Source organism: Seriola dumerili, unplaced genomic scaffold (assembly GCF_002260705.1).
Source record: "Seriola dumerili isolate Sdu_G_001 unplaced genomic scaffold, Sdu_1.0 BDQW01000068.1, whole genome shotgun sequence".
In the NCBI taxonomy this organism is placed as follows: Eukaryota; Metazoa; Chordata; class Actinopteri; order Carangiformes; family Carangidae; genus Seriola; species Seriola dumerili.
Genome location: NW_019174323.1, coordinates 5,507,570 through 5,629,465, shown reverse-complemented (window position 1 = coordinate 5,629,465; position 121,896 = coordinate 5,507,570). Strand labels below are relative to the sequence as shown.

Below are 121,896 nucleotides of genomic sequence, written 5' to 3'. Positions count from 1 at the left end.
TGTACTGAACTTCAAGACAATCACACATCGAACTGATTGACGACCACACCGTTTTAAGTCCTGGTTCATGCAGAAACAGTTACATAAAAATATATGCCACGTGATGTGTAAATAAAGAAACACACAAAGAAACTAGTAATGTGGCGTTCTAATGTAAAAACCTTACGTTTATTTAGCATGGGTTAACCTTTCAGGCTATGGCGCAAAGCATGATGGGATTGGGTTTTTACATTTTTTTGTAAATTGTCTCCATGATAACGTGAATTCTAATAATCCCTATATTGAGGCGCACTACTGCACTGTCAAATGTATTATTTCCCACAGAGTTAATGTCCCCGCTATAAAATAAATCATGTATTAAACTTAGGAAATATCCGCCCCCTTCTCTCTCCCTTGCACACACACACACACACACGCACACACGCACGCACGCACGCACACAAACGCACACAAACGCACACACACAGAGACACACACACCTAAAACTAAGGCTGCTGAAGACGAGTGAAGCACTGACATTTAGATGAACGTCTACTAAACCGGAACTAAGTGAGAAAAACTATAGTTCACATTGTGTTACAAAGAATAAACGTACTATTTATCTATCTCGAATAACCCCTAAGAGGCATCATGTCATTTTCACGGGACATACAAACACAAAACACCAGTAGCCTGTAGGAAATGATCGAATTAATTTCATTGAAGAATTTAAATGCTGTGTGGCAATCCTATACACCCTTTATTCTGTGTTTGACACTGGAATAGTTTGATGCAAGATAATGGAAATTACACTTCTCCTCTACACCGACTGCGTTTAATTAATAAGAGCAAGTTCTGTCTATCTTACGCTATTCACCTAAAGGCTTCTCTTCCGCTTGTTTGTCATTTGTACATGTTTAGAAAGCCCCGCATGAAGCAGGGCATCAAAAAATTAGATTAAACTCTTAGTGTTCCTCTCCACGGAAATCTTTAGTAAAAGGCGAAAGATTTATACGATCTGAAGAAAAACAAGAGTGTACTATCAGGTTCACGAACCACAGAATGACCTGATTGACGACCACACCGTTTTAAGTCCTGGTTCATGCAGAAACAGTTACATAAAAATATATGCCACGTGATGTGTAAATAAAGAAACACACAAAGAAACTAGTAATGTGGCGTTCTAATGTAAAAACCTTACGTTTATTTAGCATGGGTTAACCTTTCAGGCTATGGCGCAAAGCATGATGGGATTGGGTTTTCGCCAGAAATACATTTTTTGTAAATTGTCTCCGTTATATCGTGAATTCTAATAATCCCTATATTGAGGTGCACTACTGCACTGTCAAATGTATTATTTCCCACAGAGTTAATGTCCCCGCTATTAAATAAATCTAATGTATTAAACTTAGGAAATATCCGCCCCGTTCTCTCTCCCTTGCACACACACACACACACACACACACACACACACACACACACCTACAACTCAGGCTGGCGAAGACGAGTAAAGTACTGACATTTAGATGAACGTCTACTAAACCGGAACTAAGTGAGAAAACCATAGTTCACATTGTGTTACAAAGAATAAACGGACTATTTATTTATCTCGAATAACCCCTAAGAGGCATCATGTCATTTTCACGGGACATACAAACGCAAAACACCAGTAGCCTGTAGGAAATGATCGAATTAATTTCAATGAAGAATTTAAATGCTTCGCGGCAATCCTATACACCCTTTATTCTGTGTTTTTAAGTGAACACCAGTAGCCTGTAGGAAATGATCGAATTAATTTCAATGAAGAATTTAAATGCTTCGCGGCAATCCTATACACCCTTTATTCTGTGTTTATAAGTGTTAAGTGGCATAGTTTAATGCTAAATGAACGGCAATGAAGCCCCTCTTCTATACCGACTACAAGAACGACTGAATAAAACATACAAGTATGTGTACTTGTTTCAACCTGGAAATCTTTCTTCAGTTAATTTATTTATTTTGAACAATGTTGGAAAGCCCCACTTTTCGGCAGGGCATCAAAAAATTGAGTTGAACTCTTAGTGTTCCTCTCCACGGAAATCTTTAGTAAAAGGCGAAAGATTTATACGATCTGAAGAGAAACAAGAGTGATCTAAATGATAGTGGCATGGATGGGCTGAGTCCATTAGAGAGGACACTCACTTCACTGCCGGTGTGTTGTTAATGTCGCTGCGTGATAAATAATGAAACAAACAAAAAGTTGTCATGAATGTAGTGGTGCTAGTGAATGTTGATTTTGCACCGGTTAAATGTGAAACTTAAAACTGATATTTATACATGTGTACATATAGATCGTAACGTTTGCTCTGTTTCACGTTGTGACGCAAGGCATGATGGGAGAGGAGGGCTTCAGTTTTAAGGATCTGAGCTTTTTCTGAACCCTTTTATGTGTAAAATGAATCTGAATCTTCTCTAAAATGTAATCTGAATTCGCATAGCAGCTGCAAAACCCAAGTCAGCGAGGAAAACTTGAAATAAATGATGTCTCTTAGTGTAACGGCTGACACACACGCAGCACACACTTCATGAAACAGTGCTGCAAATTAACATGCAGAACAACGACCCCCTGTGGTAAGAGCCGCTATAAACAGACAACTCACCACTACTGCTGGAGTGCTTTAAGTAAAATAAGAAATAACAGTAAAACTGTGTGTAAAATGTGGTGTTGGGGCTCCATCATTAATTAAGCTACAACTGCTTAGAACAAAAATGATATACCACGAGGGTCATATAAAAACATTGGTGGACGGAGTATTCTGATCCTTCTCTTAAGCAAAATCAATATCACACTGCAAAAATACTACAAGTGAAAGTCCTGCATTGTGGCACTCAAGTACAAGTTTAATCAGGAAATGTACTTACAATACATGATTTTATGCCATTAGATAATAACATTGCTACTAGATTTCGCACTAGACCACAAGCATCAGCAGCTAATTCAAAGGTCACATCTCCGGCTTGTTTGCACACGGCCGCCCCCTTCATGTTCTCAGTCAGCAAAACAGTTTCCCAGTGAAAGCGACCACTCAACACACAACAAGAAGCACGACTGAATGAAGTTATCCTGCCTCAGCTGAACCAACCAAAAACAATCCAGCCACAACCGTTAGCCCGCGTGATGGTAATGTAGGCGTGATTGGTAATGTAGGAAACACTATGTTAGCGGACATTATCATGCTTACTATAGCTGGTCACTAATAATAACAGACATAAAACATTATGTAGCCAAGAAGTTACTTACCCCTAGTGAAGAACAAAGGCCAGTTCTAAGTCAAACTGCAACCCTTTAGCAGCTTGTCGTACTGTCCATCGTGGTAAGGTCAGATCCATGGTTGCACTGCAAAAGAAATTCAGCCTTGAGGGGCAGCCCACAAATGACACTAATGGAGCCGGTGCTTTGGTTTTATCTCTTTCTTTGTAGGAGGCATCTTTAGATGAAAAAACATGGTTTCTTCAGTTGAGGAAATTCTAGGAGGTTGCTTTCACCTGGCTGCTGTGTTTACTGTGCTTTGCCATCTCACCTGTGGGGTCCCTGTGTTTATATAAAAGTGGGGAGCAGAGCTAATGGTTTGAGGGACTCACATGCACAAACATGCAGGTGTTGCCAGACTGGATACCAAAACAAAGAGCAGAGAGATTACAATACACATAGTGGAGCTGTGAGTTCATTAAGTAAATGTGATTTGTTATATTTTAGCACCGGAGAATTTCAGACAAGCTTCAATATCCACCTCAGCACAAAAACGCAAGTGACAACAGGAGAAAACAAACTTTTACTTGTTTTTAAAATCTAAGATAAATCAAAAAAATATACCACACAATTATAAAAAAAAAAAAAAAAAAGGTAGCGATAGATGTAAAACAATTAGAAAGTGACACAAAAAGACGCAGAATAAGCTCAATACGTTGTTCTTAATCGTGTATCTTGTTATGAAGGAGGGGTGGCACCTTTTATATATCTGTGCCCAGGGGCCCATTGTTTTGTAATCTGTACATTGTACATTATAATACAATGTTTTGTTAATACAGAGCAAAAATAAAATGTTTATAGTAAAAGAACTTCACTTCATTTCACTTCATTCATTCTTTTTATTTTCAGAGGTGTGCAACCAGGCCACATAAGAAACGGCTTTGCACAATAGAATATGTTGCTGAGGGATTTAAATAAAGGCACAGATTGAACAGAGTAAGGAGCTCCACATTTACATAGTTTCCATGTGTTGACAATTTATGGATTTGTACATTGTACATTGCATTTGGTTTTATCCCCTCATATATATAAATTCATCCACTAATTAAAAAGGAGGCAAATGTTTTTGTAGTCGTACCTCTAATAGGTCAGCAGGTGGTGCTGTTTGTTATAATAAATTTAAGGGAAATCTCTGAAAAACCTACATAATTTAAATTACACACTGCTTCTCAAAGTATATATCTTCAACGGAGTGTGGAAACGACACATCTTTATGAAAGAGGCTTGAGAGACAAGGTGGGTAAAGACAAACAGATCAGAATTTGAGACCAATGATGGATTTAAATGTAGATGACTGAATTCTTCCACACATTGCCTGTGAGTTCAACCCAACTTTGTGACCCATAATATGAAGACTTAACTTAAAACTTAAAATGGTACAATATTTTGCAAGAAGAAAGCACAATGTCAATGTTCTTATATCTCTTACAGTAATCATCTTCAGCTTTAATGCTAAAACACAAACCCTGTCCACATCTTTCACATTCTTTCCTCAGTAATCGCAATTAGCTGATTGATTGATAATAAAAAATGTTTTTAGCTGCATTCAGCAATAGACAGTATAAACAATACACACAATACAATATACACAATGATATACAAAAAATCCATAAACCATCCCCAATACATTAAATAAATCAGATATTACTTCAGCTGACTGAGGTTTTGAGCACCCTGCTCTTCCTCAGACTTCCCATCTTCACATAAAATATATTTTCCATGACCTCTTCAACAAAGAAGGAAACCACCCTAACCTGGTCCCATATCACACGTTCCATCAAACCAGTCAAAAATACAATAACAAACACTGAAAACAGGACTCTGAGCAGTACTAGTACTAGTACTTGCAAAATTGTATTCACTAATTGGCTCCTAGCCCATCTGTGTGTAACATACAGGCAGTGACCTTAAATGAAAAAAATAAAAAAAATGAAAAAGTTAAAAAATAAGAGACTATTTTATGTTGCATGGACAATCCAAAGGAAATAAAAAATCAATGTTAACAAATAAAAAACATTGTGAATAATAGATTTAAAAGATAGCCCTCAGCAGGACTTGTTTATCAGGTTTTCTTCCCTGCATTTTGATCATAAAAGATTAGCTATTACTTGATGCTTTTATCTTGTTTTTCGATACCACTGAATGACTCATGCATGTAAACTAGCAGTCTAATACAACTTCCCTTCTCCTATCCTAACAAATATCTTAATGTTAATTTTTTTTTTCATGGAAGTGATTTCCCTGAGGTGCTGTCTGTGGTTCTGTTAGGTTGCACAGAGTATAGATCCTATTAGTATTTTGTCCCCCCCATTTATATCATTGAGTGTAGAATACATATAAATTGATATCTGTTTTCCTGTACTTTGGCCTGTTGCAAAACATTGGCTTGTTTTTTTACCACTCTCTGTCAGACCACGATTTAAAAAATTGGTACAAACCAGATCAAGTCCCCTTTTTATCACACACTCATAGTAAAACAACCTTTTCCCAAGGAGGGTAAACAGTACAACTAAAAAAAAAAATCAATAATTAAAATGAACTCTATTCTTGATGCCATTGCTGCCATCGTCAGTGTATCACTGTTACTTCTGCTTTTCTGTCCCTGTGTCTGAGTCCGCTCTTTGATATAGTCTTATTATCTTACTGTCATGTAGTTTTTTCCATGTCTTCATCTCCAGGATGTAGTCATGGTTTGCGTAGAAGACAACATGGGTTTTAACATGTTTTTCCACATAGTAGTTGGAATATTTCTTGTAGTCCTCAGTCATGAATCCATACAAACTTACCTGAGAACAGGAAGAGTTAGAGAATAATCACACCAAAGAAGAGTCTGAATTATCCAAGAAGAGTTATATCAAGGGAAACTGGATTTGGTTGTAAATACAGTTCTTGACGATGTTTCACATCTCAACCAAGAGGCTTCTTCTGACTGACTGGTCGGGATACAAAGGTATTTAGATGAAGCTATAATCTCCTGTTGGTCCATACATTTGAATCTACAGCCAACAACCTGGTAGCTAAGCTCACTAATAAACACATTACAGCTCAAAAACCAAAGTGTAAACACAACTATTTCAGAAATATAGTCCCCACATACCTGTAAAGCCACAAATTGTTTTCCATACTTAAATTTTTGCATGGATTAAACAAACAATATGTAACATGTTGATGCATATTTAACGGATGGATATGAGAATGGTATCCATTTTCACATCTAACCCTGAGCAAGAAAGCTAATAAGTGAAGTTCCCAAAATGTCAAACTATTCATGTCAAGTTTCAAGAAGTTTAAATAATATTAACTTACTGTGTCACAGGTGTGTAGAGCCAGGAAGGAAGTGAATGCCCCATTGGTTGGTCTGACTATCGCCCAGAACGAAGCATTCAGATGAGGAGACTTTAAAAACCTGTAGGCAATAATTAAGTACCAAATGAACATAATGCATTAAAAATATGTTTTGCATCTATAAGAAAAGACAAAATGCAACCTCCAAAATGACCATAAAGTTGAGGCTTCTTTGTAGAAGGTAGTAAATGACCTGATAATTTCTCTTCTTCCTAATAATGTGGCTGTCCTCATTCTGTTTAAGCACTGATTTTGATAGTCTATCATAGCATTTCAATCAAAACACTTGAGAAATAGGTGCGTTCATCTACTATACTTGTCAGGTTTTTCTATTGGTGATTTAGTCTGTTGCTCACTGAAGCACGTTTCATCCTATTCAATAATCTTCATTGCTCTGGATAATATTGTTAGTCATCATAATGTAAGATTGCTTTATGCTGATGATACACAACTGTATATGTCTGTTTCACTAGTTGTTTGAATGCTTGCTTTACCTGTTCTCAAAGTTTATCTGCTAATCAATTAAACAATCGGGCTAATACAATTTTGCATCTTAGAAACATTGCCAAAGTTAGACCATTTTTGACCCAGATTATTTCCGACATGATTATGCATGCTTTTATTATAAGCCACTTACATTACTGTTTTTTTTTAAACTTATTTTTCCAAAAGGTATTTAAGAAAATGCAGCTAATTCAGAATGCTGCAGCCAATCTTAATATGAAAACAGATCAACTGTTTGCAATATTGCACTGACTACTGGTAGCTTTGAATATATATTTATAGATAGTCCCCTTTCCTATTCATAAAGCCCTACATAATTTAACACCTTACTATATCAGCTACTTCCTTTCATTTTGTCTCCCAACTAAAGCCTTTCTTTCAGATGTCGCTAATTTTCTTCACAAGAAATCTAGTGAATATGCTTTCCGTTTTTTATGGCTTGGTATTTCTCCCTCAGTATTTTAAAAAGAAATTAAAGACCTATCTTTTTAAATTTGGCTTTTAATTTGGGATTCCGTGTCAGCTCTACCTTCTTTATTTAGCTATTTAAATGATTTTTTGCGATTGGTTTAATTGTTATTGGTTTATTATCATTATTGTTTTCTGTTTGACATCATTTTTATCCTGTTTTTTTGAGGCAATTTTGGCTGCATCTTTGCATGAAAAGTGTTCATCATTATTAGAGTCAACCATAACAAGTAAAAAGTTTGGGTAGGATTGTGAAATGAGTTTGACCTGTTTCGCACATATCTGAGAAAGTCCTGGTGCAGAACATAGAAACGGCTCTCATTGTACTGCCCAGCATAGTACGTCCTCGGCCTGGAGGGTAAAAATACAAAAGTCTACAGTGATTATTAAAGAATGACATGATGAAAATGGGCTTTGTTACTATACCATATGCTGGAGATTTAGGCAACACATCTCAAATAAAGTTGTTCTGGGTGATTGAGAAATAAATGAGCTGCTGTTAATGTTGAACAGATGTCTAACTGTAAATGTCACTCATTCGAGATTCAGTACCTCGTTAAGGACTGTACTTTTTGAGCAAATACAGTGATGGTGTGATGGAGTGGCCTGTGTAAATGTACACCAGTGTTTTGTTCCCTACATCACACTATTGAGTCTGAAATGTGCCACTGGTGTAACTATGGACATGAGGGTGTGGAGTGATAAATAACTATAGTATGATTACAAACATTAAATCATGCAGCCTGTGTGTAATGTTTCATTGTGTTTGCCTACCATATTTTATCTCACGAATCATTTGATTTCCAACAACGTATAACAGCTCTTCTTAACTACCATCTTGAATTGAAACAAACACAAAATGCAAATACAAGGTCCAAATATGAGGTTTATCTTTGTATATTGTGTGGTTCTTGCTTCTAAAATGCCTGATTTTGGAAGGGAGTTTTGTGACATTCTGCATGTAACACAAAGGCGCACATAGTATATCTTGTGAATGTTTAATATGACTTGTATATTCCATAAATTGTACTAACTGTGTCAGTCAATATAGTAAATCATAAGTAAAAATAAAATTTCACTTCTATTGGATATTTGACTGTGAACAAACATGGAGACATGTTTTTCAGGCCTGCTATATTGTAGCACTGGGTGTACAGTATGCATGCTTTTGTGTTTGTGTGTGTTTGTATAGTATCCAGGCCTACAGAAAATATATATAGAGTTGATACTCACCGCTTGTTCTGGTAGGGGCCTGCAGCAATCCTCTCTCCTTTCAGAAGACCCTGGAGCCAATTGAAATCCCTCATCCCCTCAGGGATCAGCACATACTTTATACCCTGCCAAAAGGAAGAGGAGGACTGATCAGTGCGTATGTGTGGAGAAATTAAACCATCACAACATTACAACATTGTCGTTTGAGTTTCAGTACCTCATCGTTAGGGACAGAGCTGTATCCATACTTCTTGAGCAAATACATCGATGAAGTGATGGAGTGAGCTGTGTGGACGTACACTGATGTTTTGTTCCCTACATCCTCCTCGTAACCCTTGATGATTGCGCCATTCATCCTGCCGCACAAACACATCCAAATGTCTTTCATAAATTGACACTGGGCTGAATTTTCATTGGTTTAAAAATGAACTGATACACCCAAAGATCAAGTTTACTGAAAGTTGAGCTACGTTTAGCTAAAAAATTTTAAAAAAGGACACCGAAACATACATACAGGTCTAAATATTGAAGTTGGGTTAGCATTTAGCTCAAGTACAGCCTCACAGAGTCGCTAGCATGACTGTAGATTCACTGGGAATTTGGCAGTGTTCAGGGAGTTACATTGAACAATTAAAAACTGAGACGAGGTAGGTAGTTCATAGTCTGATTCCAGTATTTAAGACTTGTGAGTACATGTGATTTTATCACTTTAAAACCTGGTGTACATGCTTATCATGAGAAGCACCAACGACTACTTTGGAGTTTTATTTTTTTCTTAAGTTTACTCCAAATTTGACCATAATTAAGCCAACAAAAGTAAATAATTAAACAAGTGAATATTCCTCCATCACAGTTTTTTCTTCTTTCCTGGACTAGAGCTTTGAAATGAAATTTAAAGCTTTATGTTGTAAAATATAATTACAGAAAATATAGTTAGTATCACAACATCTCTACCATTGCCACTTCTTTTTACTACTACTTTCCACTTCTACGTTCAGCCTGATTAACTAATCAAAATAAAAACTAAGCAAATAAATAAACCAAATACAGAAAATTCTAGTGCAGCCTATAAGAAGAATCTGTTGTGCTGTATTTTCTAGCAAGATAACCTCATAAAGCAAAAATATCCACAGGCATGGTTTAAAAACAGAAGTAGTAATATCCTGGAGTCAAAGATCAAAAATTGCAAACGGACAGAGCTTGAAGTAACACGTGGAAATATTACAATGCCCTGATATCAACACCTGATAAGGACCAATCCACACAGACACAAGGTTAAATGGGGGTACTTTTTTTTTTCTGGGTTTATTATATAGCGTGTTACAAAACAGTAAAAAATTTTATAGATTTATTACTCCAATGCAAAGTTTTGGATGACGAAGAACATCAACTGACATCAAGGAACCGTGTGAAAAAATTCTACATAGGTTTTGTTTAACCATCATCTGGGTTGTTTGTGCAATGATAATAATGTGTACACTCAGAGGACAGCTAGGCTCGACAGACGGTTAAGACTGCCTTTTCTTGCATTTAATATTTCCGGGGTTCACTTGATATTGAAGGCATCTGACAGTAGCAGTACAGCGACAAAATATTTTTTCTCAACAAAACAAATCATTCAAGCATCCTGGAGCCGCTCCCATGTTGACTGAACAAAATCTATGTAGCTGTGACAACCATGACTGATGCTCTTAGCGGGTTGATCTGGTTTTAATCACCCGTTATGTGTCACAGAAATCACACAAATTTACAAATGCATGGGTCTACACAATGGCTGATTAACCTCCACTCGGGCCCAAGCAGAAGAACATAAACATCTAAAGGGAGCTCTGAAAACTTGTGGCTATCCGAGTTGGACTTTTGGCAAAACAACAACACGCTCCAGAAAGAATACCAACATGGAGGATGCTGAGAAAATGAAAGATAAACGCAGAAATATCGTCATTCCATACGTGTCTGGGGTCTCAGAGAAACTCAGGAGGATTTTTAACAAACATCAAATCCCTGTATGTTTCAAACCCAGTAACACGCTCAGGCAGAAACTGGTACACCCCAAAGACAAAACACCATACAATCAGAAAAGCAACCTCATATATGCGGTCAAATGCAGTGAGGAATGCAATGACCTATATATTGGGGAAACTAAACAACCTTTAAACAAACGTATGGCCCAACACAGAAGGGCAAACTCTTCAGGCCCTGTCTCAGCTGTCTACTCCCACCTAAAGGAAAAGGCACACTCCTTTGAAGACAGCAATGTCAAAATCTTGGACAGGGAGGACAGATGGTTTGAAAGGGGAGTCAAGGAAGCCATCTATGTAAAAGTGGAGAGGCCATCGCTAAACAGGGGAGGGGGTCTGCGACACCATCTATCCCCCATCTACAATGTCGCCCTTTCATCGGTACCCAGGAGAGTCAACAACATAACCTCAGACGACTCTCAACGATCGTCATCCACTAGGGGCTCACTTGACCCTAACGACTGTCGTTCACACGGGATAACAACAGGGTCACCTGACCCTAACGACAGTCGTCCACATGAGACCACAACAATGGTCAGGTGAAACCAGTACTTTCACAGATACTTTGGTGGACCCACCCACAAGAGGTTAAATACCTGGGTCCTACTCCACTTTCTTGGTCAGACTAGTGCGGACTAGAGAGATTAATACATGATGAACTGATGAAGCCGCTTGGATAAGAGGCGAAACGTCTTCCACAGACAAATACAAGTCCAGTTGCCTTCGATTCAATTTGAGAGAGAGATAACTATGACCTGGACGAATGAGAACATTCACAGACAGATGGCTGATTAAAGTCTGCTAAACTGACAAAAAATTTGAACCACTCCTTTGTGGTCCTGTGTTTAAAAAAAACCCAAAAAACAATTTAAGCCAGGTTTGTTCACTCCCTCTTTCTTACCGAAAAACGTAATCGTGTGAATCTATCTCTTTCCCCATTTTAGAGCCATTAAGGATCCCCGCAGTGCCCACCACAGCACAGCGTATACAGCCACCACTGCCAGCCTTTGGAGAGAGGAGAGGCTCTTTTGGCTTTGGGATCAACTGCACTGAAGCCATCACGTCTGCAAACCAAGAAATACATACTGTGTGTTAAACTGACAAACTGCCAAGCTTGTTAGGTGTTTGCATGCAAGTGTTAGCTCATGTGTTATACTTTAAGTGGGTATAATGATTTCTTTTCATAATAACAAAGCATCAAATGACAGTGGATTCAAGGGTTACAGAAGTTTATTTCAAATAGGACGCATGAAATTGTAAACTCTTGTGTTTGTGGCTTCCTTGTTACCAGCAGACAGCACGTATTTCTTTTTGGCTTACCAGCCACAGCAGTAGTAACTCAATGTTATCTACTGTATATAGTCCTCAGCTGGGAGTTATTCAGGAGCTCGTCACAAATGATTAATTCTTTGCTCACCTATTACTCAGCAGCTACTCCCATTTTTGTGTACTTTATTGTGAATTGTCAGACACATGCAAACACTTACCGTCGTACTTGAACTCCATAAAACCAAAGGGATTGTTAAAATGTGAAAGTCGGTTCCACTCGCTCATGTTGATATTGTCTTTGTGCAGAAACAAACGCATGTTGGGGAGGAAAGCCTTCTTGAAGCTCTCATCCTCAGAGTTTCGCACAGACTGGGCACAGGTCTGAAAATATAGAATAAAATGTTAAAGGCAGTGATACTGCGCAAGCATTAAAAGGAAAAACAAGTAGAAATTCATGTTGGTCACACCAAAAACACACATTTGAACAAACATCAGCCATGTTTACTCAGTCCTGAAAAGTCATTATATTCATGCTGTCATCTTATCATAGCATGCTTACTGTCTGTCGGGGTGGGGCATCCTGGTTATAGACATCCTCAAAGTCCCACTGAGGAAGCTTTTTGAAGGATTTTTTGGAGAGGACCGGCATGGGGGTCTCAGCCACAGCTCCATGTGCAGAGGTTTTCATTTGATCCATTTTTAGCTTCGTCACTGGTTTAGTTGTTGTGGAAACTGCAACTTTTGCTTGTTTTGCGTTAGACACAGTGGGCGGTAGAGTCGAGATTCCCCTTTCAACCCATAATGTAACGTCACTATCAAACAATCTCTCTTGACCGGTGTGTTTTCCTAAGAAATTAGTCCAGCTGAAGTGGAAATTTGACAAAGAGCAATAGATGCAACATATAAGAGTTAGCAAGACACTTTATTAAAAGTAATTAATAATTAATAAAAAAGTACTAGACCTGGAGATGTGCTGCTACACATTTCTTTAACTAATTTACAACAAATGATAACAGATTAAAACACTCCCTTCTTTATCTTTCATGTTTCTCTAGATATAAAATACAAATACAACTTACCTGATGCATTTCAGAGACAAATAGTCCCATGATAAGATCAATAGTAAAATGCTGACCGACATCACAAGCAGCCAAAAATAAATCCTGTGGGTTTGGACTGCCATCCCTCTAATTTGGTGTCTTTGCTGTTCAATTAGACACAGATGAGTGTTTGCTTTCCCTCTTATATTTGTACCCAGGTGGGAAAGCCACCCAAGAGTGTTTCACACCTTGTCACCGAGGTTGAATGGGTAGGGCTACCGCTCAGTTTCCTGTTACAGAAATGTATCATAGACCAGGAACCAGTCATGCACATTCACAATAGTACATAAAGTGGTTTATTGCACAACAGAGTGGAAGTTATGCAGCGATAACTTGCAGGGGTTTATACCTGTTACAGAAGTTAAGTGAAGATAAAGTTGAGTTTTTAAAAAAAAGTTTTGTAATAAATTAACATTTTTATTATAATATAAAACTAATAGACATAATGATAGTCTTTTATCTCTTTTGGTCCTTATTTGCAATTTGGTAGTTATAAAGTCCTGCTCTGGGCTGGTGTTTCCTTTGGTCTTCATGTGGACTGCAGTTTGAATGACAGGGGATGGAAGCAAAAACAACAAAAAACAAAAAACCCACAAGAAACAAAAAAAAAAAGGAACACAATTGAGAGTAGCTGTTGAGTGTATTGTACAGCTCTGTTGAAGAGGTCCGTCAGTCGCGCTCACAGGTAAAAGAGCGCAGTCAGAGGGTGGATGGCAAGGCAAAGAGCTGAGTCAGAGAGGAGTCTCAGATGGAGTAGAGTCTGAGCTGCTCCTCCATGTCTCCCTCCGACACCTCCCCAAACGTCTCCTTGTTATCGTGTAGCAGCTGGAAGATGGCAGCCAGCTGCTCCCGTTGCACCCTGGAAAAACAAGAACCAAAGTAATATTGATAGGTAAAACAGATAAACAGATAAAACAGGTAAACTCTCTTTATCACTTGTACAAATTTCACAACATTTATGAAGTATAATTTGTACTGACAGCACCGGTGCTATATGTGTATGTAAATAATAATGATGTTAAAACACAAGGACAGACATAACGAAGGGAGATCTTTGATCACCTCAGAGACAACATGTAAAAGTCAATAATTCACATCTGTGCAGAGAAACAAAGACAAGCAATGCCGAATAAAAATGCTCATAAAGATGAGCTGCATGACCAGAATTAAATGTTTAACTATATATGTTTCTTCTCGAAGCATAAACCTTTTATTGTCCCTTCACTTCCTCTGTTCATATGTTACTGAATAGCTAAAGCTACTGCTTTGTCAGCAGCAGGTCCAAGTGTTGCGTTACAATGACTCCTCCTTGTGGCTGAGCAGCGGTGAGTCCTCAGAGGATTAACTAACACTTATCTGTCAGAGGTGATGACTGGAGACACAATCAACACCTGCTGTGACACCTGAGAATCACACATCTAATGTGGAATAATGCAACAGCGGGAGGTGGGTAAGTGGGATCAGGTAAGCAGCACTGCACAGTTACATTGGTCGCTTCATGGCCACTTGAGGATAAAGAGCAGATGAGGCCAAAACTGTAAAAGCAAATTGGCCTGAAAAAAACAGCACTGAAGTGGTTTTCATACAATGGCCAGAAAGTGACTCCCCTGGGACAAACGGGTGAGAATAACTCATACTTTACCACGTATTTGCTCCTTTTTCAGGCTTACAGACAGTTAAAGTCTGTGTTCGAGTGTATCCTGCAATGATAAGAGCAGGGTATGCAAATACATTACAGAGAGGATATAGCTGAATCACTCCGCCGTTCCTTATTTGTTTTAAAGCAACAGCCACCAAACTCTTTTGAGTCTCGTGTCATTCATCCTTCAGCTAATGCCTGGCAGAGACTCAATCTCGCCTTACTCAGTCTCGCCTAAAGCCGAGGGGTGATACAGCAGCTAATCGTGGAAGGCTTGGACTGAAATGCCAACAACACACAGATACACGTGAAGACAGCGTAGGAGAGGCTAGAGGGAGGAAGACGAGGAGTTGACATTGGACAGAACGCAGAACATACATGTGGAAACAAAGGAACTTCATAGGAATTCATGAAAAGATTTGATTTTCAGTAAATCTTTGGTAAATCTTTGCCCAAGCATCTTCTGTTCTGTTTTGGAGGATTGGGGGGGGGGGACTTTTAAGGCACTTTTTATAATGAGTTTAGTAGCTGCAATTAATCTTTATGAATCAGATATAATCCATTAATAACAACAACTGTTTTTTCCAGGTTGTGGTAAATCCTCCTCCAGCACGACACTTTGCATGACTTTCTTAGTAGTTCTTCAATTCACTAGGGAGAACTCTCAACTGGGTCTTGCTGAAGAAATAAAGAGATAATTAGTTGTTCTTATTGATGGCTTATAAACCCTTTATAAAGAGTGTCTTATCAGGAAGTTGTACTCATATTTTACTGACCTCTGCTCCTCCTCCAGCTCATCTTTGGACATCATCATTTGCAAGTGGTGGGATCGCGCCTTTCCAGGGACGTACTTCAAGGAATTGTTTGCATTTGATTCCACCTTATCTGATAAAATGTAATAAACATTGATTAAAACCTGACACAAAACCTTTATTTATAAAATATATATGGTATATATTTAAATATTTAACTCACAACTCTTTCAAAGTGGGTAAAAGTGCTCACCGTTGATCCCCGGGCTCTCTGTGGCTCCTTCAGTCTGGGGGTAAGAGAAAGCACACTTTATGAGCTCCTTATCAGAGAGCCCAATGAATGACCTACGGCCCCTCCCTGATGAGGCCTCGGATGATGAATCTACCTCTAAGCTCATATGCCTAGATCCAGGCCTGGGGACGGACAGGCTGGATGTGGAGGAGGAGTGTTCAACTGGTGTTGCCAGTTCTTCAGTGAGAGGTTGGGGGTGTGCCTCCTCCTGTCAGAGAATTAAGGGGTCAGATGAGGGGCATCACACCATCAATTTGCACAGGTCATCCCCCTAATAGATGCACTTTTACCTCTCAAATATCTGTGTGTTGCCGCCATTGGCAAGCAGGCTGGATTAGAAACTGCTGGGCACATATTTAGTTCCAAACAAATCAATTTAACTCCTTGTGTTACCTGTACTCATCATCCCTCTTGGATGCTGATGTGGCCTACACTTCACACACGGGTCACTGATGGAAGAGCCACTGTTCGTTTATTGTATCATTTCATACTTTGTTCCCACTAAAGTTAAGTCAAATTTTAATGCAGGATCTTTACTTGTTAAGAACTTTTTTTTAATCCATTATACCATTACTTATGTTTAAGTGAAAGATTTGAGTGCTCCTTCCGTCACTGACTGGACCATGTAAACAGTATCTAAGTGGGAGGGATAGTCAGATCAAGAGAGACTTACGTAATGAAAGAGCGTTTTGCAGCTCTAACAAAACAAACCAGGACTGTGGGTGTGTAAACTGTATGACAGACAGATCGAAGACTACTTACTGAAAGCACAGATTTCACTACATCCCAGTGATCGTGTGAGCTCCCGCTGATCTCACACCAGTCATCCGCTGCCTTCTTCTTCTTCTTCTTCTCGGGTAAATAGCCATTCTGCTTCGGCCCCGATTGATCTAATCCTCCGGCTGCACCGAAATAACTCCGTGCGTTTGCAAAGTCGGCTGTAGAAGAGCCGTTAAATAACGACGTTGCGACCACAATAGCGAGAAGCGTGAAAATAATAGCAGATAATACAAAAGTTAGACTCATGGTTGTGGAGAGTTCCGACTTGCAATGTGACTCGATTGTCTTTCCTGTTTCTCCTTCTGTTCACTTGAGTCAACTGCATTCACTCACTCAGCCATCCTTGTAATAATCCCCACCACAAATCAACGTTAACAGGCAGCGTTTACGGGATATGGTACAATCTCCTCTCCGAGCTGGACGTCATATCCTCCGGGTCCGCCCCCCGCCCAGCATGCGCCGACTACCCCCGCCGTTATATCTCCAGACTGCCGGACAGCACAGCTCAGGTACGCTGGCATGGCACGTTGCAACGTGCTCGGCTCTCGGCTCTCTACTTTTGCCCGTTAATCCCATCAGCGGCGGGTGTACGGCACAAAGCGGGAGATGTAAATGGTTTGTGACAGGACCCGTGTACCGTGGGTGCAGGCTGATAAAGTCAAGCAGGGTTTACAGTCCGAGCAGGAGAAAGCGTCGGGTGTTCTCACCTGAGGACTCACCTTGCAAACAGTCTGCACCTGGGATTAAATCAGGACAATAAACAACAAGAGCACTAAATTTGGAGTCCAATGGTTTAGATTAATGACCCAATATTAGTCATTTTTCCTGATAGTTCTGATATTTACCTGCTTATTGACCAACAAGGCAACCGCCCCTGGAGCTGCAGCAGCTGCCATCAATTCCACCATCTTTTTTTTTTTTTTTAAAGTTTAAACCTAACTTCTTAAACTTAACCTTTTCAAACATTTAGTGTTATACACATCATAAAATAAAACTATACCCACACAAATTAGTTTTTACATAGAAAATCTTTCTAAATATCCAACTACACCCACTAAGTGATGCGCCAGGTGTAACTGTTGTGTAGCTAACTGAACCAACTGACAAAGCTAACATTAGCTTGCTAATAGGAGTGCAGTTAACATAATCAAAGATCCTCTATTCAGGTTTCTCTCTCTGACATAATGTAGACTATGGCCAACATGAAATTCGATAAATATTGTTTAATAAGGAGGTCAGTCTTAATTATTTTCAATTATATTTCAAAAAATAACAAACCTAAACTTATATTATATCAATAGAAGTAGTAGCTACATAATGTCAGTTAAATTAGCATAATCATTTATTTCCCATTCTGTATGAACTGGAAAAAAAATAACAAACTACAGTAGTTTAAATATATTCATGATTTGCAGATCCACTGCAGACATGCTTTATGACATAAAAATACTTTCCTTTAATTTGTCTGATTAGTTTTTCCACAAAGCCATTTCCTTATTACAAATGTTTCAAATTACATCTAGTTCTTCAATGAAAAATCTGGCATCGGTGAATATACAATATGTATTTTTTTCTTGTTTAAAGTAAGCCCATGTAACTTAATAAATGTTTTTATTTGTTTACATGAAGGTGATTAGAAATATACAATATAACCAGTTAGTGGTGTTGGTGTTACTAAAAGTGATGATACAATTTATACTGCGAGATGCTGAAAAAATACTAACCATCAAAGATTTTTCTACCCTTTTAATATCTCTAATTAGATTAAATAAATGTATACTATGCTACATTGAGTGATGTATGGTAATATATCACAATTTTAGCATCAAATTGATTAACTGGATTAACCAAATACTATAATTCCTAACTGGTTATAGCAAATATAAAGTATCGAAATTTATACATTAAGGCCCACCACTAAACATTACTGTTTCATCGCCTGGCTTGACCAAAACAAGTTGTATGCAAAGGTTAGGGTTACTTAATTTTGACTTGGTAGGGTGCCCAAACTTTACTGTTTAATTTTTTTAAGACCGTAAAATAAAGCATTACATTGCATTAAAAACCAAATATTTTTACTTGACTTTGTTAAATGTCTGTTGTTGCAGGTGTATTTACTTTTTACTTGAAAAATAAACCGATTGTCATTTGTCTCTATACAAACTTTTGCATACACCTTTAAATCCTGACAGTGTTTTAATTCAGGCTACACAACAGGTGACCATATGATTTATACTGGTGACAAATTTGTTCTCACTAAACTGCCTAAGAGTTGAGGTAAACTTGATTATATAGCAAAAACATTATTATTTGTATGAAGATGGACATAACAGAACTCACATCGGCAACTTATTTAAGACAAAAATGTTTATTAGCATTCACCTGAAGCAATAACAAGACATTTGAGAGGTTCACAGAGGAATGCAATACACAAAAATGATTCATTAAGCAGTCAGAACTGCCGTTTAAACCCTTCACTAGGAGTCCCAATGGACCCAATTTCAAAAAGCGAGCAAGGCCAGTTTTCAACAGTGGATGAACCACAGAGAGGGGAAAAGGAAAGTAGGGAGAATAAAGAGAAAAGGGAGAAGAGAATCTGTACAGCACATGGAGGGAAGAAGAGATCACAAGACAGGAGAGGATGGATGATCTGCCACACCTGTGAGCTTACAAACCGGCAAACAGCAGCGGAGGGTCGAGCCCCGGAACAGCACCGGGCACTCAGCACCGCAACACGCCACACCATGTCACCACCGCACTGCACCGCATCTTAACAGCTAACCAGCATTACTCAACTGCTACACAACTGCGCCTAGTGCACAAAAGATACACAAGAAAGAGGGTTAGAGTCATAGGAAAGCAACTTTAACCAGACAGAAAAAAAGAGATGTGACAGAAAAGAAAATACTATGTTGCCGGATTAACAAGTCACAAATTAAGTGGCAATGCGAATTTTTCATGTTTTGCTTTTATGTCACTGTACAGTAAGCCATTTTTCCCAATAAGAGTGGTATAACATAGCTGAAATATCCAACGTGACCCTTTTCTACATCAACTCTGCAATAAAACTCTCCCATATCCATCTGGAAAGAGTGTTAAACAAGGGGTTTCATTAAAAGAAATATACTTAAGGTCAAAAAAGAATTTATTAACAAGTACAAATTCAATCAAAATTAAAAATACCCAATTTTGATTGGGGAAAAACAAACAAACAAACAAACAAAAAAAAACACCTTAGAAATCCCTTTCAATGTGCTCAACTTTACAAACAATGATGACATCAAAGTTACAGAATTTGTTTAGGCAAATTAAGTCAAATGAAACATTTAAAACAATTTAGACCAAGCTCCAATAACCTTTCAGTCTGCATTCAGTGGTAATAGTGGAGTCCACTTGCTCCATGTGAGACTCTTCCTGATGTCCTCAGCAAAGGCTCAATCATCTGAGATCTGGAAGGAAAGACAAAATACAGTTGACAAGAGCAAAACAAAAAGGCCATCTTCCCTTCTGCAGCTGACCTGATATTTAAACAGTACTGGTCTGATCTTCTCCCTCCTGACACTAACATTTATAAAACTGGCTTTTTTGTGCAGCTCTTCTTTTAATATACCTAATATTTCTAGTTATTATCACATTTGTTTACACACACCTTTCTTGGCCCCACACTCCCAAAAACTAGTTCTAACAAGACTCTTACACTCGGGCATATTTGAAAAACAAACCTCGGGGTCCGTTCCCTTTGAGAGAGGCAGAGGACGCCACAGGCACGGGTGGGAACAGTGCTCAGTGCATCTGCCTGTGATCCCCGTGAACGTACCTCACCACACCACCTCATACACCAACTGACAGCCCGAACCACCGCCATGACGACCTGCTCCATAGCAACCACCGTTGCCTTGGTGACCTGCTCCTTAGCAACTGCCATCGCTCTCAGCAACAGGCAGGTCACATGGGCGGGTCACACACTAACTGCTCTCACACTGCCACACCCCCATCTCCTCCTCCTCTCTTTGCAAACAGGACTCCGCAGCTTGGAGGAAAGAATTCCACATTTAGGTGAACGTTTTGAGTGAAGCACCCCACGTCCCATCCACCCCTCCCTCCCATACACACTCATATCACCCCAATTTGAATTATGTGCTATGGCAGATCACATTAAGTCAAATCTCCCTGTGAGTGCCTGTGTGTGTTTTAGCTTTACTGAAGGTACAAGCAAAGTAAAGCACACACAGCACTAGGCCTGTCTACATCAGTCCCAATCTAATTTTAATTTCTAAAAACATTCAAGATTCTGCAGACCTGGTTGCTTGTCTGCAAATGATTGCAATGTAGCATCAAGACTGCAGAATACCACAATGATGACTACTGTCTGAGTATAACAAGTAATATAATCATTAATCCACCCTTTCCCCTGAATACCGTCATATTGCGTCCAAGTTTGGGTTAAGACTCGGCTCCGTTGTCCTCTGGTGATTTAGGTCTACTCTTGGATTTGGACCTGGACCTGGATTTTGACCCTCTGTTGGAAGGCGGGGTTCGACTTCTTGACTTGGATCTGGAGCGGGAGCGAGACCTGGAGGGAGACTTTGACTTGCTCCGTCTGGGGGTTCTGGACTTGGATTTGGACTTAGACTTGGACTTGGATCTGGACCTTGACCTGGATCTGGAGTAGGAGCGGGACCTAGAGCGGCTGTAGTGGTGGCGGCTCCTGGATCGGGACCGGCTTCTGCTTCTAGAGCGGCTGCGGCTTCGTCTGCGGCGGCGGGGGCTGGCTGACCGGCTGTGGTTAGAGAGAGAAACATTTCAATAATATGGCCAGAGCAAGGAAAAAATAAAATAGAAACTGAAAACTAAATGGCATGAAACAAATATAAAAATAAATAAATAATTAATATACATGTATATATCTCTTTGGGTTTTAAACTGTTATTTGGGCCAAACAACTTCACCTAGGGCTATGGAAACTTGTCATTTTTCAGTATTGCTGATCCTCCATAAACTAAACACTTAATCAACTGATCAAGTATATGATCTGTAGATTAACTCAAAACGAAAACAGTTTAAATCCTTGTACACTGTATAAACGTATGCAAATTAAAGCACTGAATAGAATAATAACCAGATTATGGTAAGCATTGTGTACTGTTGGCCTGCAAGTATCGTTAGAAATGTTAAGGCTTACTTATTGCTACATAGTAAACAAGCAGGAAATGCTTCTAAGCTACTTTCGTTTAGTGGGCCATGTGCTCCTATCCTTCATAAAACTATTCCCTAGCCAAAGCTAAACAGCCCACTATTACCTCCTGCTTCTGCGACCGTACCCTCCGTATCTGCGTGGCGGAGCACCTCTCCGGCTGTACATTGAGTCCGGTGGTCGTCCGTAGCGGGCCATCTGCACCCGAAGCTCCCGCCCGTCGAGCAGCGCGCCGTCCATAGCGTCCATGGCGTCCTCGGCGTCGCGCTTGTCGAGGAACCGTACGAAGGCGAAGCCGCGGCTCTCCTTGGTGTACCTATCCCGGGGGATATACACATCCCCCACACGGCCATACTTCTCAAAAACTCGACGCAAGGTCTCCGGCGAAGTTCGGTAAGTCAGGTTGTCCACTTTGAGGGAGGTCATTCCCTCCACGTCTGGTGGCGGCCTTCCGTAGCTCATTTTCTTCTTCTCCAAGCAACAGCAAAGGCCACTTAAAAGACAAACTGCTAGGCCCTACCGTTCGTTATAACGGCTGCTTTGGTTTCTAAGTCTCCAGTTGGCGAATGTAATTCAAATTCTGCCTGATTTCTTCTAATCGTTTGGCCCTTGACGTTGCTCGTTCCGCGCTGCTTTCACGTGAAATGGCGGCAATAAAGCTTCCTTCTCCCCTTTCTTTGCGCTCCTGTTGGCCTCGTCTGATTGGCGGTTTGGCTGCTCACCTTCCGTCACACAAACTGCGACTCTGCCCTCTGTCGACGGGGAGGCATTTTAACAGCACCGTTACTCTGCCTTTATTGCATTTAGTTTCATTACATCAACATTACAGCATCCTACTAGTTATTTGTCATTACTTAACGATTGTTTTTCTCGTTAAACAATCACTGACATAGTTCTGATTCCTGGGTCGTCGTATAATTCCCACAGTTTGATTTCTGTGCCACTACTTGTTGTGAAAAAAGCTTTAGATAGCTTCTTTTTTAATCTTTATTTTTTTGTCTTCCCTGTTGTTAGGTTAAACTGTTAGGTTTTTACAGACATTTTCACTCATGTTTGGAGGATTCAAACATTTTCGGCACGGTGTGAATTCCACGGAGGCGTCCTCTGCACTGCAGTCAGCGGGTTGGTCGGCACTAGCTGCGGCTGCTGGAGAGAGAGAGGGGGACTGCGCAAAAACCACGGTCCGGATTTGTGCCTGACTGACGTCATGGGGAGCCACAGACCTCTTTGACAGGATCCAGCAAAGACAAGCACCGGGGATACATGACCAACATCCAGTGGGCCGGGAGATGTCGACGACCACATCGCTGTTTTGTGCCACACAGTCGCCCGTAAAGTAAAAAAAAAAAAAGTAAAGACAGGCAGGCACGGAGATTTCGCTTCGGCCGATTGTGCGACTGCGGCGCACCATGAGAGCGCCTCGCCGCTGTTAACGGCTGTTTTCTGCCTCAAAACGAGCTGCACTGTTGACCAGGGGAGAGATAAGCAGCCAGAGAACAACAACTAATCCCCGGGACGGTCACATTCACGGCGGGGCTTGGACCCAACAGAAATGGACAGGGCAGCACGAACTGGATTAAATGATAGGGAATAAAGAGACGCCGCGAACAAAGCGAGCCTGAAGTGTTATGCCCGTTAACCCGTGTGGTCTTCATTTGACTGGAAATGGGAGCTTTAACAAGCAGACAAAACATAGGCGTGGAAGAAGTGGACATTCCGTCCAATTCGGTGTACCGCTATCCACCGAAATCTGGTAAGTCACCGAACAACAGGTCAGACCGGGGGGTGGGTATCTGTTACATGGTCCACAGCGTACTGCAGATGATTTATTTTGTGCTATAAACGCATAGGGGCAAACGAAAAGTAAGCCTAGGCATCATCACCATACCTTGGTTGCTGACAGGCCTACAGGGCATTCCGGCCTTTAACCTGGAGTAGCTACCTGTGGAGAGAGGGAGGATCCATACCTGATTTTTTCTAAGTCTTCAATCAACTGATTTTTCCTTTAACGTATTCACATTGAACTTTGCTTTCACTTCATTTTAATTTATTACATTTTATCCTGTATTCTAATTTATTTCTGACACTGCAGCTTTGATGTAATCTCCATGGAAGGCTCCCCATAGGGACTATGTGTATTCTGAATCCCACTAAATATCAACAGATTTATACAAGTAATCATTTATGTTATAAATATAATGTGCTAATCTGTTTGCTGAACTGGGATCAGCTCTTATCTTGGTGCATTTATGAGCATCTGTTAGTAGGGAGCTGGACTTGGCTTTATAGCTTCATGATGATGCCACAGTCTGCCTGTAAAATAAATAAGTGATGATGGATCCCAAGAGCATACAAATAAAAAGACCAATCTCCATCAGCAGTAGAGATGCTATATTCATGAAAGCAATATGTGTGTTCAGTGTAAATGAGCTTTTTAAATTACGATATTAGCAACCAATGATTGATATCATTATCCTTTAATTTCAAGATTAGTTTTTCAATATAAAATGTAACAACAGTGAAATGTGTCCCCCATAATTTCCCTGATGTGACAGCTTCAGATTGTTTATTTTGTCCAACCAGCAGCCCTAAACCCAAAGACATTCACATTTGTAACCAGAGCAGATGCTTGAACCTGTGACTTTATGGCATTTTTAAAGCAAAAATGCCAATAAGTCGCAACTTTGATGATTATTAATATAGTTGCTGCTTAATTTTCTGTTGATTGACTAATCGATTAATCAACAACTTGATCAGATTATAAGTCCCGTTCACTTAGTCTTTGATCAGTTATTTACTAACTAAAATAATAGCTTTGCTAAATATATATTGTGTAGTATTAAGGCAAAGCTTGTAGCTTGTACTGCTGTTTGCTTTAAGATAACATACACACTGGTGGATTTGAGAGGCTTAAGATTAAATAAAGGTTTTTGTTTTCATATTATTACTTAAAATCAGGCGGTGCAATGGAACCTGTATCAGAACAATTCAGACAATTGCCAACCCAACTATCTATAAAGAGTAGGGCTGGCTATATGGTCAGGTCACAGACTGTTCTTTAGACTTTTAATTGACCTATGTGTGTTTTGAATTTGTCTTTGTATTGTTCCTCTATGTGACATTTTGTGATTGCAGTGCTGCATTCAGCTCCCTATTGGGGTTTAGAACTAATCCAATATTACCGTCAAAATCGTATTGTGAAGATATAATGTTATTGCCTTTCTATCATAAGCAAAGACATAAAGTAAATTAAAATCTCTCAAAAAATGAGATGTGAAATAGAATCAGGGAATATAAGTAGTGTTTTATTGTACGTAGACGTGATGTGTTGGGCTATATACCCATATCACAATGATATCTTAGATTTATAGTGATATTATATACTGGAGAGAGAATGGAAGGGAAGAAAAAAAATGTTGACTTGTAGCTGCCATTAGCCCTCCTCTCACCACAGTTCAGGGGAATTAGTCACAGGATTTATGAATTTGTGCTATAATGGTCCTGGTTGCAGCCTGAAGGAGTGGTGGTGGTGGTGTTGGGAGGGGAGGAAGGTGGTGGCGATGGCTGCCGGTGAAACTGATCTATCAGACCCAGTTCCTGTCTGTGGGATCTGGTGACAAAGCCTCGACCCAGCTTGCCTCTCCCACCTGCTGTAAATAACAATAAGGTAATGAGAGAGAGAGAGAGGGAGAGAGAGAGAGGGAGAGAGAGAGAGAGAGAGAGAGGGGGAGAGATAGCATCGTCATTGGAGCTTTTTTTAGTTCATGATTTGTCATGTTATGGAGCTTTAAGGTCAGAGCATCCAAACCCCTTCATTCTCTCCAGTATTAATAAGTGTGAAGGAAAACGGAGTCTGATTCAGCTCAGCGATGCCCTCCCAGCAGGAACATGACTTTGACCGTCCAGCATGTATTTAAAGCCTCGAAACCACCATTACAGTCTTATGATATTAGCCCACCCTGTGATTAAAGGGCAGAACATCTATTTAGTCTTGTTGTCATGAAACCATACTCTTGGTAAACAGGTGGACAAGCTGCATGCCGATGACCCAAATTCAGTCAGTAAACCTTCACCAGTCTTTTTCAGGGCTTCGTTTGTCTTCTTGAAATAAAGCAGCTCTAGCTTTTCCCATCATTTTTAGTCTCACCTGCCAACTGTACCTGTTTATTCCAGGATAAATGCCTGTACAGCTCACTCTTTGTTGGTTTTGGTGTTGGAGATCAAGCAGTGTGAGATTATTTGGCCGTATCAGTGGTGACAGGAGGTATCTGTGGCTAACGGTGCCAGCTGAATGGTTCAAATATTAAACGGAAATGTTAATGTTTCATGCCAGTGAAGTGCCAGATGCTCCGGCTTTGCAACTGGAAATAGAATGACTATAAAAAAAATGTCAGTTCTAACCCGTTTGTCAATTTATATTTCTTAAACTCTATTGTTCAAGTAGCTGAAATACACTGGAGATGAGGGCAGAGATTCAAAGATCTGGAACCAGGCAAATAAAGAAAAAATTGTTTCCAATATTTTCTTTACTACATAAAACATAATAATGTAGCACAGCAATCTGCCCGTGCTGTCTTGTTTCGAGAGACCGTCAGGACAGTTTCTAACGGCAGAATTTTTGTGTTTAAGGAAAAGCTAAGTCTTGAAAGGTAACGAGACCAATGTTTCTGACAATGTACAAAATATGCTGTTTCCAGTTTTTAAGTATAGTTTGTCTTGATTCAACACTCTATAAATGAGATTTTAAGACGGAATAAAAGAATAACAACCCTATAAAGGAATTCAAAGCAGGTTTAAATGCACCAAATTATTCACAGCTGCCACACTGTGTTCTTTATTTAGCTCTCTTTCCTTCAAATGATTGTTCTAATCTCAGGTGATGTGTATTGAGTTTCTCGTGTTTAAAAGTGAATCTGTCTGTGTGCAGGGAGTTACTTCGCCAGCCATTTCATCATGGGAGGAGAGAAGTTTGACTCCACCCATCCGGAGGGTTACCTGTTCGGGGAGAACACAGACCTTAACTTCCTGGGGACCAGACCTGTAGCGGTAGGTATTCTTACACACTAACAGCTAGATCAAATGTGAAAAACGCAAACGATCTCACCACGTTAGCCTAGTAATTGTTCTGGAGCTTTCAATCACATCACATGATTTTCCTCAGCGGATGGAGTTTACACAGTTGGCAAGAAAATTGTAGATGTTTGAATTAAAATTCTCATTTTCTTTTAGCATTTTAAGGAAAACTTGCCCATGTTGGCCTAAAATGAAGTTGCAAAATTATAAATTAAAAGTACATATAAAAAGAAGGGAAAAATTAAGAAAGAATCTCAGCATGGGACTGGTAATTATTTTCATTATTGATTAATTTGTTGATTTTTTTTTTTTTAGTTAGATTTTTTTAGATTATAAAACATCAGAAAAAAGTGAAAAATGCCAAGTCTTTAAATATCTTGTTTTGTTCAACCAACAGTTGACAAAGACATTTAATTTAAAACGATCTAAAACAGACAAAAGCAGCAAATCATCACATTTGAGAAGCAAAAACAGCATTTTTTTTGGCCCTTGGTCGATCACCTAATTGATTAATCAACTACTCATTTCAGCCTCAGTAAGTGTGGCTGTCTTTGCAGCCGAGACTCCTGCAGTGGCAATTATCAGGCTTTCACACTGTCACTGATTGAAATTTATTTCAACGTCTCATCCTGTCAAGCTAATTAAAATGGAAATAACAGTCTGCCTGCTCCCCGTGCAGTAACGTTGATAAGGGACAGTTCCTCCGGAGGCTTCGTTCAACCTCATCATGAACCTGAAGGTCAAACTAATGAGAGCTGCAGATCAAAAAGAGCTCATGTCCGGGGAGGAAAGAGGGAATTTGACACAGACCGAACGGCTTGGAGGGAGTTAAAGTGTTTGACTAAGTGAAGCTGATATGGAGAGACTCGGCTCCATCTCTCTGTGTACTAATCTCAGTCGCACTGCTGTTTCTGTCTAGACTGGGGCTAAAATTAGGAGTGCAGTTTTTCTCCCGATTATGTGGGTGTTTATAATCCTCCTGTGGGCACAGAATTCAGCTGGTGATGGTGTTTTTTTTTTACTTGTATGTTTGACTGAAGCTTTACCAGCATTATATAATGTGTGGTGGTTTCTAAGCAGATGGTGCTGTGGAATCATAAACCCAACCGCAGTTGTTGTGTTCTCGGTCTCCTGCACCACTATACAAATATGATAATGGATGGGGCTATGTTTAGGGATTTTCAGAAACTCCTGTCCGAAGCCCAGGAATATCCAGAATGGATTTAGCCTCTAAAGATGGCTATGTTGGTTTGTCAGTTGGTCCAGATTGAAATATCTCAACTTTTGGATCAACTAACAATTATTAGAGTGAAATTTTGTATATTCATGGTCCCAAGAGGATGAATCCTGCTGTTAAGCGGTTAAGTATGTTAATTTTTCATAACACTTACCACTGACTATAGTGTGTAGCATACAGTATATTGCATAGTATGTGGCATGGATTTGGGATGAAGCATTTTTTTTTTAATCATTAATTAGCAAATGTTAGCGTGCTAACACACTAAAGTAAGTTAGAGAGCGTGGTAAATATTATACGTGCCTTATATCAACACGTTAGCATTGTCATTGTGGGCAGGTTAGCATGTCTTGAGCATTTAGCTCAGAGTGCCACTGTATCTAGTACAGCCTCACAGAGCCTCTAGCATGGTGGTTGAAATGATCTTTTCAGAAAATGTCTACTTTCGTTAGCTTGTCTGTCCAATTTATGATTATTAAGTCACAAGAGACTTGAATTCTTAGAAAAATACTCACCTGTATATGAAAAGGAAAACTGTCTAATCTCTTTAATTTACTTTGAGCATGTGTGAGAAAATACAGACCGATTTCTAATATAAGACCTACAGTGTTGCCTGTGAGTTTCCAGTGAATGGCTCTTTTCAGCATCTGTTACCCCGTGTGTGTGTGTGTGTGTTTGTTTGTGTGGTTTACAGGCGTGACTCCTGCTGAGCCCAGATGTGTAATAGTACTGAATATGGTGCCATTCAGAGCCGCACAAACACCCTTATCCCCACGCACAGATGAGGGGTTGTAGTGTGGAGGTATCTGACCACATCCTGAATGTTTCCTCAAACCACCTCCTCTCTCCCTTTACGCTCAGTCAGCGACTTCTGGCTTCAAACACACAACAAAAGAGTGCCAAGACGTGAACCACAGATTGGGTCAAGTTCAAAGATTGTGTGATGTGTTTTTTTTAACGTAGGTTTTTATTGCTAAAGGTGTGGTTGATCAGTGAAAAAGCAGAAAGTTTATCCATTCATGGAAGGTATTTTACATCCTTATCTGTGACTTGATGTTATCAAAAATCTCCAGATGCGGCAAACTTCGCCCATCTGGTCCTTCTTACTGGCTTGAAAATGAAGACACACTCCGTCTGACCCTGGACTCCTGTGGTCCTGTGTGTGCAGAAAAGTGCCAAACAGTGTCTGAAGTGTCAGCCTTGTCCCTGGAAAGACACAGTCTGAGCAGAATTTTTTGCTCCGGCTCAGCACTTGTCAGCACGGATCCCGCTGGTGCTGACAAGACTCTTGTGTTAAGGTTAAACCTGGAGCAGCCGTGGTCATCGTGTAACCCTGAATTCCCTGCGGTAAAGAGAGGAATGTCGGGGCAGTTGAGGAAAGCTGAACACTGCTACCCTTCAGTCTCTTAACTTGTATTTTACATCTACAAATTGTTGTTTCCTTTTTTATTTATTTTTTTTGTTTTCAGTTCCCGTACGCAGCCCCTCCACCTCAGGAACCAGTAAAGACGTTACGAAGCCTTATAAACATTCGTAAGGACACACTGCGACTCGTACGGTACGCACCTCCACCCACCTACACCCATGAGTAACCCCTCATTACACCACTGTTGTCTAAATTTATGCCAACTGAGCTATATTTAGGGAGCAAACCACAACAACAAATTGAAGGGATAGTGCAGAATCATACATGTTTTTTCTTGTAATTTGAGCTTTTATTTTCTTAAGGCATAATTGAGTGTTACATATGATAACCAGTTTCAAAATTCAAGCCTAAAACAAAAGCACAACATATCTTATTCCTGGAAACAGGACAAAGACTCACATAAGAAATATCAAAAGATGTCAAGAAAATAATGATTGACTGAATATATATATATATATATATATATATATATATGACTTGAATATGGTCACTACATAACTTCTAACATCCACCTAAATCCACCTTTTTCAGATCATTGAAGCATGAAGCTCAGAGATCTAATTCCTCTTTTATAAATGCACTTTCTTCATCGGTGAATGGAGTTTGGATCATTCTCCTATTTCTGTCCTCTGCTTAAAAAACCTTCCCCCCTCCCCCCTTTTCTCTCCCGTCTCCTTTCCCTCCCCCCTAGGTGCAGTGAGGACCTGAAGCTGCCGGGTGATGAGGCGGCGGGAAAGAACAGAGCCTGCTACAACGTAGAGTTCACTTTCGACGCTGACACACAGGTGGCCATCACCATCTACTACCAGGCCATAGAGGAGTTTCACAATGGAGTGCCGGTGTAAGTGTGTTTTCTGATGGACTAATAACATTGGATGCACAATATTAAAATATTTGCTAAAATAAAAAAAAAAAACAATCATCCATATCTCTAGTTTTAATCAGTAGATTTTGCCTGTTTTGACTCTGTCTATGTTGTGTAGACTGAGACGTCTTAAAATCACAGCTTTATTGATGCGTGTGCTGATTTACCGCTGCACACTGCAATCAAGAGTTTGCAGTCACTCGAGATGAGCACAAATTACTTTGACTCAAATGTCGAAAATGTGTCAAATTTATTTTGGCACATTTTTAAACATTTTTCCCACTGCGATTTGTCTACAGCAGGTGCATCCTCCAAAGCCTCTGTGTAGGATTCTGATCCACCAGATAGATATAGATACATAGATAGATATATACTTTATTGATCCCCTGGGGGAAATTCATGGCGCTGATGCAGACTATCTCCACCAATTTTACAAATTAAAGTCTGTTTAGGTCTTGTGGTGTACTACTGCATATTTATAAAGTCTTTTGTGGTTCCAGAGGGAGCTGTGCAACATCTGCCGGTCGCGTCTGAAGACTAAGAGTTTGGAAATTAAAAAGAAATCTGGTAAAGAAGTGAAGTCTAGCAACTTCATCTCTGTTTGAGGCTCCAGGCAGCATTTGTCTCTACTAGCATAAAACGCTCGAATATATAATGGAACTGTTGTTAGTCAAGTTGCATCGTGGGAAATGTAAGCACCAGGTTTTGCCAAAGAAGGATGGGTGCAATTAAAAAAAAAAAAAAGAAAAAAGATATCAATGCTGTTTTTAAAAGTGTCTATTATGCGGTACTTAATGGGCGGAGTACCCTTTAAATCCACTTTAATATCAGCCAGACATTATCGATTCCCATTAAATATAGTTTCTCCACCGTCAACACAGAATATTAATGCAGACACTCATAAGTAATACCAGCATGGTCTCCCATATCTTCTCTATTAGTGCATCATGTATCTATAAAGAGCTGAGCTGTCTATGATACAGATACGCTGACTGATCTATCGTTCACCCAAATCTTGTATGTGTGTGTGTGTGTGCGTGTGTGTGTGTGTGTGTGTGTGTGTCTGTGTGTGTGTGTGTGTGTGTGTGTTTCCTGCAGTTACCTTCCCCAGGACAGCTCTCTGCAGTCTGAGACGGTGCACTTCAAGAGGGGAGTTTGCCAGCAGTTCTGTCTGCCCTCACACACCGTCAACCTCAGCGAATGGGCCGACGAGGAGGTAGGCCATCTGTCTGTCTGTAGGCTGAATGCTGAAGCACACGCCTGTATGAGGCTGCGCTGCGATGTGAAAGCAGTTTCTACACATTGACGGATACATATCTGCTGTGCTAATCTCCTCCCTCCCTGTTTTCCCCGCAGCTGCTGTTTGATATGGACAAGGAGATTTTCCCCATGGTGGTGCAGGCGGTTGTAGACGAGGGAGAAGGTGAGTTTCTGTGTGTTTGTGTGTCGGGAGTGAAAGTACAGTCGCACAATTTTAAGCATTAATTTATTGTCCGCTGGCTTCAATCTCTGCAGAACATTTGGGACACTCTCACATACTGCTGGCTACATTTGAAAAGGTAAGAAAGAAGCTCTTTATCAGAGCCGGTGGAATTGTGGCAGGAATTTGCTGTGGTGCAAACACTGCCAAGGCTCTCACATAGAGAAATAATTGATTTATGGTTTGAGTTTAAACATTTTCTTGTTCCAGCTTCTAAAATCTGGGTGTTTTCAGCTTCTCTCAGTTTTATATCACTGTAAATGTAATATCTTTGGGTTATGAATAACTGATAACAGTGTAAAGGCTTGTACAGCCTGGCGATGATGAAACAATTCACAGCATCAGTGATGATATGTATTGATTAAATACATCATTATTGATGATATGGTGGTGGTTGTGAAGTTGACTACTGCTGCTCTCAAGAGATATTTAACTTATATTTATATATTAATTAAAGAAAAAAACTGAGAAACAGGTGAGAGTGCCGAGGCTGCGGCGGCAGTTTTCATTAGAAGTACCTCTGAAATTAATTTCACATTTTAGCCCCTTGAAGCACGAAAAGAAAACATTTAAGATAAATACAGATTTTATGATAACTGGTACCATGATATTACATTGACCAAAGTGCCAAGCTTATTTTTGTAGGCTAACCTAACTCTAGACAGGATGATTAATAATCAATAGATGTTAAACTAACAACGCTACTGCAGTTAAAACTGCGGGTTGTGTGTGGCGTAACGTCTTTATTTTTCTTGCTCATTAGCAAAGACTCCAAACCCTCATTTCTTAAAGGAAACTGCAGCAGAGGAAAACCTCATATCTGACCTGAGACATGAACATGTAGGGGTTTGTGTACAGTATATGAATTAAAGAAACGTAAAATAATAATAAATTAAATAATATAATGTACAGCGGTTTCTTTCTTTTGCAGCACATGGACGGGAGCTACTGTGTGAAGCCTCTGAAGCAGAAACAAGTGGTAAATACACAATACGCTTTTCCTTCTCTCTTTCCTTCCTTCCTCCTTTTGTGTAACTTTTTTTTTTTTTATGATTTTGAAAGACAAAGATACACCAAGGCTTTATTTTGAACATCACACCTCACCCACAAGACCTGCTGCCTTTATTCTTTAACATGTTCCTATTCCCAGGTGGATGGAGTGAGTTATCTGCTGCAGGAGATCTATGGGATAGAGAACAAATACAACAGCCAAGAATCAAAGGTAAGTATCAGATGACAGGAGAGATCTTTCCATCTGCTCCTCTTTGAGTGCATCAGAAGTGACGGTTCTCTTTCTTCCTAAAGTTTAATTTTTTTTTTTGTCTCCAGGTTGCTGACGATGAGATCAGTGACAACAGCGCCGAGTGTGTGGTGTGTTTGTCGGATGTGCGAGACACACTCATCCTGCCGTGCAGACACCTGTGTCTCTGTAACGCCTGTGCAGACACGCTGCGCTACCAGGCCAACTGCTGCCCCATCTGCAGACTGCGTGAGCTCGCTTTAACCTCTTCCCAAAATGAGACGCCAGCTGTTTGAGAAATGCTTTTGAAAACCTGAAAAAACACCAGTAAAATAAAAGTTGCGTGTTTGATGTCATGCAATATGTATTTTAAGGCGTTCCTGCACCGAGGCAGACAACAATAGCTAACTGATTTTTCACCGCTGACTGACCACTGCAGCAGAGGAAACGTGGTCTGTAGTGTAACGTCTAGGAAAAGCAAGTGTAAAATCTGCAATGTTTTAACGGATGCAGACAGTGGGAGAGAGACTGTAGCAGACAGGAACAGTGAGCGAGAGAGATAGACAAATAAAAAATGCATCATTACTTTACTGTTCTTTTTTTCTTTTTTGGCTTATTTTTCCTGACATTGAATGTTTCACAGCAGGTTCTGTCCAATGCAATAGCCACTGCAGCAGCCACTAATACTGTACTAAGACGGTTATTATACTATTTTTTTTATCTGTTTGCAGGAATTGAGCTGAAAACAGCAGATAATTATTAACTAATATTTCCTCACATGCAGCTTTCATTTACTTCTGTAGTTTTAGTAAATGCCTTGCTGCATTGACAAATAGCAGCGATGCAAAATTTGTCACCCCAGTGGTAATTTGTGACAAGCTTAGTAAATGTTTCCCCTGGTGTCTAAAACTGATGAAAGTCCAAAATAACTGATGACGGTCTAACACATATCCACTGTATTTAAAGATGTCAAATCATCATCTCTGGCTATCGTTTGTTTCCCTAAAATTGATAATGTTTTGGAAATGATCTCTTCCTGTTTCCTCTTGGCCTATTTTTATACTAATTGTGCATGTCTATATCAGTGTGAATGTTACTGACAGTTCAATTATTATTACATATATGTGTTGATTAAATCTCTTTTATTATCATCTTGTTTTACCAGCGTTCAGAGCTCTGCTGCAGATCCGAGCCATGAGGAAGAAACTCAGTCCTCTGTCACCGACCAGCTTTAACCCCGTCATCACTTCACAGACCTCAGACTCAGAGGAACACTCGGTGAGACACCAAATATATAAAAAAATAAAATAATATATGAAATATATATATAAAAAATAATGGGCATCCACAGTCCCGGGAAACTCACATCCTCTGTCCTCATGTCGTGTGCAGGCGTCGGAGCACATCCCCCCAGGCTACGAAGTGGTGTCTCTCTTGGAGGCGTTGAACGGACCCCTCAACACCTCCTCGGTGGCCCCCGCTCCTCTCCACTCCGGTCCCAGCCACGTCTCCGGAGCGCTTCCTCCATACAGCAGCGAGCCCCACCCGGCACCGGCGCGCTCCCTCTCCCCTCTAGACCACTCCAACTCCAGTCAGGGACTCAAACTCAAGAAGAGTGGTTCAAAGTGAGTCAGGCCTCGGCCAGATAATGAGTTTCAGTGACAGCTGATGTTTGTGTTTTTCTGCTTAGCGTAGCAGATGTCTCGGGGACATTACCGTAAAATCATAGGAGTGTTTTCTTGTCATCTCTCCTTTTCTGGGAATTATTTCTACTGCAATCACAGTCAGATGTGTCAGTGAAGATGCACTTAGTGCAATTTTGGGCTTCAAGGTTATTAAAAAAAGCAACAAATGGTTCACAGAGTGCACTCAGGTTGATATTTTTATAAGCCAAATGACATGTGAATCACTTGGTATTGTTGTGACAATACAGAGTTGTGCAGAGTCATCTTACGGTACTGTTGATTACAGCCTCTTTCTCCTGAGATCATATGGTTTTTTTTTTCTTTGAGTTTTTATCCTCCTCTGTTATTTCAGTGTTTACTACAGACCAGTACATCAAACCCACTCCAGTTATTTTCATCTGAAGCTAGTCCATTGTCTTGTTTATTTCAGGTCACTTTCCCAGAATTCGTCTGTGCTTCCCGAGGAGGAGGATGAGAAGTCTTGCAGTGAATCGGAGGCCTGTCGCCACAAACTTGTAGTGGACCAACAGGAGGTGTGTGTGTGTGTGTGTGTGTGTGTGTGTGTGTGTGTGTGTGTGTGTGTGTGTTTGTGTGTGTTTGTGTGTGTGTTTGTGAGGATGCTGTGGTGTTGTGAGCTCCTCTCTCATTGCTGCTGTTGTTGTTTTACAGTGTGGAGTGACTCCAGACAGTGAGAACCTGACTCTCTCTTCGTCTGGAGCCATCGACCAGTCATCCTGCACAGGAACCCCACTCTCCTCCACCATCACCTCCCCTGAAGGTACACACACACGCACACGCGCACACGCACGCACACGCACACACACACACACACACTCTAGTTCGTCTTTCTATACTTGGAAGGACCCTCACTGACATAATGCATTCCCTCGCCACTAACCTCAACCATCACAACTATTCAGACGCCTTCGCTTTTTATACTCTTTATTGTGTTGTAGATTTAAGATATAATTTTATGTTTCCATTTTTGCCTATCAATCTACACTCAATAACCCATAATGACAAAGTGATTATTATTGGATTATACCGCAACTTTTTATTGGTTGAAATTAGCTAAATGGTACAAATAAAATCCTAAATTATTACAGCACACCTAAAGCAAATTTTCCCCGCCCAATCTGGCAACAATGACTAAGCAACCTAAGGTTAAACATGCAGAGAGGTTAATCTCATCTTGTTCTGCCTCATAACATCGCTGTAATAAACTTTTCACTGAATTATCATTTCTTATACACAAAAAAAGTGAAAAATCTGTTTTATAAACCACAGAACACAATTTCAAGATGGGATTCCTCTCAGATCAGTCTTTAAAAACAATTTTTCAATTTCATGATATGACCAGGGTTTTAATTCTTGCCAGCTGTATGGTTCTGTGAATTAATATCCAGTATAAAGGTTTACATATAGCATGTGAGCAACTAGGAATCAAACGAGAGTCCCAACTTAATGCTGTGTCTTTAAACGCTTGTGCACTGTTTCCTCCTATTAAGAGATTTACTGGAAAAGCAGAGGCAAGTGTCCCCTGTGCTCATGATGCTCATTAATTATGGCTTCAATTGCAGAATGTGTTTCACACATCAGTAATGGAGTCTGTGAGAGAATAAACAACACTCTTCTTCCTTTGTATCATTAAACTTGTCAACTCGCTGCTGTTTTCCATTCCCTTGTACAAATATGATGCGCAGCTCCCATCTCCATTTTCTGAATGTCAGAAAGGCAGAACTGTAACAGACAGATGAAGCCACCAAAGGTACTTACTCCATGTCTGAATTTTTTGGCTGCTTATCTTACTTACTCATCTTAGTATGCAGCTATTCTTGTCATTCCTTTTGCTGTGTGCAATACACTTTCCCTGCATGGGGTTAATACTCTTTGTCTTATCTTACTTTAAATCGAGACTGCAGCTCACATGCCGTTTGTTTCTCCTTGTTTAACTTTCTTCATTAAATTAATGTCAGATTAAACAGTAATGTTCAGTACCTCTTAAATTTAGCAAGACAGCAAAATGGAAAGAGCTGCAGACGCTGCTTGGAGCATTTTAACATAAATAAATCATACGCTTGTCCCACCTCAGCATTTTATGTTGGTGCCACTGGATCAGACTTTATGGGAAAACTGTCGGATGGCTCCTTGGCACAAAACAGGAAGAGAGGACTGTTATTTCAGCTTGAATGAAAGGCTCAATGAAAATAATAACTTCAAACATGTTTATCGACTTCTACAAAGGCAGTCCTTGTGTAGCCAGGCTTCCACCTTGTGTTGCTGACAGAGGTCTGGGATAAATCTAGTCTAACAGTTTGGCACAATGGGAGCTTTAGAAATCACCCGTGAGTTTTGAAAATAAAAACCTAATTGAAGGTAATTTACAGTATTTTTCTTATTCGTTTTATTTTCAATGGTTAGATCAGAAGACCGATGGAGCTGAAGTCAGCAGCCGGTTAGCTTAGCTTAGCTTAGCATAAAGACTGAAAGCAGGGGGAAATGACTAGCTTGACCCGGTTTAAAGCTCAAAAACACACCTAACAGCACCTCTAAACTCGCACATTAATCTTGTGTTCTTTAAAAAAGTACATATTCATGTGAGCTATTTTTTGACAAACAACAGTTTATACATCCACCACCATTTGTTTAGCGTCTCTGATTGTTGTTTGGTTTGCTAGATACAGCTGGTGAGCATTAGATTTGGTTTGGCAATCTGACTGTGGTGACAAGGCTCCAGGAAGTCGACGTGACTACCCTGGTTGGCAGCTTTTTGAATTTGGACAGAGCCAGGCTAGCTGTTTCCCTCTGCTGCCAGTCTTTATGCTAAGCTAGGCTACTCAACCTCCATACACAGACATGAAAGTGGTGTCAATCTTTTTCATCTTATCTCAGAAAGAAAGGGAATGAGCGTATTTCCACCAGTGTTGAACTATTTCTTTAACATGACAATAATACGTGTCTGCAGTTGGTAGTTCTATGAGGGTAGGCATCGACTTTTCTCACCTGTCAACCAAAGAAATTAAATCCTCCGACCCCCTGAGCCCGACCGTGATGTGTGTCTCCGTCTGTCTGCCAGACCCAGTGAGCAGCAGCCTGGCCCAGTCAGTGATGTCCATGGCCTCGTCCCACTCGCAGCACTCCCACATCAGCACTGACACCATGTCCTCCATGTCAGGGTCCTACCTGGCCGGGGCCGAAGGCGAGCCCGGGGGGGAGGAAGGGGGAGACGACGTGGAGGGCGAGGAGAACCAGGACGCCCCCATGGAGAGCCGAGGACCGTCGCAGCAGGACGGGGTGAGGATGGAGGGAGGAGGAATTTGCAGCGTCATCTAGCAATTTAACAGAAATGTGTCGTCTCATCATCTGAGTGTTTCCGCTCTTTTTTTTTTTCAGGAATTTTCCAGGGAGCCAAAGGAACAAAACTACTCAGTGGCTGTAGAGGAGCAGGACTCGGAGGTGACTGTAGTACACAGATGTTTGCTGAACAGTGTGATTAATGCTCATTTTATGTGTTTAATTTAATTTTATGAAACACATCTTTCTTCCAGGGAAATGATGTGACAGAAGAGGACTGCTCCTCCCCGTCTAATGGGAAAGGTAACTATGGTGACCATCCCTCACCTTTCACCCCCGACCTCTCACCTCCCTTTGTATTTGTTGCACTCTCTGGGCCATGTGAAAAAGACATACACCTTTTCATACAAACTATATATGATGGACTGAGTGGTCGATCTAATATATCGCTGCCGTCACTAAATCTTTTTGAATCATGGCCGAGTAATGGCAACCCTTTCAAAGTAAAGGGCTCCCATGTCAGATATCGTCCTCTAGATGGGGCAGTCCCTTTCAAAATGCACGTAAACCACCACAACATGCAGTGTCTGAACTGAGGTGAATGGCTTCTCATACAGTATGTGTGCACTAGAACCTTTTTCTACTTTGCAGTGAACACTGAGCTCTTCAAAAAATATTGAAATGACCAAAAGTAATTTCAGACCAAAATGTATTCACTAGGGATGCTCTGATCAGGCTGTTTGAAGTCATACAGTTCCCATTATAATGATCATATCATCAATATGTGTTCAGTCCACTGCTGATCACTGGTTGGTCCACTATAGTCTGGGTTTTGTGGTCATTAAGCTGGACTGGATGTGGCAAGACCTGGCAACTTCACATCTGACTCTAACACTATGATCATTTATAATCCGTTGCACCCAAAAATAATCTCTCACTAGCTCACAGAGCCTGTAAGACACCAGCAGCCCAAAGATACTGCCCCAACAGTCAATAGTCCTAGCTCACGTTAATTACCTCAGGCTGTGCACCAGTTCAGGGACCGTATCCTCCAAAGGTCTGTATTTTCAGACCAAGACCTTTACTGACCGTAACAGCTAGCTCAGTGTAAGCTCCAGTGTCTCCTGATTCTAGGCTTATCAGTAGCTAACATTAGCAAGCCAGCTAATAACTCACAGCACATAAATAAGGCAGCTTTGCAGTGAGTGACGCAGCATGCCCCCTCTGATCCCCAACTCTAAACTGATATCAGTCCTGCATCCTGAGGAGGATCCGGCTCCTGAAGTGTTACACAGCTAATGGATCAGGCAGTGAAAACTCTTGTTTGAGTGACATTTATTTATTTGCTCATGCGGTAAACAAGTCCTTCATTAGAAATTCCGATCGATCAGAGCATCCTTCCAGGAAACAAGCACGTACCGGCTTCCTGTGTTGTTCAGATGAGGTTCTGCAGCACACCAGGCTACTGACCTTTTTGCATTTGCATGATCTGCGCCTGTGTACATGAATGGTTGTGTGGACTGTATGTGTGTTTGTGTATTTAATGTATTTTTTATGAAGTGTGTCATTTATGTGTTTTTTGTTTTTTTTTTTGCACACAAAGCACTGCAGTCCGCCTCTGTTGCTTTACCTGCTGCATCATGATGCTTCGTCGTGCTCCATCTGCACTGCTGCTGAATGTTTATGTGCCTGTGTGTGTGTGTGTGTGTGTTTGTTTGTGTGTATGTGAGTGAGAGAGAGAGAGAGATGGAGATGGAGGATAAAAGAAAGTGATGTAGTATATGGAGAGTGTGAGTCCATGATCAGTAGGCTTGAAGCAAACACAACAGTATGAAGTGTGTGTGTGTGTGTGCGTGCGTGCGTGCGTGCGTGTGTGTGTGAGTTCTGACACCTCGGGCCAGACTGAAACAATCTATGAGAACCTGTGAGTTACTGAAGGACCTTTCAGTTCTTTAGGAGACGAGCGGACCTGTGCTGCCTGACAGACTGTGAATATGCACACGCACTACAGGATGTATGTTTGCACGCACATGTGTGTGCATCTGCACCGGCGTTGCCAGACAGCTTCTGTATGTGCCCTGTCTGTGTCTCTGTGCTGAGCTGCCAATCATTCAGTCATCTCTGCCAGTTCCTCCTCATTAGTTCCACACTCACGCACACACACACACACACACACACACACACACACACACACACACACACACACAGGCTTGCTGCAGGCATGAGGCACGTGCACATATTAAACATGTCAGTATTTATTAAGTGGCCATGCTGGAGAAGGCAGACAAATCTATTGAGTTATTGAGTTATGTTATTATATTTCTTTCTTATTCAACTAGACTCCAAAATCTGATCATCATTCACCCCAGTGTGTCTTATTAATGTATCAGCAAACACTGTGTTGAGTGATGGCTGAGAAATTGAGAATAGGACAACAGAGTGGCAGCTTTAAAACAAAAATGGCAGCTAATTTAAAACAATTCAAGTCAGGCGGTTTTGCATAAATGACTTAAATTCATTAAAAAGAAATCTGTGTTGTATCCATTTAGGCACTAAATGTGAGTAGTTTAAATCTTCAGAAAGTGAACATGGTGGGCAAATGGAACAATAACTGCAGTTAATTAATATGTGGTGTAGTGTGGGTTTGAAAAGATTTAGAGTGAACAATATGGTTAAAATCCTCTATCACAGTTAATGTAATTTTATATCAAGATATCAAGATACTGTACGTCATGACACAGCACGCTTTTCTGGAAAATGAATTGAGAAACAGTTCTTTGTGGATGAAATAACGTCTGTCTTTTGCTAATCCTAGGAATGAAATACCTGACAAACCGAGGTAATTGTAAATCACACTGATATATAATTTTATCTTTATATTATTTCTATATATTGATCAGATAAAATCAAATATTGCCATAAAGCAGTTCTGCTCATTGATTTGCAACATTGCCCACAATAACCTAGCACAGGTTACTGAAGTGACAGCTACCACCATATAAATGGTATGGCAACATGTTTGATGGTTAACACATTTATATTGAATTATATTATTATATTAAATTCCGATGGTCTCATGTCATTGTATTGCCCAACCATTTATATTAATAATAAAGCTTTATATTTTCAAATTACAAAATGTATTATATAAGCTTTTGTTTAATAGATGAAGTAGATTATTGTGATATACAGCTGCAAAATACTGACAAAAATGTGACATGAATGAATTAATGCACTTGGTGAATAATTGCAGGCTTCACTCTCTTCTGGTTTTCTACCGTACCTTCGTACTGTGACTAGAGTGATGATGAAACACGTATGAAATTGCATTTAAAATGTCTTAAAAAGTCTGTGTGAACCCTGCAGAAACCCTGGCGTAGTCATTTTTCATAACAAATTTATTTACAGGAACAACTATGGTTACTTTTTTTATACTGCAGATAACATGCAATTTCCTTTTGGAAACAAACAGTAAAAATTAAATACATTTTTATCAACCAATAAAAAGTTAGCATTATAATTTAATTAGTTAAACTGCCAAAACTGCCAGTTTTTGGACAGAAAAATCTCGCCTGCTGTGCCCCGTGTATATTTTCCTCCCTGTGAACAAGCTGTCCATTTCGTACATCTCATTCTGTCTAATTATATCCTGCAAAATGAGCCTCGCAAGCATCAGAACACCCTTGTTCGCTTATTGTTCCTTCGTGAGTCAGTTTCTTGCAGCTTTACCTGCTCTCCACATTAACCCCCTGGTCTTGTGCGCTCTCCAGTTTGAGAATCACTGGATCATAAAATTATATATTTTTTGTTAGAATTTATGAAGGCCAAAAATAAAACTTAATTTAGACTCACAGTGATCAACTGCAGAAATATTTTAACATTTATTACTTTACTCTTGCCGTTCCAGCATGGCCAACCTCACCCCTCCACCTCTGACACCTTCCCTAATCCTTCCCTCCCTCACTCCGCCTGTCCCCTCTCCTCCCCCTCCTCCCGCTGTGCCTGGCTGCTCTTGTTTGACCTTTGCCCTCGCTTGCAGGTGGGCGGAGCAGGTGTCCAGAGTTGGCCAATAACAATCAGGGCGTCGCCCTCTGTGACACGCCCTCTTTGGGGTTGGATAATGAGCAGGCTCCCGACAGCCGATTCGCCGGTGAGTGGCAACCTCTCGAACATGGACCGATGCGAGCTGAGAACTGGGGGTGAGGGGGAGGGGGTGAGGAGAGATACAGGAGTAAAGGAAAACGGAGGAGTGCATGATTCACGAGTCAGAAGAATTAAGGATTTCTGACACATTAGCTTTCTATGCTAACATGCAAATTTAGATTAAAGCTAGAGAGAAACAAGAGAAACAGATGAGTTCTTATATTGGGACAGATTTAGTAGCAGCTGGTGACCAGAGAGGACATTTAGACGTATCTTTGCCCAGCATGAAGATCTGGAGCCTTCCTTCTTCTCTTCATTCCTACCCTTTGGTGTTGTGGTGCTTCATTGCTTTGTCAGTACCGGTTAGCTATGCACTGTCTCCCTCCTCTCCCCGTTAGCTGAAGCCCTGGTGTGCGTTTGTGTGTGCGTGAGTGAGTGAGTGCATCTTATTGTGTGTCTGACGAGTGCTCTCCGCATGCTGTGTTTTCTGTTTTCGTGTGCGAGTGTGTTAGTGTGAGAGACAGAAAGAGAAAGAGTCTGGCCCATTCCAGAGTCGAAGTTCATGTTCAGCGTCTGCCAGCTCCGAGCTGCTTTGCCAAACATCTGCTACTCATTCTTACACCCCGCCATCTTCCCTCCTGTCCTCCTCTAATCCTCCTCCTGCTTCTCAACACTTGGTGCGATACTGTGATGAGAGCTAAAGGTCTCAATTTTCTTCTGGATTTACAGTATTTCTAAATTCAGGTTATTTAACCCTCTGGAGTCCATCTTTGACATTTTTTATGCATTCATTTCTTTCATAGTAAAACACCTTTTAAACCGCTCCTGGCCCACATGCATTGTATCCCTTTTTCAGCACAAACTTTGCTATGAGTCTGAAAAATTACAAGCTGCTAAGAACACAAGATATATGAAATATAACACAAAATGTGAAAATATACAATATCTTTAGTTAGAGTCACTTGAATTATTATTATAGAACAGCTCAAGGTTGTAAAAACTATTGTTTTACTATGTATACGCACCGATTAAGTAGAAAAATTTAAGAAATAAAACTTAAATACAGTCACACATGTAGAGGGATTTTATCCCCTTTTCACTAAAATTATAAATCATATAAATCATGGAAAATATGACTAATTCTTTTGTTCAAAAATGTTGTGTGGCCTGCAGACTCTGTGCGATCGTGTCTGAAAGTCCCACATCCGCACTTTGTACTGATTTCCTCAGCCTGTCTCTACATGACGTATAAAGTGGTGTCACTGTAAATAAAACAGTTTCCACAGACGGACACCAGAGGGTTAATTTAGCAAACAGTATAAGCAACAAAGTTGAGTTGAAACTTCCTTCACATCCTTTAGCTCTTCGCATCCACGAAGCTTCCAGTCTCCTCCACTCTTAAACCCTGATTTCCCATCATTCCCTTGAACCTGTTAATCACCCCCTCGGTGTTTGATGGTGAATGTTGTGACATGTTTTCTCTTTGTGTGTCGTAAAAGCGTTCTGTTATCTCTCTGTTTCTCTCCTCTTTTTTCCCCCTGTCATTCTTCACATCTTCTGCTGTCTTTTCCTGGACATTATCCTTCTTCTTCTTCCTTGTTTCTTTCTCTCCTCTGCCTCTTTTCCTTCTTTCGCCTTCTTTCGGATGGACAGATGAGGAGTCGTGCCCAGTGCACATTGAGGACTAGGTATGGAGTTATGGTCAGATGGTAGATGAGACCGCAGGGTGACAAATTGTAGTTTACTTTGTCCTTTATGTTCATCCATCGTTACAATCACCCATCTTTTGTTAATTACTTATTTAGCTGCCAATCATGACTCAGTTTAACTTTTATTTTCTAAAAGTACAGTTCTGTATAATTCACTAATCAAATTTCTTTAAAAAATGTGATGCAGCATTTTTAAAGTTGTAGAAAAATAGAAAAGTGAAGTCTGCAGTGTTTATCTCTTTCCAATCTACCCTACATTACAATCTGTCATACTTTGAAGTTACACAACAGTTAAGGAGACAAGGGAGCTTTCACTGTGGATGCTATCCATTATTCACATTCTCCCTGTTTGAGACCTAAAACTATGAATAATTCATTTTAATCCCTGAAAGTTGCATTTTTTTTCTGGCTGATATTTACCATCATTCATTGTGAGTCAGAACCACGCTGTTTGGCCACTGCTGAGGTTTACATTTGAGACTTTGAAGGTTTTTCTAATTAAAGAAGACTTCTATTTACTGACCAGGAGCTTCAGTGTCTGTGCACAAAATCAATCAAACTGCCCTAATGTGTGTGTAGTTTTGTACAGTGTAAATTATCTTGGTCAAAATTGCAACAATATGAAATATGATGTAATTATTAAATAAACAAGATTATAAATACACATTTCATGGAAGTATCACGCAGTTTAAGAAAAGTAAAGTATTCACGTTCTCTGCAACTTCATGCAAGATGTAAGATAAGATAATAAGATGTATATATTGATCATTGTTCTCTCCGTAGTGTTGCTGATCTTCAGTCTGCCAGCGCAAACCAGACTGTTATATGGGGTGTCGAAACTATTTTAATATTTTACAGGATGGGAATAGAAAGGGTTTTTGATATAAAAATGCCTTTTGTGACACATACTTGACAAATACCAAGAGACAGCTGAACACTTAATGCAAGAGATACGCTTTATTTCAGTGCGTCTTTCATGTGTATCCAGGCTGGAACCAGTGGATGAAAATCAAAACGCAAAAATGAAATGTCCCATTGGGGCACAGCCAGGTCTAGGTTAGAGCAGACCGCATGTTTGGAGAGGCTCACAGTAGGTTTCTATCCAGTGGAAACACAGAAAACTCAACAAAAACTCAACGCAAAAAAACATTTTAAGCTTGGCTGTGGTGGAAAAGTTGGTGTATCAACAAAAGTGAAATGTGACAATGTCGAATGGAAACAGGCTGAGAGAAAAAATAATTACGTACATGAGTCATGCAACTTAAACGTCGACTGAAGAGATGAAAAACATCAGATCTGTGTGGAGCGATGGGAAGACTGAAACGTTTCTCAAATTGATACACAACATAATTTCATATTTCCATCATTTTTTCAACATTGTTTTTCACTATTTGAGGTTTGTGCGTCGCTGTGTTGATATTTTCATCTTGCTGTGTCTTCTTCTTCTGCAATGGTTTGATGGCACTCAAGTGGTAAATTAGCACGACCAGCTGTTTATCTCGACAAAGCAACTCCTAATTTTTTCATAGTGGATGGAAACGTGCATTTGTTTGCATTTTCTTTTGCTGATTTCCTCAAGACCGTTTAAAAACCTGTGACACGTTTGCATGGAAACCTGCATTACGTCAGATTAAGTGATCACGGTGCGTTAGATTTGTGCTGTGGCTCGGCCCCGACACGGAACACATAAAAACCCCCTCACCGGTCAGAGCCTGTGGTCTTTCAGGAAGAGGAAAAGGCGGGCCAGAGACGAACCTCTGGGATCAGGATTTTTAGCAACTGTGGCAGCGAAGTGTCATGGAAAATACCAGAGACATTAGTCAAGTTTCCATCCAGATGTAGCGCAAATTTTTTTACCAAACTTCCAGAAATTTGTCAAAAGAAATTGTGAATTAACGCACATTTCGTTTTCATGCAAATATTGGAAGTTTGGCCCGCCCATCAAGAAAAACTCAATTCTCCAGTCTGGTGCCATTAAACAATTTGAAGAAGCTGATGTGATTGAAAGAGCACCAGTCAAACTGATTTATTCGCTATGATACACCAACTTTTCATCCTCAACCAAACATAAAACTTCGCAATATTTCAACTTTTTAACATAAAATGAAAATGAGCATGAAAACAGGTGGATGGAAACCCGTCTACTGTCAAACTAGGCAAGAGACCTCGAAGAAATTCAAACATGTTTGTGTTTTTATTGTGAGAATCCGTTGTCCTACACCTGTGACAGAAAACAATAGAAAATGATTGAGGCAGAACTCTGTTATCTTGTAGCTTTTCTTCAGTGTTTGGACAAGAAGCAGTTTCCTTTCTGCTATAACTTTTACAACATAACCGTCAACTCTCTCTCTCTCTCTCTCCCTCCCTCTGTCGTCTTCTCTCATTCAGGTCTGATGTACCTCGGGGGCTACAGGCCTGTTTTGGAGCCCCTCCCCCACCACACCTCCACCAGCAATATCAACCTGGAGGAGCTGGGGGCAGACAACAGGGACAGCCAGAGTCCCAAACATCCCCGCTGCGGACCACTCATTGTGTAACACGCTCACACAAACACATACACACAGACTTAACCTTACCCGTCCAGAGTCAGCTCTTCTTACCCTGCCATAGTGCTGCATCACTGGATACTGTCCTCGCTGAACAGGGAAAACCCATCCACACCTTTCTGAACGTCTCCTGGATCGATTGTTCTCGCTGGCGCTGAAACCCTTCTTGAGTGGAAAGAGGAGGGAAGAGGAACAATCACCTCTCCGTCGCCTGTATACTTTTATCTCACAGAAGTTTCCATAATTTTTTTTTTTTTTTTGTCTGTGACCTAACGTGTTGTGGGAGTGATTAGCCTACTGCTACATTATTATTTATTACCTGTAGGTCTAACCAATGAGAGCTGTGTATTGTGACACTATCTTTAGAAATATACATGCTGCTCCCTTCCTTTCCTATCCTCTCTTTTCCTTTCCTTCCCCCTCCTCTCCTGCCCTCTCCTCTATTACCAGCCAAACAGTCAGGGGTTACTGTGATCGGCAATCGGATTTATTACTAATGTACTTCTTCTTCTCTGTTATAAACTGTACGTAGAATGAGTGGTCGGACACTATAAGAGTCAGCTCACACCGGACTACCTTACCTTACCTTAGCGAACTAAGTTGTGCTGACTCCTCTCCTCGGATCAGGGAGCTCCCGTCTCGACTTCGCATGCAGCTTTCAAACTCCTGCTGATTTTTTTCTTCTCATTCCCGCCATGATTTTCAAACGCGGCAACCTCTGCTGAATGTGAATCTAGAAACGCTCGGACTTGTGAGGTGGCGTATGAGCCAAGAAATGTCAGCCTAAATGAACAGAAATGGAAAAAAGAAAAAAAAAAAAAATACATGTCACACAGAATGTAAGATGTGAAAGAAGGAGAATGTACGTGACATCTAAATCGTCACCTAAACTGGAATTAAACACAAACTTTGAACCCTAAACTGGTTCTTTAAACACACTCCCACCCATGCCATCCTCTCCTTCTGCAGCTCCATGTTAGCATGTCAGTATTTTCATTGTTGCAACTGGAAATCAACAAATACCACCAAGCAATAAAGATGCCGCAGGTGCATCTCCTCCTTCTCTCCTGCAGGACGGCGCTCATTCACGGTCCAAACAATGACGAAACTGTGTTTGCACTGACCTGTTGTATTCAAATTCAGACATTTCAGTGTGTGTTTCAATGTTTTTTATTTGAATTTTGCCACTGTAAAGGGATATATTGTGAGAAAAACAGAATACGGTGAATTTGAAAACCTAAACGTGAGATTAAGGCCACACTGTCGTTTGCTGGCATTTTATTCATCCTCATACTCCCCGTAATTATCACCCCGACGAGCCCTTTTTCTCCACATTTGTGAAGCTTTTAGTTGTTTCGGTTTTGTATAACTTTAATGTATCGCTCACCTGTTGTTGATGTTCTCTGTTTCTGTGTTTTTAATTTGTTGCAAAACACTGTGTCGTTTATTCGAATGTGGATGAAAATATGTGAAAAATTTGTAAACGTTTACACACACGTGTGCTCACGTAACGAATAACTGAAAAGGGACGATATCAACATTTAATGCACTATTAGCTGTTTCCTAGACGACAAACGTTGCGGTGCATGAGGCGATAGTAGAGTAAGCATGTTAGTCTAGGTCGGCCTGCACCCTCCTGTAGAATACTTGATGATGGATCACTGCACACATTAATCCGTACCATATCCTTCTGTAGTGTTGTATAATCAGTTGCTGGCTCCTTATTCCCTTGGCCGAACTGTTGAGGTCAAGACTACTGCACTACTATATCCAAGCTGCAAACAGTCATGTGATTACAGTCCGAATGTGTAGATGAAGCCGCTCTCTGGCACCAGTTGCAGTATGTTATCAAAGGAATGGGTCCCGAATCCGCAAGACCCCACTTTTATAGAACTATGAGTGAAAATGTCAAAGAAAATATCAAACGGACAATAAAGTTTTTGCAACTAAATGGTCACTGAGTGATTTGCTATTGATGTAAATGGGAAAGATTCATCAATCAGCGCGGGGTTATGTGTAGTTAGAAAAATCACGTTGAAAAAGAAAAACTAAAATTAATAACATTAAAATGAAGAAAAAACAACTAATGAATCCAAAAAAACAACACAAAAAACAAAAGAGCTTTCTCTTCTTAAAAGGTATACTTTAATGTTTTTATTTACAGCTACACTAATCCATATATTTATGTTAACAATACATCATTTGACTGTGAATTCTGTTGCTCCCTTCAGCTACATGGAGCATTTTAGCCTAGTTAAGCTCATTGTTTTGGTTTCACTGTCTTCTTTGACCCTCTCTGCTCTAAGAGAGCCACGTGTTGTTTCTAGCTGAAAAAGCTTTGAAAAATCCACCGTACACTTTCTGCTCAAAACCAAACAGCAGACAGAGAAAGTTAGCATTTAGCTGGTGAACGCAGTGGAGCATTTAGCTGCTTCTTAAGGGCCAGATATTTCCAGGAGTTGTTAAAAACCAAGCTAAAAGAGGAAAATATTGCCATACATTTGTCAGGTGACAGAAACATGACTCCTAATGAATGTTAATTTTGTCTGCCAGTTGTGTAAATACACAATGCTAACATATTTGCCATATTAACTTTATAATGACAATATTTTAGTGTTGTGTTTACGTTGTGTTGTGCTGCCTCCATGTGGCAAAAAATGAATTAATGCAGCTTTAAACGTGACTGGCCATCACAAGAAAATTCCCAGTAACCATATTTAAGATAATGTAACAGTTATTTTTTATATCTTACAGTGTGCCGTTTTTAATCCAAGTGATGAACTGATGTTAGTCAGGCAATCAGTGGGTTTGTTTATAGTTTATGTTCCTTTAAGAAGTGAGAAGTAGTTATTGAGTGTAGTAGTCATAGTACAGACAATCCACTATTTATGGGTTGATTGTTGTGCTCAAATAATGACTTCATAGGTCAACTGATAGATTAAGCAACAACGTTTTGATAACCAATCAATTGTTTCAGTCACTAATCAAGGACAAATGTTAAAGCTATACCCTAAACAGGGGCTTGGATTTGTCTATATTTGGGTTTTGGACTGTTGTTCACACATAACATGGACATTTTTCACTATTTCCAACATTTTAAAGATCAAACAAGCAATTGATTGATCAGAAAAATAATCAAAACTCAGTAATGAAGTAATCAGTAATTAAAATAATCAGTAGCTGCAGCCCTACTCAGCCTATATTTGTTTGTAAACTCCAGTGTTATTACAGCAAGTCCATTAAAATACACCAACACTTGAATTAGAACTCCATCAGTGAAGTCACTTAACGCAAAAAAACTTTTTACATGAATAGTAAATCAGCTGTAATGCCCGGCTGGCTGCTGTGAGGCTGGCAGGGGCTGATACTGAGAGCTGCTGTGATGAGAATGAGTGGGCTTAAATGATGACTGTTCATAATATCATTACCACGTCAGTTCGGTGATCAAGTTCCTCTTTAATTGAATTTGTTGTGCTCTGCTCTGCATGTGTTACAGTGATAGTCTGTTTTGAAACCGAACTTCCTGTGCACCCACCACGGTCTCATCACCACTGTCAAATAAGTTTCGTGCTCTCAGATGGATAAATCTTCTCTGCCTGCCTTTTCCTTTAGTTTTATTATTGTTCCTCGTCCCTTAAAGCAATCACCTTCAGTCTCACCTGCCTTTAAACTCAAACCAAAGCCGGCTATTCACTGTCTGCCCCTCTCCTCCTGTGGGAGCCAATTACAGCGCCCGCCCAGGCTGTCCACTGAGGGAGGGGTTTCTCATTGCAGGCAGTGAGAAATTTCATTCATTGTGCCCAGCCCTCCTCGGATCAAATGAAAGGACAGCGGCACAGAGTGGGTCTCAGAGCAGGGACACACACTCGGCTTGGAGCTACAACACTAACACACACACACACACACACACGCACATTCACAAAAACACACAGCTGCAGATATGATGCCTGTTGCTTTCTTCGTCCTGATCTTCCTCACAGGTAAGACTGAAAGTTTTTTTCAAATGGCTTGTAACACACTATATTAAGTGTTGATTAATGTATTTGATTACAACTATTTGAAGTAGAGTGTTAGCAATGAAAGAAAGAAAAATAAAATGGCATGAACTAAATAAAATATAATGCAACAAACCAAATGCTGCAAACTAAGACTGTGTTTAATGTTAGAAATCTGAATTCGTACATACTAAAGCCTGAGCTACGGGCCATCAATATATTCGAGTTTTTTGAGACAATGCTTGTGTCCGATGACTTTTACTGTATAGGTGAGGCGTCCTCTGAGAAAGTGTGCAGTTACCAGGACGTACTGGACTACCTGAACCTGACCACAGAGAACAGTGTGTTTAAACTGACCCGGCCCGTTCTGGACTACACACACCCCACCGTAGTAGAGCTGGACATCATCCTCTACGCCATTCTGGCTGTGGTAGGTGCTGCGTTACTGTGCTGGTGTGTAATTCGTCATCTGCTGAATGCTGCTAATTGATCAGTGCCGGTGTGTGTGTGTGTGTGTGTGTGTGTGTGGTTGTGTATATTCACAGATTGAAAAAACACAGACTTTCATTCCTTTTGTCTGGGCAACGATGGTGAGTTGACTGAGTGAATCTTTAGTGCTTTTCATTTCGATCATTTCAATGAAAAATGTCCTCTTCCATCCTCTTTTCATGTGAGACTCTTTAACACTCTGGTTGGTCACCAGTTATTCTGTATTTTATTCACCTTCAATTTGTTGCAGATGTGGAACAATGAACACATCTCATGGGACCCCGCTCAGTTTTGTGGAATCACTCAGGTTTCAGTTCCTAGAGACATGCTCTGGAGGCCGGACCTCTTCATCTATGAGATGTGAGTCTGCGGCACACGCACACACATCAAGTGTAGTTATTTAAAACATATAAGCAGAATAGTTAGGGATTTTGGGAATTGGTTACATTTTAGGATCTTCATATCACAGTTGGTGACACAAAACTGCTTCAGACTTGTGTTTTCCACACAAAAGGTCCCACTACAAAAAAAAAAAAAAAAAAAAGGCTGCAAAAAGAACTTGCATTTCTACCATGTTTGTGAAGTAACTTCGGTTCAATAAATCTAATCGTAATTTTAAAGTTTTGGTTGTAAAATCTAGAGAATTACCTTTCACTTCCTGTTCACCACATAATGCTTTGTAAAAAAACACAAATGATGGTTTTTAGTAACAGGAAAATCTCCACCACTCCTTGTTAAATAAATGAAATTACCTTCCTCTGCTTTGTTTTAAACGTTCATTAATTAATGAAACCAGATACAAACAAAGTATAGCTCCTTTTAAATTATTTGAATCAATGGGATTAGTGGGAGATACTGGGAGCTGAATGGATGAGAAAGGAGTTCAAAACAGCTTTTTATTCACCATGCAGCTGTTGAACATGAATTAATTTAACAGCTTGGTATTTGCTGATCCTGTGTTCGATAAGGAGGTAAATGAATTCACTGTGTGTTCACTTTTATTAATGTACACACAGACATTTTATACTATTGTCAAGAGTAGTAGTAAGCAAACACATTATCCGGCAGTGGTGGCAGAAGGAAATCTGTCGTCTATTGATTCAGTTCAGGATTGAAGTGAAACACCGTGTGGTTTTCATGCTCTACAAACACATGTTGAAAAACGCACCTTTGTGTGTCGTCTCAGGATACAGAAAGATGAGTCTCCTCAGAATCCCTACATGTACGTGTCCTACAATGGGATGGTCACTTCTGAAGAGGACGTGAAGGTGGTCAGCACCTGTAAAATGGACGTCCACAAGTTCCCCTTCGACACACAGAGATGCAACATCTCCATTGGTTCTGCGATACACTGTGGTGAGGCAGGGAGTGTGTGTGTGTGTGTGTGTGTGTGTGTGTGTGTGTGTGTGTCTCTGACTGATGAGAAAATAGGCCCCTGACATGTTTGACGGACATGACCCATAACCCCTTCTGCATAGGACCCCCAGGGGAATGAGGACTGTGTCATTTGTAGTCTTGTAATTTGTAGTTTTGTGTTTTTGTGTTTCTTTGTAGTCATTGTGTCTTCGTAGTTGTTGCATTGTTTTTCTTTGTTTTGTCTCTTTGTAGTAGTTTTTCATCTCTTTTTGGCCTTTTGTGTGTCTTTGCAGTGTCTCTGTGTCTTTGTAGTTGTTTAGAGTCTATAGTTTCTTTGAGTCTCTCTGTAGTTGTTGTCTCACTGTAGTCACTTTGTGTGTCTCTGCAGTTGTTTTACATCTCTTTGTCGTTCTTTTGAGGAGCTTTCCAGTTGTTTTGAGTCCCTTTGTGGTCGTTTTCTGTTTCTTTGCAGTCACTTGATTTACATTGCAACAAGAAATGTTAGGACTCACTCCAGACAGAGGCTCTGGCCACTCTCACCCCTTGACATGTGCCCGATAGACTTGTTCAGTAATCCATCCACGGTTGTGACCGAGATGTTTTCATATCCACTTTCACTCAAAATCTCCCGCTCTTCTCTCAACACAGCTGATGAAATTCGGCTCCTTCCTTCCTCCAACTCGTCTCGGGCCACTCAGTTTTCCAGAGAGGTGATGAAGACTCAGGGAGAGTGGGAGTTCCTCCAACTGTCTGTCAACAACCACAATTTCACCTACGACAACAGAGAGTGGGAACAGCTTATATACACTGTACGCAACACAGGGAGAGACACAGACGGGTGACAAATTACAGGAAAAGTGAATAGATGAGCGGAGAATACAAGTGTTAGGCCTTGGCGATCTGACTTCAAATCAATGTCAATTATTTTAAACTTTTACCTCAATTGCGATTAATAAATGATTACTTATTTCATATTCTTTTTTTTTTTTACACTGCCCTTGTAGCTTGTGTGCGTATTATATTCTAAATTGACCAAGTATATACACTTTCCACACTTTCCTAGTTCACCATAAGGCGGAGGCCCCTCCTCCATGTCATCAACTTCCTGTTGCCCATCCTGTTCTTCTTGAGTCTGGATCTCGCCTCCTTCTTCATCTCAGACCACCGAGGAGAGAAGTTGGGCTTCAAGGTCACGGTGCTACTGGCCATCTCCGTCCTGCTGCTCATCCTGAACGACATCCTGCCCTCCATGTCCAACAAGACTCCACTCATAGGTACAACACCATGGACTAGACTGAAAGGACCAACGCACCCGAATTAGGGACCATTTATTTGTTAGAAAATAGTTCCCAGATACCGACACAGATTACTGGGCAAATCAAACCAAAACAATCTGCATGGCCAGAAATTACTACTGTTAAGGAAGAAATGTGTTCCTTGTGATTCGGGTGAACCAACCCTTTAACTGGATACCAAAACAAAAAGTAGTTATTGCCTGTTTCCTCTTCTCAGCGACCTACTGCATTGTGATTTTTGCTCTGATGCTACTCAGTCTGCTGGAGACCATCTTGGTTACGTATCTGATGGAAGTAGATTCAGCTTCCCAGGAGAAGCTCAGGCTGAAGGACGACACGGAGGCCAAACAGGAAAACATCAAAAGCGATAAGTGTAACGCAGGTGAGACCCGCATCACAGACGAGAGCAGACAAGAGCAGTCGTCACAGAAGCTTTATCAGGTGCTAACATATTTTGGAGAATTTATTCTGGTTTTAGTCTATTATCTAATATTTTTTTCATATTTAGTCACAAACATTTAATAAAATAGAAAAATACTTTGATTTGAAAGAAAGCTTTCCGGTACCGTTTTACATGCAGTAGACAGTCATTGTGAATCATTCTGTGTGTGCAGTTTTTCCTCTCTTGTGTCAAACCTGCTGTGTGTTTTCAGGGGAGAAAAGACAGACCTGCTGTTCATGCATCAGCAAAGTGTCTGACGGTGAGAAACGGAATGAAATGCTGCCACTGGCTGAAGAGGTACAAGATTATTGATACAGTCCTGCGGTTTATCATCATAACTAGTTCAAATCTGGGGTCTTGAGTTATTAAACGAGTGTTCAAAACAGACCACTTCTTTTTCCTTCTGTATTTTTAAGCAGCATCATGGCATTTTTACTATCCTCCACTCTGTAATGCTTCTTTCTCCATCCAAAACTATTTGGATAAACTAAGATCATGCAAAACCATAAAAGATGAAGAAATAATAGATTGTATAATAGGGTTAAATGGATTCTTAATTGCATAATGTTAAAATTTAGCATATACAAACGTTTCAGCTAATGTAGAGGGTTCCAGTAAAAGAACCAAAAACAAACATGAAAAAAGAGTCACAACGCAACGTTATTCTTCCAGGCTCTGCATTGGCCAGTGCACATTCCAGGTAGATTGCTTTGTATTTACAATCCTATTGATTGATATTACCTTGCAAGCAGCATGATGAAGGAGAAAATAGTTGCCAGGGTGATAACTTCTCAGAGTTGCCAAAGCCAAAGGTACTGGAGGCATCAGTCCACACTGTTGTGATAATGCAGCAAAATTCAATATATTTACGCACCTTTTACATCTAAAAACTCCAGATTTCAGCTTGTTTAGATGCAATGACTTGTCATGTGAAAAAGTAAAGATTCTCCCCGACAACACATGTAAGAAACAACACAACTTCATCCATCTGAATCACAGTGGGAGAACAAAGCCACTCTGAGTTGACTGCATGTGTGTGTGTGTGTGTGTGTGTGTGTGTGTGTGTGTGTGCAGGTTAACAAATGCGTTCATTCAGGAGAGTTTCATGTGTTGCTGTTGATTCTGGAGGAGATGAAGGAGCTGCAGCAAACCCTGAATCTGCATCTGAGCTCCAGAGAGGAGGGAGGGAAGTCCAACCACTGGGCCACAAGAATCAACAGAGGCTTCTTCGTTTTCTACGTCACCACTGTGTCACTGTTTCTATCCCTCATCTTCAATGAATGGAACAGTTAGAGATTTAACACCTACCTACCTAGTACTTTAATACCTTGTAGTACCTCCGTTTCTATATTGTTAGCCCTCTGTGTGAAAATATGATTTGTTGATGTATTTGATGGAGTAAACCAGTTCTCTGTGTCCGTTTCTTTTCCACTTTGACGCATGCTGTAAAGATTTCTCTGTAAAATCTGTCACGTTGTTCTTGTAAAGTCTGCATTAGTCTTGAAATATTTGACAGCAAATGTGAATTTATGATCAACTTGTAGGCTAAAATAAATGAGTAATAAGACTTCAAAATGTTTTTGGTTAAATACTTACCTTCCACTGAGGATTTGTAAAAACCAGGATTTAAAAAGTCTTCATCATAGACGAAGCCGCAGATCCATCTATTGACGATAGATTTGGTTGTATGCCTCCGCCTACCTGCCAAGTTGTAGGAAATATGGTCACAATCAAAGTGTTTTTGCAGAACATTATGATGTCACAGTGAAGTTAACATTTGACCATTTGGATATAAAATGTCATCACCTCATCATTTTATCCTATTAGAAATTTGAATTAAATCATAGTTAGCATATGAATTTGTGTGTTATGACCAAAAACATGTTTTGTGAGGTCACAGTGACTTTGACCTTTGACCACCAAAATCTAATCCGTTTATCCTTGAGTGAATGTTTGTGGCAAATTTGAAGAAAGCGTTAGTGAGATATCGTGTTCACGAGAATGGGACGTACATGCGGACAACCCAAAAACACAATGCCTCTGGTCCAGACTGTCGCCGGCACAGAGGCATAAAAACGGTTGATGGAGTTGTATAAACGAAGGTGCAGCTGTGTCCAGTGGTTTATGTTGCAGGAGATTAATAGTTACCCCAAGATTCATCATAATGTGATCTTGACCGCCTCCTAAAATCTGTGCAACGTGACAAGAATGGGCATAAACCGAATCTAATGTAATCCAATCAGAACAATCAGCTGCAACAGAGAGAAAGAGAAAAATGTATTGCTTCCAGTTCAAATCCTTCACTTAGACAACATTGTTAAACAGACACGCACACACACACACACACACACACACACACACACACACACACACACACACACACACACACACACACACACACAAGCGCACAGACTCGCTGACCTCACTGTTGTCATATGTTTTACACTGTAAATGTTCACACTATCTCTTCATTTGGACAAATAAATGTTTCTTTCCTGTCCTGTTTCAGTCCTCTTTCACCGCACAGCTCATCGGTCACCCAGGCTTTAAACCAATCATGTCCATCCTCACCAGCCTGATATCCTGATAACAGGATGAAAGGAAGCCGGCCAGTCATTTTGTCCATAACAGTGCGGATCTAGTGTTATTGTAGTGTTCACACTCAGTAGAGGAGAGGAGGCAAAGATGTGTGCACACAGCTACAGCGTCTATAAGAAGTACCGACCAGCTCCTTTCTTGCTGTCTCATCTCTTTGAATCACAGTGGATGATATTTTTAGTCATGCTTGTGGGCATAGCTGTATGGAAGGTCATGTTGGTAGGTCCACCGCTTTGGTCCAGACTGAAAGAGCTTAACAACTATTGGGTAATAGACATTCATGGTCCCCAGAGGATGAATCCTAATGACTTTTGTGATGCTCTGACTTTTCCTCTGGCGTCCCCTGAGGTTTCCTCCAGCTTCTGTGAGGTTCACCTTTGTGGTTTTGGGTGAAATGTCTCAACAATTATTGGATTAGTAGCCATGAAATTTAGTACACACATACATACTTCCATCAGGATGAATTGTGAAATTCCTTAACCTTTCCTCTTGCACTATTCAAATTTGATCCGAACAGTTTCCTCTGACATTTTCCTTACACCACCACAAGGTGGTGTACTCTACTTTTTGCAGATAGCCATAGTCAGCTTCAAATTTTCATGTCCTGTTTGATAGTGCTGGTCTTTGCCGATATGAGGTAATTCAAAGTTGATGATTAAAAACCGATATAAAGTGACAGGTTTTGTCAAATATAAAACAAACATGACTTTAGTCTCCAAATGCAACTAAACTAAACTAAATATAATGCTTGTGTCAATAAAGAGAGTGATAAAAAAATTGTTATAATAGTTGTTTTTGGATTGCTTGAATAGTAATTCATGTATCAAACTTCAGTATTGTGTCATTGTTGTATAATGCAACATTAGTTTTCTTACCGCAAAAAATGAATCGACAGTCAAACTAAAAATCAACATCAAAAGTACAAGTATTGTATAGATAGTATAGTAAGAGAGGTACTCAGATCTTTTAAGTAAAAGCAGCAATAACAAAAAACATCCTGCATTCACAAATTTAAAGTAAAAGCACAAAAGTATTAGCATTAAAATATACATTAAGTATGAAACGTAAATTACAGAACTCATTGTGCAGAATGGCCCATGTCAGAGTAATATGTATTTCACTATTGCTAATGCATGAATGTGTGCATCATATTGCAGCTGGTAAAGGCTAGTGAGGCTCATTTAAGTACTTTATATAGCTACTACTAGTTTGTGAATTTCCCCCTGGGGATCAAGCAAGTCTTATAATAATACATCATAATTTATTAGTTGATTATCTGCAAATTAACTACTAACTAAAGTTATCAAATAAATGTGATGAAGTAGAAAAGTACAATATTTCGTAGGAGTATAAAGTAGCAGAACATGGAAAATACCAAGTACAAGTACCGACTTCAAAATACTTAATTTCTTGAATAAATGTACTTAGTTACTTTCCACCACTGATTATCAATTGTCCATCTCAGTAGGTGAAAAACTCACATCAACATTAAATCAATTATACAGTATTTATATTATAAGTGTAATTTCAGTGTTAATGACAGCATACTGAGTGGAGAGTCTGGGCTGTTACTGATCCTGTTCCTGGGGATTTCGATGTAAAATGTTTATTTAGCTGCAGTTACTGAACGTTTACGATTAAACATTCATTACAGGCTGTTTTTATCTTTACCATGAGTTTTACAGCCTCTTGCTCTTCCGTAAAAGTCCCCTGAGAGATGTTGTGATGAATGCTGTCTCCGGATGGCTATTAGAGGAATGGTATTAGAAAAAAACAGAACAGAAAGCTTTGGTCATTCAGTTTGTCCGGCCCTCTTCCAGCATGAGGCAGCTGTATTATTATTGCAACAGACTTGACGTTTCCAGACATTACGAAAAGGAGAGGGATAGACATTTACTGTACAGATGTCTTGCACAACTGTTGCAGTCATGATGCTTGCTGGTTTCCTCTTCCTGCTCTTCCGCACAGGTAAGCTTGGATTGTGTTCAGCTTGGTACATGCAGGTGAATCCTGAGAAGGCAGAACTTATTTCTTGAACATTGCTTGATTTAAACCAAACTACACTGACTTTTTTAAAAGAGCAGGCAGATATGCTGAGTTGCCCTCCTATGTGTTTGTCATTTGCATGTGTCCACTTCGTGTTTATAATGACAAAAATAACCTGTGTGATGCTCTCAGGGTTGAATTTGACTCATACCAAAATCATATTTTAATGACACTTTAAAAAGATGCACTTTACCATAGAAATAATAGTAGAGGGACATTGGACTTAATAACACATAATAGCACTCTGAAGGAGCTCTGTGAACTAAATTGAGAGCAGATGCATTTGGACATTTCATAGCTAATGGATCTCAGATAGAGAGCCCCAGTTGGACTCACGCCCATCTTATAATGGCCACTGGATATTACGGCAGATATTTGTACGCTCATGTTTTGCAAGGTTCAATCATAAATTCAGTAGCAGTGGATTCCCACCGACAGAGTTTAATGTTTTTGTCATTACCTCTGGTAATAAAAAGACATTGATTGAAAACATTTGTAATTGTACAGACTCATAGATATTAACACCATAAATATGACTGATTTTTCACATCAAGATCCATGTGTTATTTCATTAGAAATTGATGAAAATTTTGAAAAATGCCATATCTCTCATAATATTAAGTGATTAAAAAAAAAAATCAATGATCTGCCTTTTTAATGAGATCCTCATTAAAATTTACCCGGTTCTTCCCTGGACCATGCCCCATCCCTTCACCAGTTTTGCTGTAAATTGGTTCAGTATTTAGTATAGTCACATGTGAAAACATGAAGTAATTACAAAATCACTCTGATGTCCAGACAAACACCATGGTGTGATTGAAGATATTCCCAGGACAAACACCAGGGCTTTGACGTCGATATTTGAACAAAAAGTTAAGAGCATGGGAATGATCATGTTTGTGATTTCTTTCCTTTTAAGAGTAATTTGTCTCATAGTGAATGGGTCTTCGTGTCTTTGCTTCAGACGGGGTGTATTCTGAAGATAACTGCAGCTATCAGGATGTTTTAAACTACCTGAACTTGACCAAAAACAATGATCAGTACTTCATGACCCGGCCTGTAAGAAACTACAAACACCCTACTCGGGTTAACCTAGAAGTTCTGCTCTATGCCATTCTTGACGTGGTGAGTGGTTAAAGTTTTTTACAAATGATAATTACTATTTACATTGAGATGAGTTTATTACAGTATTATAGTATTGGTCCTATGTATCAAAAGAAACCGTAAGTGTAGGCTTTCTGATATATATAGGTTAGTGGATGTAACATTAATGTCTAAATGTCTAAATAATCGCCCATTAGGAATCAGAGACTACTTTATTCTGTGCGTTGGTGGTGTGGACAGGCATGATCATTGGGCACCAATAGGGAAAGCCGGCCACCGACCTGGAGACTCCGCCCCTCTGCTCCGACCAATCCCATTGTGGGGTCCACGCAGCCTGATTAGCATATTCACAAATTGATTAGCACAGAGAAGGCGTTAGCTACAGGAGATGAGCTGTTAGCTTGCTAACTAAGCTAATTAGCTTATTGCCACCTGATTGTTAGCAAGGTTTTTTTCTGAAAACAAACTTTATTATGATTATTTAGAGTTTATAATTTATAGGATTAAACATTTCTCAATATGTTCAAAATTATCAACAGTTGAATACATTTATCATGTGAATTCAACTACAGTCAGAGGCTAAGATAGCAGTTACTGTTACTAAGTTTGGCTAGCTATCTGGACTATTTTAGCGAGCCTTATTCTTATAATTTGGATTATTTGTGATTATAACAAACTTAATAACTAACATTGGTTTATCAAAAACATATTTTGTTAAACATAGACAGAGAAAGAAAGTTTTAAATCTAGTTTAAGCTATGGTTTTCTGTAGCTATCTCATCAGCTAGCTTTTGATATTGTGTAGTTGGTTGTCTGGATTTTAGCCAAGCCAAAACCACAAGTTTTATGTGGTGATTTATGTGCTTTTTTTTTTTTCTTGAGGTGTTCAAAAATCTAAATTTTAGTAGTCTCTGTCTATTACTGTGTGTTGTAATGCACAACATTAAATCTTTCTGTAATGAGGTCTGTGCTCTGTAAGTGCTCTCTTGTAGGTTTGAAATAATATACACTGCCTCATGTGGTTCATGTCTGTTCAGAACAAGTGCATATGAACCTCTGATGTTTATGTACACAGAGTTGGAAATGCTGCTGTTTTCTTATATCACAGTTTTGCTGTGTGATAGATAATTGTGTTATGCTGGGTTTGTTGTGCTGTCATGTTTTCTGTCTCAAAAGATTTTCACACATATTTCTTTGTTTGCAGATTGAGAAAGACCAAAAATTCATTCCTTACATTTGGACAGACATGGTGAGTTATAAAGTTAGTTTCCTCAGAGCACTTTTAATTTTTGTCCCTCTTTCTCACTGTCCCTTTTTTTCCTGATTTTTGTCACATTTTCCCCTGTAGTGGTGGCACAATGAATATATTTCCTGGGATCCAAATCAATTTTGTGGAATTGATAATGTTTCTCTTCCCACTGAGATACTGTGGAAGCCAGATATCACAATTGAAGAAATGTAAGTAAGTAAGTGTAGGTTTGGTTAAGTGTTTGGATGCTAAAACACCACTTGACATTTAAAGTGCTCCCCATTTCAAGGTGCAACAGCATTTAACACATTTCTTTATGATTGAATTGTCAAAAAGTGAATTTCCATCCAGTTGTTTGTATGCACACCATCAAGTTACCTTTAATAAAATACACAATACACATACATACAATAATTTCCATGCCATGAGCATACAGATTGTAAATTTTGGAAAAACAGAGCACTAGTATTATATCGATATCAGTGAATCTCTAGTTTTTAAGCTTTTGCCATCATGCATTGTGTGTTCGCTTGTCTCCATGTGTTTTCATACAGGATAGAGCGGGACAAAGCACCTCTGAGTCCTTATCTCACTATCAACAACAAAGGTTACGTTGAAGTCCAGAATGACCAGGTGCTGGACAGCACCTGCAGGATGCACATTTATAATTTCCCCTTCGACATACAGCGCTGCAGCCTCTCCTTCAAGTCTGTCATACACACTGGTGAGAGCATGACAAGTTGTGTTTAGAAGAGTTTATTGTCACATCACTATATTTGGTCTACAAAATTCATCTCCCCCCTCAGCCAAGGACATTCGGCTGCAGCCAATCGACAACTCTTCAGAGGCCACAGAGTGGACTCGGGAGATGATGCTGACCCAGTACGAATGGCTGTTCATCAACATGACAGTCACTTCCAACAACGCCAGCGATTTACTCGACCAAGACATCATCGTTTACACTGTGGGTATGAATAGATACAGATGTACTCTGATAGAAACTACTTATTTCTGTACAGATTGCGGTAGTTGCACTTGAGTATTTCCGTTTTGAGGGAGAAAAGTCTGGTAACATTTTGGATATATCAGCCACCTGAACCTTAAACGTCATTTAACAGATCAGCATGAGGAGGAGGTCAACACTCTACATCGTCAACTTCATAGTACCCGTCCTGTTCTTCTTGTGTCTGGACTTGGCCTCCTTCCTGATCTCAGACAACGGGGGTGAGAAGCTGAGCTTCAAGGTCACCGTGCTGCTGGCTGTCACTGTGATGCAACTTATTCTGAATGAAATCCTGCCTTCCTCGTCAAACAGGATTCCACTTATAGGTAAAGAAGCTCAGAGTTTTGCCTTTATTGGACTGTATTTCATATGAGTAGTAAAAGCACATATACTGACTCAATGTTTAGTTATTGGTCCACATCAGTGAAGCTGCCTTCTGCCTTCAGCTGTCTACTGCATTGGTATATTTGGTCTGATGATGCTCAGCCTCCTGGAGACGATTTTCATCATGTATCTGTTAGAGAAAGACTCTGCATCCCGAGAGAGTGAGACAGATAAAGACCAAAGCCCGTGTGAGGACTGTAACAAACAGGGCAATGCCAACTTCCTCAAATGTCACGGAGGTGAGACCAGGATCCAGGTGCACAAAGTGTCCTTAGGTAGAGATTAGTTGTTACAAAATATACCTAATAACTGGCGCTAACTGTTGCAGAGCTGACTAAACCAACTGACAAAACCAGCCTGTTTCTATAAGGAAAAGAGGTAGATAATATGGACTGTGGTCAACAACCTGACCTGACTTAACCTCATTGAAAAGCTGTTTAATAATGATGTAAACCGCTCGTACACAGTAAAGCTGCGCCCCCTGCTGTATGAAATCAACATCCACGACACGACCGCTGTCACAGGGAATTTTCATAATAGTGGTTTTAATTTTCCATTAGCATCGTATATATTTTTGCTTTAGATAAACTTAGTAATGGATTGGCAACCTAAAAGCTATTCTTAAACTTTAACTGTTATGGTGTATTGTAGTTATTTTTCTAATAATACATACTTGTTAATTGTATTACTTTGAATCTGGTTAATAAAAGGAAAAAACTGTCCTTTCAGAGCTGCACAAACGGACTCAGTGTGCGTGTATCTATGATGGTGATGGTGGACCTTCGTCTGAACTGCTGTCCGTGGCCAAAGAGGTTAGAACTGGATTGCACTTCATCCTCATCACAAAGGACACACACAAAATACATCAAAATACATTTCAAATGTAACAGCTGTTACAAGCCACAATTGTATTAACAAGTCTAATAAACCTCTCTTGTATCAGAACAGCAACAAGCTGGTGGAGGAGTCCCACGCCTTGGAGAAGGTTTCAGACGAGCTGAAGGAGATGGAGAAAACACTGACTCTGCTCCTCAACGGCAGGAAGGACGAGTTCAAGCCCGGCTACTGGACCAGAGTGGCTAAAAGAGTCAACAGAGTTTTCTTTATTTTCTATGTCACAGTGGTCAGTGGGTTTTTAGTTTACCTCTTTTTAAAATGGAGCAATGCATAGAAGAAATTCATAATACATAAATGACTAACTAGACTCAGAGATAATCATTTATGATAATAATTTAATTACCTTTATTTCTCCTGTCGTGTTTTCAAGTTAATATGTACCTGGTTTGCACGTGTTTGCAGGAAACAGCTAGCACAGCCTTGCGCTCTCTCCTCTGACACGTACTTCACTACCTACTCAGCTTTTGTGTATTAGTACGCTGACTACCCGCAATCCCTATAAAACTATTACAAACTTAAACTGCACTATAAAATCACTCAAGTACGGTAACAAAGTGTATGTGTCAGTCAGAAAACTCTTACCTAGTTAACTTGTTGGCTTAGCTGAGGGACAGGACAATAAATGTCCACAGTTGATTCAAAAGACGGACTTGTACGTAAGTTTCTGCAAACCGTTTCTCTTTTAGGGATCAGTTTATACTCCGACAGAGGGTTGAATAGAAGTGGGTGGAGTAACAGCTAATGAGCTGCACATTAGATTGTCGAATGAGCCGCCATACAGACTTCCACATGGGGAAAAGATGTGAGTTTGCAAACCAGATAACAATTGAACAGCAAATCACGGACAGTAACTTGCTCACAATGGACATCAGCTGTTTGCGCTGTGAGCACTTAACGGCGGTTTTCTTTTTCATATCTTGCTCTGTGGGAAGATGCATACATAAAATGATGTTCTCATAAAAGCCTTGATTTCCCACATCTTGGTTCTAGCAAAGCTGGTGAGGTAATGTGTTTGATGTGGTCCATCCATGTTTAGTTCTTCTGTATATTACAGCTCCTGAAGGGCTGTTGATTGCATGTAATGCACTCTATAACTTGTGACTAGTCTTGTATTGTAAAATTCTACTACATGTCTTTGCCATGTAATATGGACAATGTATCATACATCCTATCATACATATCTCCATTCTTGCATGAAAATGTTGAAGATTTTTTAATATTTATGTCAGGTTGTGTATTTTTTTGAGTAGGTGCAATTAAGTGTAAACATGAAAACATGTAATAGACTTTTTGTAATGTACAAATAAACAGCAACACAAATACACAAATATGTAAATTACTTATTTGAATATGCACCTTACATAAACAGTATCTACCGGCCTCAGATATTTACAGAAGTGTCATATATTCTTGGACACTCAGGGAGGAAGAGACACACTGGCTGCAGCACACAGATTTCTCCGAGCACACAGGAGAGAGACGAGGAGAGGCTGCGTCTCCAAGGGATGAAGATTCAGATCCAAAAAGAATTGCAAAGAAAAACAAACAAATAAACAAACAAAAACCCAATAATATTAATAGTCAGTTTACATAACCAGAAAAAAGACAAATAAACCTTGCCCGCATTTAGCCACAAAGATAGTTTGTGCAAAAGATGTGTTGCTCTGTTGCCAATACAATGAAGACAAACAGAGTTTTGTTTGTGATTCTCGCAGCATGAAAACTGACCTTTGAAAAATTCAGTAGAATATCTTTGAAAAAAAGAATATGGAGAACATGTGGCTGAGCAGTGTGGAGCAAATGTCATGGTCTGCTGTGATGGACACTTTATGTTTGATCACTTTCCGACTTCGACTATTTATGTTAAGACAGTTGTTTATTTTGTTATCACTTCCCTTGTGCGTCTCATGTTAATTTTACTTTGTCTTTGTCTTTGTCCTGTTTCCCTCCACTCTGATTGGCGGCCGTGCCTTAATATTTTTCAACTGTGTTCAATCACCTTTGCTTCCCTTGTGTGTTTAGCCTCTGTGCTTCCTCTTGTCCGTGTCAGTTTGTCTGCTTTTCTCTGTCGTACTGCTGGTTGCCTTTTTGTAGTTCCCTTGTGCCTCATGCTCCTGTTCTGTTTCCTACTGGTTATATTTTCTGTTTTTACTTTCATTGAGCGTCCTTGGTGTCTCCCTGTGTTTTTTTGTACTTTTGTTTTTTTTTCTTGTTTAATAAAATACCTAACTTCCAGCCCAGTTTTTTGTGTTTGGTCTGCATTCGGGGCCTAACTATACAAAAGCTGACAGAAAAAATGGACAGCGCGGGTTAGAGACAGTTTGAAAAAAAAAGAGAAATGATGGAGCTTAGAGGGAATGCACTATTAGGAGAAAAAAAAAACAAGGAGGAAATGACACTCACAAGCAAGGAACAGCTTTATTGTTTAAAACAAACAGGAAACAGGAACCCACTCCTAATATCTCAGTCACCCTCCCTGAAGTAATCTGATGTTTAAAAGACTGATAAATGGCATCAGATACAACATGTAGGAAAGCAGGTGATGCGTTTACATTGATTGACAGACGTCCAGTCACAGCTCTGGAGAAATGTCAGGTACAAAGCAAACACTTCACAAATGCACAGAAAGTGCACAGACATCCTGTTGCCTTAATAATGGAAGTGCAGTTGCCTGAGTCTTGACACCAAGTGAACTGACCTGTCACAGTGTACGTACGTGTTCTGCTGTGAATGTATGGAGATTGGCCTGGGCCGATGTTAGATTCCTGTCCTGAGTTATTATCCCAGTATGTCCCTGTGCTCCTGGCCATGATTTGACAAAAAAACATTTGGGTACCATAGGAAATGGATTTCAAATGGAAAGCCCCATTTAAACTTAAATGTCTGCAAAAATACTGACGTTTAAAACTCATTACTGGCCTGACGAGATAAAATCCCGCAGCCCTGTCAACGCCCATCTTATAATGGCCTCTCTGTGACCACAGTCACTGTATATTACTGCAGGTATTTGTGAGCTGGTGCTTTTCATGGTTTGATAATAAATCCAGAAGCAGTGGATTCCAACCCACAGAGATTAATGTTTGTAATTTAATCTAAATTGAAAGGAAAATTTAGATGAAATTAAAGAACATGCACAGTAGGTCAGACATCTGACGTCCAGACGGACAGAGCCCAGTTCCTGGCTTCACCTGACTTCCGGGTAATCCAATAAAAATCCACCCCCCCGCACAGTTTCCACGACGGGGTAAATTAGTTATAGAAACCAAAACCGTAATTTGTACCAGGCTGTAAACATTGACAACTGTGGTAGTCAGTCTTAAATCTCCCATATGGTGTTCAGTTTGGTTGAGATCGAGTGACTGCAAAGGTCAGAAAGGTCATAATTCTCATACTCATCACATCATTCAGTGACCCGACCCACCAGATCCCCTCACTGTGGGGAACAATCACTCAGGTGTGTACTGTTCTTGGTGTTCGCCCACTTGTCCAGAATATGGTGAAGGGTGACTCATCTGACCATGTCACTACATCTGAACAGTGCGTATGGTTTTTTGCGCCACTGAACTCTCAAATATGCATTCATCTTTGTAAGGAGGGGATTGTGCACAGCTCATGCACGCTTAATTTGTCACACTATATCATCACTGTAATTTCACTCACAGCATACTGACAGGAGAGTCCTAAGTGTTACTGACACTGTTCCTGATTGTGCTTTTTCGCCTGGATGTGTGGGATTTCTGTCCAAAATGTTTATTAGCTGCAATTCCTGAACTTACTTTTACCATTAAACAGTCATTACAGCCCATTTTTGTCTCCACCAAGAGCATTACCGCCTCTTGTTCTTCCCCTGAAAGACCACTGAGAGATGCTGTGATTACTGCTGTGGGAGTGACTACTGTCTCCGGATGGCTATTAGAGTAATGAGATTTGAAAAAAAAAAACAAAAAAACCCCAAAACATAAACGTTTGGTCATTCAATTTGTCTGGCCCTCTTCCAGAATGAGGCAGCGGTTTTATAACAGACTTGATGACATTTACAGACAATACTGAGAGGACAGGGATACATATTTACTGTTCAGATGTCTCGCACAGATGTTGCAGTCAGGATGCTTTCTGGTTTCCTCTTCCTGCTCTTCCTCACAGGTAAGCTTGGGCAGTGCTCAGCTGCTCACAAAATTGCTGTGTCTTCTTAATTCACTGCATTGCCTTTTGTAAGTGTGTTGTTCTCCTATGTGTTTGTCATTTGCATGCGTCTACTCTGTGTTTACAGTGAAGGAAATAATCTGTGTGACTCATACCAAAAAAAACACATTTAAATTACATTTTCAAAAACACAGCTTTCATAGCAGTAATAGAAGATGGACAAAAGACTGACACAATTGTAGTCTGAGTGAACTTTGCTAACAAAATTAAGCGGATATGCGTTTGGACATTGTATATCAGATGGATCTCAGACAGAGAGCCTCGATGGACTTAAATGTTTGAACCATAAATCTTTAAAAATCCTCACACCCATCTCATAATGGCCTTTACAGTGATATCACAGTGACTGTGGATACCACAGAGATGAATGTTTGTCAATTTTTATTTTATGATATAAACATCAGTCATCCAACAGATGACATATGGTGCATTGTATTTCAAACTGACTCCCTACTCCCATCAGCACTCAGCACAGAAACGGACAGAAACAGAAAGAGGGCTCGACCTGCACATATAGTGGCTTGTGTGTAAAGCTGTGGCCAAGGACACAATGCAATTCTGAATAAAAATAAATTAAAAGTACATAAATAGATAGTTTAGAAATAATGATGATAAATAAAATGCAATAAAGAAGTAATTAAATCACAAGACAAGTTCTCACATAGTAATAAAGAAAACACTGTGCTTCCACCTCGTCTTTACACTGACGATTCTATGGAAGAAATGTACATGTCCCACTAGGGATGTTTTTCTCTTCTGTCTTCTTCTGTGGAGTTACTTTTTCCTAAGTCGGTCACCCACCCAACTGAGTTCCTGAGAATGATTTGCCACCCAATCATAATAGCAGTCTGGGTCCACTTCTTCAGTGATTGTAGAAAAGCAGATTACACCTTACAGTCTCCTTACAGTAGCCATACCACATGTACTAGTGTACTCTCCTCCCCACTACATTTCCGTCTCTTAAATCTTCTAGGTCTACACAGTACAATCTACTTGGGGTCCAGTAGAAGTGGTGTAAAGTCGCTGCAAATCTCATCCCTTCCATGTTCATCAAATGATACACCCAAATCCCTGTAACATATTCCCCATATTCCAAAAGCATTTTATAGCATGTAGATGCTTCATGTCCTTCACTGAAGACCTGGAGAATTTTATTTTTTTATCTGCTGATCTTGGAGATTGTAAATTTCACCCAAATATGTTTCACAATACATGGTGTAATTGAAGATATTCCCAGGACAAACACCAGGGCTTTGAAGTCGATATTTGAACAAAAAGTTAAGAGCATGGGAATGAGCATTTGATTTCTTTCATTTTAAGAGTAATTTGTCTCGTTGTGAATGGGTCTTCGTGTTTTTGCGTCAGATGGGGTGTATTCTGAGGATAACTGCAGCTATCAGGATGTTTTAAATTACCTGCACCTTACCAAAAACAATGAGCAGTACGTCATGACCCGGCCTGTGAGAAACTACAAACGCCCCACACGGGTTTACCTGGAAGTTCTGCTCTATGCCATTCTTGACGTGGTGAGTGGTTAAACCTTTTTTGAAATGGTCTTTACTATTTCCATTGAGCAGGAGCTCATACAGTATTGTACAGTATCCTTTGTGTCAAAAGAGACAGTTAGTGTAGGCTATTGTACCTACCAATTTTTTTTATTATTATTATTATTATTGTATAATAATAATAATAATAATAATAATAATAATAATAATAATAATAATAATAATAATAATATTTTGAGTTTCTAGCAATACCATACCAGCAACATTACACATAACTGACATCTTCCACCATAGTTGTCTATGTCTAGGCTGAATCTGAATATGACACAGACATGAAAAAATATCACCATGTTAGCAGCTGCATGTGGACAGAGTGGTATTTTAGTGATGTTTTATGTCAAAAATAAATCGGATATTAATCTATAATGAAGAGAAATCCGTCAAACTCTATGTAGAGAGATACAGGTGCAGTAGCGGCGACGCAGCACACATGCAGCAGGTGTGAACACACGTGTGCGCTTCTCCACGGCAGCTCAGCGACAGCAGCCAGTGTTCCCAGCATGATGCTTATGACCATATGTGTTGGAAATGCTACCGCTGATTTTGCTGTGTGATTGATCTTTTCAAACAGCGTGCTGTGTTGGTTGTGCTTTTCACACATAGTTATTTCTTTACAGGTTGAGAAAGATCAAAAATTCATCCCTTACGTTTGGACAGTCATGGTGAGTTCTGCCACATTTTAAATTTTTTTTCTTATCAAAGCCCTTTTAATTTGTGTCCCTCTTTCTCACTGTTCCTTTCACTGTTCTGTTTTTGTTTGTGTTTCTTGCCTGTTTTCCCCTGTAGAGGTGGCACAATGAATACATTTCCTGGGATCCAAATCAATTTTGTGGAATTGATAATGTTTCTCTTCCATCCGAGTTCCTGTGGAAGCCAGATCTTACTATTGAAGAAATGTAAGTGTAAATGTATCTGTATACTACTCATAATGACTCTTATGTAAAAGAAAAGTAAAAGATAAATTAATGACATGAACATTACTATGATATTTTCACAGACACTCATTACAGTAATGTTGGACAGGACATTGTGTTTTTGATTAGAGTATGACACAATAGCTGAAGCATTTGGATGCTAAAACACTACTTGACATTTATAACAAGTGCTCCCCATTTGAAAGTGTAACATCATTTTTAACACATTCCTGGATGCATGATTAAATTGTCATTAAGTACGTTTCCATTCATCTTTTTTATGTGCATTTGTTTATACATAGCATGAGTGGAAATGCTGTGTCTCCATGTGTTTTCATACAGGACAGAGCGGGACAAAGCACCTCCAAGTCCTTATCTCACTATCAACGATAAAGGTGATGTTGAAGTCCAGAATGACCAGGTGCTGGTCAGCACCTGCAGGATGCACATTTATAATTTCCCCTTCGACATACAGCGCTGCAGCCTCTCCTTCAAGTCTGTCATACACACTGGTGAGAGCATGACAAGTTGTGTTTAGAAGAGTTTATTGTCACATCACTATATTTGGTCTACAAAACACAAACCCAGAACACAGAGAAGTGTGAACAGTGAGTCTGTCCCTCTCATAGATTTGACCTCACAATAGAAAGTGCATATAGTGTAACAGTTTATGCGACTGCCATGGCTCCAGGCAGCTAATATTACAGGTCATCACTGACATTACTTTTGACAGAAAACAATCTTTTTGTGCATGTTTAAAAACAACAAAATTGATATTTTACACATCGTGCCCCCCAGGCCATCTGACGTCCATTCCTTGTCGCCTAAATCTAACAGCTATTTCATCTCCCCCCTCAGCCAAAGACATTCGGCTGCAGCCAAGTGACAACTCTTCAGAGGCCACAGAGTGGTCTCGGGAAGTGATGCGGACCCAGTACGAATGGCTGTTCATCAACATGACAGTCACTTCCAACAACGCCAGCGATTTACTCGGCCAAGACATCATCGTTTACACTGTGGGTATGAATAGATACAGATGTACTCTGATAGAAACTACCATCAATCACGCTGTTTGAGCTCAGATTGAGGTAGGCCTAGTTGCACTTGAGTATTTCCATTTTGCAACTTTAATTTACCAAATGTCATAGATATATTGTACTTATTACTACATTATATTTATCTGACAGCTGTATTTCTCAGATTGAACATGAGATAAACTTAAAAATATTCCTAATATCCGCATATATTCTTTTCTATCTTGCTTTTTTCTATCCTGTCTGTTCTTTGTTCTTCCTTTTTCCCTTTCCTTCTCTCTATCCCTCTGTCCTTCCTTCTCTACCGTTTTTCCCTCGCCCCCCCCCCGTGTCCATCACGCTCTACCCATTTCTTTCCTGTTTTCGTCCTTCTGTTCTTCCTTCATTTTTTTCTTATTTTGTTCCTTATTTTACTCTCATCTGAAATATAACAATCAAATCCTCAGTTTTTCTTGAGTGCTTTTGACTGCACTTTTTTTTTTTTTTACTTGAGTAAACATTTGACTTGGGCATGCTTCGTGTTATTTGACGTTGGGTTGTGTGCAGTACTTAAACATAGTCAGCGTACTACCTGCAGTAGCTTCGGATCGTTACGCTTCCAGTTTGGAAAATGGAAAATGGGCAAATTACTGCTGTGGACAGGGTCAGCAGAAAACTCGCTGCCTACCTATTTTGAATATTTTTATAATTTCATCTTGAAGATGAAGCAGTGAAAATAATCACAACAAAGTGTTTTCAAGTAGCTAAAAGATGTTTTTTTTCTGCTGACCCTGTCGACAGCAGCTTCTGTGCCGGTACTTGTGTCCGCTTTTCCAAAGTGTGAGGGCGCTGATCTGAACCTACTGCAGGTAATACACTGATCATATACAAGTACCTGACACAACCCCGGGTCAAATAACCCAAAGTATCACTTTAAAGACTCAATCGCTCCCGCCGTGATGAGCAGATTACCTTGTTGTTGCTGCAAAGTTTTTTCAGTTGTGTTTCTGGTGTGCAGGAGTAGGTATATCAGCCACCTGAACCTTAAACGTCATTTAACAGATCAGCATGAGGAGGAGGTCAACACTCTACATCGTCAACTTCATAGTACCCGTCCTGTTCTTCTTGTGTCTGGACTTGGCCTCCTTCCTGATCTCAGACAACGGGGGTGAGAAGCTGAGCTTCAAGGTCACCGTGCTGCTTGCTGTCACTGTGTTACAACTTATTCTGAATGAAATCCTGCCTTCCTCGTCAAACAGGATTCCACTTATAGGTAAAGAAGCTCAGAGTTTTGAGTAGTAAAAGCACATATACTGACTCAATGTTTAGTTATTGGTCCACATTAATAAATCTGACTTCTGCCTTCAGCTGTCTACTGCATTGGGATGTTTGCCCTGATGATGCTCAGCCTTGTGGAGACGATTTTCATCATGTATCTGTTAGAGAAAGACTCTGCATCCCGAGAGAGTGAGACAGATAAAGACCAAAGCCCGAGTGAGGACTGTAACAAACAGGGCAATGCCAACTTCCTCAAATGTCACGGAGGTGAGACCAGGATCCAGGTGCACAAAGTGTCCTTAGGTAGAGATTAGTTGTTACAAAATATACCTAATAACTGGCGCTAACTGTTGCAGAGCTGACTAAACCAACTGACAAAACAAGCCTGTTTCTATAAGGAAAAGAGGTAGATAATATGGACTGTGGTCAACAACCTGACCTGACTTAACCTCATTGAAAAGCTGTTTAATAATGATGTAAACTGGGAAGAATTTAAATACCTAAAATTACAAAACGTCCTGCCAATAACTTTAGACATAAGTCATAGACAATTATTTCCTTTTTTTAATTTCATGAGCAGAAAAGACAGTTGATAATATGACAAAAGAAAAACATGATACAAAATACAGCAGTGGCAACTAATGGAAAAAAACAAACAGAGAAACAGTCGCCACGCTGCCCTGTGTGGAGTATGAAGTCAGATTTTCGCTTTTACAATATGTCCATTTTAAAAGATATTAGGCAAATATAAAACAATCTGCACATTAATCACACAAAATACAGATTGAAGTATATCACACAACATTGAACCAACATGTCACTGTACTGAGCTGAGTGATTCTTACACAGCATAGGATTATTATTCCCTCTGAACTCTCAGTGAGACCACCGCTCGTACACAGTAAAGCTGCGCCCCCTGCTGTATGAAATCAACATCCACGACACGACCGCTGTCACAGGGAATTTTCATAATAGTGGTTTTAATTTTCCATTAGCATCGTATATATTTTTGCTTTAGATAAACTTAGTAATGGATTGGCAACCTAAAAGCTATTCTTAAACTTCTTTAACTGTTATGGTGTATTGTAGTTATTTTTCTAATAATACATACTTGTTAATTGTATTACTTTGAATCTGGTTAATAAAAGGAAAAAACTGTCCTTTCAGAGCTGCACAAACGGACTCAGTGTGCGTGTATCTATGATGGTGATGGTGGACCTTCGTCTGAACTGCTGTCCGTGGCCAAAGAGGTTAGAACTGGATTGCACTTCATCCTCATCACAAAGGACACACACAAAATACATCAAAATACATTTCAAATGTAACAGCTGTTACAAGCCACAATTGTATTAACAAGTCTAATAAACCTCTCTTGTATCAGAACAGCAACAAGCTGGTGGAGGAGTCCCACGCCTTGGAGAAGGTTTCAGACGAGCTGAAGGAGATGGAGAAAACACTGACTCTGCTCCTCAACGGCAGGAAGGACGAGTTCAAGCCCGGCTACTGGACCAGAGTGGCTAAAAGAGTCAACAGAGTTTTCTTTATTTTCTATGTCACAGTGGTCAGTGTGTTTTTAGCTTACATCTTTTTAAAATGGAACAATGCATAGAAATGGTCATTGCTACATAATGAAAACACAATTGAGTAAGTGTTTCAATCCAGGTTTATTTGGCACACCTGTGTACCTGTTTTATTGCCACTATTCCATTTGAAATAATGTGCATTGACTGTTGAGGACAGAAAACACATGGTATGGCCTAGTCACAGTTATACATATGTATTTGTACGATTGATTCATGTCTCATAAGTGCCTGCAAACCATTCCTCTTTTATGGAGCAGTTTCTACTCTGACAGACGAGAGTTAAATACAAAATACAAGTGAATGGAGTAACCACTAATGAGCTGTGATTACTTCCTCTATTCCTGATGCTCCGTCCACTTAAAGGTCAGCACCAACAAGCTGTCTGTTGGTTAATGGTGCCAATTTGTGGGTTGAGTGAACAGAATGCTGTTAGTTCTCTGTTAGAACTTGTTTCCACACAGCCATTCAAATCCTGTCATTTTCAATCATTTCCGCTGAAGCAGTAACCTCACAGTTCCATCAGAGACAGATGGTCACACCAATGACTGTCAGACAGCAGCCTGCAACACAACACAAGAGCCACAGACTTTGAAAAACAACAACATTTCTTCTCAAGTCTCTTCCTTATCTAACTTACAAACAAGCCTTGTCACGCACCTTAGATTGTCGATCCACCACCACTGGGGAAAAGCACCGTTAGTGTCAGTTTGCAGACCAGATAACAGTTAGCGGCTCGGCTCCAGCACACTGAACAGTGTAAAAATGTTCCCGCAAATGCTGATTACCCAGCCTCCGCCCCACAAATCACAGTAACATCAACTTTCACATCAGCTGTTTGCGCTGTGAGCACTTAACGGCGGTTTTCTTTTTCATATCTTGCTCTGTGGGAAGATGCATACATAAAATGATGTTCTCATAAAAGCCTTGATTTCCCACATCTTGGTTCTAGCAAAGCTGGTGAGGTAATGTGTTTGATGTGGTCCATCCATGTTTAGTTCTTCTGTATATTACAGCTCCTGAAGGGCTGTTGATTGCATGTAATGCACTCTATAACTTGTGTCTTTGCCATGTAATATGGACAATGTATCATACATCCTATCATACATATCTCCATTCTTGCATGAAAATGTTGAAGATTTTTTAATTAATGCCTGCTCTCGCTTGAGCCTACATCACGTCCTATGTACTTAGTTCTTCTGAATAGCAGATCTGTGATCAGTTCTGTGGACTGGTTTGAAAACATGTATCAGAATCTGTACAAATAAACAACAGTACAAATATACAGTTGTGTTTATGTCATGGATTTTCAAAGGGTGATTGGGTCTCTAAGTAGTTAGTGATGCATGGTTTAGGGTTATTAAAATAATGATATCATGATAATAGAAAGACATGAACCCTGATTGATTACCTATCTTGTTTACTTTCTTTAGGTCTTGCAATGATGTTGCCTCCAGCACTGAAAAGTGTAAGGATCCAGGATCCATAAATAACAATGGCCAAGTCATTATTTTCTGTTTTTGATTTTTGATTTTTGATTTTTGTCAGTAAGCCATGACATCAGGCCAGTTTTCCTCTCACCACTTGTCTTACATAGACATATTCTCTACTGAGTAACGGATGCCCCACTTCTGAAACACGTTGAAATTGGGACAGAGCCATAGTGGCCACCAGAATGCAAAGCAGCAGCATCAAGCTGATATGAGGAGTTTGAGCCAGAGCACCTCCAAGACTTGGAATGACATGGCTCTCATGGTGGGATCACCAGAGCAGCAGAGTTGTTAGCGCATTAGAAAACATGGGCACAAATCCCCTGAGCAGCAAATCCCCAGCTGGACTGCTGGCCTTTACTTATCAACCCTTTATAAATGGGGCCTTATCAGAAAGTGGCACCAAATAAATCCAGTCACCAATCTGGGTTCTGCATGACAAATGAAGGAAGTTGTTCAGTGCATTTGGTTTGACGGTGCAATTAATCTTCCCACAGAGTGAGAGATTTCAGTGGTTCCCTCTGTTTTCTGTTACTGTTTCAACTGTTAGATTACTGAGATTAAAAAAAAGAAAAAGGGTTCGTCATTTATTTGTCCAGCCCTCTTCCAGTGTGAGGAAGTGATATTTTTTACTGCAATGTCATATTCAACAGCACAGAGAGGACTCGGATACACATTTGCTCGACACACCTCTCACTGCTTTTGGATTCACTGGTCCTGAACTCATGGTGCCTCTTGGCTTCTTTCTGCTCCTCCTCACAGGTAAGGTTTCTGAGAGAAGTTTGAGACTAATCAAGAGTAATGTGGACAGAAAACAGATGCTGCTGTTGAATTTTTTTTTAATGCTTCATGTTGTGAGCTCCACAAAATATCGTCCACCCACCTCCAATGTTGGATAGAGGATGAAATCTCAGAGACAAACATATCAGAATCAGGACAAATAAACTCCGAGCTATCTGCATAGCAAGTGCTAAGTCAACCATAAAGCTTATAAGCTTATTACAGTTTATTATTTAATTAAAGAATGACATGCGATGGCAAAAGTATGGGAGTGATTTTCTGAATCAGGTGTTGCTTGGTTGATTTTTATCAATATGCATTTGATGTTTTATCACAGATGGATCTTAATGGGGAGCCTAATTAGACAAAGAGAATTGTGAAAATCACTTAGTGGTCAAGTATCTGATAATCCACATGTCTGCCAACATCTGTCCTTGACCACAAGCACTGGGTATTGTTATTGCAGTCATTTGTGAGCTGGTTTGATTTATTGACTGATTAAAAATTCATAATCCTCATTTGGACAGATGGCTTTTTCTGTTTGGGGATCAACATGTGGAACTTCTTAGCAACAGAATTAAAAACGGATCATTTGAACTCAAATTGAAACAGTTTTTAAAGATGGTTTCATGGTATTTTTATTGTATCTTTGTAAACTGTGTTTGATGCTGTTTCGTGTATATTTTATTCTTGATGTATGTATTTTAAAGGCCCATCATTGCAAATGATGTTAGACTATTAATGCTCTGGTATGTAGTATTTGTTCATGCTATATACTTGTCACCGTACATACTGTATAAACATGAAAATGAAAAAACAATGATATAGTCTGAAGCCGTGGATAACCAGACAAACATACAGAAAGTGCTACTGAAGTTCAAAATTCAAATAAGGAGTATATCAGTATATTTCAATATTTCTCTTATAATCGAATTGTTAATCATCTCCCTCACACTGAATGTGTCTCGATGTTTTTAGCTGTGGACGGGGAGTCCTCTGACAGAGTGTGTGGTTATCAGGATGTTTTAAACTACCTGAACTTAACCAAAGACAATGGGCTGTACTTCATGACCCGGCCTGTTAAAGACCACAAACAACCCACTGTGGTATACCTGGACATTTTGCTTAATGCCATCCTCGATGTGGTAAGTGGTTAAAGCTTTAATGTTTCTGATCATTTTTGTTTAAGTCAGGTTTCTGTTATTTACCAGGATATCAACAACTTCCCAAAAGATTTTCGATTAATCTGGGAGTAAGTTATTCCATGGGTTAACAAGTGAACTGCTTACAATGGATCGTACTGCAACGTAGCCATTTCTAAAGCATTGGTTTTGGCTGTTTGTTGACGGCAGCCAGATATTGTATTACATTAACATTTACTCACTTGGCAGACGCTTTTATCCAAAGCGACTTTCAAGTGAGGTTGCTTTAAAATACTGTCTATATGATTACGACTGAGCAGGTTTTATGTTGATAACGTTGTGTGTTCTCCAAGTGCTTTCTGTTTTACAGGCAATGTTATTTGCTTGTTTATAGAAAGAGACTGACCAGATATTCATTCCGCATATTTGGATTACCATGGTGAGTTTTCTTATACTCTACAGCATTTGAATTAATCCTTACTTCTCTCTGTGCCCGGAGACTCACATTTCCCTCATCCTCACTTTCATTACTATTCTGTTTTATCTTCTGATGTTGTTTCTGCTCTGTAGCACTGGAACAATCAACACATTTCATGGAATGAAAGTGAGTTTTGTGGCATTGACAGTGTTTCCCTTCCTGCCGAAGTCCTGTGGAAGCCGGATCTCAGTATTAAAGAGATGTAAGTGTATGTTTTATCACCAAGACAGATTGGCAACAAGCCCGAGTGGTGGCAGCGTATCCAGCTCCTTTAATACATCCATGGTGTTTCCTCAAAGTTAAAGGCCTTTCACCCAAGGCCATACCCCTCTGCTGTCTGCATGCTGTCCAGTTAGAAGAAGCTTTTGTACTTTTTTTCACAGATGTGAAATTGGTAAGAAAATGATCGTCTGTCTATCGATAGTCCAGTCGAGGAATTAGTTTCTGCAACTTTACATTTGTTTACAAGACGTTAGCTGTCACTATTTTTGCTGCTCTTTTCAACTAAGGCTGCTTATTAATTCATATCCACATTGTGCCAGTGTTGATGTTTTCTCAGTTGATGTTCTCTAGTAGAACTATAATATGGGCATGCGTGTGTGTTTATAGACAGCATCTCTGTGTGTCATCATACAGGACAGAAAGCGCCCCTCCAAGTCCCCGTCTCACTATCATGAATGACGGTGAGGTCTTTCTTCTGAACGACCAGGTGCTTGTCAGCAGCTGCAAGATGCAAGTTTACAAATTCCCCTTCGACGTTCAGTCCTGCACCCTCTCGTTCAGCTCTCTCATTTACACTAGTGAGTCAGAGCCACCAGATACAGACACACCACCAGATAACACCACATACAATACGTTCCTTCTTTGTTTAACCTGCTGAGAAACCTCACAGCTTTATTTTTATCTCCCACCTTAGACGCAGAACTGCAGCTTTGTCATACCATCAGCTCTTCAGACGCCACAGAGTGGTCTCACAACATGATGCAGACCCAGTACGAGTGGCTGTTCATCGACATGACAGTTACCAACAAAACTGTTGAGAGATTTTCGTGGACACAGGATGTAATCATTTACACTGTACGTATTCCTGGCTGCAGACATGTGGAGGCAAAGAGTTGCCGTTTACTCATGAGATTAAAGGATATTTGGGGGAATTTTCAAGTCTCTCTAAAAACTGATGTGCTATAGAGGTCAGAGGTACAGTGACAGTGATGTCATGGCGCCCTGGAGTACACCTGTACATCACTGCAGAAAAGGGAGAAGTTAAAACCACTGGAGGTCAACAAAAAAACTTTGAGGGGTTGTTTGGTTTCTATTCACAGTGAACACAAATTTTAGGTACTTGGAATTAAACTGTGTATCTCCATTTTGCATGACCTTCAAATACACTTAACACATTCCTCCTCTACATTTCTTTTTTTGGGGGGGGGGCATGTTGTGTTTGTGCTGTCCTACAAAAATGAACAGACAGCTTTTCAGATTCAAACATGAGGTCTTGTAACTCATGAAATATCTTTTCTTTTTTTCTTTTCTGGCTCTCTTCCTTCTTCCTTCCTTTTAATTCTTCTTTATTCTCTTCATTTATTTGTCCTCCCTTCCTTTTATTATCCATATCTTCTTCTTTTCCTCCATATTTCACCCTTTCTTGATTCCGTTTCCTTGCCTAAACTGATGTAAAAATATAAAACCCCCCCACAACTGAAACTACTTGGTAGTCACCCAACAATTGTTTTGTTTAAATGAAAATTTAACTTATACTTTTCCACCTGGGAACTGTTACCCTTACATGAGCAGACTGGTGCAGTTTAGTTTGTTGCTGCAAGCTGTGCACTACATGTTTGCTGTAGTTTAGCCTTTCTCAAGTAATTAACATTTAAATCATTTCACAGATCAAAATGAAGAGGAGGTCTGCCCTCTACATCATCAACTTCATAGTACCCATCCTGTTCTTCTTGTGTCTGGACGTGGCCTCCTTCCTGATCTCAGACAACGGGGGCGAGAAGCTGAGCTTCAAGGTCACCGTGCTGCTTGCTGTCACTGTGATGCAACTTATTCTGAATGAAATCCTGCCTTCCTCGTCAAACAGGATTCCACTTATAGGTAAAACTGATGGGAATGTTGTTAGTTCTGCAGGTACGGTCATAACCTAAATGAACAAATCTCATTTTTGAACTGAATATGGCTTTAGATTGAAAAGGGATCACCAAGGTAAATACACGCCGTCCTCTGGGGAACATGAATATTAGTACAAACTTTTATCTCAGTGCGTCCGTAGTTGTCCTGATATTTAGGCCCAGACCAAAGTGGTGGATGACTCACAGACACCGCCATGAGTCGCACCGCCTGCGTGGCTGATAAGAAACTAGGATATCAGTCTTGCCTTTGTTGGACTATACTTCATATAAGTAGTAACAGCACATATACTGGCTCAATGTGTAGACATGAATGAAGCTGCCTTCTCCCTTCAGCTGTCTACTGCCTTGGGATGTTTGCCCTGATGATGCTCAGCCTCCTGGAGACGGTTTTCATCATGTATCTGTTAGACAGAGACTCTGCATCCCAAGAGAGTGAGACAGATAAAGACCAAAGCCTGAGTGAGGACCATGGGGACAAACGAGGCAAAGCCAACTCCCACGACTGTGAAGGAGGTCAGAATCACTGTGAAAAAGATGTAGTTTATATTAATGTTTATATGGATATACCCAAAGACAAAGGCACACACCTGCGGCCTGTTGCCCCAGCTGAACGTAAGTTTTATTGCAAGTTTGAGTGCAGGTTACCACTAAACCCAAAACTGTTTTCACTTTTTTCAGTCGCTTTTGCAGCATGTTGACCCGTCTGGGCCAAAGGAACGTGGATGCAATAAAGGAACTGGGATGTACCTTACACTTTATATAAACTTAAACATAGCTGGGGCAACAGTCTGGTCAATTTGTGCAGAGGCAAAGAAGCTACTCTGTTATAATTGTACTGTTACTGTGATGTCCACCTTTAGTTCCCTTCTGAATAATGTGAAACAGGCATGTTTATAACTTATAATACAGACTGGTTCCTTATACAACTTTGAATATGCTACAATCATCTTTTGTGCCTTATATGTCCTTCCAGAAGAGAAGAAGTGGAATCACTGTTCATGTGTCTGTGATGTGTCTGCTGATGAAACGCCAACTGAACTGCTGAAGGTTGGGATTACGTTGCACTTTATACGTGCAACACATGTGATAAAAAAAATAATAAAAATAACATGGCATATTATAGAAAAAAGAAAACATGAGTTACAACATGGAGGTAGTTTTTTAATCCCTCATCCTTCTTACTATACTGTACACAAAAGTCAGAATGTCAAAAGCCACAGCTGGTGATGTTGTTTATGTTATTTGGTTCATATTTGCACGAATTAACCACAGTCTTCAAAACGGCTGTTTCAGGTTAGCAGCAGCCAACTGTCGGACGTGTCACAGGGCTTTGACAAGCTTTCAGATGATGTGAGGGAGGTGGTGAAAACACTGAATCTGCTCCTCAACAACAGGAAGGAGGAAGGAAAGTCTGCAGGCTACTGGAGCAGAAAAACGAAAACAATCAACAAAGTTTTCTTCATTTTCTATGTCACAGCTGCCACTCTGTTTTTAGTCTGTATTTTCTCCAATTGGTAGACTGCACAGTAATTGCTGCATGACACGTGACTGACATATATTATGATTATTAACAAGACTTATCATATGAAACTGAATCCCAGGAAAGCTTTTGTGTGTATGTGTGACTGGGCACTAACCTTGTAATCTGTGTTCACACCTGTGACTGGTTGCATCAGGTATTTGTAAATCCTGCACTAGGTTTGTGTGTAAAGTCTTTCTTATATAAAGATTCACAGGTCAGTAATGCACTTAATATGTAATATTCACAATATTCAATGAATCCACCGAATTTGTAATATATAGAAAAATTAAGCATGCCGGGGTAAACATACTTGTATCATTCATGCTGCCCCAAGTTCCAGTATGAACTTGTCAGTCATGATGTTCCTCCAAATCCACATCTGCAGCTTCTTTATGGATGAATTCTAATGGAGTAACAGTCCTGTGATCTGAAAACATGTATCAGTCTATGTCGAAAAATAAACCATAAAAACAAAACGTCCCTCTGCTTATTTCTTTGTACTGTACATTTGTTTTACCAGCAGCTTGTTTTGAACCAATGTGGATGGAGTTATTTATAGATATACATACACTCAGTCGTTGGAGTCACCTGAGGCCAAATGTGAATGGTTCTCCTGGGAGGGGATGACAGGACAGTATAGTAAGTGTTGCCATATATGTCACCTATAAGGGGACATATTATTATCACATATACACATCCTCTGGATATATGAAGATATACGTTTATAACATATATGAAATACCCATAGTAAAATTTGTATATGTATATGTATTAAAAATATGTATGTGATAAAACTTTACATAGAACACATATGTTTTCCATGTAAAAACTATGTGTTAACATGTGTTTAACGTGTTTAACATTATATATTTAATTCATTTATAGGACACTATTAAAACAACAAACATGTTAAAACCTATATGTTGTTCTCATTTATTTCTCATTAATTTTTAACATGCCTAACTTCACATTCTGGGAAACTGGTCTCAGACAGAATATCATCATATACTGACAGTCTTTGGGATGGATATATATGTAACTTATGTCTACAGTATAAACATACATACATACATACATACATACATACATATACACACACACACACACCCACACACACACACACACACACACTCACACACACACACACACACACACTCACACACACACACACACACACACTCACACACACACACACACACACACTCACACACACACACACACACACACTCACACACACACACACACACACACATATATATATATATATATATACCTCCCTTCCTTTTTTTTTTTTTTTACTGTCACTATTTATTTATTTTTTAATATGTGCTCACCTCCGGTGCTGCAAGGGGCGCTGTTCAATTCAACGTCTCCGCGCTGTCGTTCAATCAGTGACGTGGATTTTCATTGAGGCAGTCACCGCTGCCCAAAAAACACAGACTCACCAACATTTCGGAGCTTTTTCCACGAACTTTCCTCATTTTTAGGAGCTGGGCCGCTCATTTTCTCTCCGTCGTTTCTCACGCCGACCACAGTTTTGTCACAGCTTTCATTTCAGGTGAGCAGACCGTGTGGACCGTTAACGTTTCAGGTGTTTCCTGTTGTTAAACTTGGCTCAAAATTCCCTCATGTCAGTGTTTTATTTCTCAGACTCTGCTGTGCGTTTTTCTCACAGACTCCAGAATGAGTAAAAACAGCAAAGTGTTGAATCTGAAGGATAAAATCAGCGGTAATGAAGTGGACCTGAGCCTGTGTAACCTCACTGAGGTGCCAGTCAGAGAGCTGGTAAGTTACTCGTGGTGTTTGTGTTGTTTAAATGTTGTTAAATTACACAAATCACATTAAAACAGTGTACTGTGGCTTCAGATTGAAGACTCATCCTGCTGTGGTTTCAGCTGATAAGGTGTCACCATGTTTCTTGGTTAAAATGCTGATTAAATATCATATGCAATTTCACAGTGGTGGAAAATAACTAAGAACATTTGCTGAAATATTATGTTTAAAGATAATTCTCATTACTTGTACTTTACTTGAATATTTCCAATTTATTCTACTTTATTCTTCTACTCTATTGAATTTACATGCTAAACACATTATCACCTTATAAAATATTACTTGAGTCAAAGTATAAATACTGGTCAAATATTACTCCAAAACAAGTGAAAGTTGTTAATTCAATTTTTCATTTTCATGCCTTATTATACTATGACATTTTTATGTCGTAGTTAAGCAAAACAGGTTGATTAGTTTAGGTTAGTTCATATTATGTATGCAAATATAAAAGATAGACTTGTATGTTTAAATTTAATAAGAAATTATTAAGAAAATCCTATACAAATATAATTTTAATAAGGGTGTCGTTTTAATAAAGTTGCATTTTATTAGGCCTATGAGTATTTTATATATGTTATAAACTTAAATCTTCACATTTTTATGCCTAAACTCATAGTATTGTGAGGCAAAAAAGTCATAGTATGATAAGCTTTAATATAGTAAGGCATAAAAATGTCACAGTATTCATGGTGACATTTTCATGGGATTTTTTGACAGAAATTAAACTCATAATTTGATATATCCACCATTTTATGTTTACTCCTGCTAGCAACCTGACTGCTAGCCTGCAGAAGACAGAAGCCAGGGTTAGCTTGCTAGGTAGCGCTAGCTAACATGGTTAATTAACATCAGTTGACATTTTTCTGGTGACGTTAGGTACCACTGTCATATTCTCACATGACGTGAGCCTTCAGATAGCTCCGCCCTTTCAGTCAATCAAATGCTAACATGCCCAAATCAGTTGTCTTGGAGACGCAGTCTCTTGGAGGGCACATTGGAATGATCTAATATGAGTTTACATCAAAGATAGTGCGAATGAGTTCACATATACAGTACATATGTCCATATGCAAACCTACGCCCTTGGATTATAGATACCTACATAGATGTTTTCAGTTACTGAGGCTGATTAGACTCAAGTTGGAGTTGTGCGAGTAATTTCCATTGTAACAAAACTATCAGCTCATTAGGTCCCTGTGTGATCTTATTTTGCAAGATAATAACCTGTGTGGACAGTATATTATCTTGTGCAAATAAGATTGAAAGAAAATAGCTTTCAGGACCTTTAGGGACTCTTCTGCAAAATCATAACTTTTACTTTGAATACTTTTTGTACATTTTGCTGGTAAAACTTTTACTCAAGTAGAATTTTGATTATAGGACTTTTATTTGTAACAGAGTATTTTTAAATTGTGGTACTTTTTTTTTTATGTTAGTCAAGGACCTGAGTACTTCTTCCACCACTGCAATTACAGCCTATATTAAACTGACTCATGCTATTATTGATCCCAACAGGCTTTATTCCCCAAAGCAACCGTTGTGGATTTGTCTTGCAACAACATTACCTCCCTTCCTGTGAGTATGAACACAATCATACTGTAGTTAAACACACCATTTTACCCCTTGAATATGTGGTTCCCAACCTTTTTTGGCTTGTGACCCCTATATTGAGTTAGGTGCAGTTGAACCGTGGAGTAACCTACTCTTTGTTTTTATTTTTTCTTAAAGTTTTATCTTCTTTAGAGGCCTGAAGAGGTAAAAGTATCCAGAGAAAATTCAAGAAAATGTAAAACTGAATCTTATTTTCTTTTATTACACTTCATCCCTTTTAATTGTTTTATAAACCCTCATATTTCCCCTGGACCCTAGGTGGAAAACCACTGCTTTAAGTGTTTTCAGTATTTTAATTTCAAAAAGATTTAATTGAAATCTCCAAGCAAAAGAAGTAAGGTTTTGAAACTGTTTGAAATCAAACAGTAAAAAATATTATTTTAGGTGTTCTAAAAAGATTGATGTGAAACAAATGTGTTTTACTTTTCCATTAATAACACTCTTAACTACTTGGAGGTGGTTTGGCCTTAGTTAAATAAAGATTAATGTGAGTTTGAGTTTATTTTAAGTCTGTTTTTTAAGTCTCTCACACCTTCTAGGTCACTTCAGCAGACTCTGGTAGCTGATGCATATCTAATACCTTGTTTCTACTTGTGTCATAATTCTATTTAGAGCTGCTCCATTCATCATTAAACTCCTCTGCAGATTTTCCTCACCTCAGTGGTGAACAAACAGAGAACATTAAGACTGATGTTCTTTTTTCTTTGGCGGGGTTTGTTTTTCGTGCAGCCAGAGTTTTGCAACCTGACCCACCTTGTCAAAGTGGATCTGAGTAAAAACCAGCTTACCTGTCTACCGGATGACCTGGGGAACCTGGCCAACCTTCAACATCTGGATCTGTACAACAACAAGCTGACTGTCCTGCCTGTCAGCTTCTCTCAGCTCAGGGTGGGTGCCAGAAAGGAGCAGTGTTTGTTCATGTAACACGTGTATGTACTGATCCAAGTAACATAAAGCTGCAACGTCAGTGTGTGTGTGTGTAAAATCAAGAGTGTGACCACCCAGCTCCTATTCGGTTTTTACACTTCATACTTTAACCTGATGTTGTTTTCTTAAGTGAATAGATTGACATGTCAGTGTGCTTATTGGCTTTCTTCCTGAGTAGTTGATGAGAAGAGTAATGCCACTCTCATATGTATATAGTAAATATGAAGCTTCAGTGTATGTCAGACTATTTCTTTAATGGTAAATACTTGGTGATAGACTTGAGCATGTGCTAACCTCTGCTGATATATTTTAGTGCTCTGCTCTTGTGTGAATTGTAAGAAGCTGAGTGTAGTCAAACCTCACATCCTATTTAACTTTGGCTTGTGTGTGTTTGTGCACAGAGTCTGAAGTGGTTGGATCTGAAGGATAACCCGCTGGAGCCCGTCCTGGCCAAGGCAGCAGGAGACTGTCTGGATGAGAAGCAGTGCAAACAGTGTGCCTCCAAGGTGACAGAGAAATACAGAGTGATCAATCAACCAGTTTACACATAGTATTTAAATTGCAAGTGTCCAAAACTTAAAAGTCTGCGGTTTTATTTCAGGTTCTGCAGCACATGAGATCCATTCAGGATGAGGTGGATCGTGCACGAGAGAAGCGCCTGTTGAGGGAAAAAGGTTGGTATCAGTGAAAAAGTTGTGGGAGATGACCGACTGCATTTTGCTCTATAGATTTAGACATCAAACCTCAACACCTTTATGGTACAGACTGGTATGTTTCAGTAGCACAGAGCATCTAGTCAGAGTTGGAGTCTTGTTTACTTGCTTGTTCAGGTACAAAAAAAGGTTAGAAATTTTGACAGTTTCATTTAAAAAGTAAGTGTATTTTAAAGTAAGTGAAACTCAGATACCATGTCATATCCACCTGTAACATTTTACTGTTGTAGCTAGTTGGGAAAGAGCTAGTTTTAACTACATCAGATACAGTTTGATAGTATTTTCAAGTGGTTTGCAACCTGGGGGTCACAATACAATTCTGGGGGGTTGTGAGATGATTAATTATAGTTGGCCACGAACAAAAAGCAAAGTTGTGGTTGTTTTGTTGGACTCCTCCAAGTTGTGCTTTTTTAGCCTCATAACAGTTTTGCTGCTGAGATGTAGAGCTGAGGATGAAATGCATTTTATTTATGACAGGAAACCGGGAACAAGCATCCTGAGACACAATTAAAATAATGTGCTGTCATTGGCATATGTGACATTTCTCTTCATCCCTCAACCCAGAGCTGGAGAGGAAGAAGGAGGCGAAGCAGAGGGAGCGGGAGGCCAGAGAGAAGGAGGCTCGTAAAAGGGAGAAGGCAGAGGAGAAGGAGAAGAGGAGGAAGGAGTACAACGCTCAAAAGGCTGCCATAGCTGCACAAGAACAACAGAAGAAGAAGAGCGAAGAGAAGAAGAAAAAGAACGGACAGGCAGCAGGTGGGAATAAAGGTCTGGAACGATGGATAGATGTTTGTCGTATTATAGAAGTCGTTCTAATGTCACCCTCTCTCATTTAATCTCAGCAGGTAAAAAGGTCGTCGTGGAATCGGCTCCTAAACCTCGACGTTCTCTCATTGGCCTGTTGTTCAAGCTCCTCCTCCTGCTGCTATTGGGATTGGCCGGCGTCGTCACCGCCTGCCGGCTGACCGACCTGCAGAAGGAAGACGTGTGCGTGCCGATCAACGTCGCCGTGGACGACAGCCTATCCTGGGCCAGAGAGCAGGAGGGTGTGGTCAGACAACTGGTGCAAAATCTGTCATCTGCTGCGAAGGAGTTTCTTGAATCCACGCAAACGTCTAAGAACTAAACACTCACCTGCTTCCATCAAAACTCAGAGCTGCAGGTTTTCCACTCTCACCTGTGAATCCTAGGATTTTTTTTTTTTTTATTTTAAATATGCTGAAATCATAATTCTCATTAAGATGGGCAACCCTGCATCCCCTCACCCTGTTTGTGGTGCTGGGAGGTGGAGTCTGTACAGATTGACAAAGGGGGATGGACAAATGTGTCAAAATCATCTTAAATTCCTATGGAATTGTTGTCGCTCTTGTATCCTCTTTGTACTACAGCCTGTTTTTAAAAAAAAAAAAAAAAAAAGAGCCATCATCTTAAATGTCTCACCACCCACCATGTTTTGCACTTGGACCAGCACCAGGGGTTCGGTTTGTGTTTCAGTGCATGGCATGGAGTGCGGGTTGCATTTGAGAGATGATCAGTGAAATGTCAGGTGGCCCTGTCTGTGCTGCACTGCAGTGTCGAGTCGCATGTTAACCGCCGGTCAGAGTTGTGCATCAGCCAATCAGAGTCAGATGTGGCAGTCTGAGCATGTGCAGCGAAGGCTTTGTGAATGTAGAGCTCGATTGTCTTTGCTCTCCGCCGCCTTTTAGAGTCTTAAATCAGTTAAAGCAGCTAAATCTCACAAAACCATCTGTCACGCAAACTAAAGCCCAACTGATACATGAGCAGATTTCAACTAATCACGGATATATAACTGGCGTATATGTCGGCTGATGACTAACAAGAAACTGCAGCAACAATGCCAAAGACAGTGTTGTCATTACAGTTTGTCCACCAGAGAGCAAAATGTCCTGCTAAGTAAGTTATGCATCTTGGTCACAACTCTGTAATAAACAAATTTAAAGGGTACTTATAGCAAATGTTTTTGTATTTATTTTAGGGCTGCAGCAAAAAAAAAAAAGTTTGACATTTTTTCACTATTTTTGAAAAATTACTGTAATGATTAATCACTCATCAAATATAGTTGCTGATTATTTTCCTGTGGATGGACTAATCGTTTCAACCCAAGTTTGTTTGAAAGAATAAAAATAATATCAGCCGATATATTGTCATCATATTTTTCTTAAACTCAACTCTAACAGTGATATCTTTATTGGCCTTTAAAATCTGGTATCAGTCAGGCTCTTGCCAAAGCACAAAAATGATGTATCAGAGATTTTGCATGTGTTAACCCTTCTGTTACATGCTACATCACAAATAACTGTTTTGCAAATCATGCTTCAGACTTTTGAATGTCTTGTTCCTGCTTCCCTGCCGTCACTGGTTTCCATTCATATCCACACAGTCTGAAAAGTAGTTAGCAGACTTTTGAAACTTGCTGGAATTGTTTAATTCATCACACTGAACGTGAAGCTTTCAATAATTTGTCAAAGCCGTGCACATTCAAATCTGCACCTCCAGTAAACAGGAATGAACTGACTGATTAATTTTTCAGACTGTACAGACAAAATAGAAACCAGTGGCTGCACAGAAGTTTGAAAAATACAGAAACGCAACAGCAGCACATTTGCAAAAAAGTTTATAAATATAAAAAAAAGATTATAACAAGTATTCACGTTTTGTTGCTAAGGGGATATCACATAAATATAGTATGGTCCTTTTTGTGCAGTGGTCACAGCATTTGACTGCATATCATCTGGTGAATAAAGGACAAACTTTCAAATGCCTTTCTTCTTTGTATCTGACAGACATGACTTTCCTGTTCTCTTTCAGTTTTAACCGGTGATTTTTTGAAATGAAACATTTGCTGCCTTTGCTGCACTGGTTCTTGTACAGCTTTGTCCATGCTCAAACATCGTCAGTGTCATTAAATGGCTATGCACTGCAAGAAACATTTGAGCGTCGTGTTTTTGTAGCAGAAGAATAACCATTCAGTGTCAGCTTGTGGTACTTGGCATGTTTCAATACTCTGCTAGAGGGACATTTTAGTCGATCTTAGAGTTAAGTCCAAATTGCATTATTATAATTGATTTATTTTTCCATAACAATTTAAAACTTTTAGTCCCCTAAAGCTTTCCACGTGGAGCTGAGGATGCTGCAGTACGTGACATAAAAACGACTTTATATCACAAGATACATAATTCCCTGCTCACGCTGCCTTATGACACCACAAGGACAGTGGCTGAGGAATAATTTAAAATCACCGAATACATTTGAGGACAGAAATATACTGACTTATAGTTAACGAAGACCATGACACAACAAGTCAGTTTCATGGCTATTCTTTTTAGTTCTGAGCAATTTAAGGATTTTTTTTTTAACCATATTGGCTTAAAAGCTGAAGTCATGTGATATGACCAAAAGCTCCAGAACAGCCACTAAATGGACCTCGTGGTGAGATTCTCAACTATTTTTTGCAAGATCAAAAATGAACTTTATATTGTATTTTTTTCATTTTCTATACAAAGACAAACTAACATACAGGGTTGATTTAAAGACGGAAAGGACATTTCAATAACAACTCCACCACAACAGCACGGAGCTCAAGAAACTGTAAACAAATGTATTTGCATTATGGGAAATATCCATTTCCTGATCCACACATTAGACCTCCATAGTCAATTCTGCAAACGTTAATGTGAATTAGCTCATATGACGACTGACACATGAGACCATAAACCACGTCATATGACAGAGAGCAGCCTGTGAGAGCCAGTGACCACAGTCACCATTAGCCTGATGAAACTAATCAATCTGGCAAATTTATATCAATCTAGGAAATAAGTTATAATGAAATTAGTTATTATGCTTTTCACAGTAATGGAAGTCCAACTAGATTAAGAGCCCACAGCCATGTTAGCAGCTCAGTGAGGCTGTTCTAAGTCACAACGGCACCTTGAGCTAAATGCTAACATCAGCATGCTAATGTTTAGCAGCTACAATGTTTACCATGTTAGTTTAGCCTGTTAGCATGCTAACATTTGCTAACTGGCACAAAGTATGACTGAGGCTGATGGGAATGTCATTAGTTTTGCAGGTATTTGGTTATAGACAAAAGTATTGGACAAAGAACGATGATGACCTGATGGTGGATCAGCAAAGTGATAACAATCAAGATATTCCGCTAAAAAACAGAAACATCAACCTCATAGTGGCACTAGAGGAAAAATAATTAGACGCTCACCAAAGTCATCAGGAAACCCAACTTAAAATTACGATCACATTGCGGTTTATTTCCATCTTTACGCCAAATAACTCTGTGCTTTACGGTCTTATCTTTAGCTAATGTTCAATTCAAACTGGAAATTATTAAATATAAATAAAGTACAGAGGTGACATTATCTGAACATTTTTTTTTAATTACTTTAAAAAGAAAACAAAAACAACATGCAAATAAATTTTAGTCTAACTTAACTTGGGTTGATCTGTCCGTAACTCGACTGGAATAGTTGGAAATAACACTGGGTGGCTTCAGCATGTAGAATGATAGGCCTCCATTTCACATGCAGTTTGATATGAAAGGCGTTAGATCAATAAAGCTCATGCACTTGGCATTTAATCTCAACCACCAGCCTTTCTGTCCTGAACGAGAAAATTATGAGAAATGCAGCCGACTAATGCTGCAATTAGGAGGAATGTGAGACAAACATGTTTGCTATAATGCACAGGAGATGCGTTTCACTCGTGGAAATGCTTCGAAATGCTGACATGATTTTTTTTTTTTTTTATGTATTCAGGCTCATTTTCTGCACTTACGTTTTAAAAAAAACATCTTTAAACCCTTAGTAATACCCCTGTTTTTGTATACAAGCCAAAACAGCTACACACAGAATTAGTTTTTTAAATTTCCATGCACTGCTGTTACAACACAAGCGCTTGTAGTTGCAGTGATACTGGGATCTTAAAATACCTAACCCAGACAGAATCATGATGATTTGTGCTTTAAAATCATGTATGGTTTATAAAAGTTGCACAAAGACTCAACTGGATGCCAACCCAAATAAAATGAACCACTTCCACTAGAAACCACCAACCTATACTTCATCTTTCATTTTTCTCTCTCTCTCTCTGGCGCTCAGCATCAGAGACTACCACAAATGCTTCAGAGAAAAGCAGTTAGTCTGGACATAGAAAAAAACCCCAAAAACAATGACTGGCCTATTAAATGCATATAAAGCTTTCGTTATACTTTCCCCGTTAAAAGTGCCATTGGGGAAAAAGCCAATTTAATGGAACTTTGTGGGCTTTTAGTGTGGAAGGAAAAGCTTTTCTTCTTCCTGTGGTTTTCAATTTTAAAAGGAACACTGACATTTTTGAGAATGCACCTCTGGGCACAGTCAGGCTAGCTGTTTCCCTCTGCTTCCAGTCTTTGCGCTAAGCTAAGCTAACCAGCTGCTGGCTGTTGCTTCATATTAACTGTACAGACATGAGAATGGTATCACTCCTCTCATCTAGGGACTATGTTACATGCACGTGTGTGTGTGTGTATGCAAAAGTCCAAACCACACAACGGTTTTCAGCCTGGTGTTCCCGGGTTTCTTCAGCTGTGCAGAATGATCTGCTTCACAGCTGGAAGTCTTTAGGATGTGAGGATGCAGCGCTACGACACTTCACTGTGAAACCAGTTCCTGCCTGTTGCCACAGGTCTGTGTGTAGTCCCTCTCCTTCATGAAGGTCGTGTCGTCCAGCAGCTTCGTCCGAACACACTCATCCACCGTCATCTCAAGGGTCACCTCTTTGAACACCTTACACACCGACACCTGCCGCAGACACGAGGTGTGACGGTCAGATCCACTTACAGAGCTTTTACATTTTCAGGCTTGTCACACAGTGAGAACACGTGATCTTATTACCTCCTGGAAGTGGAGTTTCTTGAACATGCCGATGCTGACCTCATTGTCCAGCCCGATTTTCGCTTGAAACTTTTTGACCCCGAGTTTGGTGGCTCCTGGTGGAAGACGAGACAAGACACTGATCACCACCATTCACATTCAGAAATGCACAAAGGCCTTATTTCTTTTTCAAATTAAAACTATGTCAAAGCCACTATAAGTAGAATTTTTCTGTGATGGTGGCATCTTTCAGAGACCTTTTTTTTTGTTTTGTTGGTGAAAGTTGGTGCAGATTATGTGTTGCCCTCTTCCACAGTGTAATGTTTGTTGTTGTCTGATTTCTGGTGTTTTGATCATTGCTCATCATTTTGCTTTGCCATAGCCATCTATGGTGGCCCTGAGAGCTCAATGCACTGAAGAAAACACATGCAAATACACAAACGCTCTGCAAATTCACAAAACACAACAGGAGTGTTTCCAGGGGCGTCCCGGCCATGTTCATGACTTTTATCTTTTAGATTTATTTTTTGCCTTAATTCCTTGAGAGAGAGAGAGAGAGAGAGAGAGAGAGAGAGAGAGAGAGAGAGAGAGAGAGATGCAGTTTGCATGTTTTTTTAAGTTGCAGTGCATTGAGCTCTCAGGGCCACCGTACCAATCAGTAGCAGGTAATCCCTTCATTTTCGGTTGACACATGAGCTGCAGTTGTGATTATTAGGAGCAGTTAAAAAGAAAAACAACAAATTAAGAATTGTTATTTCTGTAAATCAATCAGTCTAATCCACTGCTCTGTCTGATCCACTGATTGGCAAATTTTTCTTTATTATTTTTCTGGCTCTAGCACAGGTTGGCAACAACGAACATAACACTAGACCAACTTTAACTGCTCAAAAATAGAAAGTCAAGCTTTAACCTGCTGTAAGTAACACATTTCAGGTTCATTTAGGCTGTTAACAAGCTTTAAGGAATCTTCTGACAGCCTGTATAAGCTACTCACCGTAGCACATCATCATGCGTATCACCTCCTTCCCGATGCCCCTCCCTCTGTAACTCGCCTCTAGTAAAAAACAAGAAACTTTATCAGTATCAGGGGAGTTTGGCGTCAAAATAGAGAGAAGCATGTGGGAAACGGTTGATGTGTTAAAAACAAAACACCAGCTGATTTTAGATGTTTCAGAAGCTTTTTATTTGCCTTTGAATAATTTTCAAGATAAACTCATTGAGCTTCACCTGCTATCATGATCTCCAGCTCAGCCAAGGAGGGGTCTGTGGGGTCAGTCAGGAAGATGTTGACATCTCCCACCATGCACTGCTCCTCCTCTACACCGGGGTCTGCCCACCGCTGCTTGTCTAGGATGATGAATGTGCACTCTAGCAAAATAAAATAAAACAAAATAAATCAAATACAACAGCTTTGCTTTCTAACAAATCTGAAGGATGACGGTATGAATGTATAAAAAGAGAGTCCAGTAATTCATATAAAATAAATAAATAATTGTCTGTTAATTGTATGGTGGCCCCTGGTTGGTAGCCACTGCTTTAGGGTATTTATAACTGTCATTTTGTGTGTGCACATTGTAGGCAAATGACCCCTCACTGTCATCATCCTCCCTCCAGCTCCTCTGCATGTCGTACTCCTGTTCCAGGGTCAGCGGCTCTGAGGCCGTCAGCTGCTGCAGCTCAGGAGACTTCATCCACTCATGATACCTGACGAGTGAAGACAGGTGGATAAGAGAAGAGGGGGCTGCAGGTTTCCACAAGTTAAACTTAATACTTCATCCAGATGCCAAAGGACTGAATTTAGATTCTGATTATTATTATTACTATAACTGTTCAACTTGTATTACACTAGTCTAAGAATACAGGCTACAGACAGGCATGGTTAAATTCAGGCATTGAATCTAAAATAATAAAAGCACACTGTAAAACCTTTTCAGGATAATTAAAACACCCTAATAACAAGAGGACACCAGCAGAGGAACAAATGATAGTAGAGACAAATGAATAACTGAATAAAGAAAACACAGACGGACTGATCAGCTGTTAGTTACCTGGGCACGTGCTCTGCATTGTAAGGAACCAACACAACTCTGTGTCCCTCGAGTAAAGTGTTCTCATTTACCTTCATGGCGCCAAATCAGATATAAAATATATAAACCACCAGTATGACTGAAAATAACTTCACTGATTCACGTTGATGTCCATGTTGCCAGCTCTCACTCAGGACTTCCTCCTTCACACTCGCTGGTTCAAACTGCAGCTGCACTCACTGACATAAAGGCGGATGTCGCCACCTGTTGGATATAATGTGGCTGTACATATAAATTCACGCACATTACAAATTAGAATATGTTTTAAAATAAATAAAGTAAAATAAAGGCACTTCATTACTGCGCTGCTAAAGCTGTAAACCTGTAGACTATCAAATGAAAATAGGAGTTTACAGTCTGCATTTATTACAACCAAATTATTACCAAATGTATTTTTTTACCTCCATGTATTCCAGGTTGTTTAAGTTTCTTATTTAACGCTTCCTACACCTGCATAGCTGTTTTAAACTTCTTTTTATTTATATCCCTAAATTCCTGATCCAGTTCTTTAACTAGACTTGGATGGAGTTTTGCAAATGAGGAATGTATTTGGGAAGACTTTTTTATTATTATTAATTATTTTATTTTTCAATTATTTCATCATATGTGTGTAATTTGGATGCTAGGTGGCTCTGCACAGTCCGTGCCATAGTTTGACCGGCTCCTGGGGCGTGTTGACCATGTCCATCCAGTGCTGCAGCTGTGGGCCCCTGGCGTACATGAAGGGACCCAACACCAGGACTCCCAGCAGGGGCGGAGGCTCTGGGACAAACATGAAGACAGAGGCGAGGTGACTAAACAGCTCCACCTCTTCTGCTCTCATCTGCACAGTTTAAAGGCAAATACTGAAGTGTATATTGTTAGATAAGATGTGAAATCATTCCGTCATCAATTAATCAGACTAATATCTGTTTCTTTATATTAACTACCATGAGTTTTTGAATGTGTGAATGATTAATGTAAGGTTTAAAGAATCTTAATCCTTTAACCTCCCTTTAAATGCAGCTATTTCTGAACATTTGACACATCACAAATAAAAAGTAAACATCTTTCCTGAAAGATAAACTCATTGAACCCGTTGAACATCAAGTCGGCCCTTCACCTGAGCGGATGTCATTCGGCTGCTGCAGCTCAAACCTCAGACAGGCCTCGTCCAGGTGCTGCGAGCGGAGTTTAAAGGTCATCCTGTGGTCGAAGTGTGGGTCGGTTTCTCCTTTCACCACGCAGCTGCGCTTGATCTTCACCACCTGAGTGTGTATCTGTAAGCTCACCTGGACACACACACCTGGGCAACACACAGATGCTGCATTATAATAATGCATAATATATAGACACATCCACGAGCTCTTCCATGACCTGGACATCCCTCTCTACCTGTGTCGGTGAGCAGCTGTAGACCTCGAGCCCTCAAAACCGCCACAGAGAGGCGCTGCAGATTCGGACTGTAGCTGAGAGATATCTGCACATCTCCCAGCTCTGAACACTGAGAGAGACGAGAGACGACAGAACTAGATTATGAGCTTGCACGACCAACTTTGTTCACATGCGTACATTGTGTGAGTGTGTTAGTACATTACCTGTGTGTCGTCCTCGGTCTCCAGGTCTCTCCAGAGTACCCTGCCGGCCTGACCGAGCTCCCCCTCCAGGGGAAACAGCACCCTTCCCACCGCGTGGCGTTTGCCGTCTTGCTCCACGCTCAGCACACACACACTCAGGGTGCTCTGAGGCACACACACTCCTGACACCTGTGGAGGAAACACACAAGCTGTTTCCTCAAAATAAATATATGGACTGATGACACATTTACCAATAAAAGCCTCCATTGTCTGATAATCCATCCACAGCTGTCAGTGATTTTTAAGGTTCAAATAGCAGCTATATAATATTATTTCACATTAGAATATTCCTAGTTGCTTATTTGGCATTAATTAACTACACAGAATACATATTGTCCTTATTAATATTGTACAGTTTATTATTGCCAAGAATCAGGGCTTTAAATTACAGTATGGTTCTCTCGGGCATTTTAGGATCATGCCTCAGTGTTTTAAAGTGTTTTTTGTTGTTGTTTGAACTGAGTGATTTATGGATTTATCTCACACACAACTCACACAACAGAAATGATTAGTTATTCTTGTCTCTAAAGTCGAACAATTCCTCCTCCTCCTGTGTGTCTCAGCAGATTTGACACTTCTGTAAACTTTTAATTTCCTTGCCTGGAAAATGAGGCAGTCGTTGAACTCCGGGTCGGGCCCCGTGCCGCGGGCCTTGGCCTGGCGGGGCCGCCGGTCGTCAGGGAGAAGCCGAAGCTCCACCAGCGTGACGTTACCGTGGAAACGGGGAGGGAGGTTGCCCAGGCGGAGCAAGGAGACCATGAGCTGCTCGCTGCTGTGCCGGTACTCCACAGAGAAGCAGAGACGGGTGGCCATGCCGGGCGGAGGGGCCACCACCTCGTTCAGAGGAGGGACGGAGTAGAGACCAGCAAGCACCGTCCCCACTGGGTACCAGCCTGATGGGAACAGGTAGATATAGCCTATTGGAAGTATACTGTATGTAAGTAATGCTGCAACTATCGTTTTCATTATCATTAATGATTTTGAATATGAAATGTCACTATTACGTACTGAATTCTGTTTTTAAATTTCAACGTGACTAAAACCATCTTCATATACGATCAAATTAAAGGCGATAATGACCTACTCCTTACTGAAAGTGACCCACGGTGGGCTAATATGTCCCGCCCAGTCTCCATCTTCATCTCCACCTCCTCTTTCTCCTCCGTCTCCTCCGACTCCAGATCACCATGCTTTCGTGTGGTGAAGCGAGGAGGCAGGCTGAAGGGGATCTCACTGGGCCTTTCACACAGAGAAAAACGTTATTAAATGTCTCCTCTTTATCATTTTAGATAACAATACATTGGATTCACCATGTCGGTGTCAGTATCAGGTCTTAAAATTGAAACTACACGCCCCACAAACCCCAAGTGATGAATGTTGCCTCTCAGGTGGAAGTTTTCTCAGAAGTATCAACATGTAGTGAAGGATTTTTCCCTTGTTTCATCTTTGCTTTTGTCCTGTTTGTGTCTGAAAACGGCAGCTACATTATTTTACTGCTTTTGTGCAATAAAGAAATAAAACTAAACTGGAAGATGTGTTGTTTGCTGAGCTTGACAGTTCATTAGTAATCTCCACTTGTCTGCATGTTGACTGAGCAAGTTTACTTAAGCAAATGTAATATATGACATACATACATAACCTACATATTTTTATGTGCTAGACATATATGTCAGTATATGAAATTAATCCAATTTTTAATAGGTTTGATATATAAATCTTAGATATATATGTACACGTAGGATTTTACTTCATATTTCCATATATTTCATATAAGGAAATGTAATATATGTGCATGCATTACATTTGGATACAGGTTTTGAGATACTTGTACGTTACTTCAATATTTCCATATATCACCTTAGCTACAAGTTACTTTGTAGATTCTGATAAATAATATAATAATAATATAATAATATAAAATTAATCAACTATAAATTATGATGTATTTTTACGTGGAATGTGTTCCGTGCTACTAACGTGGCCCAGGAGCACTGAGAGACCAGGATCACCGGAGCAGAGCATGCTGGGACTGAAGGCACGGTGGACAGCAGCTCCTGGTATTGACTCTGGCCCTTCTTCTTCCTCCACAGATAGTAAACCATCAGACCCAGCAGCAGCAGCAGCAACAGGACACCCACAGACAGACCAACAGCCAACAGTGAAACCTGGTCTGAACAAAAACATAAAACAAGGACAAATAAGCCCGAGGTGTGTGCCAGACGTTGGGTCTGATGTAATGTCCTGCTCACCTGCCATGAAGGAGTGTTTTTTCAGTTCTTTCACCAAATATCTTTGCCTTTTGTCTTCGTGTCAGCTTTCACTGTGAAGCTGAAGATACCTCCCACCATTGGCTATTAAAGTGGCTGTCTCTGCTAGTGGATGACTTTACTGAATGTGACCCTGTAGAGCAGAGAGAGTACGACACAGCTGGCTGATTCTCACCATGTCATGCTGTTATCTGACATTTTGGTTGGAGTCTACACTCATAAACATTTAAAGGATCATACCACCGATTTAGGCTGTTGTAGCCCAGTACTTCATGTTACAGCTAAATCATTTGCAAACCATTCCGTTGTGTTTTAAATTCCTGGATGTATTTTTCCATTCATTTCCTTAAAGGGTCACTCCACTACTTTTTTATTCTGCCTCTAGTGAGGGCCTCAGCATTATGGTATACTAATTAGCTGAAGTTCAGTGTGACCTACTGCGACCCATCATCTCAGTTTGTATATGTGTATAGACCAGTGGTCTGTGTGGACCATGGCCCACTTGAAAATCTCAAAAATGTTGGCAGCCCACATCGGACCCCTTAACAATACAAGTATATAAGGGTGTCCAGCAGCAAAATGATCCAGCCTGCAACGACTTATAAGTTCCTATCACTGGCTCATCACAGTGATATGAAATATGAAATATACGATACAAATGAAAAGAAAAACAATGAAAAGATTTTTAAACATTTTTAAAGCTGTTAAAGATCATTTCGTTTTAAGACATTTTAAAACATTACTTATATTTTTATTTTTTTATAATTACATTTCTTCACCAAGACCACCGTTTTGCAGATGATTTGTCGACCCACTTGCAATACCTTCGCAGCCCACCAGTAGGCCATGGCTCACAGGTTGGGAACCACTGATACGGACAGTTTGTAATAGGTGCAGCGAGTAATGTTTACGTTGATGCTGAGCAGATGTATTGTCTTTCTCACCTGAGCAGCTGCACCTTACTCCTGTCCATCATCTCTGAGGTCGGCGCTCCTGACAAAAGAGCCGGGAGCTCCATTGTTCAGGAGTCACAGAGCGCGAGAGGCCGGCAGCAGACACAGAGGGGTTAGTCCAGCTGAAAAGGGCATTTGGCTTGTTTTAAATGTGATTTCTAATGTTTCCAAACTACTGGCTTTTAGACAGTTGGTTATTTTAACTCAGAGACTCAGCCTGCTCTGCGACCTCTGTATTCAGACTTTAATTATTTATTACCAGCCTTGTCCTTTAATTGGAGGTTTTTTAGGGAGATTACACGTTCAGCTTGTGGCCCCAGTTTGTGTTTTGATAGTAAATATCATCATGATTTTATCGTAACATACTTACCTGGGTTAATCTATGATTTGAGTGTAGGTTTTGATTTGAATGTTTGTGTGTTACTTCAACATCTATAAACCCAGATCTTGTAACACACTGTAATATAAACCTCCAGAAATCCTAAAGCTGGTATCTGCTGCAGTTACTGAGGTGCTCCGCTCAACAGTTTGTGTCTGCAGAGGTAAAATTACAGAACAGAGCTGAGTCTTTGGGAGGGTCTCGACCCCAAGGTTGGGAATCACTGATGTAATCCATCACAGTGAACATTAAGTCCAGTCTGAAATATTTCAACAACTGTATGAAGAACTGCCATGATTTTTTTTTTTTTTACTGTTGTCCATAGTACCTACAGGACGAATCCTATTGGCTTTGAACCCCTGACTTTTCCCATGGCACCTTATCCTGTGAAATAGTTACTACATCTACATCTACCACATGGATCAGCGCAAAATTTAATTCAGACATTCTTGGTTCCCAAACGAAGAATCTTCACTTCTAGTGCAACCATCACGTAAAAATTTCAATTTGACCAAAACTTTGGTTTATGATCAAACACCAAACACAAAACTATCGGTATCTACTGCATTGTGTATGAACATGGTTTCCCCCGTACTGTACATATGTGTCATATGTCTGCCCTGACAGCTGATCTAACGTTAACTCAGATCAAAATGCTCATTAGCCACTAATCCACCCGCTGTTGTTTCACTCACACACACATGTACACACACTCAGACTGTCCAGAGATTGGACGGCAGCTAATGAGATCACAGTTAATCCTCAGAGCTAAAGGCAGAGTAATGGCCTCTCTCTCTCTCTCACATACACATACATACACACACACACACACACACACACACACACACACACACACACATACTCACACACACACACCTGCACATGCACACATCCACAGACAAAGAGAAATCCCCTTATTCACACTGACGCCAACTCCAACATGACGTCCAGTTGTGAGAGAAGAAGCAGAGCAGGAGATCGAGCTGAGGGAAAAGTTGCAGGAAAAGCAAACTGAGTGTGTTTGAGACAGTGAGAGCAGCTGGACAAAACAGACCACGAGGCGTGATTTAAAGGTAAGAGGTTCATTTTCTCTTCTATCTGACACCACACTGTACATTTGCATATATGAACGTCACGTTTGTTGGTTAACTGGGTGTTTATTCATCCAAATTAGAAGGTACTTTGGGTAGCAGCAGGTCAGTTGTGGTTGAAACACTCAGTTTGGGACAGAAGTGGATTCATCGGTTGGCCAGTTATAGTTTTAAGCAGTAGTGATTATCAATAAGGAGGTAGGGGCTGAATACCTGGCATAATCTGAGTTGTAAAACTATAAATACACAGAAGAACACAATAAGGCACAATGTGCATGTGAAGAAAAAAACAAGTTAACTGTATTTTTTTTTTATAACATCCACCATCCATTCTTTCTATCTTTCTTGTCTCTCGTGCTTCTTTGTCTTCCGTCAACTGCAGGTCAAAGGGTCTTGTAAATCTGTCTCAATCAATTTACATTTTATCTCAATAATCAAATAATCTGGATTGTGTAATCTCATTAGGCTAATCTGGAAGTGCTTGTGAATGTGTGGGTGCGTGCGTGTCTGTGCACTGACTGGGCAAAGAAAGGAAAAGAATAAAGGAGGTTTAACATTTTGAGTTAGATGAGAAGATTGACTCTAATGGTTGTTCCCTACAGTAAGTATGACGCTAACTATACCAACGTCACACTGACTGACAATGTTATATTTTGAGGGTTTTAATATGTACAAAAACCAAAACACAAAAGCTAAAATTTGCAGTTTTAAAGGGGGTCATATGCGAAACTATTTCTTGGCCCGGAGCAGTAACGTTCCGAAGTCTCCGCTGGTTGCCAGGCAACGTCACAGTGACGACAAGAGGCCAGGCTAGCTGTTTCGCCCTGATTCCAGTCTTTATGCTAAGCTAAACTAAGTGGCTGCGGGCAGCAGATTCACATCAAACAGGCTGGTGTCAATCCTCTCATCGAACTCTCGCCAAGAATAAGTGTAAAATCCCAAATGTCAAACTAATGCTAGATGTGAGAGGCGTCACTCGTGGATTAATTTACAGAGACCGATTGAATGGTCATGTTGCTCTGTAACTGCTGGATATGTAGCCTACATTAGCAACTGTTAAGCAAAAGCAAAATGTCAGCATATCAACCTAATTAGTTGATCTTTCTGCTGCCCCCTAGTGGCCAAAATAAATCAGTTATTGCAAGTTTAGGGATAAATATCAATTCAACACTAATATTTATGTCTGTCTTAGCAGGTTGGTGTTGTTGCCATGGCGAGGCCTGGGCGCCCCGCATCTGAGAGCTACCAGCAGGTGTGCTGTTCAGTCAGTCAGTCGGTGTCCTACTCCAGTGAGGCTGGGATTGTGGGACTGGAGGATGAGGATGATAAGGCGCCTATTTTCTCCCTTTCTAAGAGCTCCATGGATGTAGTCATGGCGACGGGTCCGCCGCACAAGCGGGACCCGGCCTGGACCAGAATGGACCTGAGACGCAGCTCCAGCACCAACACACACTCTGAGCAGAGCTCGATGACGCTCCAAAAGCTGCACCCTCACATGTGGCAGCATGTCAGCACCCCCAACAGCCACCAGTTGTCACTCACAACTCAAAATGTGGACGTGCACAGCCGGATTGCCAACATGCAGCGCTGGAGCGGGTGTAGTGGCAGCACACACAGCCGCAGCAGCACCCCAGAGACGATTGTGTGGAAAGGAAGGAACTCACGCCCCTCGAGTCTAAGCCAGGAAGTCCATTACCCCGTTGCACCGGACTCTCCTATGTCCAAACTAGCCTCTCCAACCACACCCTCCCCGTCCATCTCTCCACTCCAAACACCTACTTTACCACCTGTAGATCTTTTAACCCCTGCTTCGCCACTAACACTGACCACAAATCAGCAAGAAGACTTACTTGTGTCCTCGCCTGCACCCTCACCACTACCGCCACCCTTGCCGGGTCCCACCTCCTCACCCTTGCCATCTTACTCCCCCGATCCCCTCCAGCTCACCAGCACAGAGGACGAGGGCTTCCTGGAGAATAATTTGCTTTCTTTTCAATTCCCCTCACCGATCCCGTCCTCTGTTAGTTTAGCTGAAGCAAATGCGTCGTCAGATGTTGGAAGCCTTGTTGACGACATGATAGAGGAGCTGCATGATGCTGAAGACTTGCAGTTACCAGAGGGTGGAGGAGTGAGAAGCCCGGAGCAAACGTTCAGCGCCCCAACGCCTCCTTCTCCAGGAGAGAGACAAGAATCAGGAAGAGAAGGAGCCTTAGTCTGCCACCTTGAGCTGCCATGGCAGCCAGGGCAAAGCTTTCCAGCAGGAAGAAGTTGGAGGTCACCCCTGGTTTCTTCTTTAAGCGACTCGCGGTTGGGCGACTGCTGCAAGTGTAACTTGAACTCCAGAGAGGGCATCACAAAGGCTCCAAACGTTGAGGTGTGCAGGGAGGAGGGTACAATGACTTCACAGCTGGAAATGGTAGACGCAGAAGTGCAGACAGTCTCTCCTATCAGCTCCTGGTGGGACCTCAGGAGGAACATGTCCACCACGGGCTCACACTCCATCTTGGGCTCGCCTCCTGGATCAAGGCTCAACTTGAAATCCTCAGTGGGGTCAAACTCCAATCTGGTGTCCCCGTCTTCCAGCATGTTCCCAATCAGCAGCGGTGAGGAGGAGGAGAAACAGGGAGACGACCCAACGTGGGACATTAACTCTGCCTCCTCACACGACCTGGAGAGGAGGAGGTCCTGTCTGAAGATCCAGGGGGAGGATAGGGACGAGCTGGGGAGGAGGAGCAGCATGAAGCAGGTGCAGTGGGACGAGGACGGGATGACGTGGGAGGTTCATGGAGCGTCAGTGGACCCAGAGGTGCTGTGCACAGCCATAAAGAAACACCTGGAGCTCCAGAACAGCCCCCGACCACCGAGACGTTCCTCGAAGAAGAAGAAAGCTCCAAAGCCTCCTCTCATATCAAATGTAGTAAAGGCCATGACCCCTGAACTGAATCCACCCGTGCCGGTTATTACATCGACTTGTGTGGCGGAGGGTGAGAGTGAGGAGACGCCGGAGGAAGGGAGGGAGGTGGAGGAAGAAGTAGGAGGCAAAAAGGAGGAAACAGTAGAAGCTGCTCGTCGGATAAGCAGAGCAGAGGGAGAAGACGCAAAAGTAGAAGAAGAGGAGGAAGTGTACGGAGAGGAAGGCACCAGCCATCCTAAGTCACCCTCGCATGGGAGTGGTCACAGCCGAAAGAAGAGTGTGATCAGGTCACTGAGGCGGACTGGGTGGTGTGGAGGCTCCAGAAAGGCAGTTGACTGATCCTGGAGACTAATCTTACTGAATTCCTTTGAGTATCCATAGCTGATCAGTCCTCAGTTTCCGACAATGCACGACTGACAAACTCTTTCATGTGGTTTCATCCTGCTGTTATCGGGACTTTATTTTCACCATTTAGTTAAAAGCTGGAGAAGCAATGTTAGAAAATGTGTTCCTCCGCTCACTAGGATCCACTGTTTAGCGATGGGTAGATGCATTTCTAGTGAGGTTTTCATGAAAGTCCAGATTTACCAGTGAATTAGCAAGACATCTACCAATACATTTGTTCATGTAGATGTTCAATAAAAAACAAAATTTGTCTTTGTATTTCTGTCGTTCTGAATGTTTTTATTTTGTTTATGGATGGTTGTTAAAAATGGGCAAAGAGCCAAAGAGCAAAAAAGGAAAGGACTGAAAATCTGATGGCAAACAAGTTGACTTTGTTAAGCAGTGATAACAGGGAAGTATATGATTACAGTTTTGATGTGCTTGCATTTGAGTATTTCCATTTTATTTTATATTATAGCCTGACCGAGTTTAAATTTAGTTTAACAGCATATTAGTCATATTCTGCTTTTCAAAATCATAAATGCATAACATAAACCAAGATTTTTGACATGGACCATTTAAATATAATTATTTAATAATGGTGACACTGTTTCCAAATGACATCTACAGATATATATAACGGCCATACACAGATACTGATATATCTGAGATAAACTACAGTAATGTCGGTCGATAACACCGCACATACTTTCCGAGGGAAATATTGCACATTTTAATCCACAGCACCTCACAGCTAAAGTTACCAGCTACTTTGCTTACCTTTTACTTAAGACTTTAAATAGAAAACAAACGATTATATTATAAGATATGATGCACTGTTATAGATTAAACTACCAGTATGTGAAGTAGTTAGAATTAACTCTGATCTGCTGCAACATTTAAATGCTGCCTACTTGTTAATGTATCAGTAATAATGAAAATTGTATTTTTACTTACGTAAAAGATGTAAAAAAAGGAAAATAACAGTACTGGTGATGTTAACATATTCTATTTTTGTTTTTGCACACTTTGCACACTTGCTACACATCTGAGACCACATACTTTTCTGAATTGGAAAAAAAGGAAGATCTTCGACCCGTCACAGATGACAAATGAGGTGAAATGTAATGAAAGAGCAACACATCTTAATTAACATTCACATATTTACACCGACAATAAACAAAATCCAGGAGGTGACTCAGCTCAAATATTTTGTTTGTGAATAAAACTCAAAAACACACCACTGAGCCACTCTTCCCTCTCTCTCCCTCCCTCCCTCCCTCCCTCTCTTCCCACACTAACTCAACTCAGTCACCAGTAAAAAAAAAAAAAAAAACACACACACACACACACCCACACACACACACACACACACACACACACACACACACACACACAAAGTTGGAGTTGTATGTAAACTTGGTGAACCACGGTGGTGAGCTGTGACCATTCAGGCGCTGCCATTCACATGAGCGGGCACATTCTCTCTCATTCACCACAGTAAAAAAGCTCTGCTAACTAGTGGCTTCCACTGCAGTTACTGTTGTCATATTTTCACAGATGTGTGTATGTGTGCGTAGAGCGGCCGGGAGAGTCTCTGTTGCTTTTCATCTATTTATTACATAATACACACACACACACACACATATATATATATATATATATATATATATATATATATATATATGTGTATATATCTTTAGTTTTATCTGCCCATGTTTAAAGTCTCTGTCTCTAAGACTTCTGACTGCGACACTGTGAAAGTGAAATGAATTTCATTTACAAAGTCTTTATACCTGTCACTCTTATTAAGTCACAAAATTGTCTGTTTACAGTTTCAGTTGGGACTATTTCTTCTGTAGTGAGCAGATCCACTCACAACTGTTCACAGCATAACATGAATGTGTTATGATGCTGATTATAAAGTAATAAAATAGGCTTTTTTTTTTCTTTATCTTCCTTATTCAAGATCCAACGCTTAACATTCTGGCCTTTCCACTCTCATTCATCTCCACCTACTCATGCCTTTGACTGACATGAATGAATGTCCATATGAGCTATGTTTAGGCAGGTGTACGCACATCTTTTCTACTGAGTCATGTTTACACTGGATGAACTATAGTGGAGATCTGGGATATCGAAGATAAAGGTCACGTTCAGGTCACTATGTCACTGATATAAGACATGTGACATGATGTGATGTTTGTTTGTGTACACTTCTGCGCTGCCTTTGTCCTGTGTGCATGTTAGTGTACTGTGTGCATACTATATGTATGTGAAAGTGCTGATGGGACTCCCCGAAATCCCCTTTTTTTCTCAGCCGCAGTGGAAACTCATCGCTGCAGGAGAACAATCCAGCGCTCGGCCTTTGTTGTGACACTGCCCATTGTCCCTGGAAGTGTGCTGTTGTTGTGTGTGTGTGTGTGAATGTGTGCGTACTGTATGTGTACCTGTGTATGGACATCTGCGTGTGCTTGCTGCCTGGTATAAATAGCGTGGGATGTGTGCCGGCCGGTGATTCTGTGGAAAACGATGGCTGTACCAGGACCTCCTCTGCTCCTCCTTCTATCTCTGCTGCTGCCGCTGCTGTTGAGCAAGGCGTCCCTGCCTGCAGCTGCATACACACTCACCCCCGGGCGACAGCCACAGCACAAAGTCCTCCACCTGGGTGAGGGCAAAAACACGCACAGACGCTCCGGCAATGAATATGGAGGCTCCTTTTTCATTTTCTTGGCTTCTCTCTATATTTATGTGTGGTGCTTCTCTCCTCCTAGACTGGCCTAAGGATTGTGGAATGGCTCACTTCAAGCCCAACATGGCTGAAAGGATTGTGTCTGGGAACGAGGCCAGACCTCACTCCTGGCCCTGGCAGGTCTCTCTGCAGGTAAATTGTCATTGTGCATTGATGTGGTTCAGTTTTTAAAGGATCTGGAGGCCTTGAATCAAGCACACGAGTTATTGACTTAGAATGAAAATGCCAGACACATATATGACCTGGACAAGAGGCGGATTTGTAAATTTGCTCAACCAAATTCTTTCTGGGGCTTCATCAGTTCATCTGTTGAGTATAGAAGTATTAGACTATAGCAAAAAAAAGGCTGATTACAAGAGCCCACAGTGACGTCTTCAGATTGTTTGTTTTGTCTCAAGCTACCAAAGATAATTTAATCTGATATAAAGGAAAGAAAATCAGCAATTTCTCACGTTTTAAACCAGCGTATAACTGACTGACACCTGTCTGAATAACGCTACACTTTATACTTACAACCATTAACAGCTGTATGTCTATAAATGATCAAAACACTGATATTCTGAAAAATTACATTCAGGTTTTGCACCACTACACAGGATGGAGACACTTCTCACAGGGATGGAATTAATCGATAAGTAATGAATAATTTTGAGTGTAGTCTGACTAATATCAGAATTTCTGAGACTGATACCAAAATCTACAAACTAATGGACATAAGAAAGAACATTTGATTAAATCGACTCTATAGTTTAAACTCAGTGGACTCATAAATCTGTCCGAGAGGTGAAGAATGAAATGCTGGTTAAATGCTGAAGGTGTTTTGCGGTGGAGTAAATGCAATGTATGTATGCGATATTTAAGGGGTAATGAAAATGAAAATGACCATCTGTGATCACTGAGGAGGCTGTGTGGTTGTCTCTCATAGGTTCGCCCCAGGGGAAGTAAACACTACATTCATGTCTGTGGAGGAACTCTCATCCACAAAAACTGGGTCCTTACTGCTGCTCACTGCTTCCAGAAGTAAGAAACATATTCCATTAAAAGAGATTAAAAAAAACATTAAGGATTGCATTCAAGTCGTGGTTTGATGGCACAATACAAGCCATGACTGTAATTCAACAACTCTTTGGGCCTCTCAGGGGTAAAGCAGAGGATGCTGGGAGCTGGAGAATCGTTCTGGGGAAGCACCAGCTGAAGCGTTCAGAGACAGTAGAGAGGATTTTCCCAGTGAAGAGAATCTACCGACATGAGAACTTCCGTTATCCCGCTCACAGCGAGCTGGACTATGACATTGCCTTGGTGAAAGCTGCCACAGATATCCTCCCTTCAAACTTCATCCGCTACGCCTGCCTGCCGCGCAAGCAGACCAGCCTCAAACCGGGACACTACTGCTGGGTCACGGGCTGGGGAGACACTCGGGGTGAGTAGAGGGGGATATAGAAGAAGAGGAAACAGTCCTGGAGGAAGTCGTTAGGGCAACTGATCAAACACTGCCTCACAGCAATACTAAATACTACATGGATAATAATATGGAATCAAGGACAGGCTGTAATAGTTGTGAGCAACTTGAATTTAACTATGACTAAATATCTTATTATGAAACTTAAAACTTTATTTTGAAATGTAAAGATTACTGAATATAGTTTTTTACTCTGAAAACCACCAGTATGAATTAGGGACGGCCTTTTTAACTGTGCAACTTAATGAATTTGATTTTAAGTGTCTTTCCAGGGCTCGAAATTTAGAGAATATAAGACTTAAATATTGAAAAAAAACTTTATTCAAACATTCAAATTCAGTTGGTCTGTTTTGAATCAAAGGAATCAAATCAGGTCGAAAAAATAAGATGGTTAGAATTAGATTGGTGAAATTCAGACAGTAAAATTCAAGATGAAAACTCAAACTTGTGGTTAAATTTTCAGTTTCTATTAAGATTCAAACTGTTTTGGCCTTTCTTTGCTTCCATATAACATCAGCTAACGCTCAGAATGACAATTCTGATATAATGATGTTGTGTATAGTATAATACAGCGTGTTAACATGCTAACATTTGATAATTACTAACCACAAAGTGCAGCTGAGGGTGATGGGAGTGACATTAGTTCACACATGTACTGAGTAATTAACTAAAGCATTGGACAAGTACAAATTTTGACCTGATGATGGCGCTAGATGAAAAGTAAGGGGAGACAAGAGTCACAAAGATTAATTTTTGGAGGAATTGTGAAAGTTTGACTAGAATTTCATGGTAATTTGTCCAATATTTGTTGAGACATTTCAGTCTGGACCAAAGTGATGGAAAGTAGAAATCAAAGTGGGTAAATATGCTCCTTTAAAAACACTTTTCAGGTGGGAAGGAGAATGTGTCTCTGGCAGAAGCCTTAAATCAAGCTCGCCTCCCCATCATTGACTTTAAGACCTGCCGACAGAAGAAATTTTGGGGCGACCGTGTCCGAGACTCCATGATCTGTGCAGGATTCAGAGACACAGAGGATCCACCTGCTGCATGCCAGGTAGGGCCGTCATTTACATGAGTCAGCCAATAGCGTGACAACTGGTCCCCTCAATGAATGGATCAGTTGCTACAGGCACAAATGTTGAAGGTGGTCGTGAAGGTTGATAAAAAGAGGTGTCATGTCCTCCCTCCTCTTCCAGGGTGACTCTGGTGGTCCTCTGCTGTGCCAGTTGGGGAGGGACCGCTGGGAGGTGCACGGCGTGGTGAGCTTCGGCCCCATCGGCTGCACCGTGGAGAACAAACCCAGCGTGTTCACCCGCACCGCCGCCTACATCCCCTGGATCGAAGCAACACGCATCAGGGACTTCTTCCTGCACTAAGCGGTCCACCTGACTCAGCGCTGACAGCAAACATAAGCTCTGCTCTGTTTTATGTCCCACGTCTACAGACGACTCCAAACTGTTTTTTTTTCTACAAGTCTCACAGCCGGAGTTCAGTTTTGTTTCGCCATTTCTGGAACTTACGCAACAACCACTTCCAAGTTGTAAATACATGTTCTGAATGTGCAATAATTATTTTATAACACACCATAATTTACAGTATACACTATGCACTGCTGTGGTTCTCAACAGCGGAGAGTTGTGACACAGCACTGCATCGTTTATACTACTCATGACCTTTTACATCCAATCTACTTTGCGCAATAAAACTGGTGAAAACCAAAAAAATCTATGTGAACTTTTTCAATTTTTTGTTAGTTTTTAATACAGTGGGTTTTTTATGGATACATCAACAGTACGCACTTCAAGTACAGCTTTACAGTGACTTCTTCTTGCAGTCAAACAAAACCTGCCGCAGATACGCTTCAATAAATACAACATTAGAACCGACCGTAAGGCTTTGTTCTGTGTTTGCACGACTTGGTTGAAAATCTCTTTGCTCTTCTGCAACAGAAGAGTCTTTCAGTCCAAAATCAGAACCCGACTCCACAGCCATTCACCTGGTGCACCTCACACCAGATGTCACGAGTCATCTTACAAATCAATATTGGCTCATTCAACCCAAATGTCATGGGTTCGCTGATTTCAAAACTAAGCATCAAAGAAGACTAATAAGCCTCCCATAAACAATGATATAACAAATGACACACCTCTACGTAACATCCTGACAGGGTGTTCTCATTACTGATCAGATCAGTGACAGGAATACCTCAGAGGATAAAGACAAATGAAGGGAGAGATGTTATAGGATGGTCTCCGGTGGAATTTAGTCTGCATTTTCACAACTTTTCGAAAGACGCATCTTTTGATTCCCAGAATGCTCCAGGAAAGGAAAGTGGGCGAGGGGGAACCAGCGAACTGGGGCCGCCTCACACTTCCCTGGAAAGCACACTGCTTTTGACCAGAGTGTTCCTCTTAGCGCTGTGGTTAAAGGCTGTGTCCTGGAGGGAGATATTTGGCCCTAGCGTTGAAGCAGAATGTGTGTGGGGAAAGGTTAGTAGAGCCTGGAGGATGAGGAGGAGGAGCCGGTGAGGTGGTCCCAGTTGTTGTAGAGAGCGTAGGCACCAGACAAGGCTAAACCAGCCAGACCTCCGCGGGCTACACCCTTTAATCCACCTGTGAACACACAACAGTATCAGAATGAGTGATGAAGCTGCGGATGAACATGCAATAAACAGAAACATACACCAGTGGTTGACACTGGCAGCATAAACGCATCCAACAAACTATAACCTAAGCAAATCACCTTTAGTTTTTAATCCAACCTACAGTAAGAACCAGCTGGGTGGGGCTCAACACAGTAGCTTTACCTGACTTTTAGGTGCTTTACAATGTTTATCTCACAACAGTTTCCCTTATTGTTTTTCCTTTCATGTCAAAACATGTCTGGAAAACATTTAAGTACAAGTGAGAATTTGCTGCTTTTCTTTTTATATCATTGTTAGGTTACTGTGCTTGGGGTTTTAGACTGTTGATTAGACAAAACTTAAAAGACAACCTCCAGAAAGTTGCAATGAACATTTTTCAATATTCTTCTAAACTAGACAAAAAAATCAAAGAATATTAAATATACAGATGAATCAATAATGAAAATAATCGTTAGCTGCAGCCCATAACGCTTAAATTTGATGATTTCACGAGTCGTGAACCATAATAGAGAGATGATGAATACTGAAATCCAGATGTCTGCTTGTTCGATTAAAACACGTGCGAATAGTTAAAAGCTGAAGTCAAAAACAGGCACAGCATACATTAATGGCAGATATATAAGCAGAAAGTAAAAAACCTACTTCCTGATTTAAAGAGCATCCCAGTTAACGTCCCAGCAGCCACTGTGTTGACGTCATCTTCTGCTCCTCTGGCCTTCTCTATCGCCACGCCAAAAGCACTATACAACAACGCTGCAATGGCAAGGAAAAATTCACAAAGTTTAATTAAGGGCAGAAAAAACAGCTCTTTCACAAGCCAAGTCAGTGATTCAAAAAAGGAGAAACTTACAAATTAACATCCCAACATCAAACACAAAATCAATGCAAGAATGTCAATATTTTAAATGATACTGTCTTACATATTGAAAAATTACTTTCCACCATGGGATCAGTTAATACGCTTACTGTTGTTACAAGTCTACATCATCTTCCTCTGACTTACCAACTGAACCCAGAGAGTTGGCCCATGATGCACCCTGCCTGGTCACCATGTTGAGAATCCTGCAGAGAGAAAGCAAACATTTAGAGGACAGGTCAGGACATCCAGGTGTAATCCTAGGGATAATACTACTAGTGAACTGAACTTTGTCTGCATACTCACTGTACATTACGAGGTTTGGACCACGCCATGTCTCTGGTCTCCTTCAGGCCCATCCTGAGGCCGTTTACTGCTCCAAGTGCTGCTCCTGAAGCCGAAACAAAGAGGCAGAGAGGCTCAGTGAGGGACTGACTCAAATTCAGTGGGGGGAAAAAAGAGAAACAAAAAACTTTAAGCTATTTCACTTCAGGTTACTCCAGGTACACTACATGGCATAAAGTAATTGGACACCCAAAAATAATTGATAAACATGTAATTCCAAAACTGTGACTTCATTTGCCACTGTAACAGCCTCCACTCCTCTGGGAATGCTTTCCACAAGATGTTTGAACCTGGCTGCAGAGATTTGCTCCCATTCAGCCACCAGAGCATCAGTCAGTCAGTTCATCCCCAGGGTGTGGTGAGGTTGAGGTCTGGAGTCTGTGCAGACTGGTCAAGTTCTTCCACAGCAAACTGGGAAAAGCATTTCTTTGTGGACATAGCTTCGTGCACAGGGGCGTAGTTGTGTTTTTGTTTGTTTTATATGCCGTTTATAGTGCGTTTCATTTGGTTTACTTTGTGTCTCTGAGACCATGTTTTATGTTTGTTTTGGACATGTGCACTATTGTTTGTTTTGTTTAATATGTGGGAAAACTTTATGTGTTTTATGACAAAACCAAACCAAAACCAACAGGAAAAGGACTTCCCCAAACTGTTGGAAGCATATCATTGTCTAAATACCATTGTGTGTCGCAGCATTACAATTTACAGAAAACAAAAGGACATTGCTCAAAACATAAAAAATAACCCCAAACCAAAAAGTACACAAAAATAACGTGAATGGGGTCGACACATACTTCTGGCCATTCTGTTCTTCTAACACACAGTACAGTACTCTCATTTTCAGAGGTTAAAAGTAACAAGCACATCTACTTAGGACTGTGCTTAGGTTGAATTTTAAGGTACTTGTACTTTACTTGAGTATTTCTATTTTATGCTACTTTATACTTCTACTCAACCACATTTCAGATGCAAATGTTTTTTCATGATGCAGCTTTTTCCTCCACGTTATAAGACAGCTGGAGTCAGTTGAAAAGATTTTTACCTAACAACACTGATAATCTTATAAAATAACACACTGTTAAAGATTAAAACTGTGGTTTCCAGTCTGTGTGTGGCCCTTCGACAACTTCCAGGTGTCTATAAGAGCCATTCCCCCTTTAAACCTCTCTGCTGGTGTAATTTAAATAACTGAGGTGCAGGTGTGTATTAAATTTCACAAATAACACCAAAGAATTAACATAAAAGTTTGTACCTAGACTTTGTGTTTATTTCTTCTACTTTCCTACTATCACTTGTTCATCTCATGACCCCTCAGATTTATCTTCTGACATTTTTTTTTGGGGGGGGGGACCACTAAGTAAGTTGGAAACCACTACACATTCAGGGGTACATGTTCAAAAGGTTTTTCTTTTGACTGATCAACAGTCCAAAATGAAAACCTATTCATTCTACTGTCACGTTCTACAAAAAAAGCACCAAATATTCATTTTTGATAAGCTGCATACAAAAACTATTCTCATACTCAGTTATGAAAATATGATGATTAATTTTCTGTTGGTCATTTAATCAGTTAATTGATTAATTGTTACAGCTCTTAAATTACACTATATTATATCTACAATTTAAGGAAGCTGTGTGCCATTATGAAAGTCCCAGGTGTTCTCTGTTTCTTACCTGTCATGCAAGAGCCTCCAATAGTGAAGAAAGCCAGTTCAAACCGTCCTCTTGTTTTATTGGCGCCTGTGGGTAGAATGAACTCATCTGTGTCCTAAAAGACAACATTAACAAATAGTTACTACTGATTCAAAATGCACAAAAAACATTTATTTGCTACGAAAATGACTCAAACTCAGCTTTATCTTACCTGAACCAGGTAACGAGGATCGACATTGAGGTAAGGTGACAGAGGACTCATTCCAGTCACTGAAAGGACAATATAACACAAAAAACATCAGTTATATATGAAAAGTATTGTATTTTACATTATTTTAAAAGACCTTGAAGTCTGTACAGCTGTTAGCTTTAAAGGTAACTGAAGGTATAGCAGGTTTACAGTAAGACTACGTGACACTTACACGGTACACCGGCGAGCTCTGTGTTGGAGTACTCAGGTGCACCACCTCCAAAGAGACCCCCGAGACCTGCTTTGATTCCCCCCGATCCTTGCGAGTTGTTGTCCATGGTTTAAAAAAAAGATCCAGAGGTTTCACCTGGAGAAAACTGGAGCCAGGAAGGCGCTACTTGCCGAGCCGGCCTGGCTAGCTAACGTTAGCTATGTCGTAACACTCAAAATCCAAGCGGAAACGATCAACGACGAGCTGCTGGATCCACCGCCACCAACAGAGGCTGTCCCCACGGCGTGTGTGTTGTATCCTAAGATAAATTCCCGGGTGAAAACACCGTTTGTTTTCTTAACAAATTACTGTACTCGTCTTTTCATCATGCATCTGACCTCCAGCAGCATGCTCTGCCGTCAAGTGACGACCGACGCTACGTTGCGTCGTTACGTCAAAAAAAAAAAAAAACAGATTATGAAATGTGGAAAAAAACAACAATACTATCATAAAAGTCGATACAATCTCATTATTTGGAGAGGGTTACTTATTTAAAAGTGGAAAATATAGTCACAAAAGCGTTTAGATAAGGTTAGTAAGCCCCACGTTTTTACGACACGTGAACAGATCTGGGATCTGTTCGTTTAGCTCAAGGGCAAACAGTGTGGAGGAGACAGAACATCACTAAACCGATCTAGAAGCTGTTTATGTAACTCAAGGGCCAACAGTATGAAGCAGGAGGACACTGCAACAGGCACTGTATAACTTATCTTCATGCGAGCATTGTATTCCATAAATTAGTAGCTAATGTTACTGACAGATATTATAATTGATGGCCAATTTTGTAGCCAATGTTACTGACATTTTATCTTGTGGTATTCACGTTAGAATCATTATGACGTCATTAAAAAAAAAACCTTACTATTAACATTTGGGCAACGCTGGCAGGTAAAGTAACTGTCACTGTTTAATCTCACATCAATATTGAATTTGTGATGGCCAGAATTAGCAGCTAATATTAATGCTACTTTTTCTTTTTCCCTTAGATTGTTGCAGGCCAAACTTAGCACCTAATGTAATTTTAAAGGTTTTATTTTAATAAGGAATGGTCACAGTCCTACAATATGACCAGTTTGAGTTTGTCTGGAGACCTCTGGTGCATCTCTGCACCCCAGAATACTTTAAAACAGAGCTACTGGTCACCTGTTGCAGTTTATTGTAAATCTTGTCAGAAAAAAGGGTGGACATCCTCAAATGCTACACAGGGAGGCAGCAGAGAGCTGACAGTAAAGACAAGCCCAACTGTTGGAGGGTCAGACCTGTTAGATCTGGTGCTCGTCAGTCCTCATTCTAATTAGGCCTGATTTAATTGACTGATTTAGTTAAATTTGTTTCCCATGCAGTCAGGAGAGATACAGGCTGAATTTGCATGATGGAGTTTGCATTAATTAAAGTAAGGAGGTAATACTAGGTTAAATAACATCCATATGACACCTATCAGGCCATGAAATGCTCGACTCCCCACCTCTCATGCCTGCTGGGTACCTATGCAGTGAGACGACGGGGCCACACACACGCACACGTACGCGCACATTTATGCAACTCAGCCCCGGCCATCTGCTGCCGGTCAAAGGGACAGAGGCACTGAAGGAATTTAGTGTGTTGAATTTCACGAATAACAGAGCATCTTATTTGGATTCTGCCATTGTATGTGTGTATTCAGAAGGGGCCAAGTGGAGCGATGAAGTTTGCCATTGTCGCCCAGTGTGGGTGTTTTCAGACTCTCTGGCATGATCTGTGAGTTAGTGTTCTCTGTGTTACTGCCCAGTGTGCCCACTGTCTTTCCCACAATGCCCCATTCAGCCCTGGGCCTCTCTCTCCCTCTCTCTCTCTCTCTCTCTCTCTCTCTCTTGCTCCCTCCCCACCCCCTCCCCACTCTCTCTCTCTCTCTCTCAGCCTGACCTGCCACCCATTTTGTGCCTCTGGTTAGTCATCATCATCATCATCATCATCATCGTTGTTGGGCTACAAACCAATTTTTCAGTTGTGGGATAAAATCGCTGTGATGTCATCTTTGTCATCTTTTTCAGCAACTCTTGTTTTCGTCCTCTCCTTCCTCTCCTCTCTCTCCCTCCCTCTCTTTCTCTCTGTCTCTCTGAGCTCCCAAACACAAAAGACAGAGAGGCCACGACAGGACCCCAGTGTATGCTGGTTGTCAAGGAGACAAGGAGACAGTGTTGGGTCTTTAAACTGCCTCAGAGGGGTGTGTGGAGTTAGGGGGAGTTGGCCTTATTTACATGGGAAGAGGACAAGGGAGAGAGGGGTTTGAAATACAACTTTTTGAGCCGTTTCCCTGCAGCTTATAGGACTCCACTGTTATTCGGCTAAAATCATTCCGCTGCCGCTCGGTCATCAAATATTTACCAAGCAGAGGAAATCTGGAGCTGTTCATTATGTGGAGAACGCCGTGCATACATAGCAATGTAAATCAACCTGTCTTTTCCTCTCACTTTCTCTCTTTTTCTCCCACACACACACACACACACACGCGCACACGCACGCACACAAACACACTTTGATTTTAAGCGCTGGGAGCACTGGGCCCCAGTGTTGGCAATGGTGAGAGCTGACTGCAGAATACATTGCCAGATGCTTGAAGAGTGTTTCATTCCAGACTAGGAGAACAAGAAAAAAAACAAAACAAAAAGAAAAACAGCACGAAACTTGACTGAAAACAGGAAAAACAGAGACAAGAGTACACACCCATCCAAACACACATGCACCACCACCCATCCCTATCCACACATTCTCTCTCTCTCTCTCTTTTATTTTCTCTCTCTCTCTCTCTTGCTATCTCCACTCAGTGCTTCCACTCTGCTTCTTCCTGTCCAGAGGATTGTCAGCAGCGGTCACATTATGTCCTTTCTCTCTCTGTGATCAGGGGGCTGGGGTTGCGGCCGCAGAGCAGGCTCAACTCCAAGCCTGAAGTTCAATATCACCCCTCAACTTCACAATGAAAGCAGGAAGGGCAGGGAGAGGACGAATGAGCCACCCACTGCTGCATTCACCACGGAAAACCCCATGTGATTCTGTTTTTTTTTTTTTTTTTTTTTTTTTTTTTTTTGAGTGTGTGAAACTTTAAATGAGTTGTTTAAACTTTTACTTTTAACTACAAGTGTCAAAGGCTCAAATTACCTACGGGTATTTTTTAAAATAACCTCTTTTTATGTTTTTATTCTTTAATGAGCGCAGCCTTAAAAAGAAAAAAAAGTCAAATTAAAACAAATGTAGCTACCATGACACATGTTGGTTATTAGCTGTAGGTTTTCAGAGACTTCAGGGACAGACTGATCCTGTGTAATATTTACTCTGCAGATGTTTGAGGGCGAGCTTGCACAATCAATTTCCCTTCAATTCCCCAGCCATCTAGTCCTCCAAACCTGACCCCCCCCCCCTTTTTTTTTTTTCTGTTATACATGCGCATGCCTCTTAGGAACCATGGTGAGCTGGGTGTGTTTTGTTCTCTCTTATTACACACATCAATGTCTGCAATGTCCACTTAAAAAGCTGAGGAAGATAGAGAACAGGAGAAAGAACGCAGAGAAAAAGAAGTGGGGAGCAACATGTTGTGGCCTTTTCCCTGCATTTTGTCTGAAGTATCTGCTGTTTTCTTTTTGTCCCTCTGTGTCCAAGGAGTGTTTGGTGATTAGTATGCAGAAAGGAAGCTGATTTGCATAATTAAGTGCTACAGTGAAAAAGCAACAAAGTTTGTTAGTTTTACAACTATGAGTTTAATAGTGTACAAAGAGTTATTCCTGCTCAGAATACTTTAAAAGTTAAAAGTTCATTGTTCAACACATATCTTTTCTTTTTTTTTCTCATTTTTTTTTTAGACACACATGTATGTTTTAAAAGGAATCCAAAGCAGAGACAGATACAATTAAAGTGGTTAATAATCACAGAAGTGGTAACAGTTAGTAACCTACACTTGGCACTGAAGAGTAGATTAATGTTGTACTACACTGTTAATTGTCACACGTATAGTATACAAAAGGCACAGAAGGCAAGCAATGCTGATCTCAAAGGCTTAAGTTAATACAGAGAACATCAGACTCCAGTTTCTCAGGACAGAGTGACTACTAGTGACACATGAAGGATAGTTATATTCATCAAATTATTCTCCGTAATAAGGCATAATGTTCTTATCTGAAAAGGTCATTTAATGTTATTTTCATGTACAAAATAAAATATAAAAATACATTATAAACTTGTTACAGATGTTACGACTCCATGATTTTTTTTTTTTTTAAACGTCAAGGCATCAGCTGGTTTGTGTATGTAAAAGTGTACCACACCCTCTGAAAAAGCGGATACACATGCAAAAATATATTGTATGTATGGACGACTTCATCTCCAACAAAACAATCAACCGAAAACAAACAAACAAAAAACAAAAAGAATAACACTGTTCTCTGGAGGCATCCAAAAACCTCACATAAACATTTCAGACACTGTAGCTAGAGCTTCAATACTGCATTGCACTTCCAATTCAAATGAGCCACTGGTTTTCTTTTTGGCAATAAAATCTGAATTGGGAAGAGTTATGGATGTAAAGCCGTAAAATGACGACACATGCGACACATTTCCTGCAGTCGTAATTAATCTGCATAAACCCAAATAACATAATTTCATGCTGGGCACAATGCCATGGTGTAGTGATAAAAGATTTAGGTGTAACATTGTTCCATCGCGCTCAATAAATAAAGGCACTGTTGTTCAAGCTCATACAATACTGTAGTGTGAAAAAAGGCAAAGGCATCGCTGTGGAGAAGTCCTCGAGATTTAGACAAAAGAAGTGCAACCTTCCCTCTGCATGTGTGTCTATCTGTAACTGTACAAGCTTAGTATTTATTCTGTATATGTCAACTCAGTATCCGGGTGCTTTACCGTTTAAGAAACACTCAGAGATACTTTGGCATTTTGGATTCCGGTTTGTTATTTTTCCTCATTGAGCACCTGTCGCTTTATGGAGAAAAAGGTTCGGCGCTGGCATTTTGCTCGACTGAACGATGGCTTTTCTTTTTTTTTTTTAAGTATTCCTCAAATATGCTACAAGCAGCAGAAAATAATGCACTTAAAAAAAAAAGAAGAAGCATGTGACATTTTAAACATCATTGGAAATCGCACGTTGGTGTTACATTTTGAAGGAAAGCGTGTTAATATATGAACATTTTAACACCATTATAATGTGTTATAATGAAATTAATGTATGTTGGGCCATAAAAGAAGCAATCCCTTTCAAGAGTGTCTGGAAATTTTCCCATGTTAAGTGAGAGGTGCCTGTTGAGGAAAAATACTACAAAATATCAACATATCTCTTTCAGTTTAGTGTTTATGGAGGGTTTCTGTGGCGGATAAGTACAATTACCATCATTATCAGTATAGTTACCGTGTTATTAATAGAGTCATTATTATTGCGTCGCAATGACTGAGGGTAGGGCAGCTCAGAGAGACAGTTTGGCACAGCTAGGGATTAGTTTAGGAGCCCTTCACCAGTTTGGGGCCCATCCTCAGTAAAGCCTACTGGTTATGGATGGCAATAACTGATACAGATTGGGATTTTGACTGTCGGATGGTTGTAAAAAATTCACAGACTGGCTTTGGAGTTTTGTAAGGAAGGCACGTTTGGTAAAGTTTAGGTTAGGACTTGGTGATGGGCGGGGTCCTGAGGTTTATTCCCATGATCGCTGTCGTCTGGTTGGTTGGTTAGACAGAAGCGGCCGGGTTGTTCCCAATGTGCTGGTCTCTGGTTGGCTGAGCTGGGGGAGTGGCGGGGCCGTGGGCCAATGAGCACGCCAGCGGGCAGAGATGGGTGGGTCATCAGTGGGCGGAAATGTCAGAAGGTCAAGGGGTCATGGGTTAGTTGCCGTGGCAGCTAGAGTTAGACGGACAGAGACGGACAGACATGGAAAGGAAACAAAAAGGGCACATAAAAGGGGACATAAAAAGAAAAAAAGATAGAAGAGAGATTAGTGTCAGCTAGTGGCGTCAGGATGACAACAAGGCAGATCTACTGCAGTCACACAGCATGAGGGGTATTACATAAGAGGCGCACAGCACCTTCATGAGCCCTCCATAACCATTCACAAGGACTTACGTCAACAACCAGGTGTTGACGTAAGGAATGGCTGGTTGGCGATGCTCACCTGTGCTCATGAAGGTGTTTGCAGGGTTAAGTTTTAGCAGATACCCCTCCTGTCGCGTGACCGCTGCTATAGTGATACTACTCATGCTAGCTGGGCTACTTCTAGCACAGACAGACAGTGAAACCATGGACAGAGAGGGAGACAGCATGGTTTCATGTGGGTGAGAGAGTGACCTTTATGTCCAGAGAAAAGTGTCTGGGCCTCAGAAATACTTTCGCTTACTGACAAGTAGAGGTGTTGTTTAGCAGCAGGCACAAGATCTTGGTGATTAACAGTTGTGATTAACTGATTATTGATTATGGTTTGATCTATTTGCTATGAAGTATTAGAAGAGCACCTAATGACTACAGTAAGCAAAGAGGCACCATAAGAGACAGCAATGAGAGGTTAAGAGATGGTGATTTTAGAGGGACTTTAGGAACAATTTAACAATAGACAGACTAACTACAAGAATTTAGAGGCTTTGGTTTTCTTTAGAGATTTTTTTCAATAGTCATCTTTATTGCCTTTTAGTGTTTTTTGTCCATCGTGTACAACAAGAGCACCACTGCTCACACACACACATATATTGTAGCTAGCTAGTCCATTTCTATTGCATAAAACAGTCACGAGGCCTGTGAATCGAGAAGGTCACCTCATCTTAAATACACAGAGTATAACACTGCCTTCATTGCCACCTTCGCGGTGACTAAAACAGTAGTAGCTACACACTTTGAATAAAATTTGAAGTTTACATGGAGACACTTCATCTATAAAAAGCATACCATAAAAACAAAAATAAAAATTTACAAACTAAAAAAAACTAAAAAAAAAATACTACAAGTATTTCCAAGCGATCTTGTTCCATAAGCTTCATATAAGCACTTAAATCCTTAAAATCCCTATATACAAATTTATTTTGCAGCTAAATACATGGTAACAGCACCACTCTGGCTAGGAAATATATGAAAGATGTAAACAGCCCCAATGATAAAGTCCAGTGGGCGACTGATAAGACCACAAACAACAGTATTTCATACAAAAGAGCTTGTAACACAGACTTCAGTAGTTATCACACGCTGTGTTTTAGTAGTAAAAACCAAAGATCATATTGAATTGAATGACCTTCAGAAAAAGACAACCACTGTTACTTTAAGTGTCATATAGTCATTGGGCACAACACAGGATTTAATTAATAATAATAAAAAAACATTTGTGGAAATCTACTGGAATGAAATTGGGTATAAATAAATGTTCCCACAGTATTTGTAGGGTCAAAAGTAGTAATGAGGAGATAAACAACAACAAAAAAAAAAAGTTTCTGAGAGATAGGACTCCAAATCCAGAGTCACAAGGACCGAGTCACATGAATGGAGCGGTCCATTCTAATTGAGAGGGTCCCGGCCTGCAAGCCGTCCAGTTTATCTAACAGGCGAGCA

At 40.3% G+C, this 121,896-nt stretch overlaps 11 protein-coding genes, 1 long non-coding RNA gene and 2 pseudogenes across 25 annotated transcripts in view; 7 read left to right on the top strand and 7 right to left on the bottom strand.

Annotated features, from left to right (window-relative positions):
- Positions 1-5,850: 5,850 nt before the first annotated feature.
- Positions 5,851-12,784, bottom strand: st6galnac1 (ST6 N-acetylgalactosaminide alpha-2,6-sialyltransferase 1). The gene is made up of 8 exons (XM_022742314.1): positions 12,647-12,784; positions 12,306-12,468; positions 11,720-11,882; positions 9,015-9,153; positions 8,819-8,922; positions 7,853-7,936; positions 6,575-6,674; positions 5,851-6,054 (listed from the first exon to the last, which is right to left on the bottom strand). The coding sequence occupies exons 1-8, from the start codon at positions 12,782-12,784 to the stop codon at positions 5,851-5,853; spliced, it is 1,095 nt and encodes a 364-aa protein (XP_022598035.1).
- Positions 12,785-12,803: 19 nt separating this feature from the next.
- LOC111220090 (matrix-remodeling-associated protein 7-like) lies at positions 12,804-17,091 on the bottom strand. 4 transcript variants are annotated; one of them, XR_002665043.1, is made up of 6 exons: positions 16,633-17,072; positions 15,965-16,078; positions 15,832-15,865; positions 15,603-15,711; positions 13,167-14,046; positions 12,804-12,831 (listed from the first exon to the last, which is right to left on the bottom strand). XR_002665043.1 is itself a non-coding variant. In XM_022743057.1 (6 exons), the coding sequence occupies exons 1-5, from the start codon at positions 16,894-16,896 to the stop codon at positions 14,854-14,856; spliced, it is 555 nt and encodes a 184-aa protein (XP_022598778.1). In that variant the 5' UTR covers positions 16,897-17,091; the 3' UTR covers positions 13,961-14,046; positions 14,830-14,853. The 4 variants fall into 4 exon arrangements, 2 of the variants coding, with proteins under 2 accessions (XP_022598777.1, XP_022598778.1); XM_022743057.1 differs by lacking the exon at positions 12,804-12,831 and adding an exon at positions 14,830-14,887 and having other exon boundaries at positions 13,961-14,046; positions 16,633-17,091; XR_002665044.1 differs by lacking the exon at positions 15,965-16,078 and having other exon boundaries at positions 12,805-12,831; positions 16,633-17,067.
- Positions 17,092-18,999: 1,908 nt separating this feature from the next.
- On the bottom strand, positions 19,000-22,539 carry LOC111219724 (serine/arginine-rich splicing factor 2-like). Of its 3 annotated transcripts, XR_002665023.1 has the most exons (4): positions 21,951-22,539; positions 21,070-21,430; positions 20,007-20,099; positions 19,000-19,462 (listed from the first exon to the last, which is right to left on the bottom strand). XR_002665023.1 is itself a non-coding variant. In XM_022742457.1 (3 exons), the coding sequence occupies exons 1-2, from the start codon at positions 22,304-22,306 to the stop codon at positions 21,094-21,096; spliced, it is 693 nt and encodes a 230-aa protein (XP_022598178.1). In that variant the 5' UTR covers positions 22,307-22,539; the 3' UTR covers positions 19,778-20,099; positions 21,070-21,093. The 3 variants fall into 3 exon arrangements, 2 of the variants coding, with proteins under 2 accessions (XP_022598178.1, XP_022598179.1); XM_022742457.1 differs by lacking the exon at positions 19,000-19,462 and having other exon boundaries at positions 19,778-20,099; XM_022742458.1 differs by lacking the exon at positions 19,000-19,462 and having other exon boundaries at positions 19,778-20,099; positions 21,972-22,538.
- Positions 22,540-23,104: 565 nt separating this feature from the next.
- rnf157 (ring finger protein 157) lies at positions 23,105-47,387 on the top strand. 3 transcript variants are annotated; one of them, XM_022742455.1, is made up of 20 exons: positions 23,105-23,597; positions 26,772-26,890; positions 29,624-29,712; positions 30,272-30,421; positions 31,544-31,661; positions 31,802-31,868; positions 31,961-32,004; positions 32,857-32,904; positions 33,076-33,147; positions 33,255-33,414; positions 34,331-34,443; positions 34,558-34,790; positions 35,281-35,383; positions 35,520-35,628; positions 37,927-38,144; positions 38,244-38,306; positions 38,399-38,447; positions 42,184-42,294; positions 43,941-43,975; positions 46,385-46,472. In XM_022742455.1, the coding sequence occupies exons 1-19, from the start codon at positions 23,510-23,512 to the stop codon at positions 43,973-43,975; spliced, it is 1,989 nt and encodes a 662-aa protein (XP_022598176.1). In that variant the 5' UTR covers positions 23,105-23,509; the 3' UTR covers positions 46,385-46,472. The 3 variants fall into 3 exon arrangements, with proteins under 3 accessions (XP_022598176.1, XP_022598175.1, XP_022598177.1); XM_022742454.1 differs by lacking the exon at positions 43,941-43,975 and having other exon boundaries at positions 46,385-47,387; XM_022742456.1 differs by lacking the exon at positions 42,184-42,294.
- A 3,098-nt stretch (positions 47,388-50,485) lies between these two features.
- On the top strand, positions 50,486-55,412 carry LOC111219598 (5-hydroxytryptamine receptor 3A-like). The gene is made up of 9 exons (XM_022742313.1): positions 50,486-50,522; positions 50,807-50,967; positions 51,277-51,386; positions 52,213-52,382; positions 53,031-53,191; positions 53,446-53,656; positions 53,895-54,059; positions 54,331-54,416; positions 55,251-55,412. Exons 1-9 carry the CDS (start codon positions 50,486-50,488, stop codon positions 55,410-55,412), a joined length of 1,263 nt encoding a protein of 420 aa, XP_022598034.1.
- A 3,209-nt stretch (positions 55,413-58,621) lies between these two features.
- Positions 58,622-63,838, top strand: LOC111219596 (annotated as a pseudogene).
- A 3,641-nt stretch (positions 63,839-67,479) lies between these two features.
- Positions 67,480-74,349, top strand: LOC111219595 (5-hydroxytryptamine receptor 3A-like). Its single transcript, XM_022742312.1, is given in 12 exon segments — positions 67,480-67,543; positions 68,969-69,129; positions 69,786-69,830; positions 69,955-70,064; positions 70,425-70,594; positions 70,941-71,120; positions 71,663-71,674; positions 72,114-72,368; positions 72,464-72,640; positions 73,541-73,637; positions 73,760-73,934; positions 74,320-74,349. Coding segments are annotated over 12 exon segments (1,476 nt in total).
- Positions 74,350-77,181: 2,832 nt separating this feature from the next.
- Positions 77,182-81,664, top strand: LOC111219594 (annotated as a pseudogene).
- Positions 81,665-82,903: 1,239 nt separating this feature from the next.
- On the top strand, positions 82,904-89,531 carry lrrc59 (leucine rich repeat containing 59). 2 transcript variants are annotated; one of them, XM_022742707.1, is made up of 8 exons: positions 82,904-83,058; positions 83,176-83,285; positions 84,848-84,907; positions 85,673-85,831; positions 86,272-86,376; positions 86,472-86,544; positions 87,148-87,339; positions 87,429-89,531. In XM_022742707.1, the coding sequence occupies exons 2-8, from the start codon at positions 83,184-83,186 to the stop codon at positions 87,707-87,709; spliced, it is 972 nt and encodes a 323-aa protein (XP_022598428.1). In that variant the 5' UTR covers positions 82,904-83,058; positions 83,176-83,183; the 3' UTR covers positions 87,710-89,531. The 2 variants fall into 2 exon arrangements, with proteins under 2 accessions (XP_022598428.1, XP_022598426.1); XM_022742705.1 differs by having other exon boundaries at positions 87,426-89,531.
- Positions 89,532-90,621: 1,090 nt separating this feature from the next.
- Positions 90,622-93,076, top strand: LOC111219868. Its single transcript, XR_002665030.1, has 3 exons — positions 90,622-91,147; positions 92,314-92,316; positions 93,067-93,076. It is a non-coding gene; the product is annotated as an uncharacterized LOC111219868 (long non-coding RNA).
- On the bottom strand, positions 91,687-94,693 carry nat9 (N-acetyltransferase 9 (putative)). The gene is made up of 6 exons (XM_022742708.1): positions 94,520-94,693; positions 94,066-94,175; positions 93,699-93,839; positions 93,466-93,525; positions 92,493-92,587; positions 91,687-92,399 (listed from the first exon to the last, which is right to left on the bottom strand). The coding sequence occupies exons 1-6, from the start codon at positions 94,594-94,596 to the stop codon at positions 92,250-92,252; spliced, it is 633 nt and encodes a 210-aa protein (XP_022598429.1). The 5' UTR covers positions 94,597-94,693; the 3' UTR covers positions 91,687-92,249.
- Positions 94,694-95,165: 472 nt separating this feature from the next.
- LOC111220327 (synaptotagmin-15-like) lies at positions 95,166-98,549 on the bottom strand. Of its 2 annotated transcripts, none has more exons than XM_022743381.1 (8): positions 98,424-98,549; positions 98,152-98,344; positions 97,259-97,413; positions 96,775-97,067; positions 96,136-96,303; positions 95,933-96,041; positions 95,661-95,843; positions 95,166-95,320 (listed from the first exon to the last, which is right to left on the bottom strand). In XM_022743381.1, the coding sequence occupies exons 1-8, from the start codon at positions 98,428-98,430 to the stop codon at positions 95,181-95,183; spliced, it is 1,248 nt and encodes a 415-aa protein (XP_022599102.1). In that variant the 5' UTR covers positions 98,431-98,549; the 3' UTR covers positions 95,166-95,180. The 2 variants fall into 2 exon arrangements, with proteins under 2 accessions (XP_022599102.1, XP_022599103.1); XM_022743382.1 differs by having other exon boundaries at positions 97,280-97,413.
- Positions 98,550-110,108: 11,559 nt separating this feature from the next.
- On the bottom strand, positions 110,109-114,690 carry timm23 (translocase of inner mitochondrial membrane 23). Its single transcript, XM_022743511.1, has 7 exons — positions 114,294-114,690; positions 114,083-114,141; positions 113,893-113,986; positions 112,180-112,264; positions 112,021-112,079; positions 111,660-111,770; positions 110,109-110,985 (listed from the first exon to the last, which is right to left on the bottom strand). The coding sequence occupies exons 1-7, from the start codon at positions 114,397-114,399 to the stop codon at positions 110,864-110,866; spliced, it is 636 nt and encodes a 211-aa protein (XP_022599232.1). The 5' UTR covers positions 114,400-114,690; the 3' UTR covers positions 110,109-110,863.
- A 3,871-nt stretch (positions 114,691-118,561) lies between these two features.
- LOC111219821 (protein quaking-B-like) overlaps positions 118,562-121,896 on the bottom strand; it is a 15,401-nt gene continuing 12,066 nt past the window's right edge. For 4 of the 5 annotated variants that reach the window (XM_022742623.1, XM_022742624.1, XM_022742626.1 and 1 more), the window contains one exon: positions 118,562-120,207. In XM_022742623.1, the coding sequence (XP_022598344.1) occupies positions 120,185-120,207 (23 nt within the window). In that variant the 3' untranslated portion in view covers positions 118,562-120,184. Of the gene's footprint in view, positions 120,208-120,882 lie in introns of those variants that run through there. The other variant, XM_022742625.1, reaches the window with a different exon arrangement.

Excerpts from the sequence above, each read along its gene's own strand:
- st6galnac1 (XM_022742314.1), bottom strand. The coding sequence starts at position 12,784 with ATGGATCAAATGAAAACCTCTGCACATGGAGCTGTGGCTGAGACCCCC. Across the intron at positions 11,883-12,305 it reads TATGGAGTTCAAGTACGACG|ACGTGATGGCTTCAGTGCAG; the intron begins GTAAGTGTTTGC and ends CTTGGTTTGCAG. Across the intron at positions 6,055-6,574 it reads CTCTACACACCTGTGACACA|GTAAGTTTGTATGGATTCAT; the intron begins GTAAGTTAATAT and ends TCCTGTTCTCAG.
- LOC111220090 (XM_022743056.1), bottom strand. The coding sequence starts at position 16,896 with ATGAGTCTAACTTTTGTATTATCTGCTATTATTTTCACGCTTCTCGCT. Across the intron at positions 15,712-15,831 it reads AGAGAGCCCGGGGATCAACG|ATAAGGTGGAATCAAATGCA; the intron begins GTGAGCACTTTT and ends ACATTTTATCAG. Across the intron at positions 14,047-15,602 it reads GAGCTGGAGGAGGAGCAGAG|GGTGCAACGGGAGCAGCTGG; the intron begins GTCAGTAAAATA and ends TTGTTTTTCCAG.
- LOC111219724 (XM_022742457.1), bottom strand. The coding sequence starts at position 22,306 with ATGAGCTACGGAAGGCCGCCACCAGACGTGGAGGGAATGACCTCCCTC. Across the intron at positions 21,431-21,950 it reads TACGGTCGCAGAAGCAGGAG|CCGGTCAGCCAGCCCCCGCC; the intron begins GTAATAGTGGGC and ends CTCTAACCACAG.
- rnf157 (XM_022742454.1), top strand. The coding sequence starts at position 23,510 with ATGGGAGCTTTAACAAGCAGACAAAACATAGGCGTGGAAGAAGTGGAC. Across the intron at positions 31,662-31,801 it reads GCGAATGGGCCGACGAGGAG|CTGCTGTTTGATATGGACAA; the intron begins GTAGGCCATCTG and ends TTTTCCCCGCAG. Across the intron at positions 31,869-31,960 it reads GGTTGTAGACGAGGGAGAAG|AACATTTGGGACACTCTCAC; the intron begins GTGAGTTTCTGT and ends CAATCTCTGCAG.
- LOC111219598 (XM_022742313.1), top strand. The coding sequence starts at position 50,486 with ATGCCTGTTGCTTTCTTCGTCCTGATCTTCCTCACAG. Across the intron at positions 50,523-50,806 it reads CGTCCTGATCTTCCTCACAG|GTGAGGCGTCCTCTGAGAAA; the intron begins GTAAGACTGAAA and ends TTTACTGTATAG. Across the intron at positions 54,417-55,250 it reads TGCTGCCACTGGCTGAAGAG|ATGAAGGAGCTGCAGCAAAC; the intron begins GTACAAGATTAT and ends ATTCTGGAGGAG.
- lrrc59 (XM_022742705.1), top strand. The coding sequence starts at position 83,184 with ATGAGTAAAAACAGCAAAGTGTTGAATCTGAAGGATAAAATCAGCGGT. Across the intron at positions 83,286-84,847 it reads AGGTGCCAGTCAGAGAGCTG|GCTTTATTCCCCAAAGCAAC; the intron begins GTAAGTTACTCG and ends TGATCCCAACAG. Across the intron at positions 86,377-86,471 it reads GCAAACAGTGTGCCTCCAAG|GTTCTGCAGCACATGAGATC; the intron begins GTGACAGAGAAA and ends GTTTTATTTCAG.
- nat9 (XM_022742708.1), bottom strand. The coding sequence starts at position 94,596 with ATGAAGGTAAATGAGAACACTTTACTCGAGGGACACAGAGTTGTGTTG. Across the intron at positions 93,840-94,065 it reads CTGGAGGGAGGATGATGACA|AGTGCACATTCATCATCCTA; the intron begins GTGAGGGGTCAT and ends TTATTTTGCTAG. Across the intron at positions 93,526-93,698 it reads GCTGGAGATCATGATAGCAG|AGGCGAGTTACAGAGGGAGG; the intron begins GTGAAGCTCAAT and ends GTTTTTTACTAG.
- LOC111220327 (XM_022743381.1), bottom strand. Across the intron at positions 97,068-97,258 it reads TGGGTCACTTTCAGTAAGGA|GCTGGTACCCAGTGGGGACG; the intron begins GTAGGTCATTAT and ends TGTTCCCATCAG. Across the intron at positions 96,304-96,774 it reads ACGACTGCCTCATTTTCCAG|GTGTCAGGAGTGTGTGTGCC; the intron begins GCAAGGAAATTA and ends TTTCCTCCACAG.
- timm23 (XM_022743511.1), bottom strand. The coding sequence starts at position 114,399 with ATGGACAACAACTCGCAAGGATCGGGGGGAATCAAAGCAGGTCTCGGG. Across the intron at positions 113,987-114,082 it reads ATCCTCGTTACCTGGTTCAG|GACACAGATGAGTTCATTCT; the intron begins GTAAGATAAAGC and ends GTTGTCTTTTAG. Across the intron at positions 110,986-111,659 it reads GATGCTCTTTAAATCAGGAA|GTGGATTAAAGGGTGTAGCC; the intron begins GTAGGTTTTTTA and ends GTGTGTTCACAG.